This window comes from Strix uralensis, chromosome 19, assembly GCF_047716275.1.
Source record: "Strix uralensis isolate ZFMK-TIS-50842 chromosome 19, bStrUra1, whole genome shotgun sequence".
Classification (NCBI taxonomy): Eukaryota; Metazoa; Chordata; class Aves; order Strigiformes; family Strigidae; genus Strix; species Strix uralensis.
The window spans coordinates 14,612,096-14,756,274 of record NC_133990.1 but is presented as its reverse complement, the minus strand read 5'-3'; the positions used below and the strand labels follow the sequence as shown (position 1 = coordinate 14,756,274).

Sequence of the window (144,179 nt, the reverse complement as noted above, 5' to 3'; positions counted from 1 at the left end):
TAAAGAACAAGTCAGATGCTTGCCTTTGGTTTCTTATCAGGATCGCATAATTAAGCTGTCTCCCTATTACTAAAACATTTCAGGGCTGGACCCTATCTGTTCTGGGCAGTTATGCTTTGCAAAGAATTAAACTGCTGATTTTGCAGGATGAAATGAAAATGCTAAGTGCAGCCCAAGTATGTAGAACTGAGAGATTTGGATTTTTCTGAGTAAAACACAAAATGTAGATCGCTCTATAGAAATTCTCTGAAGTGTATAGATTTACCTATTGAAAGATTTCTCTTTCCTTTTGAGATCTAGGTTGGGATTAATTTTAATGTTTATCAGAGCACTCAGATTCTTTCTCCTTTTTAACAGCTTTGATTACTCTTTTTTTAATCATTCACTCATAAATCCACCAATCTGGGACCATTATACATTGTACTTTGGCTCAGGACCATAGAAAACAATGGCTTAAATCCCATACATGCTTTGGCATCCACTCAATATCTAGTACATTCATTTATGCTAAATTTACTTCTGTTTTCAAGATTTCCAGTGTGCCCTACCCCTTTTGACCTACAATCTGCTGTAAATCCCTTTTACTACTCACTGACACGTGACTTTATAAATCACGCACAGGGCACTAAGATGATCCTATAACTGACCCCGGTATTTAGACTACAATTGAAAGGTCATAATTCTGGGCATGTTTAAAAGGCAGAGCTTGCAACAGCAGTTAGCACATGATTCAATCTTTGACCTTAAAAGCAAAAGGAAACTGAGGTTTCTGCCCCCCCCGCCCCCCCCCCCCCCCATTACTATGCACACATTTTATTTAAAATAGCGCATTCAGCAGATAGATGAAGCAATTTGAATTATTCATTCCTCAGAACCCACATCTTGGAAATATCTTGCACCAGCAAATCCTGCAATTCTCTGAAACTGAGGAGTCCACGGATGTATCGATTCAGCGGCTCCCTGAATTCTCTCCCACAGGAGGGAGAGGCTCCACACATTTTTATACTGTATTTTGCTCACTGGAAACCTCAGATATTTTGCTATAACTGAAGCAAAACTGCGAAACTGAGGCACTGTATCCATGAGGCAAGGTCTTGCAGTTGTGACTGTTTTGTATGAAACTGCTCGTCAAACTGTCTTAGAGGTTTGGGGTAAAATAGGTGAATTCAGCTTCCAGTTGGAATCAATGGAAAGGTCCTTGTTAGCTGCCTTGTATCCATTCACACATCAAAGCCTGTCCTAAAGTTTATTCGTATTACATTATTGGGTAGGACTCATTTTGTTGTCTGTGCTTAAGGCAGCTAATGTAAGTGAGGTCAGGGATAAATTAGAAGTGCCTGTTTATCTTTGTGGATTCTAAAAAAAAGACTAGGAGAGACTCAAGTGGAGACACTTCAGATGTAGATGCCTACAGTTAGGGAAGAGGAACCTTCCTGAGGCTCATCCAGTAACGTCAGCTGAATACCACTATTGACCAGTGCTCAGCACCCTCACGTAGGCTTTCTCTCTTGCTATGCGGACATAGTCCCGGTGACTTCAGTTGGTGCTGGGTGTGATCACAACAAGCCAGTTGCTTGGTTTTTGCAGGTTTGAACTTGCAGTTTCACTCAGTCTGCGTTTTCTCCACTCATCTGGTGCCTTCCCCCGTCATTCTCAACCAGATGAGAGGCTGATCACTTGAAGAAACTGGTTTGTCATCAGTGCAGGAATATTGAATACATGTTGTACGTGTGTGTGAAAAACTATTCTAGAGCAAACTCATCTGTGAGCAGAAAGAGTGTGTAACTCTGTGAGTAAAAAATACTAGCGCTGCTCTTCCCATCAACCACTTAGCAAGGCTGTTATTTATCACTTGCCTTGCTTAGTAACCAATAAAAATTTGACTTGCTTTTCATGTCCGCAGTTTTGGAAGCACTTATATCCACTCTTCAGGGAAGTAGATTACAGTGTTGTAGGTAAATAAAAAGGGATCCCAATCCGGTTGCAAAACTGATGACTATAAAAACAAAACAAAAATACAAACGTCTAAAAATTCAGAGCTTTTCTCTTGGCAACTTCTGAAATAACAGACTACTGCTCATAACATTGCATAACATGAGAGTACATTACTCACTACAAAGTGATGTAATGTGACATCTGGTATTTGGAAACTTCAGCTATACGCTGACTATATGTTGCCTTGACTTGTTACAGTACTTGCAAGATACTCTGTGCATGGAAAGCATGTGTGTCAACACAGCCAGTGCACGGCTCTCATGAGGACTGCATACCTTCCGCTGGCACAGACTTTTGTCTTCTTTTCTTGCCCAATTTCATCCAATTTCCAGTTACAGCCCTGCCGATGCATCTCTGCCAAAAATTCACAGCACTTACAGGAGGTGAACGGTAGCACATCATCGGCAGATCAGTGCAGAGCGTGGCCCTTGGGTGGAGGCCTCTTACACACACTCCTATCAGCAGGCTATCCTTTTCATGAATGGGAATTGCAGCATGTAGAAATAATTCACATATTCTTCATCTACATTATCAGTTTTATGGATAGATACACTATTTTAAGGCATATCTTAATGTTTTGATGAATGCTTTACATGGTGTGTCCCCCGGGCAGCGCCTGGCCATACATCTTTCTCTGGTTCCTCACCTGAAAGGCACAAGGACAATGTTTACACTGTGCTGTACAATTTAATTTATTTTTAATTTAACTATAATTTAAGAGCTACCTTCGAGTCTTGATGTACTTACTTCCTTTTCTACAACACTGCAACTTTAGCATCCAGTCTACAGGCTGCTCGTGAGAGTCTTGTGTACAGAGGCTGGTGGGAAGCTGGGGTCAAAGAAAAGACATAATGGAAATACATCTGGGACTTTCCAAAGTGTTCACACTAGGCTAAGCATTCCCACTGAAAGCACTGGAACAGCAATGAAACCTGAGCTGGCTTTGCAGAAATAAGAGATGGGCGTTCTTGCAGCGCCTGCTCCCTGCCCCACTGCCTCAGTCCGCACCATCCCTCCCGCTCCTCCATCGCTTTGATTGATTTCCCCTATGAAACGTGAGCCGAGGATCTCCCATCTTCTATTTTTATTCCAGGTTTGGATCACGCTGAGTTTCCAGAAGGCTTTACCTCCCAGGCAGTATTACAGATACTTCTCACATACTCTTCTCACCTTCTTTCTCCCTTCCCACCCAAATAATTTTTATCGTCTCTCTCTTAGAGAGTGTTTCTGCACAGACCCAAGGGAGTGCGGCCGGCCCGGCTCCTCCAGGTCCTGCAATAGCCCTGTGAGTTGCCGAGGGTCCGGCTGACCACTGCAGACCTCGAACCTCTGCTTGTGTTTGTTGGTTTGTCTCTTGGGCACCGCTGGTAAGATAACACCCGGCTAACAACTGCACAGCATGAACTTCAGAAAATTCTGCCTTTAACGTTTTGCCTGTCCTTCACCTATCACCTTAAAGACTGTGATGAAGAGGAAAAGAGAAGGCAGGAAAATAATCCCCATTAAAATTCACTTCCATCCTTCTGCTGTTTGACAAAGCGCAGCCTGAAAGGCATAAACCCAGTCACAATCTGCTTCCATTCAGCCAAAAACAGGTACTGCGGGATAAAGTTTTAGGACAATAAGGCTGGAATTAGTGCAGGTTTAAAAGGCACCTTCCCACATCCAAAATTTCACCTGTTGTTAGTGTGATAGTTTAGTGGTATGCCAGAAGGGAACGTGGCCCAAATGCAGGATGACAAAGTTGTCCTTGTTGTCCTTTCCCACCCAGCCTATTTCCAACAGCTGCTACCAAAAATCCTGAGGCCACGGCATTTCATATTGTGCCGGTGAATTTAGCAGCCATCAGCCCTTAACCTTTACCAGTTTTCTGAAGCATTCAAGGCTTATGTGGTTTCATTTTTTGCTCCTCTTTTTTGGATTGGGCCTGCAGTTCTAGAAAGATAATTTGTAAGCATCATAAAAAAGCCATATATGTTCACAGATTGTTTAATATAAAACCAATAATAAATCACTTCAGCTGATAAGAGACTTTCCTTTTCTTCTCAGAAATTCATTAGCTGAAAATAAGAAGCATCTTATTAGTATCTGTGTTAAGTGACATGTCAGCAAATCAGCTCCTTTCTCTCATCAGCAGATTATGGCGCCGTTTAACATACTCTTCAATAGAAGTTAATTAATATGGATGCCTTGTGTTTTCATTAGTTATAAATAGCTTCAGTGGGTGGTAGGCAACTGGTTCTTCCTTGCCACATAACTTTTATGTGTAAACTGCTGCACAGTAAGTATTTAGTATATGATTCACAGGAAGAGCCACAGTGAAGACTTGTAATAGGATAGATAAAAAACAAACAAGCAAACTGCTCAGAGCTGTAAAATGCCTAGCAGGTCACCTGCTTTATTTCCCCCACTGACAGTGCTGGATTGTTCCCTGTGATATTGCCTTCTGGAAATTATTGCCTAATAAATTTCATTAAAAAGGAGTATTTCCAGGGATCAAGCCAAGTGTTTATCATAATATTTGCTTCAGAAGTAAATAAATAAAAAAAAAAAATCAAGTGGAAAGTTTATAGTACTGCACATTAGGAGACTGCAAAGAGCAGTGAGGTCTGAAATGCACCAGTTTGCCATGTCTTTCCTCTTTTTTTTTTTTTTTTTTAAATTTAAAATTGTTCATTTTGGTTATGAGCTTTCGATGAATGTGTATCTCTATATAATCCACCACCATGGGACTTTAGGATCAGTTTAGAATTGATGATAACGAAGACATCCAATTCAGGATATTTCCTAGGATAAATCCATAAGAATTTAAATTAGAATTAATTTCATGCTTACAGGGTGGTTTTCTCCCGTCCCTTAAATACAAATCAAAGTCCACATATAATTCATTCAAGGAAAAGAGAATGAGATCAGCACTCTTGCAAAAAAAGGGTACTGAACTTTCTTTACTTAATTTGTATTACTGAACACATAAAAGATTCAGATTATTTACTATCCATCTGTTACTTTCACTGGGAATAACATAACAGGTGAAAATGAAGAGATTATTTTACACGCAAAATAGAAATTGATAGAAAAAAAAAAAAGAAGAAATAGTTATTGCAAATACCCTATTGTATCCTCTAGATATGGCCACTGAAATTAATGGAAAATACTTTGTTAATGAAGGCATTTTGAAGAAAAAACAATGATTTAAAACTCCATTCTAGAATGTTTTCCCAGTTCTAATATGAATGAACTGTCCAGCACTTTGCACTTTATGAACATCCCGTTCACCACGTACGTGTGCACACGCATTAGTGCTCTCGTGTACAGGAGGGCAGAGTTTTTGCTGCAGTTGGGGGCTACCTGCTCGCAGCTCCAAAGTGCACTGAGGAGCAGGTAACCGCAGGTGAGGCAGAATCACAATGTCCACTGCCTCCAGGCAACTCCCAAATAGCTGAAACTATGCCAGCAAACATGCTGGGATTGGAGTTGGGAGAAAAATTACTTAATGCAGTCAAAATTAGTTGGAGGGGGAAGGGATGGCAGGTGAGAGAGAAGGAAAACTTTCACTGGCAGCCTTTGAACCTAGGATTATTCTTAAAGTCACTGTCTGGGGGCAATGGAGGGTGAACTGTAGCACTTTGCCTGAAGAAATCCAAGAAAAAATGTTATTTGGATGCCCCTTTGAAATGTCAGATCAGCTCCCCAGAGGTGTTTATGTGCTTTGTGGAGCTCCATGAAAGCTGGACACCTTGAGTCTCCTCATCATGGTGAAGCCCAGGGGTCAGCGGAGGAGAGGGGTGCAGTGTATGGAGCGTGGGGTGGGAGTCACAAGAAAGGAGCTTGGAAACAAAGAGGGGAAGCAGAAATCCAGAGCTCTGACAGTCCCTTGGACTGAGTCTGGGAAGTCATACATAATCCTTTTGAAGACTAGCCTTCCAAAGAAGCCATTGTTTGAGTCCTGGCATGATTTGTGCCTGTACTTACTATGGAAGAGTTTCTCTAATCATTTGAGGTCATGAGACTGTGATTTAATTATTGTGAATTCCACTGCTAAGTAGTACTGAAGTACCAAGGGGGAGAAGGTAGCACAGCTGACAGCATGCAGTCTTAAACCTCTCCATGTCTATATGTATCTGCATTCTTGCAAAGAGTTTGAGAAGATTTTTCTTCCTCAAGACACAGGTTCATATTGAGACAGTCAATGAATATGGAAACCAAACCAGCTCTTTGGGAAAACATTTTTAAGGAATGTTGCCAACTAGTATCTACTGGTCCTTGCTTAGTAGGTGATTTTTTGACAGGCACTGGGAGGGTGTTTTAATTAACATTTAAAAAAAAAAAAAAAAAGAAACAGAGGAAAGAATGATTTTTCATCTTTTAGAAGGTCAAAGGTATTCAGATATCATAGAAATGGATGTAGTGCGAGAGCCTAAAGAGACAGAGAGGCATGTCAAAACACTTAGATACCACATCCCTTAGAGTAGGTATTTTCCTTCTGTTATCATGTTAAATAGAGGTATCATAGAAATTAATCTCCTGTCCAGACATGCTCAAAAGATAAGGCAGAGGTGGTGGTAGGTACTTCTTGTTCAGAGTGCCTTTGCTACATTTGGCCAAAGTAATGGGAGTGTTTAAAATAAATGGTTGTGTGATTATTTTGTAATGTGTTACCCCATCGCAATCAGCCCTACAAACAGATGCCATCACTTTTTATGAAGACATGGCATTCACAAGTGTGAAAGGTTAATGAGACTGTTTTTAGCCAGGCACAGTGCAGGGCATCCTACATCTTCTGTCCTGGAAGTGATAAAAGGAGAAAGCTTGCAATGGGAAAACCTTTTAAACTCCGGTCCTTGTACTTCTCCGTAGCAGAGACCATCAGTCATGCTGAACTTTACTGAGAGCTCCCTAATGCACTTCACTTGAACTTTTAAACTGCTCAAGTCAGCTTTTGTTCAAGCTGGGACCCCCAGATCAAACTGGTTTTATATGAAAGAGGATGGTTTACCACAGGGAATGTCATCCGTTTTACTGAACTTGCTTCAGAGCCAGCCTGCACATAAAGAAATAACCAGTTTTCCTGTGCACAAAAAACTGCCTTACGCTGAACTGAGTCTGCCTGCACATGTGTGACCCCCACACATGTGCTCCCATTTGTGGGGTGAATGAACACTGCCTGGCAAACAGCTCCTCAACATAAAAAAAATGAAAAAGATATAAAAAGTAAATATCCCTCTCATCCTGCTTCAGTGATCAAAAAGACGTAGTAAAGCTCTTCCAAATATGAAAATCAAAATTAATTTATTATATTCAAGCTTGCATTGGATGCAAGATGGCAATAACAATAATGCAGTGCTATTAGGTGTGATTTTTTCTTTTAAGCAGTTGTGGGAGATGCTCTAAATTGAACAATGAGCCTACTGTAAGTAAAAATTGAGCCTAGCTCCCAAACTCTTACAAAGAACCTGTACACCTACAGGAAGAATTTTTATAAAGCTGAGTATGTGACAAGAGACTTTCAACAGCTCAAATGCTCTTATAAGTGCTGAAAATAGATAATTTTCCAAATAACTTTCCCCATCCAAGGCAGTACATCTGTTTAAACAGCTGAGGGTATAAAGGGCTTGCAAATAAAATGTTAAGTTTGCAGGTATCTATGACTGAAGGTGATTCAAGGGTTAGAAGACAAGAATAGAAACAAGAATAGCAGGGCTCTAATCCTACAGGTGCCATGGTGGCTTCACCTGTGGAGCTACTCACATTTCTTCAGGGGAACCTTTTAAACCTGTCCTTCCAATCCTAGTTGATCCTTTCCTATCTCCTTTTCCACCTCGTATCAGCACCAATAGACATTTCAGTTGTGCCAGTTAAGCTGCCCAAAACAGACCTGAGAAATGATCCAGGAGAAGGAGAAGAGCAAGGCTGAGGCTGTGAGCATGGATCTCACAGCTGAATCAGATCCAGCTGAATCTGAACAACTGGATGGGGACTAATTCTGAACAGGTGGCAACAAATGGGCTGGAAATGTCTTAAAATGCCATCAGAACAGTCATGTGCCCTGGTGGCCTATCAGAATATAAATTATTTTCACCTCTGGAGTGCCTTGTGGGTTTAGACTTAATATAGTCAGGTTTCCCAAGCAGTTAGAGCCCAGGGAAGGAAGGGAGCTGTGGAAGTACAAAATATCAGCATTACAGTAAATTGCAGAGGGGAAGCACGCTGTCATTTCCATGTAAAAACAAATTGGAGCTGTATGCTGACTGCCTGGTGGGTGGCGAGAGCAGCACTGATGCTGTGATCTATGGCCTCCTGGAAAATAAAAATCTGTCTGATTAAACTTCACGTTTCTCCACAGCGCTAAACAATTAGGCAGGGTGGAGGCTGGTTTCAAAGAGGCATAAATCTTTCTTCCCTCTGCTTGAATCTCACGCTGATAGGAGTAAGTTTTCTTATCAGCCTCTGATGGTAAGAAACAAGGATCTAGATAAAGTTGTTTATTCCAGTCAGGTATTGGCATGATGTGAGAAAACACACTGGGAGACCAGATGTTTAGTAGTTGGCCACTGCAAGCATTTGCTCAGGAGCAGGAAAAACGATTTTCCCTCCTTTTCCCTGGCCTCACTTTGCCTGTTGTTATTTCCTACGAGCACCTCGACTTTTTCCTTCGTCAGTCGTTGAACTCGTCAGAGCAAAGCACGGTTTCTCCTCTTCTGCACCATCTGTTTTCAGAGCAGTTTTTGAATACTATCAACACACAAATGATAAATACTCCTCAGGATTCAGGAAAGCATTCAACTGAATATAATAAATAGAATTTAAGCACATTCTTAGTAATCTGTTTGGCCACACCAGTAACCACCAATCTCATGTAGGACAGTGTTGACAGCTCAGCTATTAGGTAACTTGTATCTCCTATATATCAGAGAAATTGCCTGGCACTTGCAATCCCCTGGACACCAGTTTAGCAGGAATGGGCAATTAAGTTTCTTTAAGTCCCTATGGGTGGTTTGAGCAGAGCTGGCAGTGTGGGTCGGTGGAAACTTGCTTGCAGCTAGTTAGTCTCTCCCCAGATGCACCAAATTCATCTCTTTCATCATGGGGAGACTCACTCGCAAAATCGAAGGACAGCTTTTGTGGATGACTTTGTTCTTTTGGGGTTTGTTTGGAGGGGTTTTTTTTCCAATTAATAATATTTCAGTAGAAGCTAGACAGGGGAGAAAAAGCACAATATGAAAATGTTCTTTGATCTTGATCAAATGTTTACTCTATTAAATAACTAATTAAAAAAAATGAGCGGAGCTGCGCAGTCTCGTCTGTCTGCAAAGTGTTTGTAGTCTACAAACACAATAGGAGATAATCAAATGTCTACATAATCTTCCCTTTTAACCTTTCGATAAGAAAGTTTTTCCAGCCCAGCTGTACCTGAAGCAATTAATAACCGCACATCTCAGCAGATAGGATTCCTTCTGAGGGCAGCCCATTGTATACGGCATAAAAAATATTAGAAAGCACTTCATTAACCAATCTGAAATGAAAGCATTCAATCTTAATCCTGTCATCAGGGTTGCCTAATTAAAAGGAATGGGCAGATTTATGAAGCTGCTATTTTTAACAAAGCCCCGGCACATTCAGTGCCTTGGCCTCTCGGCGCGGCGGAAGTGATGTCAGTGGTTGCCTGAGCGAACATGAATTATGTTTACAATATCCCAGGAGAACTTTTGTATTTTTCAACTCCCACAGAAAACCATCATATTTAGCTTCAAATAGAAAACCTCAGGCAGGGCTCCAAGTGATTTACACAAGCTGAAGCTGCAGCTTTATTTTTCTTTCATATTTCATCTTACAATATATTTTCCCGATTCCTTCTATTGCCGTAAAGTCCTGATCTTTTGCAAGTCCAGTTTAAGGCAGTGGGATACATTTTCTTCCCAATCAGATTGGAACAAATTTTAGGGGTTCCTATAAAGTCATCAGCCATAACCCACATTTGAGTGTGGTCAGTGCTGACAGCATTTGGTCAAATGAGACTAGGTACTTGAGAGTGTGTGTGCTGGGACACCTGTAAACATATAAAAAACTAATTTAGATCACAACAGACAGGGAATTTGTCCCCTTGGCACTGTTGGCACCATCTCTTCCCCTCCCACCTCTTAGAGCCATGGCCCTTTTTTGAGAAACTTCCTCATAAACAGCTTGTTCGTACAATGAGGGATCTCCAGGAGCATCCATGAAACAGCCTTAGCCCCCTTCCTTCCACCCTCTCTTTGAAATTGTTGTCTTTAAGTGATTCTGCTGGGGGAGAGTGGAGGGGGGAAAGGTCCAAGTTTCAAAATGCAGCTGTTGTCTAATGAGTGATAGAAACAGTCTTGATTTTAAAGTGCAAAGAAACACCCCCACCCCCTCCCCCCCAAAAAAATCAGACAAAACCCAAAGCCAAAACCAAAGGAAAGAAACCATTAATACAATTTACAGAGAACAAAACTTGAAGCTCAAAGTACTTTCAGTATTTTGTTCTTAACATGTATTGATGAAAACCTTTTAGCATTATCCCTATATTTAGCATTGCAATAAACGTTCCACATCCCCACACTGCCATCACTGCTTATTTAAAATCCTAATAGCTTAATTTATGACAGATTTTCTTTCTAATGCCACTGTTTTCATTCTCATGAATTATAGATCCAGCTCTACGTACAGTGTTGGTATCAGAGAAAAACTAATGACTTCTCTTTATGAAGAGAAAAAATAAGGTAGAAAACTGCACTGCGGCAAAGGACAAATTTATTGATTTGGGGGAAAAAAAGAGGGTCCTTTCTGGATCTTGGCTTGCAACAAGTCCTCAAACCCTCTGTCAGATTCTGCCTTATTCATTCTGGGGGAAAGGAATTATTGACTTCAGCGGGAATTTGATTTCTTTCTTACAGCAGACCAAAGAACAGGATAAATGAATAACTATCGCAGTACTTAGTGGGCCAAATCCCTATTCTCTTCTCTAGCAGGGATGACCCCTCACTTTACTGTAATTTATCATGACCTCTCCCAAGCTAAATGCTCCTTTGCGAATTCTGACCTGGACACTATCCACACCCATAGTTGAACATGTTTTACTACTATTGACCAGCATTTCACTGCTGTATCTGGACTCCTTTCAGCGGACCCTATTAGCAAGAAATAACATTCCTTTTCTTGAATTCTTTCCCTGCTACGATAGCTTATATGGGTAGAAGTGGGCAGATTTTTACACACTGTAAACCAATGCAACATGAGTCTTGCACCCAAAATATAGAGGAAGCATAAAATATTTAAGTAATTTCTGCTCTTAAGTTTGAACAAAAATGCTGTCAATTATCTAAATGCCTTTACTTGTCTTACGTCTCTGCACTTCCATAAGACATTTCACTCTCTTCAAAATGAAATTTATGAATGGCACGGGTTTTTTGTTTTGTTATATATATTTATACCTTCTCATTTTCTTGTCTTACGCGAAGAATCTTGCCAAATGGTGCATTTTCTCTTCTGTATCTCCTACCTCCATATCCTCCTTTTCACATTAGCTGACAGTCTGTTATGTCCATATTCTGGCAATTTCTTCTGCAAACTCTTCATTCCAGGAGAAAGGAATGCAAAGGCCAGATAGTCAAACATATCTTTGCAAATACTTTAAGCTGCTTTTCCTCTTGTCAAACCATCCTAAAATAAATGTATTCTACACCTATAGTCTGAAAAGTATTTACAAGGCAATGCTTTTATGAAAAAGTATAAATCACAGTGGAGATAAGAATGCAAATTAATAAAGTTGTATATACAGTTGAACTGCAGAGGTATGAAGGTCTGGCAGATGTGACCAAGATACTATTTTCTAATTGTTTCCTCACACAGAAACCATCTTCTTTGTCAAAGCCTGAGCAACTTACAGGAATACAGTTTATCATAGTGCCTGCTTCTGACATAAGTAACTTTGCCATACTGACCTTCTTCCTGGAAGAAAGCATGGACTGCAAAGTTTTACGTTGTTTCTTGCTATTTAATTCTATCTGTTCTGCCACTATTAGGGCAGCAGAATTATCCCCATTGAATGACAAAAAAAAATGCAGCAAAGAGAGGAAAAAAAGGAGGGAGTGAAAGCGGCTTTGAAAACCAAAATATTAAAAAAAATGCCAACTAACTCTGAAGAGTAGTTTCACGTTGAAACTTATAAAATCCAGAGGTCAGTGGAAGACTTCTGTCCAGGACTTATCGCAGTGTAGGGACACACACGCAGCCTTAGAGCAAGAGTCGGTGCTAGGGAGGGTGGTTGGAAGAAGCTGTCTGGAGTAAATATGCAGCTTCCTACAGGTTGAGGGAACTTGGAGAACACAGCAATGCCATCGCTACTCCCAACCCTGGTTTGTTCTGGAGGGCAGCAGTAACAGTCCCAGAACAAACAAACAAAGAAATCTTACCGAGAGTTTTCCATGAGATTTCTTCATCCAACATTGCTGGATATTAGTTTACAGCAGCCCATACTGTGCCTGTGGAAATAGTAAATTAACGAGGAATGGAGTGAATTTGATACTGAATATCCTTTTTTTGTTAGTGCTCTATTGAGCTGCATAGCATCCAAGTAGCAACACCACATCTCTGAGCAAGATTCCTCAAATTACTTTGTGTGGATCAATGTGGTTAGTTATTTCTTTCTCGGTAGCAAATATTGTGAGGTTGTTCTTGTTTCAGTGGTAAATTGCATTTGTCAAGTACACGTTATCTTCTGAAGAGCAGTGGGTGATTTATCTTTACAAGGAATGTGTTGCGACTTGCGTAGACATTTCAGTGTTACTGGGGTTGCCCGGTGACCTACCTGCCAGGAGCTGACAGAGAGGTCTGAAGCTCCTGCAGTTCGTTTCTCTCCAACGCACGCTGATGATACTGATACACTACTATTAGTTTTGTGGGACACTGGACAGTGACAAATATTGACCAATTCCTGATGCTTAAAATGGAATTTTTCAGAGGTGGAAATGCTCACAAGGTTTCACCAGTTCCTTATAAGGGAAGAAGAAAGCCTAAAAACTGTATTTCTGGAAGAGGCAGAAGCATTTGGTCTATCAAAGCCTTGCAGAAGCCTTTCATGGGAGATCGAAGCTGTGCTCGAAGGCAGCCCCTGTGGCTCGGCGGAGGCAGCTGTGGAGATGACAGCCCTTTCCCCGGCTGGCTGGGAAAGCCACCTCCACAAGCACCGTGCTTTCCCTCCTCTGCCTCCCTGGGGACCTCAGCTGGGCCCATGGCACCTTCTCAGCTTGGACCCAGCCGCGTCCACCCGCCGGCTCTGTCCGAGGAGCTGCTTGTCATTAGTTTGGCAGCATGTGCCTACAGGAGACAATGAATGGCTAGAGAACAAATAAACTGACAGTGTCAGAGATATTATTGGATGAGAAAACTGATATTTGAGATGAGCTAAATTTAATGATGATTGTTTAAAATTCTTTGTATGTCTTTTCTATATTTTCTCCTCTGGTTCTCCACCACCACCCGTGTTCCTAGGCTTTCAAATTGCCGCACTGGATGAGCTTGGCAGCAGAGGCTGCCTGGGAATCGCCAGTGCTGGAAGCCCTCAGATCCCCAGAAGCCCATCATGAATCCAGGCATGGTTCCATTGGAAACCAGCTTTTGATTCACCAAAAGTTTGACATAGCCAAGATACATCAGATGAAACAATTTTGGGTTCTGCGGAAAAAGAATGACTTCCAAAAATATTCAAACCAGCTCTAACCACTACATCTTCAACAGTGATGAGCTGCTACCTCTTAATCAACCCCAAGAATAGCTAGATTAGATACTTTGCCCCAGTTTGAACAAATTATGGTATCCTGAAACAAATACTTGTGGGTCGCTAAATTAGTCTTTACACATGTGTAAACTAATTTGGCTTAATTGTCAGTTAATCAGCTCAGAAAATGAGGCTTAGGCATTTCTCAAGAAAGGCATGCAACAAAACCAGAAAGACAAGACACTTCTGATATTTTTAAGATAGAAGAATAACAAAACTAAGTAGGCTATTAAAGAACATTTAGACTACTTTTGCAGATCATCAAAAGAATGGCAAGTGGAAAGAGATACAGTGTCCCCAATTTCTCCTGGAAAGCAAAATCTTAATGATTACTTACTGTCCTTAGAGCTGGACCTCTCAGTAATATCAGCTGTAGTAAACACTGATACACATGTGACTGACTAGTTTGGGGGCGTTAAGTGAAGGAGATTTTCAGGATTATTCTTAAAGAAGAAAATTGATATCCAACTTCCAGTTTGATAGGGACTTCCATGGGTTTGGAGGTGATGGTCTTGAAACCTGGCCTCTCTTAAGGAACCAACAACATGTTACATTACCCTCTTGGTCCAGGTTCCTCTACCTCTTTTCATATGGTAACGACGAGCATGTTCATTCTGAAGGTAACACCAAAGTGCCACAGAGAAAGTTAAGTTCCTCCACTATCGGCACAGCTCTACGTCATCAAAATGAGGCATCTAGTCCTGCACCTGCTACTCTTGGGAAGTGCATCATCTGGGCTTCACCCAGATAAGTGACACTAAAATCCAGCTGTGCCAGGGAATGGTGGTGGTGATTCAGTAGGTGGCACTACTCCCTTTGAGTCAGGACCAACACTCGTGTGAAGTTAGGGAGCTCTGTGCTGTAACATCTGGCATACTTCAGCTGTCACATTAAAAAGGTTCTCCTAACTCATGAAACAGCACATCATTAAAGACCCCATGGCATGTTCCACAAGACTACTCAGCAATATTGGTGCACTGAGTAAACCTCATTATCTTCTGCCTCCCAAAATTTCTGTTTCCATTAGAGAAGGTGATTTTCTTCTTGTCAGATGTGAGTGGTAGTTGTATTTAATAGAGTCAACCTTCCACACTAGAAGCTGTCTGCATTTCAGTGGGAGGGTGTAGCTGAAATTGTATGTTTCTGTAGAATAATTGGATGCTTTTCAGGAGGGCAGTGTATCAACGTCAATCAGTTTTACTACGTTTCTCAAGCTGCTTTGTACACGGTACCTGAGCCAAGCATTTGTGTTGGGTGACAATTCATAGGTGGTGATATGAGCAGAGACCTCATTAGCAGGAGCTGGGCACCAAGGTCTGATTTAGTTGCAGTGTGATTATGTTATATCTGTGTGAATTAATATGTGAGAGACTCAAATAATTCCTCGAGTGTGTTTGCAGACGTCTCCTCAGGACACAGAAGCGTCAATGTCTTTGTAAGTGGTGACATTAGGATGGCTGGTATACTCCGTTACACGTATACAGGAACAGAGAAGATGTACTGTTAAGAGTAGGATTACTTTTATGAGATTAAATTAAAGACCTCCACCTATTTATCCTTGAAACGATGGCTTTGAAGGAAGAATTGCGTAAATACATCTGGAGGTAAGAAAGCTAACTGTTTAAGCTAAAGGAGGCATTGGGAGAAGACGAAATGACACTAAAATGACGATGGGTATAATTAGGCTGTGCATCAGACAACTTCCAGTAACCTGAGCAGGGAGAGTCTGGAAGTATCTTCCACTGGAAACACAGGAGCACAGATACTAATAGTTTTAAAGATATAACTTAATCAGTTTATGAAATGGTTTATATGATGTAGCTGCAGAATACAAACCCTCTTTCAACCCATTTTTGCGGTCGCACTCAAATAACTAAGATTAGCTTCCTAAGTACATTACCACACCGCTCATGCCCTCTTGCTATGTCTCCGTGTGCTTACTGTTGAACCTGTGATTTTGTCTGGCACGTGTGGTATGCTTTGTACTGTGTGGTACCTCTAATCCCATTTCTTTTTGAATCACACTTGATGCTGGTTTGTGTAATGCACTACTGATGTGGAAAAGAATGAATGCACATATTACACAAAAGCAAAGGAAGACTCCCGTTTCAGGAATGCACTGGCAGTAATCCACCAAACAAAGATTTAACTTACAACCACAAGAATGGACATAAATGGTGAATGGTTGTCCTCCTGAAAGAGCCCAGGAATGCCACTGGGACTCCAGTCGGTGCTCACTCCAGATGATACCCATCACACATCTCTGCAGTATATGTGTGAATCTACACAAAGCACAAGTCTCTGCTCTAGACAGATAATTTGTATGAGACACAGGCTTTTACTACCCACCTTTCTACCCCGCAAAAGCATCTCAGTCCCCATACCTTTTACTGACATGTATTATTGCCTCAGGTGAAATGGTTGGTGGTAAGTGGTATGTTGGTGGGCAGGTGTTTGCTTCTCTGAATATTAATACAAGAGATTGAGGAGTGAATGGACATGGCATCATCTCTGTGCTTGCCTCTTCAAGGGGGTCTTCCCCTACTTTTTTGTATGTCTCAAGAGTATAAGACAGGACTGACACCCCCAGCTAAATTCTGTTGTTCAGAATAATGATGCTCCCAATGTTTTATGAAACCTGTTGTCAAAAAATCACTAAGGTTGCTTATTTTCAAGTCTATGGAAATAGTCAAGGTAGAGTTAATGCTAGGTCCAGTCTGAGAGAAGATGCAACAAGAAGCCAGAAAATAAAGCTAAGTGTCTATGTCCTCTGTATTTCACAGACTGAAGAGTCCAACTTTCAGCAGTTTTTCCTTCTGTTTTTCCAGAACCCACTGGAGATTTTTTTAATTTGTTTTCTTAAAATATTCATAATAATTTCTCCCTCTTCAGATGCAGGAAGGATGATGTTTCAACTCCTGCTAAAATCCAGCCAGAAGAGCAGTGGTGAGAGCATTTATCCTCTATGTTCCAGTCTACTGGTAGGCTCTTTTTTTGGATCCAGAGAGACTAAATTTGATGTTGCTTTGTGTTTTTACTGTGGGAACGCGTAGACCATGAATCAATGGAACTGTAGTCTAACTCTATGATCTCCTGGGGAGCCTGAAATGCTTTTGTCTCTGTGATCAAACCCCTTTTCTTTGTCAGCAAAGCAGTCTAATTGCTGGAGACTGTATCATGTTCAAACAGTGCTGTGCAGGAAGCAAATGGGAAGTGTAGTAGCAGTGGGAATATAATCCCACCTGCAAACAGATCTCATCATGGACTACATGTAAATTGAATCTTCCAAAAATGAGTGTCTGTCTTTACAAGGAAGGAAGATCCAAATGTTAAGCAGTTAACAAGAAAACGTGCTCACGTTTGTTTGGATTTGGGTTAGTATAGATTTTAGAGCTCAAATTGAATGATGTTCACCATATGGCAAATTATTGTTGTTTTTAGGGTGCTTAAATAGTGTAATTAGTTCAAATAAACTTTGTGGCACACCTCACTGAGCAATTACCAGTGCTGCTGCAGCTGGAGTAGAAAGACGTGGCAAAGCAAGAACAGGAACTTGGGAAATGAGTTCCTGGCTTTCTCTATCATTATGAAGTGTTTTGTCAAGTGTCACTGAAGTTGTCTGCGCCTTTATTTTCTCCACTGTAAAAGCAGGTTTATAACATTGACCTCACACCATATGAACTGATTAATTCCTACTGATAAAGTACTTTGCAAGATTCTGTTGACAGGCACTGAAGGAGTGCCCAGAGATGATAGTGCTGTTACGGCTCCTCCGCTGTGCTGTTTCTTTTCGCCATCGCCTAATGGAGCCCAAAGCCAGAGACGAAAAGGAATATTAACTCAGAGGCAGGGAATCATTATTACTGGCAGCTAGGAGCTTGATGACTATTTCAAAAGTATTTTATTGATATAGTTAATATTTCAAATACATTTGTATTCATTCAAATGATCATAGATTTAAAAATTCAAACAGTATTTTGGCCATAGCCAGGCAGGCATCCATAGCTTTTCTCCCCCCAAGTCTCTCTCTAGTCGTAACAGGCTTTGGGGGCAATTCTGGAGGACGGACCGTTGGGCAGTGTGTCTCCTAGCCTGAGAGCCCTCATCAGTTTTCATGTCTGAAAGACCGGGCTCTTCTATTGCCCACGTCAATGGAGTACCTTGGCAATACTAAGCTTTCATACAGTTTTCTTCATTTTTAAGTCTCTTTGATCTGACACTGCCCCTGGAAGATTGCTTGGAGGCAGATTATTAGCTTGGTGCCAACCATGCGTTTGGCACTGAGTGGTATATAAAATCCCACCTCTGCCCTTTAAGATCCCAATTAAAGCTCCAGCCCTGCGGATGCTAAGTGCCCTGGGAGATTCCTGTTTTCTTTCTATTCCTTCAGCTAAAATATTGGAAAAACCATAACATTTCTGAAGCTGAGGCCCCCCAAAAGTTTATCTAAAAGCACATAAAAAAATTGAATTTTATTAAGCATGAAGTTTACAAATTATGAAACAGTGAGAAAATTCAACAAACTTGCCTTACACTTCTAAGATCAATTGATGTTAGAACTGATGGAAAGTTTTAAAATATTTCCCAGGTCTTAAACGGTTCTCAGTATCCTGAATGAAATTTCCAACATCTGAGTAATTATGCTTATGAATATGAGTTTAACTTTCATTAAGAAAAATAAAAGCCCTAGCTCAGAGTGGATGCCAAGTACAGAAGTAATGAGCATTGTATGATTCTCTCTAGCTCTTTATGTGTGCTTTCTGTCTGCTTTCTGTGGGGAAATCCATTCAATCCATTTAAATCTGACCAGTGTCAGTTGTAACCCCTTCCATAATCATGAGGAATTTCCATTTGGAGATTTTTCTGGCTCCAGGCAATGAAAATCCATGACCCACATAGAGGATGTGCCAATGGTCAGCTTCTGTACGTACCACTCCCAGCCTCTGCTCTGGCTGGGCATGAGGACCAGATCTCTGCTTTTATCTTTTGATTCTTACACAGCTGTTGGAGGGAAACTCACCCAACCGCTGTAAGTGACTCAGGAAATATATTGTGAATCTGTTCCATCCTGGCCATGCTCCAGAGCGAAACAGGGCTGTACTGGCCAGCAGCAATGGGTGGAAATCCACACGGGGACATTCTTCACATTCTGGGGCACGTGCTGCTTACTGAAAAAAACCCAAAAACTTTCCACTGCAAACAGGCACTGAAAGACTTTCCCTCTCTGACTGCCCCCGTGCCATCAGAACTGGTATTGGGAATATTGTGGTACTAGCCCCTGTGACTAGCAGAAGGGCAAGCCCACACTCAGGAAGGAGAAGTTGGTTTTCTTTCGCCTCGTTTGAATACATTGTTGGAGCAGCTTTGCAAATACTTGCAGCAAGCAGACAGGTTGCGTTCATACCCCTAACCTGTTCCCTGCAAGGTCAGACCAAAGGCTCACCCAGCCCAGCGCCTTGTCCCGAGGGAGCCCATGGCGGGTGTCAGCGTGAGAGTCTGGGACAGGTCAGCGTGTTCATTGTGATCCTTTCTCTGCACACCCTCCAGCCCCCAGCAATTAACGGATCAGGTGCTTGCCAGAGCCACTGGTAATATCGTTTTATTTTAAAATATTAATAGATGCAGAGCTGCTTATCCACAGCTAGTGAATGGGAGCGCATGAGCAGCACAGGGTGATTGTAATAGGTGACTTAGTAGCAGAGGAAAATATGGCTGAAAGGCTGCTCAGGAAGATCTTTGTGTTTTAATTGCTGAAGACAGCTTTAATTGCCATTGTCAACTACTCAAGGAGGGTTGCAGAGAAGACAGAGCCAGACTCTACACAGAGGTGAACCATAAAGGACAAGCAGCAGCAGGGACAGGTTGCAGCAAGGGAAATTCTAGTTAGATACAAGGGAAAAATTTTCACCATGATAGTGAACAGGTGCCCAGAGAGAATGTGAAATCCTCACCCATAAAGATATTCAAAACTCAATTAGATGAGGCCCTGAGCAACATGGTCTAGCTTTGAAGTTCACTCTGCTTTGAGCAGAGGGTTCCTTCCAACCAGAATTATGCTTTGATCTTACAAATCTATACCCATGATCTTTGACTTTACAAAGCTATAATCTTGCTATATTCAAAACTATTTCCCCTGACTCTAGAGATAGCCTTCCTGTGTGCTGTCTGCATCATCAAAAAGAGCATTTTCTTTTGCATCAGTCTGTGCATTCTGAATGAATGTACTGCCCATCTTATTCTTATATATTATTGATCTCCTTTGTAATTTTAATCCCTGCTACCCTGCTTTAATTTAATATCTTTGTTGTTAGTTACCTGTCACCAGAACATCTGTCACCAATACTTCCCTAGAATTCTCCACTGCATTTGTATAATTCGTGGTTGCATAGTCCGATCGCTGCCTCCCTCACCTCTGCGTTAACTATATGACGTGTATTATGTGCCACATTTCTTTCATCCTCCGTGTGTATCTACAGGTGCAGAAACTGTTGTCAAAACACTTTTTTTTTTTTTTTTTTTAATCAATGAAAACAGAGAAACAAGGTCAAATTCCCAATGTGAGTACAAATTCATTCACTGTTTTTTAGGGGATGGAAACAGATTGTCACAGTAAAAACATGTTTAATCAGCAATTTTTTGTAACCTGTTCTAAAAAGTTTCATATGGCAATCTTTTCTGTTTTCTCTTGTCCTAAATAACTAAACAAATACTTGTGTGTCTGAGTTTCATCAGCTTTTCTGAGTTCCCTCTATCACACTACAACCAACTGGTGCCAAACTGCAAATGTATATTGAAGAACTGTTGATGTCGCAACTGAAATTTTTGGCTCACCAGTCATATATGGAGCTGGGGAAGCAATCAGGACAAGACTCTGAAGAGCATGTGTTGGTTTGGCAGCCAGAAGTGGTGGCAGGCACAGCAGCCGTGTTGGGAAATGCTGCATGAAATGCTGCTGAGCTGCGAGTGCAAACCTTGCCCAACCCCACACAGGTCCTGAAGGCTTGTGGGCTCCTTCTGAGCTCCTGACATCGCCCGCAGTTGTCCTTTGGTTCAAACCAGGGCCAGAATCAGTCAACATTTTGAATGATTAGTTTGAAAGTTGGGCTGCTGGAGGGAGCAATAAACAAATGCACATGACTCCCAAAACTCGTGCCACCAGTCTGTTGAGTTCAAACCCAGACGATGTGTTCACGCCAGGAAGACTATCCCCCCACCACCTCCTTTTCATGGGTTGCTTGCAGCAGTAGGCTAACCAGTTTGGCGAGAAGCAATGACATTTCTCATATTTTCACCCACTGCTGGCATAAAAGCCAAAGTAAAATCATTTTAACTTCATCCCAATCTTACACCCTGTTTGCAGCTTTGCTAGCACTTCCAGAATCCCTGTGTGCTAGAGGAGTGTTACAATTTCTGCTCCACAGATGAAGAATAGAGACACGAAGGGACAGATTTTCAGAAATTCTCAGCATGCACTGAAGGGACCAAAAGAGGACAACTCTTAGATAGGCAGCCAGCTTTCTTCTTCTTTTTATTTTTTCTTCTTTTTAATGCTGAGCACTCAGCAGTTCTCGGCAGCCGCATCTTTTAGATGCTTAAATGGGCCTTGGACTTTTAAGAAAAAAAAGCTGGCTGTTAAATGACTTGCCCAAGCTCACACAGGGTGTCTATGGCAGAGCCAGCAATCGAACCCAGATCTCCTAAGTCTCAGGCCAGCCTTAACCACAAGACCATTCTTCCTCTCACAAAGATGATCCCCATCCCATAGGAAAAATATTCTAACAGGATTAGAAAAAAAATCCTATAAAAATACTTAAACCTGAACAAATATGTAATAATTGCTATTCAGAATCCATGCAGGGTCTAATTAAATCCATATTCCGTAACCTTAATTTAAAACAATCCCAATATTATTTTTAGGTTTTGGATGTGGATTTATTCCTTCTATCAGCAGCATGTTTGGCACCCGATGCCATACAAAACTCTGTGTGTTTCATCAAAGCGCTGGCAAGAACCTTTATTTTCTGGACAGCTGCTGTAGTCTTGCAGCAAAGGAGAACTAGCAGCTTCATTTCCCTTACATGGTGGCTCAGATTAAAAAACATCTCTGTTGCTTATGCTTATGTTACTCTTCCATTAGAAAATAGGGTGGTTGTGTTACTGATAATGTAAGCAAGTCCTTTCTGGTTTGTACTCCAAGCCACAGTTTGGAATTAAGCTTTAATTCCGGAGATATGAGTTATATAATAAAGCAGAATATGACTCCTCAAGCGATACACTTGCTGACCTTCCAGTCTAACAAGCAGAGGGCTGCGGTGCTGTGCTCGAAATCCAACCCGAGCAACCTCTTTCATCTCCTTAGGCATAATTTAATTTTGCTTCTTGATTTCTAATGCAAGATGTGTGTGATGTGCAGGAGTTGAGTCAAGCTGTAGGTGTTGTTTTCACACGTGAAAGAGACAGTAAATGATCTCTTCATAGTAATTGAAAATAAAGGCACGTGGCGACACATATCTTCTGATTTTTTTCCTTTTACTCATTGTTTCATGCTTCTGTAATTCCAGGATCAGTTAGAGGAACTAACCACAATAATACCGTTTTTTACAAGATTTCTAACTTAATTTTGGTCAGGGACAAGAAACTCAAATATTTCTGGTAAACTAGAACAATGCTGCTTCTGTGAACTGAACTTGAAGGCTGTGCCCTGAAGAATTGCAAAGCATCTATTTGTCCTTTTTTCTTAAAATCTTTCATCTTTGTTTATAGAAAAGGGTTAAAAGCAACAGCAGAAAAAAGTGAAGACATCAAACTAACTTGGGCTAACTGCAAAGCCAGGACATTTCTCACATTCTAACCCTGCGTCTTGGTACCTGCTAGACTGGTGTCTCCTTTTTCATTATCCCACGAATAATAAACACTCCACTTCAGCCCTCAGTCACTGCTTTGGCCCTGAGCCTTCAGAGCAGATGTGGCGGACGACATTATAAAAATAGTAAGTAAACAGCAATGGCAAAGACCAGTCCAGACAGGAGGAGAACAGGAACCCTGAGTTTGTCGTGCAACTGTCAGACAACCCTGATAATGGTGATTCCTCTTTTGGGTTCATTCTGTGTTCTTCAGGTGATAGGACTGTGCATGCAAATCATCTGAATGAGCTTTGTTGCTGTTAAATGACAACGGTCAGTGCTTAACTTGCCATATAAAACTTCAGAGTTTGCCTCTAAGCATGGCAGCTTCATCTACTTTGCAGACTCAAGAATCCAGTCTAGGACAGAAAACCCTTTTGCTTCTGGATTAATGCAACATACGAAAGACTGTCTTGTCTCTTCTGAAGGTTTTTCCTGCAGCTCAATGGTGTGCTGGGACCCTGAAGAGAGGATGTGCCTGGAACAGCCTCAATGGTAAAAACTCTGATTTGATAATGCTTGTGTTCAGGTCAGCGGCAGCCCACACGCTGCCACTGCTGAAGCTGATCAGACTCTGACACCAAACTGACAATTAGGTAGATAATCAAAGTTAAATGTGCTTTCAAGGTGCTCCAAAAACGAATTTACACAAGTACGTACTTCTGAAATTGGGCACTAAGTGAGGTTTGTGCTTTGCCACTGAGATGTTGTCATACGGAGCAAAAAAACCCACTGTAAAACCAGAAGCCATTGTCTGTCATTACCTCTTTATCTTGCTATGATATATACATCCAGCCTTGCTTCACTTTGCAAACCGCTGTGGCTGGAAGCATCCATCATCCTATCAGTTCAGTTGGATTAATTATGCTCAATCAAAATGTTTCAAAAGAGGACAGAAATGTCTGCAGCAGTTAATCCTGTCCATTCAGGTTGTCAGGACATTGGCATTTTACACTTCAGTTCAATTACAAGACAAATCTGCTAATGGGACATAATCTCTCAGAGTAAACAAGGAAGCAAAGCACTAATATTCTGGCAATTGATTTATGCAGGGTAAATGGTGCAGAGTAAAAGCTTCAGGAAGCCACATGAGTGAGAACAGCCATAAGCTTGTCTGGTGCTGCTTTCCCTTCCCCTCTTTGACAGGAAAAAAAAAAAACAAAAACAAAACAACAACATTATGTGAAGTCTCTTTTTAATTGATCTGCATCCAGGAGTCAACTCTGGCCCAAAAGGATGCATTATACCTGCTGGGGTCCTCTCCTCTCCCTTCTCTCTCCACCCATCTCTTTTGCTTCCAAGGAAAAGCAGGATAAGAAAAGGAGCAAGTGAATCATAAAAGCCTTTGCTGTAAAGGGTGAGATTCCAGGGTTGTATGTGCCTGCCCTGCAGATGGAGAGGCTGGAGAATCGTGTGGCAGCTCGCCGGCGTTTGGCAGTGAGCGAGCACGGGGCTGGGGGTGCTAACGAGAGCCCCACCTCTCCCCTTCCATCCTCCCCCTTCAGCTCAGCTCCCTGTAGAAGGCACCGATGAAGTCACCAGAGCAAGTGCTCTGCAGAGGAATGAGTTGTGAGCTCTGAGCATTTCTTTGACTAAACCAACCTTTAAAGGTTTAATTAAAAGCGATTTCAAGTGATGTAATTGCTTTCCCACGCAAACTAAAATTTCCCAGGCAAGCTGATCGAACTATTGCTATGTAATTCCATGCACACGCACGTATCCACGCACGCGCGCACACACACACACATCCACAAATCACACGCCCTGTTATCCCTGGCACATTTTTAGAACAGATGCAAGAGAAATAAATGTGAATCCTTTGTAGCTTCTGCCCATTGCTAGGTTACTTACAGCACTGCAGCTCTGTAACTCTGCCTAGTCACTAATACCCTGCAACAGTCATTTGGACATCATGTTTTCATTAAGCATTTATAGCAAACCAACTGCAATTAAAGATTTATAAGTACTATTGCATTACGGCACAATCCACAGCAAGAATTGACCCTGAGGTCAACTTTCCTTTCTTTTTCTTTTTTCTAAGGACAATAACATATTGAGATCAGTTATCAGTGGAAAGTGTATGCGCTGCTTCTTCATGGGTTTGTCCAAGTGATTTTGGTTTTGATGGAAGCGTTTTGTTTGGGATATAGTATTTGCAGAAGGAGGAAGGGCCTGAGAATTAAGTACACCAGAAACTGCAAGTCAGTTTGGAGAGACCTCCCAAACTCATTTTCACCCCTGACTCAGTTCTTTCACCACAAGCACATTATTTGCCACCACAGATACTTCAGGCAACTCAGCTGAGCTCTCGGAGGAAGGTTGGTGCAATGAGCTGAACCCTGGTTTCCCAACACCTGACATCCTCCCAGAAATACTGCAGCCATTCAGAAAGCTGCATGGCACAGCTGGATGCCAGAGAAGTGTGCTGCTGGATTATCTTCAAACATTCATCTTAAGAAATGTAAGTGGTTATTTTGTTCTGGAGGAACGTTAAACCTCAGCCCAGCAATTGTTGTTGAACTTGTCCATCCACCTCCATGTCCGATTAGCAAATTTCACTGGAAAGGATGTTGAAAGCAAAGAGTGAGTTATGGAAATCTGAAATTATACTGTGAAACGATGATATTGTTAGGATCAAAAAGGACGTTATTATAATTGGGTACATTCAGACTTTTACAGCGCATTTGGAACTGAAGTCATGTATAAATACTCTTTCTCAGAGTACCCATGGGATAGTATTTTTCCCAAGGACTTTAAGACTTTACAAGCTACTTTAAGGAAAACAGTGTTTGCCCTTTCTGTTAAAAGTTGGACCATACCATCCAAATTCAGCCCAGCTTGTTCTTTGCTCTTTTGGAATAAGGAGGGAGGCGTTTACCAATTTGTTTACTAAGACTTTAACAACTGTTACACTGTGAATGCTTAAAATTACACCTCAAAATTCCTATCTAGTCATCAAGGAAGTGGACAGACTTCAAAACAGTTCAGCACTTCACCGCCCTCAGTAAAGTCAACGTTTCAGCGTAAACACGTTTTGGCTCAGAGAGAAGTCGCGATCGATTCACAGACATATTTTTTCCTAATTTTTGAGACTTGGAGTATTTTTTCACCTTTCTGGAAGACATGGGCGCACACAAGCTGTGCAGCACACCCACAGGAGCTCTTGTTTCTAGAGGGTGGTTAATTATTTCCGGAACAGTTACAGAAATGTGTGGGTCGCAGCCTGATGTTTTCCACGCATTTATTCACACAGCAGATGAACTACTGCACAGTTGGCACAAGGCTCTGGCTCTCCCTCCGACGGGCTCAAGGGGGTTGCAGAGGGTGGGCTTTGCCGAGCTGCAGGCAGGAAGGGTAGTGGGAGATCTGGGACATGGCTCTTAGCTTCGTGAGAAAGTGCTCCTGTGGATCTCATGCAAAGCAGCTGTCCCCTCTCCATGAATATTAAATTATCTGTGCATGAAAAAAACTCCTCCTTCTCCTCCAAACTTGGATTTTCAAGGGTTTCGTATGCTAGCCCAAGGTTGGAGGTGTGTGTGAATTGCTCAGACCCAGCTTAATAACACACTCTCCAGTCCACAAAATCCACACTTCGCCTGTCAAAACTCAGCACTGAGTATTTCACTTCTGTTTGTACCTAGGCTGGATCTCCCCAGGGACCAGTGATAACATTTTGACTTGTGACAGATGCTTCCTTCATAAGGATATTTTCCAGGCTGACTTTTCCCCAGTTACCTCATAAAAATAGTCTCTTTTTATTTGAAATGAGTTATTCTAGCTGTTGGATGTGGTGGTGATGGTGGAGGCATCCTTTAAAATTTGTCTTTTGATTAAAAATGAAAAATATAATTCTGCAGTAATTAACATGTGTATTATTGGATGTACACTGATGATTACATTATAGAACTGGTTATCAAAGGATTACAGTTAAGAGGTTTAATATTTTCCAGCTGATCCTGTAACAAATTAATCTGGTCTGACCCTTACTGTTCTTTGTTATGTCACCATAGTGTCATTTCAGCTGTATCAACCCTTACCCCCTTTCAGTAAAGTTTAAAAAAGTAGGGAATTTCAGAAACATATCTTTTAGGGGAAAGACTAACAAAGCTAAGCTTAGTTTATTCATCATAACTGATCAGTTGAGAAAAGTAGGTCTGAACTGCAAACTGTTGCGCCTCTGCAAACTTTATATTCTTGTTATAGCAGCAACAAACTGTGAAGAAATCCATTGCCTCTGTAAGGATTAGGTTCAGTCCTAGATAAAATGGGAGCTGCTTGGTGCCACACACATATTGTATTAAGTGTCTTGTCCCTAGAAACAAAGCAAAATATGAGGCCAATAGCCTGCATCTAGCTATCTCACGTTCAAATCCATCATATTTAATCCCCCAGTGTCCACATGAAGCCCACACAATTAAGTGTTTATATATGACAATGCAATCTCACAGCCATGAGGTCATACCCAGCAGAGTGGATTAAAAACGTGCTACCTCAGTATAATAGATTCAGACTTCATAGATAAGAAAAGCTGCATAATGACAGATTTCTGAGCTTTTTGTCTGACTCAGCAGAGAACAAAAGGCTAAGCCAATTAAATAACTGACATCTGCCTTTGTATACTTTTGCTCATCTCCATGTAAAGCAATCTTAATAGGCATTTTTTACTACTGTCAGAAGAACATGTTTGTCACTGATCAGGTCTGTACAGATGAGTTTTCCTGTTGGAAGTGTGAAAACGCACCAGTGCTAGCAGTCAAGCATACAGTCAAACACACGATTACAAGCACACATACTCCAGGGCTCTGTAAAACCTCCAGCAAGCTCTCATGGAAACAAAGCCTGAGCCAGCTTTGCAAAATGCAAATGCCCTGCTGATAAGCCACAGGTGCACAAAACCCAACCGGCTCAAAGGAGATGCAGAAGGAGTGAATTTTCTGCCCCTGTTTCACTCCCTCCACAGGATATTTTATTTCTGTCTACACCTTTCTGGGCCGTCCATCTCCTGCTTAGGAGTTTGTGTGTAGAATGGCTGATTTTTGCCTGAGGTTTTTTGCACTGTTAGTCACTTAATGCCAGACCAGTGCTACTCTACCCACTCCCTGGAGAACAGTCTTTATTCATCTAACACCATTTTTCACGTTCCCATCTAGCTGTTCTACCGGACCAGCTCCTGCATCTCTCTACGTAACGCCAGTGCTCCTCTGCTTCAATTTTCCTTCTTGGTCTGAATGTGGGTTGCCCATTTGGTCAATAGGACACAATTCTACCATCTCAAAACAAAGCGTTAGCCTAAATTTCTTGTTCCGAAGGAAGAAAATATTCATGTTTCCTAGGAAACTTAAAGCATTGTTCAGTATAAACATAATCTTGGCATATTTGAGGAATTAAGGCTCCTCTTCCATCACAGAAAAGAACTAGTGACGTTTATAAAATCTTTTCCCTGTAGCCTGTTCTTGGAAAGGGAATTAGACCTTCATTGTTTCCTTCAATCTGCTAAGCCCCTGATTTGAAATTATTGCAGGGTTGCCTACTTCAAAAAGCACCTTCCTCATGACCCCAGGGAGCTGCGACACCACCCTCATCATCCTCATGATGAATGATTACTAGGAGGAAGATAGCCAAAATGATGACGTGTAGCCTGCTGAATATTCTTCTTATGAAAGAATCGTACTCTGATCTACCTTAAACCAAGCCTGTGGAGCGCTGCAGAATACAGGGCAATGTTCTTCTCCCTTTACCTTACAATCTAGAAGTTGGGAATTTGGTCTAAGCTAAACATCCAGGCAGCCTCTTTGGTCACTTGAGAGGTAAAAGGCATCTTCAGAGAGTGATTTGTACCACCAACCTGATAGAATCATCCCTTTCTCGCCCAGTTCATTCCAGATATACCCTGGGAGACCATCTTAGACACAATGGTCAACTCACATGTTTAATATTATGTCACACAGATGCCTACATAGATGTCCTATAAAGGAAGCTCCATTTAGGGCCTCAACTCTCATAGATGTATTTTTATAGCCCAGAAATTATATTAAGTTCCCTTTTTCTCCTTTGCTTTCCTTTCTCCTATCTGTTCTGTTCACATGGGAGTTGTCACTGGTCATTAAATTGAAGTATTCTCATTGCAAAATGGAGCAAGTGTAGAATTCCCAGCATCCATTCCAACATGGCATGAAAACATGAAATCTGGCATGTAATTCTCTGAAGGGTATGGCTGTATTATATGTGAATCACAGGAGCTGGAAAGACACACCCAATGTACGATCCTCCAGTTACGCAAGAGTGTTTAAGAAATCAGGCATTTCTTCAGATTCTACTCTTAATTTGCCAAAAGGATTTGATTGCCCAAGTCCATCAGTTGCCAGGAAATCTATGATGTTCAACTCTGCTTTCATATGGCAACCTGAAAACACCAATAAATAGGATTTATTCTGACTGATGCAATTTCAAGAAGCATTTCTACACAATTGTAGGCACTTAAAATTAAGTTGTGCACCTATAAATTAATCAAAAATTTCCCAGTCTGTCTCTCAGCGTTCCATTTGGTTGATAGTAAGGATAATAAATTCACTTTACAAATGCCCTGATAGTGCTATTGTTAGCATTGTCCTCATTTTCCTTTTATAAATTCTTGGTTTGGGTTACATGGAACATTGAAAAATGTTAATTGTTTGAACTGAATTGTATGTGCCAGAGTGTAGGTTTTAGAAAATTTTTCTATTTTTTTTCCCCCTCAAGCTAAAACCATTCACCCATTTTCCCATTTAAAAAAAAAAGAAAAAAGGGAAAAAATAAAGTTGATCAGTTTTAATACTGTGAGACTTTGGGGCAGGGGCTTGAGATCTGTGCCTTTTGCCATTTGTGTGGCAGCGTGTTTTCACATGCACGTGATGCACATAGGTATATATATATATATGAAAGTTGCATTTAGAAAATGGTAGTGCTGGTTTTTTTTGAAACGGAAATTAAAAAAAATATTCTCTCTCACGCCTTTTTCTGCACGCCCCTGAAGTGAGAGACCTTAGGGTTGTATTTTGCAAAGCACGCTACACTGCTGGACACGTATCAAACATATTTTAGCTTGCTGTTAGTTTACTGAAAGCTGAGGGAACTCTCCAGTCCCCAAACACCCTGTGCTGGAGACGGCATCTACTGACATGTCAGACTCCAGCTTGGGGAACTGAGGGGGGAGCCAGCTCTTGGACACGTCCGTAAGAATGATGCATTAAAACTCAGTGTACAAATATTAGCTTTAGTAATGATTTAGCACTACTTTATTAAAGAAAAAGACTATTTAATGCTAATATTTTCTAGTCCAAGCCCTTTTCCAGCATGAACTATGATACTAGCAAAGACTATAATTTATTTACAGTCTACTCTTAGCAGTGTGTTAGATGTTCCCAGATGTGTGTTTCATTTAATTGAATGAACAGTTAATGAACACCTTTATATCTAAGCAATACAGGGAGGTATCTCTGTGCTCACAGAGCTGTGGTAACAGTGCAATCGGGAACCCCACTCTCCTGTTGTCTAAGACAAAACAATAATGTCAATATGAAAAGTAGCAGCTTTACATCAGGCTTCAAGAATTCATTGAAAATTTGTTTCCCCTCTCCATTACGGGTTTTAGGAAGCAAATCATCCAAACCCTTCTATTCTACCTTCCCAGAAAAATGTCATTTTCAATTCTTCAATAGAAATTCATGCATGCTGTTTCATATGTATTTGCATTTATTTTATTAATTATATTCAAGGGAACCAAATATATGAGTTGTCTTTTGCATACAATAACATAACTCATATCCCAGGTTCCTCAATCTTTTCTATGAGCAAATGGGCACGTAGGTAGGCAAAGAAAAGCAGGCACACTATGCAAATTCACATCCTAGTTACAGCTTCACTGTAGCATTAGCAAATAAATATTTTGGGGAGTAGTGACACCACCTTGGCTACCTAGAGCACAGATTTATGCTATCCACATTGAATCTGTGTTGATTTAGGTGCAACCCTATCAGGGGAAAAAGCAAGGAAAATTATTTCAAGTAGAGCTCTGTTAAAATATATGCTAGTAGCATAAATCTCGGTTGGTTCTTCCCAGTGTTTAGCAATATTGACAGCAGGCAGCAGTGTTGATGGCTTTGGACCGATGTCAAAAACTTCGGACTATAAACACAGTCTTTTGCCCTTCTCCCCAGGTACAAAAGTACAAGAATTCAGCCCAAAATTCCAGAATGTTTTGGTCCTTCAAGCCATCTGCAGGAGATTTTCTGCGTGCATGGTGCACCTCTCCAGAATAACCCACACAGGATGGCTTGGTGCTTACAGGTGTAACTACTGCAGGGTAGAATTAGGTAGTATGATTTCTTCTTTTAATTTTTATTGTAATAAATACAGATCACAGCTAGCATCTCTGAATATTCAGCAAAACATTGTACATCTCCCCAAAGCTTATACTTCAGGTAGAAAAAGATAAGCAAAAGATATGTCACCCAGTTTATAAATGATCACTAGATTTAAAAAAAAAAAAAAAAAAAGTCATTACTTATTTCAGTAATGGTAAAAGTCGAGTTCAGATCCAGAAAACAGAAGTCATTACTTATTTCAGCAATGGTAGAAGTCAAGTTCAGATCCAGAAAACAAACCTGTAGGTTTGTCCTAAATGACCTGACACAAATTATCCTCTTTTCTGTGCTTGTTCATATTCCTCTTTGTGGGTAACACTTTTCAGTCTGTGCAGAAGGAAAACAGGGTCTTTGCTAGTAGTCCTAGGGAGCAGCTCTCTGGGTAACTAAATCCTGGGCACTGTTAAGCTACAAAATGGGAGCCATGACGGAGTCTTCTGCAAAGCAAAAACATTTTCTGAACCAACTTGTGGTTTAGTTTAGACCCAGGACAATTAGTCAATGGGTCTTTTCTCCGAAATATCACAGTTTCTGGAAGTACTGCTCCATTAAAATGCATCTCACTCCTCATGGAGTGCAGTCAAGCTCAGTGATGCTCAGGTCCCAGCAGAACCAGCGATTCATAAAAATTGTACTGGGAAAGAAAAGTCTGTTTTAATATCTTTTTAGCAAAAAAAAAAAAAAAAGTAGAGAAAATTTTGCCTGCTCTGGGATAATTCTACTAAAAGCTGAAAACCAGACCCAGGCTGTCAACTGTCATAAGGAGCACTGCTCCTCAACTTTACCAGTGCTATGCTCATTCACACCAGCTGATGATTTAGTCTTTGGTCATTTGAGTGCTACCTACACTCAGAAAAGTTAATTAAGAATAAGAGAATCTCTCGTGCAAACAATGGTGGCTCTGTTTCTTTAGTTCTTTTAGTAAATACTTTATTTCTGAAACCAGAGCTCCTAAACTGATTTGTGTTACAAGAGTAACTTTCCCTTATAATTAATTGATTGATTACTTAGTTAATTACTTAGTGATGTGATCGCTCAGGTGTATTATGGCATCTGGTAGGGTTGATAATGATCTCTGACTAAGTGTATGGTTTGTACCTGCTGGTATCTCTGCCCAAAACGTGGGGGTGTGCATTTGTTTGGATTTGAAGGAGAATGGGGGCAGAAGGAGGAACTTCCCACACCCCAGTCTGATCCTTCTCATCATAAATTTTGCACTTTGAAATCTTTTGGTAAGTTTTACTTATGATTCAAAAAAGAAAACATAGTGCAAAGTAGGAAAGGCATAATGTATACCCATTTGCTTGTGGCTTTTGAGTACAGGTTTTGGAGCGTTTCCCTCCCTTCCCTCTGGCTCCTGCAGCTCATCCTCCTCTTTGAAGGAAGGAAGACACAGCCTCAGCATTGCCTATGAGCTGCTAAAAAACTGCCTCAGAAAATAATTATGATTGACCCACATAGCCTGTGTGTCTTCTCCTTCTCCCCATGCCCCTGAATTTTCTTTATTTTCATTTTCTAAAAAAGCCCAAACTCTTCTCTCAGCTCGATTATGTTTCTGCAGATAAAATTCCCGTGAGCAGGACACCTGCTTACAGGGTCTGCCGACATTGCTAGCTGCTGACAGTACTGGAGATGCCGCTCAATTACCGTGATTAATTTTCTCTTGCTTTTGTACAACCTAAGAGCAGTCTCACCATCACAAAGCGAGCTGCTCATAGCCCTCTGAGATCACGTGTTCCCGTTGCATCATCTACACCACACTCAGAAATCTTTCCAATTTTCTTATCCTACCACTCAATTTAAAAAAAAAAAAAAAAAAAAAAGTTCAGTTGTCTGTGAATGGTATTTTACCAGTGGTCTGAAAATTCTGTAAATGCATGAATTGATGCTTGAAACGTTTTATGAATACTTGTGTTCCAGTTAAAAGACATTTGTTTATCCTGTCTATACAAAAAATTTAGTACATAATAGCATCTAATTAATTCAAGTTCTAATACAACATTTTTAGAAAAATTATAGGTATTAAGGTTATTTTCTCCTAAAATGATTTGGGTTTATTTTGCTTTTAGCTAGCATTTCCATAAGAAAATATAATTATAACAAACACTTAGTTCATTAAAGTTTCCGTATGGATGTTTGAATAGGATTAATTCTCTCTGGCCAGCTCAGTTCTTGATGATTCATTTCAGATTATCATCAGGACATGCCCGTCTTCAAGCAAGAATTTGCAAAAATAGTGTTTTGAGTTGATCATTTAATCTTCTTAACCAAATAAAAGTGTTTTGTAGTGAACATCAACTACAGCATTTCTAAAAATTGATTAATATACTCAAATTGAAATGTCCATCCTTAAAAAATGATATTTTTTTAATTTCCATTAAAACCTGGAATGCACTGAGCTCTATTTCATTTCATAAAAGCCATCCTAATGGATTTTTCTTCAGAGGTCTATCTTTTGCCCCGTGCAATGAGTTTCAATTAAGTATCATCTTTGTTTTTTTCCATGTCTGGCTCTTGATCTAAATAAAGAAAAAATTCTTACTGTAACATATCTCATTTTCCGAAGACTTACTTTACAGCTAATTTTTAATGAATTATAATAAATCCCTGACCCTTCAGGAGTTAGAAGCCAGTGTCAAGTTTTTCAGGGCACGCTTTCCTCTGGTTTTTAAAATAACATTTTCTATTCACCTTTAACTAATCTCAACCCAGGATTATAAAACAGAAGTACATGGAAAAAGTATCTGGTGAAAAAAGTAAGGAAGTCGTGCTTGAGTACCAAGCAGGTTTGTTTCATGGTTGACCAGCTCTCATTTTCATATATAAAATGTAATACAAACTACTTGTATCTCCTTTCTTTCTAGCTGTAACTGACCTGCATTAACCTGGCTACTCAATACCGTTGGTTTTATCTTTCCAACACAATAGACACAGAAGTCCTTTTTTTCCCCCTTTTCTCTTCCTTCTCCTCCTATTCAACTTCAGCACTGTTTGGGAGAATGGAAAAATTAATTGATTTTCCCTAATGATGTCTCAGTGAGCAGATCAGGTTAACTGTGGACAGCAGCTGCAGTTTAATTTGTGAGTGTGCAATTGAAAATTATACACTCATTGGATTACTGCACCTGACCATGAGGCTGGCATGCTGCCTGCTGTGTCTTAAAAAAATAAGACTCACAAAAAAGTCTAGAGAAATTCTAGGAAAGAAGAATGGAGATGCATCCTTATTTGTTTGGGGAAAAAAAAAAAAAAGGGAAGTTAGTAATTTTCTTAAGGAAGTTGCAGTTGAGAGCTACTTTAAATGTCATTATTGCATTTGGTGGTGTTAAACCCAACCTTACTGTTCTGGAATTGTCTCAAGAACCAGAAAGTGAAACAGAAACACTGAGGAAATAACATAAATTTTAAGCTACTGCATCCTGGTTAATAATCTAAAGTGTCAGGAAAGTATTAAACTATTATGATTCTGAGCATTTGGAACCAGGTTCTTAATAAAAAAAGACCATTTCAACCTGATGAGAATCTTGACCTATATTTTTACCTTAAAACTGACAGTGTGTGTGAATATTGGTCAGGTCTGGTTTTGTTTGGTTGTTTTTTTTAATACGTCACATATTTAAACTCGAGTCATTTCACTTCCAGAATTTGCTTAGTTTCTCTTAGAAAACAACAAAAATCATATTTTAGGTATCCCTAAAATAGAAAAGAGAAGCCAGTGTTTGGCCTATTAGATTTTTCCATTTGAAATCATTAATATTTTGCAATCTGGATGAAGCTGTGGATATTTGTACTCTGAAATGTCAGCCAGCATCTTACAATTTCACATACTTGTCATCATTTTACAGACTTCAGGTTCATATTACAAATCGGCAGTAATATTTTTCAGGTCATCTAAATATTCCATTTTTCTCTCTCCCTTACCCAAACTCTTACAGCTCAAAGAAAATCAAGAGGCAAATCGTAGTTCCAGACAAATATATCACCTAGATATTGCAAGGGCAGCTGTCCTGCAAACCCCAGGGCAGGCTGAGCTCTTGCACATCAGATACAGGTATGTAACACCAAGGGGAGTGGAAAACTTGCGTTTCAAAAAGACACCTGCAAACTGCAAAGGTGATGCCTAGATGAAAGGATATATGGGATGAGTTGTGGTCTGAACTCTGGACTAAAGAGTAGCTAACAGTTTAGAAGAGGTGGGAGAAAAACCTATACATGACTATTATGAGATGATCTATCCAAAGAAAAATTTCCATCTCATGTCTGAGAACTGGAAGTTGCCACCAAACTCCACATTTTCTCTGTAAATCCTTTGCTTTCCATGAAAATACGTTTTCGTGCATGTCAGAGGGAATTCCTGCGCCGTGTCGGAGCAGCGCTCTGACAGCACGAGCAACTTCCAGTGCAGGACAAGCTTGCACTTGAGCTCCCCTGACAAATGTGTGAAGTGCAAATGTACGAAGCACAGCTGCACTCATACCCTCTAAACATTTCAAAAGGTTTTCTCTTCTAGAAAACATGACCATTTGTCAGGTTCCTACACTGAAAGCACTTTAAATCGAACAGCACTACAAACTATGGCCCTATAAACTGCTACTTCCATTGATTCTTTTCTTTCTGCAGCCCATCTGGGAAGACCAGAGGGAGAAAACACACAATCTTCTAAGTTACCGTGACAGGAGAGAGGGGAAGGCTAATGCAGTTCACCTATTCTGCTCTTCTGGCAGAGTCAGTTTGTCCTCCTTTGCATATATATTGCCCAAGCCAATATAAAAGCTTTTTCTGTCCAAATACCAATTCTTTTGCTGCGTTGAGCTCCGAAAGTGAGAGGATTTATCACTTGTAATTTTGTATTGTCCTGGATTAGAGGGAAATAGATGTACACTCGAGCCACTGTTGACATTCCTGGCATGTATGAATAGCACAGGCAGTTTACATTTACAAGCCAAAAACATAAAGAACAACCTTTTGTAAGCATTTGCTTTTATTGTGACATCTCAGCTGTGCAGCTGTGCAGTAATCTCCATGCCAAGGAGATGAAATCATCAACTTGTTTGAATTCTTGCTTTTATCAGAGCAGAGCTGCTATCATAATGGAAGGACTAACTTCTTGCTAGGTTAATTGGTTTTAATTTGTCCTTTGTAGGAATCTTTAGACTTGACTGTCAGATGGCATTTATATAACGCCGATCCTCTTCAAAGCACTTCACCAAGATCAATTATCTTGGAAAACACTCTTGCAAACTCTGCATTGCAGTTCTTCCCTTTGTAGTGAGTGAGGGACCGAGGTACAAAGAGGTCAGTGGCCTGATTTTTCAGGTCCAGGAGTCACACCTGAAAATTCAGCCAGACGTGACTCATCCCAGGTTAACACAGGGAGAAAATCTCACAGAAGGGGTTAGAAGTAGGAGTTACGAGGTCCCCATCTGGACTCAGGCCTGAAAGCTAACTCCCCAGCCCCATACAGTTCATCCCCCACTCTGCCTGCCCAGGCCTCCAGGGAATAGCGTTATCTTTAAATGGAGAAAAATACTTTATAGAAAGAATACTTTGAAAGGGATCCTCAGATTCAGGTATTCAGGATTCAGGATTTTTCTGCATTTACCAAAAAGTTTATCTAGCACCAGACAAAACACCAAGAAAGACAGGAACATGGGTTTTCACTAACATACAGCAATGTTAGGGTTAGACTAAGCCTAACTAGACTAAGATGACAGCTTCCTTACAAGGATTTAGGGTCCCAAATACCAAGGTCACTTCTGAACTTGGGACTTTGGTAGGTTTGGTAATTTAGTAGCATCTCTTGGATTCTCACCTCTCAGAAGCAGTCTCTGCCTTCCCTGTTTGTGTCCTGTTCATCTCAGGTGACTCAACAGTGCAGACGTAGCCTCAGGGACTACTAGGCTTAAGCAAGGTGGAAAAAGGTTGACCACAAAAATGAATGAAAACCATTCAGCATCTTAACATCAGTGCAGCAAAGCAGGCTACTTTTACTGATAGATCTCAGAATTTATCTTTCTGCTCCAGTTCGTTTGCATACATCAAAGAAGGAGGAGTCAGTACCTTCATGCTGGTAAAACTGAGAGCAGGAAGATCCAGACTTATACTAAGATGTCTACAGTCAGGTTTTTTCTCTACATCTTAAACTATTTCTAGGTTTCGATAGAACCACTTTCCAACTCCCATACATATTGTATTGTTGTAGGAAGGTTAGCTTAGATATTCGTATCAATATGAAATAAGGTATAAAACACAATTTTGTTTATACTAGATTCTTTTTGTGGCACCGGGAGTCTGATGTATGAGGAACTGTAATTCTAGAGCAAACTGTGTCACCAAGACAGTCAGTATAATCCCTGAGAGGTTAATACATGTTTATATCTCTCCTCTAAGGCTGCAGATCTTCCTTGTAACAAGTCAAAGACAAATATTCCCAGAGAGGGAGAGGTGTGTGGCTGAACAAACACTTTGCTGAGAACCAGAAGGCACTAAGGAAAGGAGATTATGAAGGAAGACAACTCAGAGAAGATATTTGGGGAAAACCATTCACAAAACTTACAGAAACCTCATGAAAATATGGCTCTTTGCCTCTGGGAATTCTGTGCAAAATTTATTCTTCCTTGCACTACAAATATTCCTCTCTTTATAAAAATTAATGAATGAAGGTAATATGATTGCACCGGGACAAGTAAACGCTTTGCAAAATGTGTTTAATCCTGTTAAAGTAACTGTCCAACTTGTAAAGGAATTGGTGACCAAACCAGCAATGAATGTCCTGGACACAGAGCATCCCTGTCTCCACTTTTACACCAGTGGTAACGGTGTCTACATGCTTTCTTCTGCTGTCACTAGAGCTTAGAAAGGGCCCCTTTGCACCAGCTGTCTTAGCTTTTGAGAGCCTCTGTCACACAGTTTCCAAACCATAACTTTCTGCATTATATTTCCTGCAGACTATTCCTAGCCATTCCTAGCTCAATTGTATTGAACTTGAGCAGACTGGTACTATTTCAGAAGAGTTTGCAGACAACAAATAGCAGCATTTGCTAAATACATGACTGCCAGATTCTACGTGGAAGAGTAATAAAATGCAAAGTACATAACTCCACATAGCATGGTCTGGCTCCTTGCCCTTTTGCCTCTGAATTGCTTTTTGAATCCCTGCCCTGCCCAATACAAGTGAAATTATTCTAATTATACAGTTTGAAAGAGTCCCCAGTGACATGCTGGATACTGATCATTTCCTAGTTCACTGCAAAACAATTTCACATATAATACAGATTACACAAAGGGTCATGAGCTCATAGAAACTCTGAAACTGCCTTGAAAGCTTTGTGTTCTCTCAGAGCCTAGGTGACATTTGGGTATGGATTAAAGAAAGATGATGAACCTTCTGTTATTTTTAAAGTAAGCTTCTAGATATTTTATTCTTCTTAATCTCAGACTAGCATCCTCTGAAGAAGTAGAAATAGATCTGCTCTTTTCCTTATTCCATTTTCAGTTGCATGATGAATTAACCAGGTCGTGCTTGTCAGCTCTGTTTATTAAGATGGATCAAAACCAAGGCCCAGAGCCCAAACAACATGCTCACCAAAAGAAGTTCAAAGTTGGATCCAGACTTTTCACTTGTTTTCCCTTTTGAATGACCCAAACCCAAATTTTAAGGACATTTTCATCATGATTTGATCTAATTACTAAGAGGACCCGCAGAAGAGTCACAATCTCTAGCTCAGAAGGAGATGAAATACAGATATAAAGATCTGGCTGTTCTTCAGGAATCTTTTTTCCAGAGTTGTGCAACAAAGACTGTTTTTATCACCACTGCGGTATAAATTAGCCATCTAAACAGGCACAGGAAGATGGACATAGTACCTTCAGTCATCATTTTCTATCTCTGCAGGTGACCCATCCCAGCAGACTCAGGCAATGACAGTCTTTTACAGTAACTCTGTCTTAATCTGCAAGAGCAGAAATAGTGGGAATAATTTTTTCTCATTGACTGTCTCATGCTCTGAGATTTGTTGCATCCCTGAACATGTGCTTATAACTACAATTCTGTATAATTGAGGTCATAAAATCATACAGGCAATTATATAAAATGACCATTGTTCGTCATAATGATCTCTCATAGGACAAAATGGGGGCAAAACATGCACTTTGCAAAACTTGTGTTAAATATTTTTCCAGGGCTGTTTATTATTTGCTGTCTTGAAGGTTGAATTTTCATCCAAATCTCGAAAATGGAAAATTGTCAGCAAAGCCTACTAGCAGCGTTGGGCTTCCCGTCACAGAAAATTCCCCACGCTGGGTTGCTACCCTGGTGTCTTGGTCTGTAGTACTGAGTTTACGGGATTTGACTTAACACTGATCATCAGTGGCATCAAAACTATGAAGTGAGAAAGAACGATATTCAAAAGAAGTAAAGATCTCCCTCTCTCCCCTTTCCCTATTCCAAGCTTGATGTTTTTCCAAGAGTCAAAAACAAAAGATGTGCTCTGCTGCTGTAATGACCTCACCTGCAAAACACTACGCAGAGTCATGCCAGCACAGATTTTTCATGCACATGTAATATGCAGTTATCCAGCACTGGTTTTCATATTATTTTTTTTTTTCCCAGTAGTTTAATCAACAGAAAAATAGCCCTGGACCATGCAACAGCATGATGGTAGTAGGGAAACAAGAAAAAACTGCCTTTGGTGCCAGGGATAGTGACCTTGCTTAGCCAATAAATCAATCTAAATATTTACAGAAAACTACACCTGGACACAAATTCAGTGTTTGTCTTCTTAATAGTCTCATTCCAGCTTCTTTATTCCCTTCTGTTTGTTTACTATTTTGTGTTTTGGGTGCTTTTTTTCAATTCTAATGTAGCAATGGAACTAGAAAGAGAAATAAAGAAACCTAGCACAGGGTAACTCTTTTTACTCTCTATAGGATGCACTGGCTCCTCCATTTTGAGCAGAACTTCATGCTTTGGAAAGCTAGAAGTTAGGCTGGATAAAATCTAACTTTTTGCTGTTAAAAAACCCCCAAACGACCAAAAAAAAACCCCAAACCCCCCAAAAAAAACAAATGAAGAAGAATAGTTGAATAGATGAAAGGAAAATCATTGCCCCTTTAAAATCAGGGATAAAACTGAGTCATTTCTGATAGGACCAAGGGGTTCACCTGTGTCATTTTAAAACTCAACAAGGTGGACATACTTTAAACTTTCTTCCAAGGAGGTGTATATCCCATACAGGCATTGAGCAGTTCAGGTGAGGCATGGATGCATCAGTGGAGCGAGATTCCCAGCGTAGGGGATCCAGCTGCTCCATATCCAGTCCTCATCGATGGGATATACCAACCAGTGGCATTTCCATGGTGATTCCACAGCACTGTGAGAGAGCAGTGGGGAGGGCAGAGCCTTGTCAGCACCATGGCTGTGCCTGAAGCAGCCCCTTTCCGTGCCCTCATGCCTCGTGCTGGACATCTGCAACCACTTCTAGAACCTATTCTTTTTTTCCCTCCCCCCAAAAAACTCATCTCTCACATTTTATGCCTCAGAAGATCTTGATAACAGAAGATAACAGCATTGATGTTGATAACATCAAGGCTGGATGTTCTCTCCTCCTGCAGTCAACCTTTTAAAATAAAGTGCATGAGATACCTGGTGGACCTGCTGTGGGAGGACCTGAAATAGGTCCTCCTAAGAGGAGCTGAATTCATGCCAGAGCTCCACTGCAGACCTATTGCTTTATCTCAGACCAAGGTGGTCCAACAGAGAGTGCCCAGCTGCCCCTTTTGGGATGTTTCTGTTGGCCCTTTCTGATCTTAGGAAAATATCACCACTGCTCACTGTCTTTCCAATTGCAGTTAGAAATAGTTTGAAGAGAATGATGTCTTGACATCTCTTGCACAGTTCTTTGAAAAAAGAGGTCCCATACTCAGAGTTAGCCTTTTGGATCTTCTGGAGAAGAATTAAAAGCAAAAATAACTTTGGATCACAAAATCAGTAATCGCAGTGCTTAGCTTAAATCTTTCCCAAGCCCTTAAATCCGTTGTGCTCCAGCTTACAACTGCTAGTAAAGTTGAGCAGGGGACTGAGAAATTTTTTTCTAAATTAAACGTGGACTGGATGTTTTGGTGAACTTGTCTCTTTTATAATAAATATTTTCCCCCTAAAATTATGGAATTGTCTGTTTCATTTCAAACTGTTTCTTCGCCCCAGAATTCAGAAAGAGCAATGTTTTTTTAATGTGGAAATTTCTTGCACAGGTCCTTTTGTCCTTTGAGCCAAATCCCATTTTATGTTACTTAAAGATTTATTTATTGATACTTTTTTGGCCCACCTGATTAGTTACACAACTACATATCACAGACGGGATGTAACCACCAGTTTAAAAACCTTTTTGAAAAGTGACTCAAAGCAGCCAAAGAAGCTTTATCAATATCATGCTGATTTATTTAGCACATACTATGATTTACTACAGCATTTGGTTTATGCTTGAAGAATTTTTTTTCTTTTTTTTTTTTCCTCTTTTTTGGTCTCTTCTGAAAAGTTGACACATGTAACCACTATTGTTTTCTATTCTAATCTTTTCAAATTTTTAGGGTTTAAATCATGTCTAATAAATAAAAACTTTCAGTTGAAACATGAGAAGGAAACTTATTTTCTTTCCAACTACTCCTGACCATATGGCACGTTAAAGGGGTTTTTTTTCTGTTTTCTGCTTCTGTTTGTTTTGTAATTAAGAAACTACTTGAATGAGAGAAAAATATATGTATCTTGCCAATCTTGGATCCTTTATTACTTATAGAGCCAAACTTCTTTGAAGTTTCTGACAAATCCCATTAATTTTTTTCCTATTACATGTTAAGGTTCCAATTCTTAACTCAAGCTGGAAGTGCTGAAATGGCAGAAGTAGTCAGTATTGTAACTCTCATGAGATTTCCAGTACAATTTTGGCAGCCTGGAAGGCTAAGCTCTAGATATTTGGGAAAGCTATCTATATTAATCTTTTCATACCTATGTCATTCATCAGTGTGGATGGACTAGCTATTAAGCTTTATCATTCAAGAAGGCCTTGCCCAGAGCGTTTTTTGTGTTGTAGCATTCCTTTGTTATTGCTGGGGAGCTGGCCCCACCGGCTGCTGCAGAGATGTCAAAAAGAGATGCTCCTTTGCCTGGAAGAACTTACATTTTAACAACATTCTTTATTAGAGGTCCTCTTATTTTCACAAACCCTTCTGTAAGCAAAGGAAGTGGGGTCAGTCCTGATTTAAAGATGGGAAATCAAAGCTCACAAGTGTAAATGATTTGTTAAAAACAATGGCAAAGTCAAAATGAAAACACAGAGCTCTTGACTTCTCCTCTAGTGCCAAAACCACCAGAGCATCATTCTCTTCTCTTTGTGAGGAAAAAGCTGCTGGTTCACGTTTCCTGGGGCAGATTTTCAAAGGCAGTGACTATCGGGATTTTAAAAAATACGCAGTTGCAGGGGAGTTTGGTACCTAGGTGTGAAGCAGCCATGCGCTTTTCCAAACAAATCCTTCTGCATCTTGAAAATTTGATCTTTCTCCTAGGCATAGAGCATTTCACAGTCCACACTGTGAAGATTTCAGAGCCCTCTCAGAGATCCAGTTGTCATTTTTACCCTGTTGCTAAAATGTTTTCAGTGCCAGGCTTGGATTCAGCAGTTTGCAGGGGAAGGCTGTTCCAAGCTCTTCAAGTGCCGTTCTAGTCATTTTTCCAATTGATAAATACACCACGGATGACTCCCATCCCTTCCATTTCCAAAGATATAAACAAGCTACAGACCATTCTGGGTTTGAATCACAACCAGAGTAACAAAGTCCTGAAATCCAACACATTATCTCATGTTAAATACACTCCTGTTCTATATGATTAATATGCTTTCTACTTAATTGAAGTGTGACACACAAAGCAAAAAATGTTAATTGAATTTTATAGCTCATGAAAGTTGCCAGGTTCTTGGGAGATAATTTTGCTGAGGGGATAACTTATCTTTTCAAGCTTTATTTCTTTTTGGTTTTGGAAGCACTGAAGGAGCATTAGCTTGGAGAGACAACACAATTTTTTATTGGCTTTGGTTTCTTGCAGCTAATGGCTATTTTATTTTTCAGAAAGCATGCCTAACTTGGCTCTTTACTACAGTTTGTGTAAAAATCTCATAAAGGAAAAAAAAAAAACACTTCACCAAACCTCTGAACTTGAGCCTTATCTCAGATTTAATCTTGGTTTGAAATGAGGTCTGACTCCTGACCTGTTTCAGTTGAACATCCCATCACCTGCCAGACTTCTTTTCTGAAATACAACTTTTATGTTTCCTTGCAACTTAGACTGCATCTAATATTACAGTAGTCCCTTCTGGGAAAGACTGCTCTAAACTAGTGCTTTGCTATACATGACCAATTAAGACAGGAAAAGAGCTGATTAGAGCAGTTGTGAGAGTAGTGACTATTATAAACCATTACGCATTGATTTTGGTTGTTTAGAAGGGTTTTTTTTTTACACGCTGGGTATTGATCATCATATACAAATGAAGACATTTGTAAGGTAATTGCTTCTTCTCCAAGTCCATGCAATATACTTAAAATTTTGTAGCACTAAAACTGTGACCCTCAGTAAACACATTATGCTGATGTAGAGACAGAAATTCTGCTCCAGAAGTATGTGCCCTCTCCAGCAATATTAAAGACACTTATTTGGCAAAACCTTTGCCAATGATGCCTGGAAGATCACATCTCGCAGGTCTCTGCCTAATGTTGTCTGTGTCACCAGCCTGAACCTCAGCTGTCAGAAAAAGCTTTGTAAGTGTCAAAAAAAAAAAGGGAATTTGATGCTTTGAAGACAGGCAACTTTATTCCTTTCTGTGCCACTGGGGTAGGTAGTCTCTGGCCCAGCCTGTTCTGTGCATCAGGGAGATAAATCTGAAATATATATATATGTCCTCTATAAAAATCAATAGTTGCTCACAAGCTCTTTAGAAGTAGCACTTCTTGATTTCTAGTACATTGATGAGTCCACCACCAAGAAAAAAAAAACAAACAATCATGGTACTGGTAATAAAGTTTATCACTACTCATCTAGTGAATACCTGTTTCCATGTGTAGGAAAAGACAGAAGTCCAAGCAAAACCCACATACTGGCTCAGTGTCAGGTTTATTAGAAGAGATATTAGCATTCTTAATAATGGACCTGCTAGATTTTCCTATTAGTGGAGTTACTAGACCTGCAGCAACCCAAGGCCTATTTTGCTTCTTGTTATGCTTTTAGCCTTAGTGTTCAACAGAGGCACAATTCAGGGTCAATTTAATTAAATAAAGCCAGTAGTCAATTTGGAACAGATCTTCTCATATAAAATATGGGAAGAAAAAAGACAAATTAAAAAGAAAAGGAGATAAAAGGATACGAAAATATTTCCAGCTGTCCTGTGAAATTTCTCCAGTTTCTCCACACTCCACTGCACCCACCAGGCTCTGTCGTGGAGGTAAATCCTGGACCATTTACATGATGCACAAACCAACACCTGAAACCTTATTTGTCAGTTCAGTAGAAATAAAGTGGTAATCACAAGGCCTAGCAGCACCCCTGCATTAACGACCCGTGAGATCTCGGATGCAGACCCAGCTGCTTCTCCTGTTTGCCTCCTTAAGCTTCCTTCATGATAAAGCAACCAGCTGGCAGATGACTGCATGTCAAAGCATGGCCAAGTACAGTCTGTAGTTTCAAACTACATTATCCTCATCCCCATTACAAAGAAATATAGCTCCTTTTAATCCCCATTACACTCCTGCATAATTGTGAACAATCTGCTGTAGTCTCTAGAGAGAAACCTGTGAATCTTAGACTGCTTCTAACTAGTATTTTAAAAGCATTGCATTAAAGCCCACATATGTTCCTTGTATTTTATGCAGAAATCACACTAACATGCTTAAACAAGAAATCCGCTCATTTTCAACACAGAACATTTGTTTATCGATTTTTTGCTGCACATTTGTTGATGCTACAAATGATGTCTTTCACAGGAGAAAGAGGAACAAGAACACATGCAGTCTGAGTGGAGAACTGCTAATTCTGATTGGGAAGGGGAACTGAGCAAGCAGTCAACAAAATCTAATGTAGAGATACGACCTACAGCACAGACCCATATTTTTCCAAATTGTTAATCAGCAGAACTCTGTATATAGTTTCATAAAAAAGATTTGATAAGAAATCCCATGCTATTGGGTACAAGTTTCAGAGCACTGATGCAGGGTCCTTGCATATGACTCCTATTTTTGAATTAATGAATAATGTTGACTATGTGCTTGATAACCTGCCTCTCACTGAACAATTTTCTGGTGTACCATGCAAGTACAGAATGTACAATGCTAATTAGCTGCTTTGCCCATCTACTTAAAATGTTTTGCACATGCCAGCAAATGTAAATACACAATTAGGGCATATTTAGTTAAAAGGCAAAGCAAGATAAAGTACAACTAGTATTATTAGCCAGAACAAAAATCTTCACGATCTTCATCCATATTGAGGTCTAATTAAGTTTGCAAAATGTGAAAATCATCTCAGCTGATTATTTAAGGTTTGGAAAACAGTCCTAGGTTAGAAAGTACAACACTAAGTATTTTGATGGCATGGGTGACTGTGGTTTTGTGACTATTGTTACTATTAGCTGTTTGTTGTCTGCTCACATACTATAAAAAACTCATAAGCCAAGTGTGAAAGTAATTAGCATTAGGAAGTTATGTTAACAGGAATGAGAAAACTAGTCACAGGAGATCTTCATTACAGATGAACAGTATTAAATGTCAATTGTATCAGATGTTTTGTGTTGTTGTATGTCTTTCTACTTAAACGTAGGAAGTAAATAAAATTCAGCTCATTGTCAGCTCAGTTTAATGACAAAAACAAGTTTGAGGGGAAAAAAAGGAAAAAATATTTTCTCTCTTGTTGAGCATATGCTGATTCCATATCTAGAAATATTGCACTTTTCAGTGCTTGAGATTGTCTGGGATTATAAAATGCTTAAAGAGTTAGTGCCAGAGAAGATAAAAAGAAACATTCTTCCAGGGAATTTGAAGCATTTTTCAGTGTGGTAAATCTTTTATTTTCAGGTTAGAGGTAATTCCCCTCAATCTGAAACACAAGGTCTTTTTTAAGAGCATTGCCTCTAACAAGAAGTATTGCTTTGCAACAGCCTGACAACTTATTTTCTTTCAAACTTACATAGGGAACTAATTAAAATAGAGTTGCTTAATTTCCATTGCAGAAGGTTTCAGCTTATGTCTAAAGGCTGACTGAAACATCATGTTACCATAATCATTGCTCCAGCTCCCAATTAATCCAGTTGCTCCCAGGACTGGAATGTGCATCCTAAAATTTGTCCGCCTGGACTCCGCGACTAAGGATGCTGTGCACATCTGGGAGGGTTTCCAGAGTGGGAGTGATACCCAAGCCACAGCACTACCAGGATTTCGGTGCAAGACCTTGCTGGGCTCCACCTGATGCTCCACGTGGCAGCTTCGTGTAGCTCAATGCCCACTCGGGATCTGCCGGCCCTGCGAGTGGCACCAGCGGCTGGGCTTCCTCGAGGAAGAAACAGGTATGTCGATATGTAAAGAAATAAGTCGGACAGGTGGAGGTAAAACAAAGACTACCAGTCATCCTCTCAGTAAGAATATTGCTGATTACCTTTAAAGCTAATTCACACTTAAAATAGCAATATTATTAAAGTAATATTTTTGTTTAAATAAAATTTAGCTTTATTAGTATTTCATCTCTTCCCCTTTCTTCACTTCTTCTCCTGAAGTTTAATTCCTACCTATTTTGTAGACAGCAAAGTGGTTTCTTTCCCACACCCCTCCAAATTTGAGTAGGCTTCAGCAAAGCAAGACGGAGAGAAGCAATTGAGAGCTAATGACTAGTGCAGTCTGATATCAGACCCCAGATAGACAGGGTTTATGCTCGTTAAATGTGTCTGCAAGTTCTAGAAAGCTAATTAAAGCTGAGCATATTCTTCTCATCTTACAGGTACTCTGTGTCTGTGAGCTATAAGATACCAAAAAAGATTTTTCTGTTTCCCTGATCCTTTAACTGTGTGTCAAAGCAGTGAGCCCTAAATGAAATTTCATCTTTCTCGAGGTGTTGCTGGGTGCTAATTAGCCTCGGGGACTTATAAAAAGGGGAGAAAGTGCAACAAAGGATTTCTATGGAGATTGGTTTCTTGCCCACTCTTTAGAAATAAGCCCTGAAGGAGTCTGTTATTAGAGGCTGCTGTGACATTTATTTGCATGTTGTGGTTGTTCAAGGGGTGGACTCTGCACTTATTAATACTAGTACATATTGCTGTTTCAGTGGATATGTCAGCAAACTGATTTTCCTCGCTCTATAGCCAGGGCTGTCTATAACATCTCCAAAGCAGAGGGAAAGACAGAGCAATGTTTTATACTTCCCAGATCTTTGCTAGTTCAGTTCAACTAAGTAAAACTTCCATCCTGTACCAGGGTCTTTCTGTTAACTGGTTTATTATATCACTATAAAACAACAGTAAAGCAGAGCAAATAACCCAGTCTCAGGTGAAAGTGGGTAGAACTGAATCAAGCCACAGGTCCTAATGTCCCAACCTGGATTAAATTCCCAATGCCCTAATGGGTGGAGGAGTGGGAAGTGTCCTCGATTCCCTGATAGCCTCAGCTTTACGTGCTCAAACACTCCGGCACTTTCTAATAAAGGGCTTTGGGAAACTGGATGTGGATTTGGCCTACCCAGATACCCACTTTTTTTAAATTTTTTTTTTTTTTTACTGTTCCATTTACTGTGAAGGAAGGAAGTGGTGAGAAAGTCGAGTTACGTGCCCAGCCGCAGAGTCCCAGCAGTTTACAATATTCCCATAGTCCCAAGGATGGTCGTATTCTTGGCAGGCTGATGTTAGTGGCAGGCTCACCTAAAAGTGCTTATGGCTGCTGTCAAACCCTTCAGAACATGGCAGAGTACATCTTGTTTGTAGATATCCTAGCCTTTTTTTATTCGATTTCCGACTGTTAAATTATCCCGTGCACTCTTGTAACTATGTAATCACAGTCAATTCCTTCATTGTTTGGGGTGATTGAATCCAAAGCTTTTGGGCTGTTTCGGGTCATGTGTGCCAGACCTCAAAGTGACCTTAACTAACAATCCCTTGTTTCTCTTCCCCTTTCATGTACTTACTTTCCAGGATCAGTCTCTTTCCAAAAATAATATTAATTTTGGCCCCATACCCTACTCCATTTCACTCTGGTATATGTCTGGAGCAGTAAGGATAAGAACAAAGCTCTCTGTCTTTAAAACACTTCTCTTTCAACCACAGTGGGGTCCTTTTCTTTACATCCGTTGTATTTCCAGGGGGGAAGAGGGAGTGTTTTGCAGTAAGGGAGCTCTGTGCCCAGTGCTAGCGACTTGTGCAGCATCCATCAGGACTATCGGCTGGACTTGTTGCCATCACATTTTGATATTCTTCAAACATGAAGGGGAATTCATAACCAGTGACTCTAATGCACAATCACTTTGTTCCAAATTATGACATTTATCCAGTGAATTCTGCATTAATAAAAACTAATCACAAAACAAGGAAAGTGAAGAATAATGAACAGATATTGGAGTATACAGGGAAAGAAATGGCAGGAGAGGCTGATCCTGGAATACTGTGCTCAGTTTTGGTGGCTGCAGCAAGAATCACTAGCTCGAAGCTACTGATTATAAAATTATAACAAGAAATTAGATGAACACATTTAACAGTAGAGTGGCATAATCCTCAGAAATAAATTACTGCAGGAGTCAGTGGACCTTTTTATCACTTCAGAGCAAGGCTGGATGCCTTTCTAGAAGATATAACAGGCTAAAAGCCTGGACTTCAGTGGGCTGTGAACTGGGGGAAGGAGGTTAGACAGAGGCTAAGTGACACTTCACCTCTCACCTTAAATTTTCATGAGTCGTGCCTTCTTCCTTGTCCTGGTGCAATCCAATGGGAAAGGATGTGGGCTATAGACCCCACTGGATAACTGGGGGAAGCCTTGGCAATCAGCCCCTTTGCCCCATCACCAAACCCTTCCAAACTTCCAGAGCTTTGGATGCTGTCCCTGCTCCCCGGGGGAGGATGGGTCTCCATCACGCCATCAGCAGTCCAGGATGGAGAAAGCTGCTGTCATTTGTCAACATCACCATTTTTGTTGATTTAATAACAGGAACTGATACCTGTGCTGTGCTGTGATTCCAGCAGATAAATATGGGAGAGGCTGGGCAGTTTAGCAAGAGCAAAGAGATGCAGAGGCGTCTGTTCCATTTGCAAATTGCAGGGCAGGGCAGGAAGGGTGAAATGGAGAAGTGTTAATGCTCCATTAGCTTATCTGATGGGTGGAATTAGGACAGTTGGGTTTGAGGGTTGGGTTTTCTTTCATGTTTCCTATTGACAAACATTGCTTTTCTTGCTCTTCCTCTCACAGGGAAGAGTTAATTACCTTCCCTCCTTCCCTTCCTCTCCACCCAAGTGCTGGACAGTGCAGATGGTCCAGCTGCTGATGCTTTGCAGGAGCCCCCAGTGCTTCCCAAGCTTCTCAAGCAATCATCATCCCAGCTTTACATCCTGAGTTTTGGGGAGAAATTGCACTGGTTTCCCATTTGCAGACTCGGAGTGAGGGTAATTATCCCCATTACCTCATCAGGCCTGACCTATTTTCAGTGCCTGTGGTTCTCTGCTTTCTGGGAGCAATGACACTGGTATACAGTAAAGAAAGGGCCCTATCTGAGCCAAGTACTATTTATTTAGAAGAAAGATTTTTATTTAGCAAAAAGACTTTTAAGAGAAAACAGATTTTAAGGGCTGTAAATCACTCTGTATCTCTCTACCTAGAGCTTACTTATCCCCTCCTGTTAGATGCATCTGAGGTTTTTTTAGACTTTCCTAGAGACTGCTTTCTTCTGGACAGCCATGGACCACTGACTGCCCTTGTGATCCAAAGGGGACCAGTCCTTGATGCCTTACACCCAACTGTGGCTCAGCAGCTATTTCAGTTTGGCTGGGACCTTGAAATTAGGCCATACCCTTGTAATGGAGTCGTCAGCATTTGTTGAGAGATCGTTTATTGTGTTGTCCTGCTTGTTCCCTTCCCATTCAGACAGGAAAGTCTTATACAATAACTTCACCTCGTGAAAAAGGTCATGTACAGAGTTCACAAAACACTGTCTCTGTATTCCTTTGTTTATTGCTTAGTATCCCTATGCCCATCCCATAAGCCACAAAACAGGGGAAGATATTTAAAAATACTCTCCATTTTGGCACATTCCCCATAATTTGGCAGTATTTGGGTTGAGGCTTTTGGTTTACATTTATCCGAGTTTCAGAAAAATCAGGACAAAGCTCAGCTGGAGTTTCACAGTTTTGTCGAGTTTCACAGAGAACCCCCATGCAGAATTGCCCCAGGTTTTATAGGTCTCCATCCAGCCCATAAATCAGTTGAGGTCGACTTGAAACTCAGCCCAGGTATGCCGTGACACCCCAGCAGCCCCAGGACTGATCTGCAGCTGCACAGAGGCTCACGCAGACCTCGCCTCTGCTCGGTCCTGCCCTGCCACTGGTTTTCTGCATGTTCCATCCCTTTTGCCTTCAACGGTCCGTTGCCACCAAACTTGCCGACTTTCCAGCATGCCATGACACAGCACACGTGCGTTAACACCATCCTCACGTCAGCAATGTCCCATGGTAGTAACAGGCAGAGACATTATCATTCACTGCAAACTGTTCTTTCCTCTCCACGTTGGGGTTTTTTTTTTTTTTGAGTGTCAGATGTGGAAAACTGAACAGGATGATCACTCAGCATGTACCTTGTCTCTGCTGCCTGCTGGAAAGTCGCAGCGAAAATGAAAAATGAGAGAGGGAAGAATTTAGAAAAATTGCTCAAAAGGCAACGGGGCAAATTAAGTCCAACTCCGCTGTGGTTTTGCTGGTCTTGATAGAGTTGCACCAAGAGACGAATACTCAGATGTTCCACTGATTTGTCAGCAGGCAGTTGGTAAAAATCTTTTAGCACTTTTACTTAAGGAGTGATCATTTTTTCTTCCCACAGAACTCCTGTGGGTATGACGAGGCGTTCCCCAAAGAGCACTAATGATCTCATCCTAGCTGACCCTACAAAGAAACCTTTAGCCCAAGCATGAACACTGATCAGCAAGTGCTCACTTATCATGGCACAATTGCTAGTTGATGCTCTGTTTGGTCTTGCATCAGTTTACCCACAAGGGTTTCCATGGAAATTAATATACAGTATCATACCTGTTATATCATGCCCGCTCTGCTGTTTTTCCACGGGGTGTACCACACGCCAGCCCTATAAATCCTTGAAAAGCCTTGGATCTATAGGGTAGTAATTACCCAGTGTCTGTGGAGCAAATCCAAAACATACTCTGGGTCTGTGGAGCTGTAATTACGCTACAGACGACATGACTAACTGGCTGCTGCCGGACGCTTTCCCAGTCACAAGGTGTAATGTAACCCTTGCAGCCACTGGATGTTTTCCTACATGAAAAGCCTTTGCAAGAATTTTAGGGGTTGGATGTAATTCGGCTGCTATAAACCTAGATTCAGATTTTAGACCAGATTTATTGGTAGCAGGCTTCTCCCTATGCAACTTTCCCACCACATGAGACCTCAGTACCTTTGGTGACACGATAAGGACCCATCCCCAGAGCATGGCTGCACGTGGGGTCAGGCGGTGTCTGCGTGCCTGTGTCTGGGTCATGTAACGGGAGATGCTGTGCTCCATGACCTGAGCCTCTTCCTCCTGCTACGTCACCTCGTCCATGAGACATGGGCTGGCCCATGGATTAGGGACCCAGAAACCATCTGCGTCTGGCGTGAGGCTTCATGGGAGGGAGAGGGGAGCAGGCAGAGTCAGCAGCCCAGCTCCTGGAGCAGACAGCAAGGTCTTTGCTCAGCTCTTTCCCCGTGCTCTGCTCAAACCAGTTTTTCAGTCCTAATATGCAGCAATATCTAACAGCCACCAGCGTCTGTCAAAGGGGATCCACCTCAAGAAGTGACGTGAGATCCCAGAACTGTACGCGTCCTGTGTGACCACGTGTGTACAGTGTCCTTAGAAAAGCTGTGAGATCCCTATGATAATTTTCTTTATTGTAAATTCTGCCATGGTCACAATTTTCCAAATTTGGAGGGGCCACAAAAGACATAAAGGGGAAGATCTAGACTTTAAAATGACCCAGAGAAAATAGATCAGTAGGATACAGAGGTGTGAGAGAAAAAGAGTATAATTACAAGGAAAACACGGCGTTCAAGGGTGGGATACTGACAGCCCAGCAGCAGGATAAAAGGATGTAACCACATGGTCACACCCAATGCATTAATTTTCACCTTGTCTCCTTAAAACTGCCTCTGGTTTCAGCCACCACCCATTAGAAATATTATTGAATTAGCTATATTGTGTTGAGGGCAGGGTATTTTCAGTAGTAGAAACACTTTCCTCTGAAATTAAGTCCTCCAAAAACTATTTTGGAGGGCAAGTCTGATCACATTCAGAGGAAGACACGATGTATTCCTTTGTCCACTCCTATCAGTTGGATCTGCAGGTCCTGCCATTATGCCAATTAATTATGTCTTCAAGAGTTTTCCTACGTTTATGCTGCAGGGACTTGAAGGTTATACGATGCATGTTTGGGGCAATATAATTTCATGTCTTTCTGAAACCTCAGAAGGTACATCATGATCTCTGGAGCACAGAGAGCTCTGTGAAGTACTTGTGAGAAGAATGACAATTCATTTGCTTTCCCCAGTAGTTTTAGTCTGCATTCCAAGCACGATTTTATGTGGGACTCTGGAATTTCTTGTTAACTGTGGTACAATCATTTCTAAGAGTTACTTAGGTATTTTACAAATGTTTACAGCTGGGACATGTGGCAAAAAAGGGTGGAAGGTAGATATAATTGAAATGAAATTGGCTTAATACTGCTAATTCATCAAAGGATAATCATGCTAGTTAAAACTCTACCCATAAGACATGCCCGTACCACAAATGGAGGCAGTAAGCAGTGACTGGTGACCTGACAGCTCTTAAAACAATTTGCAGTCACAGTCAAGATCTTTTGATGAAACCTTGAGCAGGTAGATGGAGCCACATGCATCTGGCCATCTCTACAGGGCAATCTACCTGCACATCCATTTATAGTGGATGGTGGCCTTGTAGGGCATATCACCAAGACAAGGTAAGGAGATGGGAAGCAACACCAGCAAGATGTTTAAATTGCATAATATATCTCTTCTTTCCTACGATCACCTCCTGCAAACTGTCCATGCTCTTACTCTCTTGCTCTTAATGTAGACTGAGAGACAACCCAAACCTGCAAGTGGTCCGCATGGTTTTGCATGTCACTTTGTGGAAGGTTGTGTCCAGATTATGACTCTCTCTATATATATTTATACACACACACATATATTTGAAACAGCTATTCTTCACCTTCTGCTCTTCAGCTTCTGGGTGGTGAACTGGAAGAAACTTCACATTTCTATCCTTTAATTTTTAAGGACAAGTATTGTAACTTCCAGAAGGACTTTAATGGCAAGCAAAGTTGTTTTCTCCTTGAGAGATAGATAAAGTGAAACTTATACCTTGCAGCTGCCTCAGTCATTCTCTTGAAAGCACGTTCACCTCGCTCCTCCAACAGCAGAGGAGACCTGGTGCTCCCCTCCTGGCACTGCTTGTGCCTGCACTTGAACTGAGCTCATAGGGCACGAGACCAAACTGGGCTTCTCTTATAAAGGGGTTCAATGCCTCAGCTGCAAAGAAAAGAAACTGAATCACAATAGAGGTTGCTGGAGAGAGGACTTTTGAAAACATTTTCTGTTTCTAATTCTGGTAGGGAAATAGGCAATTACTGTCTTAAAAAATTAAATGTCATGAAATTTCAAACTCCGTTTGTTTCTGATAAATATCTTTCAACTTGTGACAGAGGTTGATGGAAATTTCCCCTAGTAGCGGTGCCATGTTGGCCAAGAAATGTTTGATCTGTGCTCTAGCCTTTTCTTCATGTGGGTTGGACTGGATGATAGTCAGATAAAAAAATCATCTGGTTAGTTTAGCTTTTAAAAATAAATTTAAGCCAGTCAGTCTACTTTATAGCAGCTATACCAAATCTATCCAGAGTAGTAGTTAAAACCAGGAATCGGCCAGCACTAGAACACCATTTGCCAACTTACTTGAACTTTACAGAGGGAGTCTGAAATCTTGATCTATGTGTCTTCAAGCTTTGGCTGAGGTCCAGCTCTACCTACTACCCAAGAAGGCTTGGTCAGACAGCATGTACTCTGTTGGATTTGCAGCCACGAGGCAGACCAGCAGTGTTTACAGATTTTGGCATCTGAGTCACCTCCACACTTCACTAGGTTGTAATTTCTGATGTAAAACATGTTCAGTAGGTTGGGTTTAAATGGCCGCACAGATATGTGGGCATCAGTCTCTCTTTAGATGTCTTAGAAGGTTTATTTGGCTCTAATCCAGTCTTACGTGAACTTTCTGCCATATAATGTGATCTGCACTTACAGTGCTCGGTTGAGTTAGGGTAATATCCTGACCCCCATTGAACAATCAAACGCTGTGGCCCAGATTTTTAGTTAAAGAGCCTAACAATGCCACTAGTCCTTTTCAAAAGGACTTTTAGGTCTAAACCCCAGTCGTTTGAATGTACTCACTGGCTTCAAAGCCAAGCAGAAATTCCAACATTTTTACCTGTGCTGTTGGCCCAAACGCTTGTAAACAATCTCTTCCTTAGAAGCCGAAGTCTCTTTAAATGAATTCTTCAGTGATTGCCCTGAAAGTCTGGAAATAATCTTTCATGCTATAGTGTTTAACTCTGGAGAATGACATGAGATGCTTTATTCCTAGAAATCTGTGAGGCTTGAAGACAGGGCAAGAAAAGGTGAATGGGTCTCTCCTGACATGCCACGCTACTATGGACTGGAGTTTCCTTAGTCGTTAATACTCATTGGGAAACGTACCATCATGTGTTGCCTTTACATGGCCACGGTTGTCTCAGAGACAGCAGAAGCAGGGGCCAAGTCACCGACCATGGTGGGGGGTAGAACGCCCAGTTGAACATGGTGGCTTGGGCTTTAGCTTGTGATGATGGAGCACAGCCCATCTGTCACTGCTACTGCAGCCCGCCTGAGGCACTGGGAATTAATTACAAAGCTTGAGAAGAAAAGTCAATAACAGAATTGAAATATTCCCATCGGTTTCTCTTGAATTAGATCTCACAGATAACGTCTGCTGATTGTAAAATATGATGCCAGGTGAGATAATATTGCTAATTAGAGGGACACTGCGCCCAGTCTTCAGCCAACTCTTGCGAAGCTCCATGAGGTCATGCATGAACAGACTCCAAGGAAAAAGGTAAAGTGTCAGTAAGGATGACTTTCTTCAACAGATTCACCTGCGATAAGCACATTCCAGTGACTCAGTGCAGGATGAGTAGGTGCTGGAATTTTCACATCCATGTAAAAATAATGTAGTATAGAAAAATCCAGTAAATGCCTATTTTTTTTTCCACAGATTCTATTTAAAATTAGAGCTAAATAATACAAAATCAGAGGCAGAAAATAAATATGCAGTATCTGTGGATATTTACTGTCATCTCAGGATGCTCTGCTCATGAGGTAATACTTCATAGTATGGTGGGAAAAAAAACATGCACAAAATTACTTCCAGTCGGTTCTGAGGTAGGTCCTGAGTGACCAAAATCCCTGTCCTTTGAAACAAATCCAGATCACATTAGTTGTGCAGGCTGTGTTCTGATTCAGCATGGAATTTGTTTTTCCCATCATGTGAGAGAGAAAACGTCCAGTCCAAAAAGGGAGATGTCAGCCTGTACGCAAATTCGCTCATCAGAGAGAAATGATGCCGCAAACACGCAAAGCAGAGAAGCTGGCTTAGCAACATGATAACTTTCTGTATTGCCTTGTGGACAAAACCGTCTTTGAAGGATTAATAACAAACTGAAAGCTCACTGGAAATCTCTCACTTGTTTGTTTTGGCTTCCAGAGTATTTCTAAGTGTAATTACTAGCAGTTGAGAAACAGAGAGCATGAAAAAAATCTTGTGGTTAGTGCACAGGGTGGTGGCTCAGGAGACCTAGGTTGATTTCTAACCTCTGTCATGGTCCAGTGTCACACAAGAAAAAGAGCCTTTAATTCCTCTGCAGCTCGGATCCTTTCCTACGGCAGGGCTGAGGCTGCCCTTTGCCTGCCCGGTGCCCGGGCTGCCAGCAGCACAGGCAGCAGCTCCTTGCACAACGGAACCATACACAGCCAGCCCTTCGTGGCCTGCTGATGCTAATGAAATTCAGACAGCAATAATGACGTACCTTCTTTAAGGGTGCCCAGCGCTTATATATAAGCCTCTCTTAAGAGCAACATGCTGCTTCAGATGGGGAAAATCCAAAGTTCCCGTGTGCCGACGCATCCTTTTAAGCCAGTGGATATGAATGGATTTGTTCTCCACAAGAACGAATGTCTTTATTAAGATACATGTGTGCTGGGCAGTGACAAATCTTTCCTTCGGAACATAGTGATTAAGGTTTAATTTTATTCTGGATTATAGACAGCTCCGTTTGCAAACCAGCCCTCATCCAAGTTTGTGCACATATTGCCTGGAAATGAACATTATTCTCCAACTGCTTAAGCAGCTTTGGATAAGAAATGATGGTTTCAGGAAGATTAGGAGCATAAGAAAGATCCCCAGGCTAAGAGGAAGTTAAGAGAAAGTGCCATCACGAGTTCAGGAAGAAATGCTGCCACCTGTGTGGGTTTGAGTTTTCCAAATCGCTTGGGAGAGTTGGAGAAAGTTGATGGGAAAAGGATGAATTAGTGAAGTGATGAACTTACAGATGGTGAGCGTGAAGACAGCTTATATAGATGCATGTGTACGTATATATATATAGAAAAAAATTATCACCAGGAAAATTTATAGGCTTCAGTCTTCTTAGAGAAACAAATCAGTCGTTACAGTTCTGGGGATTTTATTATATGGCAGCAACCAGGAGCATCACGTGAGATGAAGTTACAGGTGTCATCTTAAACACAGAGGGGAATAAAGTCTGCCTTGCCCAGTTCAAGAGCTGAGTAAGGAAGACGGACAAAGGGCTGGAGGAGAAGCACGGTAGAAGGAAAGGAAGCGATGCTTTCAGGGCTGGAATGCGAATGTTGTCTAGTCCCCTGTTCATGAAGATGGTACCTCCTCTGGGATTTTCTTCATAGGCATATGCCTATTCTGTCAGATAAAGGTATTTAAATACAACATATTTCTTCTTAAAAACATATGTTTTTCCCCCTCTGAGAGCGGTAGGAGCAGGACAGTGTGGATATCTGATGAATATTTCACTCTCACTGTAGCAACAGCTTTGATTTGTGAAACAGCTTGGAATAAAATGATGGTAATTTTTCATGGAAAAAATAGCGTACATAATTTCTGTGTGTCTCAAAGAGAACAGCAGAGAACTGAAATGCCTGGACATGCCGTTATCTGAGTGCCAAAATCCCGGATGGATATAAAAGTTAGTGTTTTTAACCCAGAGAAGTAATGTTACAATCATCTCTAATTAAGTAGATTCTGCTTGTTTATTGTTTTCAAGTATCTGCAGCTCTACTCATCAATTTTTCACATTATTCCTTGGCTGTTTTCTCACATTCAGTCTCTCTGCTGGTTTGATGTTTTGTTCTCTGGAGACTTCTTTCATAAATTTTTACTATTTCCTCGGAGAGATATTTTTTTTTCTTTTAATTTTTTTCTAAGGGAATATTGTCACTGTGCTATGGTGCAGCGAGAGAAGAAAGTCAGGCAGTGGAAGCTCCTTTAACTGAATGACATGGAAAAACCCCTCTGGCTCCCTGTCAGCCAAAGAAGGTCGAATGCAGTCAGAGCTACAGCTCTGTCAATGGATCCTAAATACAGTATTTAATATTGATCTTCAGCGTCATAAATACCATATTGACACTGGTGACATCAGTCCTGACATCAGCATGATGAAATACAACCAAGACATATAAAAATGGCTTCACATTGCCAGATTTGCTCACAGCACCTACTGAAACAAAAAGGGAAGGGATCTTTTGTAAGTGTAATTAGTTATTAGGAATAATGTTTTGTCAGAGGAGCTCTGTAGGCTGGATGAGTGTTGCTTGCTGGCTTGCAATCCAGCTGTCTGTGCCAGGGTGCTCAGGCACGATGCTGAGGTGAGAGTGAGAGGAGCAAAGCTGGGCTGCCTCAGTGGTTGGGGTAGGGGCATATTGGAAATCTATGTTGCAGGCATTTAAAGCAGATATTGTGCTCACCTTGGCTCCCTGGCTGCCGGGAGGAGGTTTGCCAGGCATGCCCTGTAGCACCTCATGGCTCAGCCAATGGCCCAAAGCTGATCTTCAGCTTTGGAGGAGATTTTTGAAGATCTTTCTGTGATCAGTTTTAGTCCAGCACTAAGCACAGGGTAATAGAAAGGTTCCCAAACAGCAGCGTTTGTACCCTGCAGACAACTTAGACATGCCCAAGGTGCGGGGCACATCCCCCTGCAGAATGACAGACCTGCGGTCTGCTGCCATCGCTGCCTCTGTCAGTGCTGAGCCTGGGGACGTCCTGTCTGAATTTAATTAAAATCTAGAAGCAGCACCATTAAATCATACAAAGACCAACTTGTAACATTTTGCAGAAGAGAGTGTTCTAAGTGACCAGGGTGGTATTTAGGCAAATGGTTATGAGCAGACAAAAATTCACATGGTAACTATTTTTTAATAAAATGAAGGGGGAAGGAAGAGAACAATTCAGATCTTCCCTTGAAAATTTTGCAAAATTACTTTTCACATACCTCAATTATCTCCACCTTCATTTAATATATGAAAATCTGTGCCTACAGAATGAGTCAATAAAAGCCAATAAAATGAGAACAGTGTGAGACAGATCTTTGGACTGTATAAATAAAGCATGGCTGAGGTGACATCATTGGGGCAACAGTGATTTATACCAGCTGAGGATCTGGCCCATAAACTGGGAATAACTCTTTCTGTGCTGTGATTTATGTTCTCCAGTTATTGACTGCTTAGGAATAAGCCCTCTGTTATAAACAATCTGGGAAGTGAAGAAGGCAATTGTGTCTTAATGAGACCATGGTTCAAAGCACTGCCCTGTTACATTGACCCTTCTATAGATCAGAAAGTCTCCTTGATTTAATTACTTTACAGAACCCCAGACTAGACAGCTCCAAAACTCATTTATATCCTGATTTTATTTTTTTTTTGGTGCACTTTATAGTGATTTACAATTCAGCCAAGGGATTCTTCAGGCAACCGATGAGAATTGTTTAGAGGGGATTACAGTTTGTATGCAATTACATTTTCCTTAAGAAAAAAAGAAAAGTCCATTTTGAGACTATAAAGGTCTTATTTCCTTTCCCAAGCACAAATAATAAGCGTTTCTGCCTTTTAAGTCTAAAGGACCAAAAACTTCAAGGATAGACTTAGGAGAATTTAAATTAGAGGCAAGACACTGCACAAGTCAGAAATGTTCCCCTTTGAAAGTTCACAATTCAGTCTTGCACAGAGTTTTCAGCAGGTATTACAAGATCGTTCTACCAGGATTATTTCAACTTCAAGGAGATTTTTTCTTTTTCCTTCAAATCTGTGGTATAAAGCAGTGGAAATAATACGATGTTCCCTTCCATTCACAAACGAGCATTCTGTTCTGTCTCAAGATGTCTCACAGTCTCTCATTAGATAAGGCTCAAAACACCCCAAAAATTAATGGGACACCCAACTATTACAGTTTAATTTCTTCCGAAGCAATACTGCACTGCAACCAAAAGTCCAGCAAACAGCCTTGGCTCCTGTTGGATGCTTCCTTGGTGCCAGAGCCCACAGGATTTTGTCTCGCCACTGGCAGGGAGGGATGCTTAGAGTCCCCACAGCCCAAAGTGAATGTAACTTAACCTGGGGACCACAGCCCTCCATGCCCAGAGGTGGCTGATGGCCACTGAACCAGCATGGAAATTGCCTTTCTGCTATCAAAAGTCTTGATAAATATTCAATAAACACCAACCTCCCTGTCGAGCCTTTGAAAACATCTCCTCCCGAAGCTTTTCCCTCACCTCTGTGGATTCAAAGACTTTTGTGTTATAGTTGCCGACAGTCCCTGCATGATTTAAAAGCTGAAATCCCATTGCATTCTCATAATTTACAGTTGGTTTCCAGAGACTTTGACTGAAAGACACAATTCCCACTCACCTTTCTTCAAAGCTCCCTTCTGCGCATCACCTACCCTGATTTAGGACCTGCTTTTTGCCTTTTCACTAAATCTTTCTCTCCTGGTACCTATCCCTTGGCAATTTTTATCTCTTTCCTTTCTCTGACCGCAGGATAGTTGGAGTTTCAGTCTTTAATGTCATGGTCTGACCTTGGCACAAGTGCTAGTGTCTGTCTCAGTCTCAGGGGGCTTCACAGTAAGAGCCTGATACAGAAATGAGTCAGGCCCTTTCGCCCTGGACATGAGCACACTACCTGTGCTCAGCAAAGCACCACGCCAGGTGTCATATACTGTCATTAATTAGCTCACGCCATTAATTATCACTAATGTTCAAAATGTAGCAAAATTTCAAACATAAAACATCCTGTATGTTGGCATTTTTATACCTTGTGAATGTATTTTTTTCTTTATTTTCAAGTCCCTTAAGCAGAAACTTGTACTCAGGAACGAAATCTCTTGGGCTAAGTTACAGTATATATTAAGAGAGGAACTTTAACCCATGCTGTAAGCCACGTATTAATATTTAATAAGCCCCTGCCTTCTTTCAACACAAATAAAATATTATTGCTCTCTGAGCTGAAATATGTTTAAATGGAACAATGATTTATATTTTCCCAAAACAAACAGTCTTCAAGTAAAGTTCTTTTGAAATTATTTGAGAGATATTTTTGTGAACTGGATGGGTGCCTAAAAACAATGTAAGATCTGACAATACCAATAATTGCTGTAATTCAGCTTGAGCACCCTACCTTCCTCTGGGTATCAGGACTCCCTTTTTCTCCTTGACGTCTACGGCATCGTAATGTATTTTAGTTGAACATTTAAATCTACAATCATAAGCTCGTTTGAAAAATATAGCCTTGTCTTTTTAGGACTGGAAAAGGACATAGGGAATTTGTTTGTCCCTATTAAAATGATAATAAGTGTCTCTACTAATAGGAGAGGGAAAAAAGGGAGAATAATGTAACAATTGTAATGATCCTACTCTGTCATAAAACAAGGATGTTCATAGTGAAGTACAACCATCAAACGGCAGAGCTGCTCCGACACCAGGACCGAGCCCGCGAGCGCTGTGCACCGATGCTGCCGTGCCCCGCTCGGAGCAACCTCCGGACGCTTAACCCTCCTCCAGCTCGGCAGAGCCGGTCCTGGTTCCCTCTTAAACTAGAGATGCTGCTGAATCAGGCCTTAGCAAAATCCATAGCCAACATCGATGCCCTCCGCAGCAAAACGGGTTTCCCTGGAGAGGTTTTCAGCCTGCAGTTAAAAGAAGGGATTGACTTCTGGGTGCCCCTGTGCATGCATGGCTCTGCTGAATCGCAGGCTGGAACTAATCGTTGGTGCAATAAAACATTTCCTGAGTTCTTGATGTTGGTTTTTTTTTTTTTTGCTTCACTCAGTGCAAGAAAAGGGGAGAAGGGAAAACAAACATGGTTTAAACCCTGGTGGCTGTTTGCAAGTGGCTCAACCCTGGCATAAGCAAGAACAACCTTTAGGCTGCCTGGGTTACTGAGGAGATGTTTTGATAGTTATGAGCCAAATTTCAGGACCACTCTCTGGCCCTGTGTGCTGCACAGTTCTGCCAGGTCCATGTCCAAATCCCGGAGCTGGGATGGGGCTGCAGCTCCTGTAACCTCCAGATCTGCTAAAGTCACCACTGCTTCAGGAACCAAACACCTGCAGGACACAGAGCTTGCTTAGCTCAGAAAGACCCTCCGTAACACACACCAGGGTGGTGCTGGTAATTATGTTAATAAAAGGTCCTGGATCCTTACAAGGTTTAAAAGGGTGACATTCAACCCAAAACACTGCCTCACCCCACTGAGGGTCTGGCACCTGGCAAACCATTAGCAACACAGCCCCCAGAGGATGAAATACAAAAGGAAAATAGCTCTGCATGAAAAGAAAAATGACATCAATAACAACATAACGAAGCCCTCCCATGTATCAACTGGCTGAAGCGGCTGCAAGCAAATCCTGTGCATTATCTGGCAAAATATGATTAAAATTATGCCTGTAAGCTCCTTAAGGGGACAGATATGGTACAGGTGAAAGCTATATATACTTCAGGGTTTCCCTGTCTCTCTGCAGTCAGATTTGTAGCTTTATTTCAGAGGTTACTGGAATGGCATGTCCTGGGGTTTCCACCTCTCCCGGCTGGGTGCTGCAGAGCTGCCCCCACCACGTCTTGACGGGCAGGTGGGGTGAGGGGTCCCACCACTGCCCACCTGATGCCACACTGTGGCACGACTGTAGAAGCCAACCTAGTCTGCTCTTTTATACTACAAATGGGACAAGAGGAGCAAAAATCGAGGTGCTGTACGCTATTGACAATGCATCCGGGCTTTTGACTAATTGTAAATCAACATGACACGGTGGAGTTTCAGAAAGTGAGATTGGTTTTGGTGTTATTGCAATAATCTGGTGCTTCTTTAAACATTAACAAAGCCCTACTGCATAAAACCAGAGATGTTAAGGGGGAGAAGGACCTCTTGTAGGATATCCCTTCCCCTCAATTTTTTGCTCAACACTTTTCAGTGCTCTCAGCCCAGTTCTCAGTGCTCCCAAGTGATGGGGACTCCTATCCAGGCAGCAGCTGAGCAGTCCTGTTTATTTATAAGAATCAACCAGAGCCACACAAAAGGTTATGGCTACAGGCCAAATGTCTTTGACATCATAGCCTGTCATTAATGGCATAAATCCTCTGTGATTTCATTTCCCAGTCAGCTAACCAGCATCTATCACAGATTATTTTAAAGGAAAAAATGTCTAAACATTTACCTTCAAACTCCAAACAGATCATATCGTTCTATTTTGCCTTCCCAATATTAAATATATTCTCCTGCATATGGCATTTTTATTACAGGTTGCGACCAGTCACGGAACTTGTTTCAGAAAGAGATATGTACAAAGAGAAGTTTTCTTATTGTTCCCTAAGGGGAAAAACAAAAATGACGTTTCATTTAACGAAACCTTTACTAACCACAATACTTGACTGTTTTAATGTATTTTTGCTCCCCAGCTTGTGCACCAGATCTCTATCTGGTCATTCATTTTGAGGGAGAGAAAAATTAAAAACGTTGCTCTCTCTGCTACAGCTTCTTAAATGTGAGAACATTTAATGTGGACAGGCCAGAACAGTTTTCCTTCAGACCATGCCTGTCCCTTTTGCATCAAATGATCGTGGTTAAGCGTAAAACATCAGCAAATGACTCAGAGCATGAAAGGACTGAATATACATGTAATACCTGAGTATTTTAATTTAAAACACCTTGCTATTTGAAGTCTTCCTGACCTTGGTATATTTGCTGATGGACAATACACTGCTTGATAATAAGCCTTGATATTTAACCTGTCTGTGCTGGTCATTAGATTGGGCCTAAAAAGCACAAGAAAAATTTTCCAAACCAGGGCTGGTACAAAACCTGCAGGGACAAACCAGGAATTACTTGCAAAAGCAGATAGTCAGAGAGGCAGTTTTGAGCTCACTTTTTTGCATATAAACCTGAAATCACTGAAATTAGTCCATATTACACTGTTTGAAAGCAAAAAAAACCTGACAGGGCTGCCTCCAGAAGAAAATGTCTGTGAAGTAACGTACAGCACTCACTTATCAGCTCTCATCTCAAAAGCGCCCTGTAAGGAGAAGTTAATTATATGCAATTACAGATGAATTCTGAGATCCAAATGAATTCAAAGGAAGAAAACTCAGGATCAGATCAAGTCCATTTCACATCTGCTGCACAAAGGGCAGAACTACATGGGCAATTTGGTACGTGGCGGTAGCAGTTAGGCTGAGGCAGCGAGCGTGATCCTCCTGATGCCAGTGCAAACTCCTGGAAGCTGCATTTTTTTCAGTCCCTGATGCCCCTAAGTCGCAGGGGAAGGGAACATCACAAGGAGCACCATGCAGTGAGCAGCGTGCCAAGGGGCCAGGGCAATGCAGCCAGGAGGCTGCCCCAGCCTGAGAAGGTACATGTGAATTTTCCCAGTGCAGAAAATAACACACGGGCACACGAGCAAGACTGGCTGAGCAAATGCAGGCTCCCCACTCTCTCTGGCTACCCACTCTCTCTGGCTACCCTGCAGTGTTCAGAAAACAAAGGACAGAACTGGAGCTGGACATCACAGCATGAACCCAAAGCTCCCATTTGAGCCATCACTCTTGCCTTCGTCCCACGTTAACCCTGTACCCAAAAGCCCTCACCACCAGCAAAGAATAGCAAAAGGACCTCCCGCATACCTTAGCAAATATAAATTAGATGTTTCCTTTTTTCGAGCTGTCTCGAATCTCAGGAGGCACCCGCAAGAAAACGCTACCCAGACGTGCAGACAGCATGGATGTGTCAGAGCACTCATGTGAGAGCCAAAGTTAAAATATGCCTGCAAAGCACCAGTAGCTCCATTCTTATGACTAACGCATCCCAAAGGTGCCATAACATGCACTGATGCAATGAATTCTGGGGCGCTGGAAGGAGTACAGTGAGAGGAGGAGCTGGAGAGGAGAGTTTCTTAGGAAAGCCAGAAAGTTATTTTTCCACAATTTATCATACTACTTTTATGCTGTGAGTTAGCCTTTTCCTCCAACTGCAGAGATGAAAAGTCACACAACTCCAGCATGAATCAAGCCAGCCAAGAAAAGGAAAAGCAGCTTTCTCTGCTCCCCGGGGCATATATTATGCCTATTTGTTAACATTTTTTGATATGTGGAGGAGACAAACTTCAAGGAAGGAATGTGGACATCTCCTATCTGAAAGAAAATCTACCATGTTGGAACGGGCTGAACGTGTTTAGTTAGGAAGATGTGTTAGGGGCAGTAATATATTTGAGTGGCAATGCTTACATTGTTTAGTGCAAATAATACAGTGTGGAGCTGCCCATGTGAACGACACTCACAGGATGGACTCTTACAGTACTGGTGGAAATAATAAATAGCACATCTGCACCCTGGCAGAAGAATAAGATGGGCACTCGAGCAGAGCAGGAGGGAGGGCAGCAGCAAGGCAGACCCCAACCACCATGGTCGCAGAAGCTCCCAGGGTTTACGTGCTCCCGTGGATGAGGAGCCAAGTGTCAGCAAAACTCCATGAGCCTTTAGAGTAGATAAAGTTACCTGTAAAGGTGTTGGGAAGTTTCCTCCTGAGCAGCCATCCGGAACAACCATCATCTGAAGCAATCTTTCCAGGGACATGGAAATATCTGTGGAAGGAAACCTGCAAGATTTGAAGTTTGTGGTGTGAGGCTTTCAAGTAATACATAATTAATTATATTTTAAATACATGCAAATAATGTACATGTGTAACAAAATCTCCTAGTCTGAAAACCCAGAATATGAAAGACTGTGACTGTTCAACCCTTTACTGTAATAGCAGTATTGTCATTAAAAAGGCGCCACGATGGGATTCTTGCAGCAGAGGAAAAGGAGGGACAATACATGCAAATGCTACTCACATTTTCTTTTCCTGCTCTCCCAGTGGTTTAATTTACATCTGATGAGACTACATTTTTAAGAAGGAGAATGGCACATTAGTCTCACTGGTAATACTGCTCAGGATGAAAGCACTCTCATTATTCGCACTGAAAGATCCAGATTTGCTTAAACAAGAACTGTCACAACATGCTGAGGTCCAGGGATTCCTAGGGGAGCTAGTCTGACATATTTGAAGCTAATTTGCATTAATTTATGAATATTACATAGTCTGTTTGTCCAATGGTTCTAAAGATGTTTAGTCAATGCATACCTTGAGTTAATTCAACGGAGAAACTGTCAGATAATACACCAAGGGACGGGCACAGCAATTCTGGTAACCCCTCCTCATTAAACACTGAGCGTAAAGAACTGCAGAAGGATTTCATTGTAGGAGTTAATGAGCTATAAATATTGAAAATACCAAGACACTGCAACTACATTAAAATGTTGCAACTATAAAGGTAAATACCAAATCCACAAGGGTCCTTGAGATCAAAGCCTGGTGAAGAGTGTCACTGGGAGGAGAGAGAAAAGAAGGGGGAAGAATGAGAAGGGCAGAAATAAACTCCTGAGCCTGCTGGGAGACAGCTTTGGAAAATTTGAGATAACGACTCTAACACAGCTCCATCGCTGGCTCTAATTAGGATAAATCAGGCCTTCCCTAATTGCTTTTAATCCCCTTGGCTTCTTCAAAACCAGGACTGACCATGCCCAAGGCGTGCAGGCCTGCGCTGGCGCGTGGCGAGGGCACCGTGCCGGAGCTGTGCAGCCGCCTCACCCCGCTCCTGCTCTCGGAGGCGATTTCCCAGATGCGATCAGATTTGCGGGCTGGCCGAGGGCAGAGGAGAGGCCAAGGACACCGTGATCTGCAAGAGCACCTGCCTCCGTCAGCACAGCCTTTGCAAAGCAAGATGCAGGTGGCGTTACGCCTTCCTCAACGGAATTAATTGCTGTCCTTTTCCAGATGTTGCTGTTACAATCACCCCCAAACCCTGCGGAGAGGTGTCCTTCAGGGGGAGCTACTGAGCGTGCTAGAATCACAGAATCATTCAGGTTGGAAAAGACCCTCAGGATCATTGAGTCCAACCCTCAGCCCGACTCTACAAAGTTCTCCCCTACCCCACATCCCCCAACAGCTCATCCAAACGACCCTTAAACACACCCAGGGATGGGGACTCCACCCCCTCCCTGGGCAGCCTATTCCACTCTCCCACCACTCTTTCGGGGAAACATTTTTTCCTAATATCCAGTCTGAATCTCCCTCTAGAAAGAGCAGACCGAGCAATTTTGCACTCCATTGGCTTTGAAATGCAGTGTGTGTATTTGAGCTGCTCTATACCTTTATTCCCTTTATTTTTCCTTTAAAGTTGTTTTTTTTTTTTTTCTTCAATTAGCTGCTGGGCTTCTTATTAGAGGGCAGACATCTCTTGCCAAACTTGCAGAAGGAAGAATGGAATTCCCTCCATTTCCATCTGTAGATCACAGAGGTATCCTGAGTCAACTGCAGACAGCCAAAGCTCCCTTGCCTAAGGTGTAAACAGAGAAAATACCAACTTTTGATCTGCTTCTACCTTTCCAGCAAAAGTGAAGGCAATGCAAGTACCAACATGGGAAACAGGAGAAAAAAAAAAGATGATTTGCTGGTCTGTCTTTCATTCCGTGTGCATGCAAAGGGCTCACACAGAATTACAGGAGTAAAGATGGAAATGCTTTGGTGAAAGGTAGACATTCATCCTTCCTGGGAGCTAACAGCCACTGCACCATTTAAGAATATTAAAAGACTTGAAAAATACAGCTAAAGCAGTATTATTTCTCTGGGTAATCTCTCCGCCCCAGGGTGAGATTCATCCCTGTTCGTAAAGATCCTGTGGTATTAAACTGTAGCAATCTATCCTTTCCTGTTAACAGCCTATTATATATCCATTAAATGAAACTCCAGTAATGATTTCAGTGGAAGCAGTATCTTGGAGTCTATTAGTCTTGGCCAACGCTAGCAACTAGATCTTTCTCAAAGCCGAATAATCAAGAAATTTCTTAGGTAGTGACCTCAAAGTGCTCTGGTTTGGTTTGTCTTTTATTTACAGCTGAGCATTGGTATTTGCAGGCTGGAACAGTGGGCTCCCGAGGCAGGGGTAGGAGGTTTGGGGAGCACAGCAGCTCTGTCCCTGCTGCTCATGGGCTCCAAGCTGGGATCAAACACAGGCATAGCCATGAGGCACCTTGCATGCCGTGTAATGCAAAATAATTAATGAGTTAATTTGCATATCAAATAGAGTTTATGCACAGCAAGATATTTTGCCTTAAAAAAAAAAAAAAAAGCGTAAGTAAAATATCAATCCTGGAAAGCAAGAGCCTGTGGTTTCCTACCTGCTGCAGCAGGGAAGGGCTCCCCAAGGAGCCAACATGAAGCAGGAGGGAGCAGGGTTTACCTGGGGGGATCCTGGTTACAAGGAATAACCAGAGTAAGACCAAGTTTGGGCATATGAGACCTAATACTGCGTTTTGCCCTTGGTTCCTGAGTTACCCTGAAATCTGCTATAGTTGGGAGGTGGAGAGAGGAGGGTATCCAACAGGGACAGGAGATCTGCGCTGCAGCTCGTGAGGCCCTTTTACACAGCTTCCCAACCAGAGGATTCAGTAGCTGCTTCACAATTTGATGTATACGTCATTTGTATGAGTTTCAAAGTAGATTTTTTTCATAAAATCTGTTTCCAGTATCTATGGGTTGAAATCCAAGACAGTAAGGAAGGAAAAGGCAAGAGGAGTACTTTTTCTTTTGTAAAAAATAATATGAAATGTATATATTGCTGAAACAGCTGTGAGTGTAGCCCCTTCCTGTCCTGCCCACCCAAAACTATAAAATGCATCAGCTTGTGTATAACCACCTGGATTCTCAAACAAGCTGTAAATGTTGGTGTTAGATTAAGGACTGTACTTTAGAGAAAGCTTTGGAAGGAGCAAAAAAAAAAATATTTTTTCAAGACTCATATTTCATTTTTATATTTTTGGACTTCCTATAATTTTCATTGCTTTCACTCTTCTGTCCTGTCCCCAGACACTGACAAACCGGTGGAAACATCTCTGCAATCTGCAGGAGAGGACAAAGCAAAGGCAATGAATGCATCATGCTAAAACCAGGGAAAGACTTCAGGTGGCCGTGAGGGTTATAAATGATGTTAACTCCTTACAAAAGAAAGTCTACCCGAGGCACAAGATAAATGGAAGGATTTAGCTATGGATTTCGGTTCCATCTGGAGAGCTGCCAAAGCACGGAGCAGCCTGCTGTGGGTCGTGGTGCGATGCAGCAGCCGGTGTTACCGTGTCGGCCGCCGACGCTCATGCTGGATGTGATACCAACGGTTCATGTGATGTCACTGGTGCTCCCCTGGCAGCACATGCTGCCGGACAGTGTTCCTTCCCCTTCTCCTAACAGCAAAAGTACAGGATTGCCGTGAGCAGTGACATACTGCTGTCGCTTCCCACCTCTCAGCGGCCGTTGTTCCCATGTAGCTGCTCGATTCACAAAGACCTGTTCCTGTTCCCTCACCCGAAACTTTGAAATTTTCATCTGAGTCTTCACCAAGTGACTCCACAATTGTTCAGATGGTTTCACTCATCCTCTTAATTTCTGTGAAATGCCGTCACAGTTATAGGGGGGTGGTGATCACAGTTTGGTTTTCCTTGGTGGGTGTGGGAGTGCTGCAGGACTCCTACTGCTCTTTGGCTTCCCCGTGAGGACACATGGCTTTTGTGTTTGCAGCATCAGCAGTCCTGGTCTCACTTCCATCGTGGCTTCTGAGCTGTGACCAGGGCTAAAGACTGCCAATTTGTTGAATTTAGATGAAAGTTTGCAAGTGCTTCCAGATCCTACCTGTCTGGAAGCTGATGGGGGGGCGTGTGATCTGAGTACAGGTGAAACAGCCGAACCTTGCACACCAAAGAGCAAATGGAGAGAGAAGCAAAAACCAGTCTGAAAAATAACGCTTTGCAAACTCCCCCCACCCCCCTTCTATCTCCCATAGGTTTACCAAAGTCCAGCTTCTTACACGGCTGCCCTGAGGGGTGCAAGAAGCCGTGGGGACCCCATAAGTGCACTGAACCCCCTTGCAAAGCTGGCAGGCTGTTCCCCAAAGAGCTGACAAGCCCATCACACCGGGATAAATGAGCTAATCCAGACAGGGTGGGTGTTGAATCCCAGGGAGCATGTCTCATCCAAAACCTTCACTGCAGGGTGATCTCCACCTGCCAGGAATCCAGAACCATGAAACAGGCTCCCCTGAAGTCACGAATTGTTTAAACATTTTGAAAGAATGGACATTTCTTTAAACATTATTATACATTTTTGCACACCGACAAAACCTGCGGTCAGCCTGAGCTTGGCACATCAGCAGAGTCAGCCAAGCACTGCTAGTTTGAGGAGAAAACTGGGAAAACAGGAAACAGTTGGTGCATGCAGCTTCCTCTAATGCACCTTCCTGTGCTGTCTGCGGAGGGCACATGCACCCAGCGAGCCTCAAAGCAGCGTTGCCTCTATCCTGCTGTTGCTGGCACGCCAACACCCATCTTCTGGGGCATACTACTCATTCGTCTAGGTTTGAGTAGCATATCCTTGCAGCCTGCAGCACAGGCTTGATGCTTGCTAGATGCATCCAGCTGCTACAGGAAGGAGAAGAGTTTAGCTAATACCTTGCTAGCTACCAAAATACGCCGACTCTGTTTTGTTGCTATATTTATCCTGTCTCCACCCGACCGGACCAGTGGCCAGCAAGAGAAGGGAAAGGCACTGACAGGAGAGGGTGCTAACGATTTAGGCAATAGGAGTGAGCCAGGGGGGATATGCAGATAGTGGCCCCCAGACCTGCTGCCCCTGCAGCAGACATCAAAGCCAGGGTCTGATCAGTGAGCAGCTCTCACAGAGGACGCTCTTCAGTAGGGAGAATAAGCAGATCCAGGCTGTGACAGCTAATCTATATCTCTAAATCCAGCCCTGTAATTATTAGTGTAAGCTTTCCAAGAGACCATTAGATTTGAAAAGTAATTTTGAATTTATAAATGGAGTCCTTCTATATAGGGTCAGGGCTGCATCCAAGGCATCATTTAATAGCATTACAGACTGATAAAAAAGTTTGAAAAATCAGCAGAGGGGTCAAAACTGCATTGAAATGCTTCACAGCCGTCCTCAGCTGTTGCAGCGTGTTTGATTCCGGTTAGCTCAGCAGTTTTGAGCTGAGTCACACTTGTGCAGCCTCAGTATCTGCCCTGGAGGCCACACAGCAACGGCAGGAAAGGAGATTTCCAACGCAGACAAATAAGGGCATCGAGTCTTTTCAGTTACTCGAGGCCCGTCCCCGTTACGCTTCCCCGTCCCGTTACCCAGCTCCACGCCTGGGACATCAGGCTCAGGACTCCAGACAAATGAGGCATGTATGAAGATTACAGAGACCGTGTTTGGAATGGAGCCGAGCTGAGGAGCATCGTTTCAGTAAGGGGATGTTCCAGGCAGGCATGAAACATGGGGATTTGAAGATGAATTTCCTGCTTAATTTTTTTAATCCCTTTCCAAATCTTTCAATGTGCTTGCCTCTGCTCTGTGTTTTCATACCCCCCTCTCTGCCCTGCTTTGTAGTTTACGCAGACTTTGAGCTTTTTTTCCATTTCATATGACTTGTAGCTGATGATCTGGAGCTCTGCAGATCCAGGTATGACCTTAAGAAAGTCTCTCTGGGGCAGATCTTCCTTTGGTGCAAGTCGCCTTACACTGCACCGGTGTTTGTGTTCCCATCTGGGAAATAATGATGGTATCACCTTTCCTCCTGCCTTTTGTCAAGGGACAGAACGACCTGTCCCTTCCTAAAGTGCTTCAGCCGACTGTGCTCAGACAGCCATAAACACAGCTATAGAATAACCTCCAGACCCATCTCCCCACTCCATTTACATACATGCTGCACACACGAGTTCATTCTCATTTTTTTTTTATTTATTTAGAAATAATAAAATAAGACATAATATATAAAAATCTGTACAATCCACAATTTGTGCAGTACATTAGGAAGACTTTGATACAAAAAGGCTGCAAACAGGAAAATAGTAATGGACAACTGTCAGATGCCTAGATTGTTCACCTTACAATAGCTGCAGGCCAAAAGTCATTACAAATTCAGTTTCTCGTTGGCTGTGGGATGGCAACTATGCAGCACCCTTCTACCTTACAATGGTCGCGAGCAGCCATAATTTAAAGACATTACAGTACTTCTCAGTTTTACCTTGTAATCCATTATGAAAAAGGAGACCTAAGAGAACAAATAAAATATCTGGACCCTTTGTCTTTTCCGAGAAGAGCAAGTGCTAAACTAACAACACAGAAGTTTATCGTGGCTGGGAGAGCGTATCATTAACCACAGCTAATAAGTAACGATTTCTACCCTTGCTACTTAACCAAGGACAGCTCGCACGGAAGAGACAGAGGAAAGAAGAGATCCATTCCCACCTGCCTCGGAAATGCTTTTTGTCACTGTACGTAGTATTATGGTTTAGACAATGTGTCTCATTCAAGTATTTTCAGGGAAGGGCAGAAATAACATATTCCTCCCCAGACCCTAAGCGAAATACAGTATAGACCTTCTGTGCGAGCCAGTTGAGCCAACTTTAACCTTGATAAAGAGGCTGAACCAAGGCTGTTGGAGTCTGCGGGTAGAGCTCAGTCAGTTTAAAGGGCCCCTAATTAAGCATCAGCTTGGCCCAGGATCATCGGGAACTGAAGAAACGCTGTCAGTCACTGTGTAGTCCTTAAAAATAACATTTTAAAAAACGACTAACCCAATTTGCTGCTGTAGAAGTGTGCTACAAGAGTCTGTCCTATACCGGGCTTACCAGGGCGTATTGAGAAATACAGAAATGCTGGACAAGGGGGAAGGGTACCATGGAGTGTACATTGTAGGTCTCTTTCTAGCAGCTTCCCAGAGCCAGAGGCTGAGTGCAATTCTGCAATGTAAGATTCAATCGGCAAAGACAAAGGGTTATTAAAAAAAAAAAAGACAAAGAATGCAGCAGAGAGTGTAATGGATTACCTCAATGCACACCCTTGACAAGACTAGCACTCGGAAAGCTGGTAACTTTTAAAAATGCCAGTAACTAGAACATGTTTTCAAATTAAAAGTCCATGCTTAAAAATAAATAAAGAGAAGTTCATAGCATTAGGAATCCTATAAGGCTTGCAAGTATTTGCTAAAAATCATGCTAACCGGTAGCATCTAGGTACTAGCTAGCCGAGACTGCCGAGCAGAATTTATACTTTTTGTGGCCTTTTCTTTTTCTTCTTCTTCTTGTCCTCCTTTACAGACTTCTATTTACATTTGGCTTTAAATATGAAAATACTTGATAAACTTTATAAAATGTACATTTTAAAAATATTTCTGAAAAACTGACTTGAAAAACAAAACAAAACAAAACAAAAAAAAACCCCAAAACCTCTGCACCAGAAATGTTAAGGGGGAGGGGATTTTTTTTTTTTTTTCTTTAATTTCTTTTGCTTTAAAGAAACAAGCTGAATCCTGCGTTTCCCATCCCCTGTCTCTCATCCCTCCCTCAAATACCTCAAGTATCATTTAGTGGGAGCACTGTGCACCTGGGGGATGCTGACCTGGAGAACAGGTCCCCTTTCTCCTGGTCAGCGTCCCTTTTCCATCCCTTCCCCATTGCATTTTCATGCACCCTCTGTTCTACTGAATACTCTTTGGTTTAGTTTTTTTCCTTTTACAAGTATATCACAATAGCAGCACTAGCAGCACTCAGTTGTCTTCACTACTGTTGACCCAGGAACTGCAATCAAATCACCCTTATATGTTCAGCCTTTCCTTTCCTTTACATCCCCCCACCCCAGTAACAGCCTTAGAACTTGCACTTAATCATCTGCCCTCTCTAGTAGCCAAATCTATGTTTACAATGTCGAATTTCCACAGTTTCGAACCCACCCACTGTAGATACCATCTTATCAGAAACCATTTCATTGCAGGCATTTCTTTCAGGCAGGGCTGGAAGGGGCCAGAGGCCTTCACAGATATCCGTTTGCAGAAGACATTAGACCTAGAACAAGCTGTTTTTTAATGGCATACAGTGATCCAATACTGCAAGAGTTGACTAGGATTATTGTCCCCACCACCACCCCTCTCCACCTGCTCCGCGGGGGGCAGGCGTGAAGCGCAGGTTCGCTGTCTCCTTGATCTTAGAGGCACAGAGAATTTAAAGCCTTCTGGGTGAAGGAGCCAAAATACCGCTAGAGCCAGAGCTTCACTGAAGGTCACAAAATCTGCTCAGAGCTCGGTGACACGTCTCATCCACTGACCACTCGGCTGGTGTTTGCTGGGGAGAGGCAGGAGATGGATCTCGCTTTGCAGCCTCACCCTCCCCAGATGAGCTGGAAAATACACTTTCTGACACCCTTGCCCTGCTGAAGAGAAGCATTTTTTACAAAATGCTAGAATCCCTGTGCCATTCCCAAGTGCTGTGTCATAAAAGTTGTTTTCTCTTCCTCTCCACTACCCTCTCCCTTCCTCTTCAAAACCTCTTCCCGGGGATTTATCTATCGCTCGGCTCATCTGTGCCAGCTCCGGCAGTGCGAGCCTCTACCATCGATCAGCAGCTTCGCACGTCCCTGGCGTGGTTTAAGGGGTGACACAACGGCAGCCGAGGGGGGCTCGGGTCGGACGCCTGCAGCACACGGAGGACGGCTCAGTTTTCAGGAGGCTGGGTCAGCGCTGAGGTCTAGCGCCGGTTTGGGAATGTGTGCACTAGCACTTGACCTTCTGCTGCAGCCCGGCTCGGCAAGCGACCGGGGAGGACAGATGTTGGCTCGTTTGCTTTCCCCCAGCTGCCTTTCTCCGTACAAGAAAGGAAGGGAATTTATTTCCCCATAGAAGAGCAGGGGGGAAAGGGGAGGAGTCCTAGCTCACTTTAGATCTGAGTCTTAAGCTTTCAGAATAAGGTGCAAAATAAAGGTCTTGAAAAGAAAAGAAAAAAAAAAAATCAAAACAAAAAAAAGTGTCTGAGGTTTGAAATTTTTTTTGTTTAAAGCAGCCTGTTCATTTTTTTCTTCCTTTTTTTTTTTCTTTTTTTTTTTTTTTTTTAAATAAACTCCACTGTGCAAAACTGTGCATTTTCTTTGGTATCCATTTAGGTAGTTTTAACTTAGTACTTTTTTCTATGTATATATATATATTTTATTTCATTTTTCCTTTAGACAGAGAATTAAATTCTCCCCCCAAAAATCATAATTTTGCTGGAGGCTACTGATTGGCCTGATATTACATAATGCCCCTTATGTAATTGGAAAGAGAGAAATTGATTCTAGCTATCAAACTACTGGCCTCAAAAGGAGTTTAGACTTTCTGGCAACATTAGCCTCTCTGAAGTGATCATGAGCTTTTCAACCCAAAAAGTTCAACACTGTCTTTTTTTTTTTTTTTTAAATTACACAAGAGAAAATAAAAACTACACTGCAACAAAAATAACCATTTCTGTTCATGTAGTTAGCAGCAGCTTTTTAAAAAATAATTATAATAATAATAATAAGGCAGATTCTTGCCTTTGTTATGCCATTAAAAACATTCTTGTTCCCTAGAGAGAAGCATTCTGGAAAAAGTTGAAAAAAAATAATAATAACCCAACCAAAGCTTGCCTGCAAGTTCAAGTTTTGTAAAAAAATATATACATAATTTATTCTACAACATATGTGCCTTCTGTTCATACTTAGACATGTTTAGTGCTTTGTGTTTAGAGTTCATTTTCTGTCGTCCCTCCTCTGAGGACAGCCCTAAAACCAGCCTGGGTTTCTCAGGTCTGCTTGCCTTCACACCACTCTTCAACAGTACCGTTGTCTGAAAACTGTTCTGGGCCAACTTCTCAGGTCAACGTGCCTTTGACCGATAGATGTAATTTTTTTTTTTTCCTTTCAACCAAAAGAGAGAGGAAGAGTTTGCCAGTCATATTTCCGACTCCCGCCGTAGCGGCCGTGGCTCTAGAGGCACCCCTGCTTGGTTGTGGTGGTCCATGTCCGGGTGGGTGTCTGTGCTCATGCTCTCAGGCACCCCAGTGTCAATCTCATCCTCCTCTTTGCTGGTGAGGGCCACTTCGTTCTCGTAGCAAAAGGAGTTTGCGTTCGAGAGAATGTATTTCTTTTCTGCTAAGTCTCTGGCACTACAGATGGGTGTGTTGGGCACTTCGTATGTTTTGTGGAACCTCGAGTAGTCCACTTTGTAGTAGTTTTTCTCTTCAAAGAGTACGGGCTCGTAGCGGTGGCCCCAGAGGATTTCATTTGCCAGATATGAGCTACGGCACTGGGTAGTCATGGCAGTAGCTTCCACCATGCCCTCTAATATTACTACAATTTCAAAGTCAGCATTGTCCATGTCCTGTTTGCTCAAGTCATACAAAGGACTGTCTTCATCTATTTCATGTACTATTGTAATTGGGGAGACCAGGAATATACGGTCTATCCCGCTGTCAAACCCTACATTGATGTCTATTTGATCCAAGGGGATGTACTCCCCTTCTGACGTGATCCTGGATTTGAGGAGCTGTGCTCGCACGTGTGCCTCCACCAAGTGGCTTTTCCTCAGGTTTCCAACACGCCACATCAGGCACAGTTTTCCGTCTCTCATGGCCACCACAGCATTGTGGCTGAAGACCAGAGTTTCATTTCTCTTTTTTGGCTTAGCCATCTTTGCCATGACAGCACCAATGATGAAGGCATCAATGATGCAGCCTACTATAGACTGGAAAACCACCATGAAAACTGCGATGGGGCACTCATCTGTGACACACCTGAAGCCATAGCCGATCGTGGTCTGGGTCTCAATGGAGAACAGAAAGGCTGCGGTGAAGCTGCTCACTTGAGAGACACAAGGTTTGCTATTTTCTTGATTCTCCAGATCCCCATGCAACAGTGCAATCAACCAAAACACACAGCCAAAAAAAAGCCAGGAGAGGATGAAAGTCAGGCAGAAGATAACTAGCATCCACCTCCAGCGGATGTCCACGCAAGTGGTGAAGATGTCTGCCAGGTATCGCTGTCCCTTCTCACCCACGTTAATGAACTGGACGTTGCAGTGGCCATCTTTTTTGACAAAGCGGCTCCTGCATTGCTGTCTGGTATGTACCTTACTCTTTCCATTCCCAAAGCCGTTGGCAACGGCCATGGTTGCCAGCTTCATGCCGTCCTCTTCCGAAGACACAATGCTGTAGCGGTTGGTTCGCACGCTGCCCATCACTACTGCTGTGGACTGAGGTGCTTCTGCTTTAGAAAACAGTCTAAGTTTCTGCAAAACCCTTTGGAGAAACAGTTTTGAAAGTTCTAGAGGAACACACACACACAGAAAAACTGGGGAGAGGCTGGAGTCCCCAAGAGCCCTTGGATCAACCAAGGACAGTCTTCTGGCATGCAGAGTTAGCTTAACAAGTAACCGTCATAGAGAGGGCATGGTCTGCAAGAGAAAGAGAAATGTCGTATTAGATCTTGGAGGAAAAGGATAAGGAATCAAACCTGAAAGAATCAAGCAAAATTATTCCTGTGGACCTGAGGAAGTTTCCTTATTCTCAATGACAGCATTTTCTGGAACGCACAATGTGCGCGGTTGGGTGTTGACAGAAGTGACATCATTACTACAAAGAAGGCATCGCTCTTCCTGAGTGAAAGCACTGAAGACACCAGTCTCTAAGCAATATTCACATTAAAAGCTGGACATGCAAAGAATCTATCTACTATTTACAACTGTGCTTTCTGTTTATTTTGAAACAAACGATTAGTGTTAACATCCATCTGTTTAAATATAAATACTGAAGCAGTTTTTAGTGACATACAATGGATGTATGGATCCTGGACTGTTTTACCTACGACAAACAAGGGAGTGTGCAAAAGGGAAGATGGAGTGTACTGAGAAAAGCATTAAACTTGGAAAATGCAAATGTCAGTGATTTCCATGAAATTACACCACATGTAGCTTCTTTGCTTTTTAATCAAGCTAAAAAAAAAAAAAAGAGCTGTGTATTCTCTGCAAATGGCAGGAATAAGGGCTGCATTAGTTCTTCTCTAACTCCATAAACTCAACGGAATCTGTTTTTGCACTCACATTAGGCTTAAGTCATGTGAAGCAAACTAAACTGTGGAACGACCCTCATCCGCCTCTGCTAATGCAACTAGCAAAAGGCTACGATGGAGTAGGACTGGCCGAGTTAACACCTTTGGTAGCAAGTACCAGCACCTTCCCCTCGGGAGCCTGAGGCAGCCAGTTCCATCTCCAACAGGTAACAGTTCCGAGTGTCCCGTGGGTCTTAAATGTCAGCAATTAAGACTCAGCAGAGAGGCTACAAAACCTTCTTCCTGAGGGTAGAAGCCACCAAACTTGTTTCAGGGAGGTCTGGCTTAGACCCAGGTTTAGCTTTTAACAAGTGCGTCATCCATTAAGTCATGTACTGTATATCAGGAAATGTAATTGAAATACTGCAGAGAAGAGATGCATTAATGTAACTGCTTCATCCACACATGCGCCCCATGGAGGAAATAAAACTAAAACCGAGCGATGAGGAATGTCTGCTGTTCATTTGTCATAGGAGACTTCAGTACTGTTTACAGTAGCAAGGGAATAAATCACGATGCTCTTTGTAAATCAGTATTATCAAAACTCATCCGAGTTTGTCCGAAACCCAGCAAAACTGCAGCCACCAAGGAGCACGACCTCTGCCCACAAAGTGGCTTCAGTCCTCTGCGGCTCTTCCTCTGATTCATATCTGACAACAGCTGTAGATAACAGTTTATCTCCTTCCCAAAAAGCAGCCCCTGAAGCCCTGCAGGGGTGTTCCAAAAACTTGAGGGATTTCAAACAGTTTCTCAGCCCTCCCACATCCTTCAACCACATTACAAGGGCTTTAGATCAGCAAACACTTGTTAGGAAAAGAGCAGGTGACAAACAGAAAACAACACTGCGCTCGCAGTTGCACGCAGGATGGTTTTGCCTCTAGAATCTCTTTAGGATTTACTTTTACCTTCTCTTTTTTTTCCCCTCACTTCTGTTTGTTGTGCAAGAATGCGTCCCAACGCCTACTTGCCGAGATTAGTCATCTGTGACTTCAGCGGCGTACAAGCCATTTTGGCAGCTTTTGATGGGTTCAGCAATGCCCGGTTTTGAGGACGGCTCTCAGCACTGTAGGCTTACAATATAGCTGACCTCTTACTTACCTGACTGTCTTGCCTACACTGTGTAAAGATTCACTTTCCCCCCACCTCACACCTTTTTGATCATGGGATTTCTCATGCCCATGTGGATATCATTCTCAAAAATACAAAGGAATTTTTTAATGTTCACCTAAATTATTTTGGGGGGCTGAATAATACTTTTATTAGAAACCTGAATACAGAGGGAAAGTGAAATTACTGTTAATACATTCCTCACAAAAAACTTCTTGAAAAACCATCGCATTGGTCTGCAAATCAATCACTTCTATAAACCACATCCTATAATCACAGTCATGTTCAACTTCCACATTCAAAGTCCATTTTGTTCCAAGCTGATGGAAACACACAACCTAGGAAACAGTTTATTTTTAAGTCTTTTTTTGTTTGTTTGTTTGGTTTTTTTTTTGTTTTCTTTCCTGCATTGTCTCTTGGATTTTAGAGGAAAACTTATGGTGGAGGGAAAGATAAGCTGTAAAGTCGCAAGTGTCTGAATATGCAGCTCCCCCCACAAAAGTCTTGACCTGAGGACATTTGTTTGAATTCCACAAATCACTGAAATCTTAACGCCAGCCTCCTGCAGCGAGCTGGCTGCATGTAGGGGTTTGGGACCCGAATTAGGTATCATCCATTGTCATATTCCTCCTCTGCATGGCCGAGCACCTTCTACCTACTGTATCTCGCACAGCATTTCTCCTTCCCAGCCGCACCGCTGTCCATGCTCTGCCCTTGGGAGCCGACCTGCACCGGTCTGGCTCTAACGATCCTTAAACTTGAGGGCAGCCTGTGGCCCCTTTACAGACTGCTTGAAGTTTATACAATGAAGCCCTGGCATGCTCCACCACAGCAGAGTTGTCTTCTTTCTTTTACAGCACAACTTGCCTCTCTCCCTCGCAAGTGCTTGGCGTGGGGAGGATGCCGGGAGGGGAGCACGACCAGCACCCCGCGCAGGAACCAGCCAGTGCAACACAGCACGTCCAATCTTGCTCCCGCTCGTAGCGGCTCGGGCCCTGTAAAACCCCCGGTAGAGCCACTGGCTGCCTGATCACCCACCTCATCAGCCTTCACCCTGACTTTCACAGCTACTTGCAGCAGAGGTTCCCCCCAAAATCCCAGAAACAATCCAACTAGCATGAAAATCTATATCGTACTTCTGATTTTGCTAATCCACCTGCTGCTCAAAGGCAAAGCAAGTTTGCTGCCTTCCACCCCACCCCATTATCAGTTGTTGGTGGCACTGAAGATGCCAAGCTAGTGTGGGACCAGCCCTGCAATCCTCACCAGACAAAAGAAGCCAACCCAGCACCCACGAACCAACACAAACCGTTGTATAATTGGGCCCAACGCACTGCAGCTGTACACACACACAGAGCTGTAAATTCACTCATCACTAGGTGTGTTATTATTATTATTAATTCGGGCTACCTTTCCTCCTGGAAGAGAATACAAGACTAGAGCAACGCAGCTTGTAATTACCAGCACTGGCACCGACGCAGCATTACTGGGAAGGGATGAGATGGGATGGGAGAGCCCTGGGCTTGCTCTGCTGCAAGGGGATGCTTGGAGGAGCCGAGAAAAACGGGGCTGTGCTGCATCTGCAGCATTTCTGAACCAACATTTGTGGAAATGCCACGATGAGGAGCCCAAACCCTCATTTTCCCCTTAGCAAGCATCCCCCTGGAGATCTCCCCCCAGGAGAGCTGTTCATATCCCCCGTCTAAACTCTGCACCGAGCAGCTCGAAGGGAATTTGCGCAGAAGGTTTAATACTGAGCAAAAACTCTGAAGTGCAGAAAGAGCAGGGGGGTAGAGAGGAGCACTAATGAGCGTTTGGAGCAGTTATTCCCAGGCTGACGCCACACAGCCCTGCAGAGCGAGCCGGGCACATGTTGCTAAGAGAGCACCAGCACTACCTTAGCCGAGCGCCTTCCCCTCCTGCCCTCGGTAAACAGAACAAAGGAGCTACTGGCCCCAGCGAAGCCTGTTCCCACAGTCCCCGCTCCCTCGCTGCTGGGTACAGCCACCCCCATAACCTTTCCCCAGACCTCCGCATTACTTAAAAGTCATTCCCCAGGGCTTCTCCGCTGGTTTGGGTAGGACTCAAGTTACATAAAGTGGCGAGCTGCCTTCAGGAGAAGGATCTGTCCTTCATGATCAGGCAGGGGGGGAAGAAAAAAAATAAATAAAAAAAAAGAGCAGATGATGTAGGGAAATGGGTGTGAAGAAATAGGAGAAAGGAAAGGACAAGTGGCGTTTGCATCTGCTGTCCTGCAAAGGAGACGGGTTCAGGATATTTCTAGCTGATGACAAAACAACTACAACTGAAATAGTCATCACCAGGGGGTGTACTTGATGCACCGGCTGTGAGGATGGAAAAGCAAACAAGTGTAAAGGTAAGGCTGGAGCACAGAAACAAGTGCCGGCTGCCTGCGGGGTGGGAAGGTGGCACCGAGGTGGCAGAGGACAGGGACGAGGTGGGAGAGGACAGGGACGAGGGGCCTGGCTCAGCCCGGCCACCCGCACACGCACCTGCGGGTCCCCCGGCCCCAGGGAGGTGACAAAGCCGTCACTGAACCCCCGCTAATAAATCTGCCATTTCTTATCAGTATTTTTTCCTTTAACTGTCATGAACTAAGTCGAAACAATACAGCCTCTTCACAGGCTCCCCAGCTGCAATGTTGGTTGTTTTTTTTTTCTTTCTTCCTATTTCTTTTCCTGGCAGGATGATTAAAAATAAAGAAAACCCCCCATTTCTATAACGCAAATGAATGAAGTTACAGGTTCATTTCACACCCCTCTAAAACATTTCGGACACTCCTTTCAAAAACACGCATCCGATCTCCGAGACTTGATACTTTTGACCTCTCTCTTGTACAGGAAACAACAGGCGAGAAGAATGGAAAGGGATGGAGCGGTGCTACTGCTGCGACACGGAGTTGTCATGCAAACTTCCAGCCCTTCCCCAGGATAAAATATCTCGGGGCGGAGGGGGGGGAAAGCAGCTGGTGCATGGAAAGTTATGAACATAAACAGATGCTGCAAGCAGATGCTCGAGTGTTCCCGGCATACCTATCTAATTATTTTAGGCACTGAGAATAGCGCGTGGATGGTGCACGAGAAACGCAGGAGTTCCCCCTCCAAACGGCTGCGCCCAAGCCTGCAACACATTCACCGACACGCAAAGCTTCCCCTCGGGAGTTTTCCCCGCAGGGTGCGTGGACCGAGACAGCCACCTACCCCCTGGCAACGGGGGGCAGAGGGGCGGCGGCACTTGGAGGGGACCCGGGCGAGCCCCCGGAGGGGGGAAGCAGCGCTCCTTACCTGCCGGCGGCCTTGCGGGAGGTGCTTGTGGAGTGAGAAGGGTGTAAGATCCAGCGGCTGGGGGCCGCCGCAAGCCAGTCCCGGGGTACCCGCCGCCCCGCTCCCACCGAGCCCCTCAATGAGCCGCGGCCCCGCTGCTGCGGGCGGCCATGGGATGTTTAATAGCGGCCCCGCCGGCCCCGCCCCCCGCGCGGCCCCGCACCAATGGCAGGCGGGGGGCGGGGCCTGGGGGGTGCCCCGCTGGAGGGGGGGGGGGCCCCGGGGCGGGGGGTCCCCGGGAGGACGGGGGGAAGGGTGAGTTCCACGGACCCCCCCCCTCCCCTTTCAACCCGCCCCACCGGCAGCCTCTCGCCGCGGGCACCCAGCACCTGCCGCGGGGGGGGTGTCCGTGTGTGTCCCCCCAACGCTGAAATTGGGTTTTGGGAGACTTCAGTGGGAATTTGTGGGGGTCCCTCGTGGGGGCTGCGCGCCGGCTCGCTCCAGGTTTCTTGTCTCGGGCTAATGGCCGAGGCCCCGTGTCGTAAGGAAAAACACCCGAGAGAAAGTAGTTTTGTTCCTTTTGTTCTTTATTTTGGTGGGGAGAAACGCAACGGTGCGGGGTAACTCATCACTAACGCCCGACCCTCGCACGCACCAGAAGCAAGTCAAGCGATCGCAGCGCAGCTCCTAAACTTAACATCCTTCTCTCTCGCTGGAATCGAACGTCCCTTCCAAAACAAGAGCTTTGATCCCCGGGCTGAGCTCTTTTGGAGCGAGAGAAGTATTTGCCTGGCTGCAGTACGCAGGATCCATTCCTTTGTTTCATAGATCACCTGTGGCAGCTCGATCAGCAGGCTGGCTGGCCCTTGGTGAAATCTGCAGAAATCAAAATGATTTTTAACAGCTAGTCCTCCCTACAGTGGACGTGGCCTAAGACAAAGCAAACAAGGATGAAATGTCTGGCCGGGAGCCTTGCAGGAACAAAAAACAGCCTTGTAAGCACACTCTGAAGTTTGCCAAACTGCAGCTCTGATGGACAGTGCCGGGGTGTTGGGTTCCGAGGCAGGTGTCCGCTGCTGCAGCGCTCTCCTGCTGCCCTCGGAAAGCCGAGTTCCCCCGTGCCAACAGCTGAAAGGCATCGGGAGCCCGGTGTGGTGGGCTGGAGAACTGAGAGAGAAGGTGACTGCTGAAGGCGGGGGCTGCAGATCACACAAGGCTTTAGAACTTGGCGTGAACACCTTGAACTGCACCCAGGACTGCAACGGCTGCCTCTGCAACCCCCAGAAAACGGGTGCTGGGGATGCTCCTGGGACAAGGCAGCGTTCAGCAGCAGTCTGGTCTGCTGTCTGGAGCTGCTGGTCCGAGTGGGTTGGCCACTCTGCTCCGGGGACCTTCCTTACAAAGTCCAGAACAGGCTCTAAATGCGATCCCCTACGTTCCACAGCAATGCCAGTGCCTGCAGTCACTCCTAGCTGCTTAAACTGTCCCCTTCCTCCTCCTCATTTGTTTCGTAAGTTTGCAACTGTCTCTAAATACTCAGTGCAAATGTTTTGCCCAAATGCCTTCCTATGGAGTCTAGGCTTTAGGAACACACTCATTGCTCTGAACAATTTCCACTGACTGCCGTTACTGTCACTTACAGTATTTGCCGAGTTCCCCAAACTCCGAATGAGGAAGCACCGCATCATTGCAGCAACAAATACAGTGGCCAAATGCAGCTGGTTTTAAAAGTCCCCAGTGCTATGTGTGCAGGCCACGCAAAATTTACATGATGGGGAGAAAGGAAAAAAGACAAGTGCTTGTGTATATTGAGCAATGTGGCATGTTGGGTAATCATATTGTTTATGAGTTATTCTTGGGTGATTCTGTTCATTTTTAAGTGGAAGAAAACTCCTGTAACAAAGGTAATTTTCTTATGAATGAAGAATCTGGGAAAAAAATCCCTAAGAGGGAATGACTGTGGTTATTTTATTCATTCAGTGAGATGAAGATCATTAAATCCACAGATTTTGAAAGCCATAGGCAAAAATACTAAACAGTTCATGTACCTATATCAGAGAAAAAAAATCCCTCATTCCTCTGAGGGTTTATGTGCTCCCTGTGGACAGCTAAAATAGCAACAATTTGACCCACCTTGAAGACGTATGTGCTCATCTGTATGTAAGTGAAATAAAGTGGAGCTGTGATCCACCACTGCTAAGAGATGCTCTGCTGAGAATAGACGCACTTTGCTGGGGGGTGGGTTTGACAAATCTCTGCACAATATCCACAAGATATTACAGATTACAGCCTGACCTTGTAGACTGTTACTCAGCCTTTACTCATGCAAACCGACTGATAAAGACTACAGACCTACTAGACCCAGAGATCCCAGATCTGCCGATATGAGTAAGGCTTATTCACAGCAGTACAGACTTGCAGGTCAAGCCATTTAGCATTTCATACTGAGGAAGGGTAGAGCATATACATCACGACTATTTTACAGCTTTCTTAAAGTTGGAGCAGCTCTGCCCAGAAAGCTCTTCTTAGAATGAAATATCGATTCTAATCTATTATACAGATAATGAGAACCGTAACAAAGCCGTCTCTCGTCTGCATGGACTTCAGCAAGCGAAGTACTTCCAAACCCCCCAACAGGGAAGTTGAAATTACAAGAAAAGTTTCTAAAAAACCCTTTCCTGTTGCAACAAGCCAGGACAAAGAGGGTGAGAGACAGCTGAAAACTTAACCCTCAAGAGTGAGTGAGGGTTTGTTTTCCTTCTCTCAATGAATGGTTTTCTAATTTGACGTCGTCTAGCTACAGAAGTCTCTTACTGCCTCGCTATGGAGCCTCCCGACTGAAATATTAGAAGAGCTGTGTGAAATGGTCACAGCCTGAGGAGTTTTCAAGACAAGACCCACTATCTGCAGAAGAAACGGTATCAAGGGATAAGAAGGGCTCTGGGGGGGGGCAGAACATTCATACTTCATACCAGTGTGGGAGGTGTAAGGAAAGGACCCAGCAACTAAGCAGGTTGCTTTCCTTAGACAAACTTCAGCCAGGCCGTATCAGTGGAAAAAAGGGCTTTTTCTCCCCACTTTTTCTGTTTTCCAGCATTGTTCTCACCTTTGCCCATCACAGCCACCCTGTCCCTCAGTCTTGCAGAGATCTGCAGATGCCCCGTGGAAGCAAATTTGAGAGTTGTATTGCAGGCATCGTCTTTGCCAGCTGGGACCAGAGGCTTTAGCCCCAGTCTTACTGCATGGGAGATGTTATTAAATTGCTTTTTCTGTCTTGGCGGTGAAATGACCTAATTATCAGATTGCATTAGTCTTCATCTCTTAAAGTGGCCAAATCTGCTTTGGTTCTCAAGGATTTTATTGCCAGCTGAAAATAGCTTAATTGTATTGTACTTGCAAAGAAAACATGGTCTGGTAGAATCAAAGCAGTCGGTTTCCACAAGATGAGAAGAAATGCCATAAATAACACGTTGGGCTTTTTTTTCTGGTCTCACCATTTCCATGCATGTAAACTGGCATAAGTTAGCCTTTCTTCTCTAACCATTAAGTCAACTGGAAAAAATTCATCAGGAAAAGGTGGTTTCCCCATTCACAGTAAACCCCTGGGGTTTAGACATTAACTGGATCTTTATAGGTCTAATGCTGGGCTCTCCAAGGAAAAATGAAGCCACATTGGTAATAGAAAGAATGGGTAAATCCAATGAAAATTCCACAGAGAGACGGTTACATGTTTGATAAGACTTGAGAGAACAAATAAATATATTTTGTAGTTTGCAAGCAAATAGGATACACAGATGTGCGGCCAGTGACACAGTTATATTGGATAATAATGTGTTTGCTCATAGAAGGGGTGAAATATGGCATAGGAAATTGAATTGGTTTCTATATCTGAGAACAGTGGAACTCACACATTTTTTTCTTTCTTTCTTTCCCAGATACTTTGTGTCCAAAACCTTTGCATAAGATTTCAGGCTGTCTTACTTAGTCTTATTCTAAAGTCAAATCACCAGCCAGTGACTATATTTTGGAAGAAAATTAAGTATATACTTTCAGTCTTTGCTACTGCAGATGGTGGATGTGGGAAGCAAGGTGAAGAAATCTTGAAATAATGAATTACAAACAGGAATCCATAGTTAACAGTAACTGCATATAACTAGCAATCCAACAGCAACCCAAGAAGTTCTGCCAAAGAAAACTTATTTCCAACACTATATTCCATGTGGCTCAGTTCTCAATAAATTAAGATACCAATTTAAAGGATCTTTAATTTCCAGCTAAACTTTTAGACTCTACAAAATATGATAAATACCTGTTGTAAAAAGTGAGCTCTCTCAGCTCTCAACACATGCTTACCTCTGCGGGGTCAAAGGCCTTAAAATGATTGGGAAAGTTAGTCTGTTATTTAGTGTACACCTTGCACATTGTTTATTTTCTAGAAGCCTTGCTGTAGCAAGACAGCTGTATTACCATTTAGTGATCTATTTTCACAATTTAGGATTGTGGATAATCTTTCAGAAATGCAATAAACTTAAGGGACATCTAGCGTTGTTTGTGGCATGGCAATATTCTATATTTTTCCTTGTCTAGCCATCACTCACCTGTGGCAATTTGTCCTCAAAGGTGGCAGTGGGGAATGTATGTTCAGATTAATGAGAAGGACATTAGCATAAGTGATAAAACTGACCAAGCGATTACATATTAATAAGGCTAATATTTTTCTATTAATCTCAAAGTTCTCTAATGATCTTCCATAGGTCCCATTCTTTGGATATCTCAAGGGAAAGGGAGTTAATGGTTAATAAAACTTGCCAGAGTGGTGAGAACATGCCCATGGAGCTGACATAGGGAACTTGACAATTCCTGGAAGGAAAAGGGTTAAGAGCCAGCAACTTACACATACAAAACTGTGTGACTATACTTTCATTCTCTTCCTTACAGCTTCAGTTGCTAGTGTTGCTGGCCTGCCAGATTTTCTAAAATCAGGATAGGCTCACGCTCAGCTGAAAAGAACAGGGTAAGAATGTTTTTGTATTTCTCTGGCTTGCAAACTTTTGGTTACGTAAATACTGTATGTAAGCAGGAGGGCTCTCAAGGGAGTAGATACTCATAGGTACTCCAGTGAGTACCCTACTGTGGGCTGTCACTAGTCAAGTCACCTACTTGCTCAAAAGCCCACGTGGTGCTCAGCCAACTTTTGAACTTCCATCTGCAGAGTCCACTGTGCTCAGAGGCAGTGGCTGCGTCCCTCCCCTGCGGGCAGGAATGAAACCTCAACCTCCTTGCTTGGTGGTTATCAGAGTTGGATGAGTTGATCCTTATAAATGGTTGTTAAGCCAAGGTGTGAGGGTGGGGAGAGCTGCAAGGGGTAAAGATGTCTTTTTTCTGGTCTGCTTCTCTGCCCCAGCAGCATCTTACCACCAACCTTCCCGGCACAACAATGTTCTGGTTAGCAAAAAAAAGCGGTAACTTACCTTCTGGAGTTCTGTGCAGGATGAGGAAGGGATAATGATTACAGACTTGTGTTTCCCCTAATTTCACCATGGCTGTAAGAGGAGGGATGAAGCAGAGATCTGCTCCAGCCTTTGTCACTGTGTGTGTGCCACCACAGGCAGAAATGTGGAAAATTTCCAGGGGGGAAGGGAGTGGCAAGAAAGAGTAAAAAGTCAGTTGTGATAGAAAGAGCTAGAAACATTTTGTCTTTTCTAAGGAAAATTAATGCAAAGTACCTGCCTTTTCTGCAACTCTCCTACTGACCCATTTACAGAACTTGGTTCACCAAAGTGATTCAAGTTGGGCAGCTTCACTTTCTCAGGTGACGTTTGGTAGTTCCTGAGAGAGAGATGATGTGGAATATGTGGGTACACAATGAAACCTGCTTCCAACAGCAGAACACTATACCCAGAAGTGACTCAGAGAATCTCTTTAAAAACCTTACATGGTTTTCCTGCAATGTGCATATTGCGTTTCTGCTGATGATCATTTATTATCACTGTACTTTATTGCCTATCAGTGTATCCACTCCAGTGAAAACTGCACTTGTAAACTCAGAAGCATCTGATTTAACACAGCATAAACTACTGCTCTCCTTACTTTCTCACACTTTATTTTAGCATATTAGCTTGGATGCAAATGTCTTCAGTGTTTTCTATCAGTTTGTACCGGAACCTAAGAATTTGCCTGGAGTCCATGGCCACAATGTAAATGACAATATCAGAGTTTATTTTCTCCCCTGGAAAGCAAATAAACTTTGCTAAAAACAGAGAGTTAGGTCATTGGCCATTGTGGAAGAAAAAAACCAGTAGAAAACAAGCTTATGTTTCCTGAGGAGCCAGCACTGTGCCTATTTACATCAAATGTGAACTTCCATCTTGATAGCAGTGGTGCAGACCCCTCCCTGGTAGGAGACCAGGTGATTGTATGTGTGTTTGTGCTGGCTGTTTCAAAGCACTGTCAACAATAATTGAACACAGAAATTCCTGTATCGGGTCTGCAGGTGCCCCAAAGAGAGTCCTTGAGCTGGTGGAGCTGGTCGAGCAGTTCCACCTTGACTGGGAGAGCCTCGAGACCTTTCATAGCCAACACAGCATCGCTTCTCCCCCGCGCCTGCACCTCCCCGTCAGGAAGCCAAGCTGAGCAAGGAGAGCCTGGCCGGGAGACACATCGCCCAGGCAATCAGAGGAGTAGATCACTGGCACAAAATGGCAGTCCAGCCCCGCTCATAATTCCTGCGTGGCTGGGAAGGAGGTAGACAAATTAAATTAGCTGGCACCTTTTTAAATTTCCCCCAAAACTAAAATTGAACAGATGAGTAAAACCAAACCAAGCTCAAATCATTGGTTAAACTTCCTGATATTGTTTTTGACTGATTATTTGGACCAGCCCTCCCAGGCCCACCCACTAAAACACCTCTGTCATTTGAAAACTCTGTCGTAAGAGAGGAAATATCTTCAGCGAGTAAATGCCACAGCTTCCTTTCTTCTGCTATCATGATCTCTTGATGCTTATTTGCTTTTCTGATGCCATTTTGCATCTCCAGGCTAAATTCTGCCTTTCCTTTATGCAGATGCATGGGGGAAGAAGGATTCCTCACCCACCCTTGGGCATCCTGCATTAAAATTTGGGCCAAACTGCATGTCCTGTGTTCTGTTTTGGCTTGATCAAGATGCACAGACAGAGGGAAAGGACGGCTGCAGAAGGAGGCTGTCCCCTGTTTTGCACTAGAAAATGTTGCACCTCAGAAGGCATGAGCCATGTGTTTCTTTGTAATCTCCCTAATACTTCAAAAGTTGGCTTTGATCCTCTGATATTATTTGAGCTAATGCCCAAACCCTATTAAGCAACCTTGTGACAGAGACTGGAGGGGAAAGGATTGTGCAATTTCCCATCAAGTATTAAAAAATCAGTATGGAAAGTTGTAAAATGTCAAAGTTGCTGCAGCCAACAGTAATTGTGAGACCCAGAGACATCATGGTCCGCCAATGGCATCACAGGTCCCAGGACCCCAGTGGTCTCCCGGGGCCGTGCTTGCTCTTCACACACGCCAATGGGTGCTGCAGGGAGGGGGCAGGGCTCGCTGCCGGTCCCTTCCCTGCCTGCAGACTGGGCTGGCACGAGTTAGCATTTTCTGCAGTTTGTTGTTGGCATAAAGCAATTTGCAGAAACATGTCGCCGGTCCGTAGGTCCCGAAGAAGAAGTCCACATTCCTCCTTGGAGGCCTCAGACCAGAAAACCTTTATTCAGAGCAGCACTTTGATAGATATTTCAGCTTAATCTAAGCACACACTTAACTTGGGAGCCAAATGCCTGCTGAGGCCATTGGTACCGGGCTCGGGCAGAGGGAACACTCAGCAGCCAGGTTCTGCCTATCTTGATTTGACAAAGGCCAGAGATCACATGTAGAGGCAATCAGTGGCAAAGAGTAAAGAGAGAGAGCAAGCTAGAGAGACAAAGAGAGAGAATGAACAGAGGCTCGTCATGTCGCTTGTTACAGTACTGGAAGGTGCTTGTGCTCTCTGACAGCAAAGGTGACATAAAAAACCTTTGCAGAACAGACCAGACCAGAGCACAACGGGCCAGCTTTGTTCGTCTTTCCTGATGGGGTGACTCCAGTGCTTAGGATCGAGTGCCAGCAATGCCAATCATTTCTGGGCCTTTTGTTTAAAAAAACCCAACCAAAACTAACCTCCAAGTTTACAGAAGTTAGAAATCGCCAACCAGCTCATCTTTCCTTAATCACCATCTGTGGTGCTGGTCACCAGAACGTCCAGGTGAAGCCAGGATGGGTGCACAATTAAGGTGAGCATACTTGAAAGCACAAGTGAATGCTGCAGAGAGCTGTTTGCTTTGCATTATTCACACTCTTCAAGCTCTGGGAAATTGCTTTTCCTCTGACCATACTTCACTGTAATTTTTTCAAGCTGAACTGGTTTGGATAGAGTAAGTCTCTGTTCTGAATCTTCATTAGAAATGTCAATTGACTTTGAATCTTTTTGGAAGGTCCAGAAAGAAATAGAAGACTTTCAAGTATCTTTGTGCTTTTGGTGTCTGAAAGTCACTTCTCTCACAGGAGGAAAAAGAAAAGCAGATCTATTTGAGTAATTTAATCTGTATAAGGTAATTTACTACAAGGCAACACTTCAGTACTCACTGCTTGTTCCAGCACACAAGTATCCTTGACCTCGCTCTTCTCTAGCCTCAGTTGTGTTTCAGCTAACTCTTGTAAGAAGAAGCCTCCCTAAGGAGCAAACCTACAAGTCGAAGTCATGACTTCCTTTGCTCAAAAAAGGACCCAGAAGACTGAATCAGCTGTATGTATCTCCTCCCTTTATATGGTTAGGCTATTCCAGCGCTTTCATCATCTCAGGTAAAATTAGCACTATAGTAATTACCCAGGGCCAAATATACAGCTGGTGAAAGTGCACATATTTCAGAGGGATGAAACTTGAGATGGAATTGGCAGGCACCATCCCCTTTTATTGAGGCTAACGTAAGGAAAGCGATGGGAGCTATTTCCGTCCCACATCCACATGTGCAGACATACACTCACATGCGACGCTTCCACTCTGCTCTGATTTCCCCTGCTAGAGCTTCGCACCCAACTTCCGGAGGATTGCTAATGCCAGCGTAAGGTTTTCCAAATCGTCCCTCCACATCTTTGGTACAGACCATATCAAAGGAAAACTGTGGTTTTTGGTCTTCTGTACTATCAGCCATAGGTTTGCTGAAGGGTTTTGGGAAACGGCTTGTGGCTGGTGGTGTGTAAAGGTGTGCAGGGCTGATACTTTGTGTGATTGTGAAGAACTACATTTGATGGCTTCACTTGGGACTTCTCCAAAAAGAAGGATAAAATGGGAGGAAAGAGAAAGAAGACCCAGTGAGGCAAAGCGTTATGGGCCCTCTAACAGTGGTGCCAACTCAGGACTGGCATTCTGCTGTACCCTCTCAAATGAAACAAGCGGCAAAAGAAAGGTGGATTTTTTGCCTATGGAAAAAGTGATCACTGAAGAGAAGAGGTTTTAGTCAGTATACACAGTGAGTAATTCCAAGAACTGCAATAAAGTACTTATCAAATTTTGTTTCCCGACTCACATCCTACCACAGGTCACTCTGGAAGCTGTCCCATTGAAATTGGTGGGGTCACATTTACTTAACATGAGTAAGGCCCTTGACCTGGGTGGGCAAGGAAGGTTTCCCCTTGGGTACACCCGCCAGGGTCTTTTTTGATTTCCTCTTGGAGATCTGAAGAGAGACCTACCCATTTATGAATAATTCCTATTTTTCATGCCCCATTTAGGGCATGGCTATGACAATGAGGCATTTATCAGTCAAAATTTGTGGTAGAAGCACCCAATACGGCCATTTCTCCAAGCCACAGTACCGAGCAGTGGTATTGGGGAGGCTTTGGGACAGTCTCCTCTCTACTGCTGTTTTGTACAACGGTCACATAAAGGCCGTCAGCTCATTTTGGCACCTGGACCGAGCAGGAATTGTGCCGAATGAACATCAGACCAAAAATAGTCCCTCCCCTGTCAGGCAAGTCTGAGAGACACCCTGTGATCAAAGATGGGGAAACACGAGGAACAAATACAATGCCCAGTAGTCGCAGCAGACCAGCTGCCTGACAGTTGTGGGGCTTCCTACACACGCCGCTGCGGAGGAGAGTCTGAAGAAAGGATGTGAAGAAGGATGATGATATAGATGGTTCAGCAGATGTTTAATTGGAGCTACTCCCATGCGTGAGAGAACGCACGAAGCTGCTCAATGGAAAATGTGCATTCAGAAGTGGACATGGCACTGAATGTGAGATAATTATTAAGGCATTTCTATTTTGGAGCCCTTCTGTGTGTAGTTTTACATAATAAATGTTAACGTTGCCTTTCTACACGCACGCATGTTCCCTGGTCCAAACAAACAAGCAGTTTTTTGCTTCTTGTCACTGATACCTCTTGAAGTAAGTATCTTTGGCCACAAATAGATCATTGCCCTATTTGAAAAGTTCCTAGTGGAGCGTAGCCAGTTCTGACTGGCTATATATACCTAAGCTGGCAAATCAAGCCACCTCTCAGCTTTTGCTTCTATATATAAAGAGGAATGATATAGAATAAATCAGCTGGACGGGGCAGATGTCAAATCAGTTTTTATACCAAAATCATTTTCTTTCTGAGTTTGATTTATTCTACCGCACCTGAGCGGGGCAGCTGGGGGAAGCGCTGGCCCCTGGTCCCAAGGATGGTCGGGCAACACCGGGGACGGGCTGACAGCGGGTTCTCCGCTTGTGCCCTGGTTGTATCACCGCTTTTCTACCTGCCATGTGGGGACGGCCGGGGGATCCACCGGCACCCCACCGCTCCCCAAAAATTATGGTCGCGCGACACCACAAAGCTGCCCCCGAAGGAGCGCGAAGGAAGGGCCGAGGCGCCGCGATGGGCCCCAAACACTGGGGCTTCCCCGGAGCTTCGGGGCGCTTTGGTCCTGAGGGGCTCTGGGGGAGCCGGGGGAGAGCGGGGCGGGCTCGGCCGGGCCCAGCCGGGCGACCGGGCAAGGGGCCGGGGCTGAGGGGGGCTGAGGAGGGCGGGGGGGGGCGGCGGCGGCGCGGCCGCTCCTCAGGCTGCCACCAGGTGGCGCCCAAGTGCCCGCGGCGGCGGCGGGAACGGGCGGGAACGGGGCCGGGAGCGGGAGCGGGCGAGGTGGCGGCGACCCCCCGGAGGCCACGGGGTACCGCGACCGTTTGTACGTGGCTGGGAGGTGCCGAGGGTGGGTTCGTGCTGGGCCCGGAGAGATGCAGGATTTGGGGGACGCAACTAGGTGGGCAACTGCCGGGCGTTTCTGACAGCCCCCAGTAACTCCGTCTGGGGGAGCACGGGGCAAACGTGGGCTGGCGGGTGGCAACCGCACAGCTCCAACAGTGCTGGCTTGCGAGGGAGCCCGAAAGGGAATCGGCCAACTTCATACCCGCCTTGCCTGATGTTTATCCGATTCCCCCATCGCCTCCTCAGCCACCGGGACTGACCCCAGGAAAAGCTTTAAATTCCGCGTGTGATTTTAAGCCCCATGAAACCATCGATCCACATTTTTCATCCCAGACTAAAACGAATTGCTTCTTGTTTCTTTTTTTGTGTCACTTCTGTCACGCTTCCTCTTGTCTGCTTGGAAGTGAATTTGTTGTCAGATGCTTCCCTAAATGGGCCTCTTGGGCCCACCACAGACACACCAACTCTTTCTGTTTGCAGGTTCCCAGCTCAAAACCAGCAAAGATTTAAGAGCTTAAAAAAGCTCACAAGTAATTTTTTCTTCCTGCACAAACACTTCTGATACCCTGAAAGGTACCTGTTATTTCCTGAAGCCAGCGTAACTGTGTAACTGTAATGCTTCTACTTAGGTAGGCAGCTGAAGTCAGACCTCCTGCACAGTGTGTAAGAAACAAGGGATAAACAAGGGGATTTATTATGCCCCACATCTGAAAATCAGCTTCACAGAAAATATGCACTAAATGATACATGATAATGGGGAAGGAAATGCCAGCTGCCTTAATGAACGGTGGTAGGCAAAGCTGGAAAAATAAATTATATAATAATGTCTTATTATATTCCCTTTGACATAAACTAATCTTGACCCAGAACAATAGTGCTACTTTCCAAGAGAAAATAACCCAAGATGCAGCTATAATCATGATTCAGGAGTCCAATGTGAAGTGGTTTGTATTTCCTCTTTGTTGTTAAAATTTTGCTTCATCTGGTAAATTTGGTGGAAAAGCTGGGAACGGGGTGAGCAACTTCCAGCTGAGGCAGAAAGAAACACCAGTTGTTGCTTCTTGGTGGCTGGGAAGAAGCTGCTGAACTTCAACGCAACGCACTGGCTTTGTGCCGAGGACCCAGGGCACACGTGCAATGCTCGGGCAGAGCGGGAGGGTACTGGTGTTTCTCTTCAGTTCCCAACTCACGGAACAGCCCCGAACGCAGCCAGACACTTGCTTTTGGACTGGGGGGCACTTGTATCCCCTTCAGTGGGATGACTCGGGGGTTAGGTCTGTGTTTCCGCTGTGAGGACGCCTGCGTTATTACTTTTGCTGGGTTTCTGAGAGTCTTGCTTGCCTTTGCATCGCTCAGCTCTGCAATGGGGATGAATAAAAACAAGTGGAAATCCTTGCGAAACATCCTCATCTAGAAAGAGCAGATGGGTGAGGAAATTCTCCCTCCTACTTACCCAAAGCTGCTGTATACAGCAGTGTACTGCAAGTCTTTCCTGGTTCCTCTCCTAAGGCAAGGAGGACGTAAGGACTGGCTCTACCAAGAGCGCAGTCAGGCCCCACCTAAATGATAGTTACGGAAGGAGTCTGCGCATTTTGTGTGGTTGTGTATCCCTTCTGCACCTCTGTCCATTCCTGTCTTATCCACCTGGTGCTAGCAAAGATCCCTCACCAGGTGAGGAAGCTGCAGGTTAAGTAAGCAAGCTCTGGATGCAGCTGCCGTGCAGGAGCGTGTGTGTGTGTCCGTGAGCAGGGCTTTGTTTGGCTCATTCCTTCAAACAAACAAGAGTTCATGCTACGAAGCTTCCACAGAACGTATTTATAACTTTGTGGGTTTGCTTGTGATTTGGCATCTTTTAAAGTCAAAAGACTACTCTGCACCTTATAAATCTTTCCATGACCTCTTAGTGCATAAGATACGAAAGATTAAAACTGTGGTTGAAGGGAAGTAAAATGTGCTCTCACAAGGTGTGTGGTGGAGGCATGTTCTTTATTCATAAAAATGCAATGCGTGCTTTACTATACATTATTATACATAGTTTTTATACTGTGATAAATATAATTAAAATATCAAACAGAGAAACCCAGAAAAAGCCAGACTGGTTGAGACCAGTGGTTCAACCAGTATCCTGTCTCCAGCACTGGCTGGTATCAGATGCTGTAGATAAAAGTAGAAGAAACTGTATAGTAGCCTGTTACGAATTAACATGCCCAGGAGAGAAGTTTCTTCCTGACCCTCATCAGTTAGTGGTTGACTTATATGCCAAAGCATACATTACTATACATGCTCACGTATTTATATCTATCTATACCAAGGAGCATGTGACAAAACGCTCAATCAGACTCCTGGTACTTTCACTTACAGGAAAGTCATTCCGAGGAAAGAATTTTTTTTCACCGCAAGAGGCTCACGCAGTACATAACAGGGAGAGGGAAAGGCAGCTGAGATTCACAGCTTAATAGGGGAAACTACTTTTACAAACAGCACCTGAAATACGTACCTTTCGAAGATATTTTGGGGATTTTGATTAGGCAAATACTCACACGTGTGTAAGTACTTGTAAAGTGGCCAGTTAAGCAGATTTGATGTCAGCTGAAAACCATAGGATCACAGAGAAACAGGGTTGAAAGTTCAAGGCAAGGTTGACCGTTCTGTATCACTCCTGACAGTCATTTTCTCCAACAGGCTCCCGAGGGCCACCACCACCACCGAGATCACACACCCCACCGATCTGTCAGTCCTTCACCTTCTTTGTGACAGTTTCCTAATTAACTTCAATCTCTTTGGCTTCGGTTTAAGCCCATGTTTTCCTGTCCTATCCACCAGATACAGGCAACAGATTGTCCCTCTCTCCTGCATTGCAGTTCTGGTGTTTGAGAACTGTTTCTTTGTTTCCCAACTCCTTTTTTGGACTGAAAGACTTCCAGTTATTTCCCTACTTCCTCACTGAGATGTTTTCTAGATCTCCGGATTATCTTCAGATTGCTCCATGTCTTTCCCAAAGTGTGGTGCCCAGCATTGAATAAAGTAACCCAGCCAAGATCTTTCAAAGACAGAGGAGTGTGGAAGGATTACTTCACATGTCTTGAAGGTTGTATTCTACTTTGTACAATCCGGATGGTATTTTTTCCAACACCACATAAGTACCGAGTCCCTTACACATTTTTCTACATTCCTTCCCATTTTCTAGACTATTTCCCCAAAGCCTGCCAGTGCTCAGATCCAGGATACAATAAGCTGTTTTCTACTGCAGTTAGAGATGAATGCTGCGGATGATTCAGCATATAAAATAGGCTAATTAATGAGCTTTGGAATAACCACCTCCCCCTAGGCTTGTTAATATGCTTGCCTTTACCTAAAGCATTCACATCTATCCAAAGACAAGTGCTAGCAAAAGAGAAATGCAAATATATTAAAATAATGCAGCGATACTACTATATAGAGTAAATTTCAGGAAAAAAAATTCAGCATGCTATTTTTCTTCATTAAATGTGATGAGCTCATAAAAACTTTTAATTAGTCAGAATGATGTGAATGACTCGTCAGACCTAATTTTAGCAGCCTAAAGTTAGTGAGCATTTCCACAACAGTCATCTCATCTCATCTCCTTCAACAATAAATGGAGAGGGATGAACACTTCCAGGATGAACGCATCCTATTGCCTTCAGCTCCCTAAAAAGCCAGAGTCAGATGGGATGAACTCCTCTGTGAAGACAGAAGAAGAGTTCTAGTAACCACAGAGAGCCTCGACTAGTAGGCAAACACTTAATTTCTTGATGGCTGAGGTCAGGTGAGATAAATCCCATTTTAGGCAACCACAGATTCAGAGATAATTATTTTTACGTTAGCATGATAATTAAACACAATGCAAATTAACCGTAATCATCAGGAGAAAAAAGCATGATGAGATATTGCTTACTGAATAATTACAGAGATGTGCAGAGCCATGGAACTTCCATGTCACAGACAACTTCAAAACATTAACACTTTCCTTTTTTCCAAGTTGAGCTGATAGCTGAGTATGTTGAATTTCTCTGTGCAGGATCATTTTTACACAGTCATTTCAGATGAATAAAAATAATTTCATTTTGACAAAATCACACTGTTTGGTCCTCACATTGATTTTTGTCTTTTTAAAGAAGCATAATGTACTCACAAGAAAAGCAAGGCTGACATTCCGAAATGAAAGACGTTTCGATTTAAAATGTTGCACAGCTCATTCTAAAAACACAATCTTCTCTGTGAGGCTCAACCTGATTTTGTGGATTTCGATTTCAAACTTGAGGTCTCGTTTTGATTTCTGAGCCGCACGGAGGAGCCAGTTTGGCCAGCCCCAGCCCACCCAGCCGTCAGAGCCACGTAACACAACCTGCACGCAGCCCCCAGCCAGCTGACATACCGCAGACCTCAAGCTGCTGAGGGAGTGGCAGTTCTGGGAATGGCTCACGACTAGGAAATGAGAAAAGCTCCCCAGGATCCCACCGCGGATCCCACAGGACTAGGCAGGGTGTAAGCAGGTTTCCAAAGCTACCCAGTAATACCGGGTTCAGTGATTCTTGCCAGTTCACTCCCTCCTACAACCAACAGCCCCACAGATTCACCAGTGTAACCCCAGGATGGGGGTTCTTTGAACTGCCGGGGAGGTGCAAGGTTTTTGTTGTGATGGTGGGGGAGTTTCAGAGCCTCCTAGAGGGACTGGGAACTGGCTTCCAAATCAATTAGGCACCTTTGAAAAATCTGCCCTAGAGGACACACTGGTTTTGTTCCCTGCCTAGATCGTTATCTCTGGGTATGTCCAGCACTGGTCCCTGCAGGGTAATAAAGTTTACAATAAGTTTGCTCAAGTACAGTAGCTGTCTAGTCAACCCAGTGTAAGCTGTTTTCCTGTGCCAACGCTAATCCGTTACTGATACCCACGCTAACCAGTATGAAGCTCCTTCTAGCAGCTCAGCAGTGTATTACAATGTGGGCAGGCTGTCAGTGAGGTTTATAATATAAATACTTGTGCATATGAGTTCATTGTTTATATTCTAAAAGCTATGCTAGGACAACTTGTTGGAAGTGATTTTAATTGCAGTAAAAAGCTAGATTTGGGACTCTATTGACAGCCTACTTAAGGTCACAGCTGCTTTCTGATAAGAAATTTCTCCAGAAGGCTGATGGACACCTGTCAATGGGTCTTCTGGATCTTCACAACTAGTGATGAGAGCAACGGCACTAAATGACTTTTGGTTAGTACTAAATGACTTGATGTCCAGTGCCGATGTCTCTGCTTCTTTTTCCCGTGTCTTCTCGGTTCGGTTCCATTCTTGCTCCTTCCGATCCAGTTGCATGGCACTGCAGTGAGGAGCATAAACTTCTGTGGTTTCTTCAAACTGTAAGCAATCCACCTTATAGTATTTTTTCTTTACGTGTAAGACATCATTAAACCTGTGGCCCCAAAGAATCTCTCTGGGGACATATGAGCTTCTTGACTGATGTGAAGTTCCTGTTGAATCACCTGTGTAGACAAACGTGACCAAGATTTCAAAGTTGTCCTTGGCCAGAGCTTTCCGGTCTAGACCATACAAGGGGCTCTCACTATCAATTTCATGCACGACTGTCACTGGTGTAACAAGTATGATCTGGTCATTTAGCAACTTCAAGTCCTTGTATTCCATCGTCATTCTCCCCTCCTTGTCTTCCTTGTAGCGCAGAAGCTGAGCTCGCACAGACCCCTCAACCATGTGATTTGGCCGGAAATCACCAATGCGCCACATGAGGCAGAATTTATCATCCCTTAAGCCAACTACAGCATAGTAGCTGAAACGAATGGTTTGAGCTCGTTTTCGAGCTGTGGCCATTTTAGCCAAGGCTGCTCCGATTATGAAGGTGTCAATAATGCAGCTTAATACTGACTGTAGGATAACCATGAGGATTGCAACAGAGCACTCTTCTGTAACACAGCGGTAACCATAACCGATGGTCGTTTGGGTTTCGAGGGAGAATAGGAACGCTCCTGTGAAGCTGTGGACATTTGCCACACAGGGGGTTATTTCTTCATCATTGAATAAATCTCCGTGTTGGATTGCTATCAGCCAGAAGACTAGTCCAAAGAACAACCATGAAAGAATATACGACAACGAGAATATCACAAACATATGGCGCCACTTGATGTCCACCAGTGTGGTAAAAATGTCCACTACATAGCTCTCCCATTCCCCAAAGATGTGTTTGAAGTACACATTGCAGCTGCCATCCTTGTGGAGAAATCGATTCTGCAATCTTTTCATCCCCATTTCAGGGCTTTCTTGACAAGTGCCTTGGTAACTGATCTTACTTCCCTGTATGTTTACAGGCCTATAGCGACCACTCTGTTCAGTCATCTTTCTCATACCTGCCTTGTGGCATCAGTTTACAGAACACACTTGAGGTCCCAGGGGCTATTTGTTTTCTTTGTTCATTGGAAATCTATGAAATAAAAGAAAAAGTTTATTTTTGTTTTAATTTCCTATGCCAGAACTCTGTAACACCAAATCTAAATACATTCACTCTGTGGCCATCATGAGCAATTTCCTGAAGAGTACAGACTCTGACATTCATTGCACAACATAGCTCAGAAACTTAGGCCTGGAAATATGAGGCGGCTGGAAATTCAACTAGTTAGAAATGTCCATATCGATAGCAAAATTTGGTATGTAGATGAAAACAGAAATCAAAAACCTTTGTGGTGACCCCGCTGTGAGTAGCTCTTCTAATGTTCTGGTGAAGTAGCATTCAAATCAGGATGGGCTCTCATGAACAGTCATGAGAATGACATGAACGCTCTTAAAATTAGTCAAATATTTGAGGTAGTTAATTAATTATTTGTTGCATGTTTGTTTGTTTTCCTCCATTAGAAGAAATGCCTAAGAATACACCCTCATTTAGACATGAGACTTCAGTAGCATTGGCAGGCAAGTTCGGTACTAATATGTTTTAACCAGAAAATGTATAAAACACAAAATCACTCATCATTATTTGTGTTTCAGTATTGCCCAGAAAAACCTGGTCATGGAATTGAACTTTACTGGGCTAGTGCTACAGAGACATATTTGTTCAATTTGTAGAAAAGTATTTACATTTCAAATGAAAAAGAAACCTCTCTCAGGTCCTGGAAACCCTCTCAAATCATTCCTTAAAGCAAAACAAAACAAAACAAGCCAGCTGCCAAAAAGTATTTCAGTTTTTATTAATGAGTTTGAAACAAACACGCAGTACGTTAATAAAATTTGTGGATGACACAAATTTAGGAAGTGATGTGAATTAGGAGAGTCCTCTGTCAGATCAGAGAAAAAATGGGTGCCTGCAGATTGCAACCATATGAACTTCAGCAGTGCAGAGTGCTAGGCTATACGTTTAGCGACTAATAACAAGAACTTATGTTAGAAACTGAGACCTCATCAACTGGAATCCAGTAAAAAAGGAAAGTCTCAGCTGAAGTAATCAGTTACAGGACGCTTATGAATTACTTGTAGGATACAGCATTGAAAAAGGCAAATGCCTTTTCCTGCAGGTCTCCGGCTCATTCTACCATATCCCAACCGCTAACACACAAAGCACTGACAAGTCAGAAGTGATAGGGTACACAGCTAGAACAATTCAAAATTTTTGCCAAATGTCATGCTTCTAACTGATATTTCTGAAGGAAAAAAAGCTAATATTTTTGAGGAAAAACTGTAATTATTCTTCCAAAAATTTTAAGCTTTCAACGGAAAAATGACAAGTACCTTTCCCATTTTTAAGCTGGTTTCAGCTGACAAAAGTTCAGATGTAGGTTTACAATGAAGCCAACATATTCATGGAAAATGAATTTAAAAAAAAGTTTCCTAGTGGTAGTCTTTTTCCTCAGCTCTTCATTCACTTTGCCTGAGTATAAATGACTGCACACACTTCAAGGGTGAAGAGAGTCAGGCCCATAGAGTGTAATATATATTGGATGGACTAGATTAACAGACCAAGAACTCTTCTCTCATCCAAGGAACAATGACAAGCATGCATAGACAGTATTCCAAAAACACTTAAAAGCCAAACATAGTTTCCATTTCTTTTTTCTTTTCTTTTTTTTTTTTTTTTTTTCAGTACAGAAATGAATGTGACATATGGTGTCGTAGCCTCAGAATGTGGCCTTCATTAAAAAACACAACATTAATGTTTCCAAAAATACTTCTTGGAATACAGTCTTTGGAAACATTCATATGACTTGCTTTACTCATAGCTTTAAACAAACAGTGTAGCCTAGTCTATTGAAGACTCTTGACTTAACATTTTATAAGTCATATTTAACAACAAACAAAAACTGGAAAATGTTGAGTTATTTTTTTAAGAACCTCATAATGTGAGGTGTGAAAATGAAGCAAATTGTAATCAGAAGCCAATATAATCTTAAATAAAAAACAATTAGGCTTAGACTGTTTTTCTTATTGACTGATTCAAACTAGAGTTCCTTCAAAATACTCACAAACATCCCAACATTCTAAAAAGGGCTAAACAGTTCATGAATCAAAGACTACTGAGTTGATTCCACTCTCTGCTGTTGTCATCAGCCAATCACCATATTTCAAAAATGCTGTTTTGCTGGCACCATCTTTAGATTTTGTTGGTGCTGGCAAGAATCATGGAGCGTCACACAGGCAGCTATGTGGCAAAGTGCACTCTGATTTTATAGTAGTCTGTAAAACACAGGAGACAACTTTGTGAGGCATCCTGGATTAGGAACGCTACTTAGGCTCTCTCCTAAGTACAAGTTGTAGTAATACATATCTGCTCATGGATGTCTGTGATGCATTTTTGACTGGTATAAATGAAGTCATGCAGTAAGATGCTAGATTGGATTTTGCAAAACAATCAAAAGTATGTCTGTACTAAGAAAGGGAACGTGATGCAGAGCTTCCTAAACCAGAACCAAATAATCTAGCCCTGAAGCTAGATGGAGTAACAAAGAGTCAGTGCAGAGCAACACTAACAGACATACATTGCTCTCAGCATCTGAGTTAATCTTTCTCTGTCGTGTTGAAAATTGGATTGCTCAGAGCCATTTGGCATTGCACAGTGGAGACGTGCCCCAGATGACCTAAAATCCCAAATGTGCTTGAAAGTCTTAGGAAATAGCCTCCTCAGCCACTCCAAACCAGCTAAAAATGTTGCCCAGTATTTTGGGTGTGCTTAAAGGTAAGCCAAATCAGAACTTTTCCAGGCTACCTCTTAAAGTCTTTCAAGTGCAATAATAATAATGCATCACAATTAATAACTCTTTTACATTGTCTGATGTTGCTCAGAATATTTAAGTCAAAAAAACCATCCTTCAACGTTTCTGAATTATGTAAGTCTTTATTACCTGAACTTCATTCATGCGGACACTTTTAAAGAGGCACGTGAATTTCCTACTCCAAATGAGAGGCAGTGAGGCTGTGGAGCCAGATGTTCATCGTTCACTCTACTGAGACATGCTGCCTTTTGCAGAACAGTCTGAAGACTATTATTATCACCAAATTTTAAAGAGGAGAAGACCACAGACTTACAACCAGACTTACGAACTTAAATCTTAGAGCCATTTCAAAAATCTTATTTTTCAAAATGGAAATATTTTACACATCCCCAAGAAAGCCATACGAATTACATTAAAGGTCCTACTACCTGGTAAAGATTAACAAAGGGGGTGGGGGAGGATTTAAAAACATTCTCTACTCACTAAAGCTCATGGATCGGTTGCTGCAAATGATTCTCAGATGTTGCCAGGAAGCGTTTTCACCTTCCTCTAACACTAACACACAAACCCTCGCCCTTTTTTGTCTTGCTTTTACTTTCCATGTTTTTTTTTTTTTTTCCCTTTATTTCTGGGCATGTTTGTACACATCATGAGCCTCCTCTTGCACACCGTTCTGTGGTTCAGAGGAAGAAGTGTGCTGAAATTTGCAGTACTTTTGCTAACCATTCTTATAAAAGTATTCCCCCCCCCCAAATAAAAACTCATCAGAGACAAAAATGGAGAAGTGAATCCAGTCAGGAGAGCAGGAAGACAGAAATAGAGAAATCTCAAAGATTTCATCAGAGTAAATGGCAGAGAGGGTTCAGAAGTTCTTCTAAAGCTGTATGTGTCAGACTCAGAGCTCAGAAAATCAGCATATATTCTTAATTATCTAAGCCAACGCTAGGATCTTACTGTGTTGGATACTGAAACATGCTCAGGGAAATACCGAACTGCTCCAGAGGCCTGTGTCATGCGGTCTGCATACTGACCCCCCAATTGCTATCTGTGAAAATTTCACCCCAATTAGCTATGGGAGAAAGGTAAGTAAATTCCTGTATTTCAAAGGTCATAAAGCAGTGCAGTGACAGAAATAGGAACAAACCCAGCACCTACTTATACCCAGAACTACCTCAAAGCAAACACTAGCAGATGCAAGCCTTTTTATCATATTTATCGTGTTCATCTAGCTCCTCTTGAATAGAGCAGCTGTGCCAGAAGAACTTGAACTCTTAATTTTCATCAACTCAACTCAGAACAGCAATAACTTAAAAGCCTTAAGCATCAAGTTTAGCCTTTTAAAGACTTGCACTAAATATAATTGTCAATTTAATCTTGATATTTTGAGTTCAGGGCTCAGTGTTTTATGAGGATAATCCCTATGCTGCACCTTAACCTAACACCCAATGAGTTGTTGCTACACCCATTTTATGACTATATTTTCCCATTATGTAAACAAGTAGGGGTGAATTTTTGTTCAGTGACAACTTCAGTCAACAGCCTGTTTGTAAAACGTTAAGCAGAACAATGTGAAGATCTTGGTTCCAGAATAATTCTGTTCTGAGATTAAATCAAAAAGAAAACAACTCAAAACCTCCAAATGAAATTGGGTACTCTCACTCTAGCCCCCCCCACATGGAAGTAGATCTCTCTCTCTAGTGTCAGTTTAGCAATCACCTCAGTTTCCTGCTTCATTTTGGAAATGGTCTGAAAGGTTTCCAGTTTTAGTCATTGTTGTGTAACCCTGGAAGATTTTCAGCTCAGACACCAGAAATGTGACAAGTAGAAACCTTTTGAGCTGCTTTGGAATTGACTCAAATACTTGTTCCTTTAAAAAAAAAAACAAACCACCACCCACAAAATCTAAATAAATCTATTACAGGACAGCATTGAGACTCTTCCTTCCTTCTTTCTTTCCTTCCTTCCTTTCACTTCTCTTTGCAAAGGCACCTAGCTTCTGCTAATACTTACAGCCAGTCTTTCTGCTTCTGGTATGGAATCCCCAGAGCGGGGTTGGCACATCATGATTCACCGTTTGTGTATCTCGTATCACGCATGCCACATGACTGCCTGCGGAGGTGTTTGCTGGCTGTCTCCACCAGGTATGCTTCAGGACGCACGAAACTGTGCTTGTAAATCTACTGCCTGCTTGGCTTGTAAGTCTGATTACCCTTAGCCTACAAGACAGACTCATCTTTATGGTGTGAAAGCTTTCACTTGTCTCCTCTGGCAGAACGAAAAAGCGCAGTGATGTTCACAGTTTCAGAGAGTGTCTGATATTCTTGGTCTCTAACAGGTCAGGCCTGAGAGCCTGATAAGCACAGCTTTATGTTACAAGTGGGTTTTTTTGATATTTAACGTTCCTCATCTCATCTCAGCTCCCCACAAATGACTAAAGGGCATCTCTATAAGGGGAAGGGGAAAGCAAAATCCCCTAAACTAAACCCAGAGCCCGACCTGTAGGGAGCAAGGATGTAGGAGAGGGGTTCCCACCACAGAGCATGACCCAGAGCTCTCTCAGATCAGTACATGCTTTTGTGCTGACTTTACAGGAGTGGAGCCCACCCCAGCGGGGGCTTCAATCACAGAACTTGCTTACATCCATAGTAATGTCTTTGAAGCCACAGGAGCTTTTTTCTTTAATGGTTCAGCTTTCCCTTTAAAATAAGTTTGGCTGTTCACATCACTTCAGCTTAGATGACTGAGTGCAGCGGAGGTTGGTAGGGCTGCAGTTCACCAGCCAGCAAGGGGACTCTGTCAAATTGTGACACACAGTTCTACAAGCATCACCTTATAAGTAACACCCTTCCTCTCCATCATTTTGTGTATGTTGGTCTTTCAACAGCAGAAGAAAAAATTGTAAATACAGAAATATAAGAAAACTTTGAACAGGCTAAGTAAGCTCAGAGCTGGAGAAAAAGGGTATTTCTTAGACTTCTTATTCAACACCTCCATACAGAGACAAGACCTAAAGTATCAATATAAAAGTGTTTGTTTACTAAACATTTTTAAGGATAGACATAAATAGCACAGAGCACCAGACCTTTGCACAGATTTTAAAGTCATGCAATAGTGCTGTAATCTACACTGGAACAACTCACAGTAACAGATATATTGACATTTAATTCATCTAAGTGAAACCAGATCTCCTTAAAACAAAACAAAAAAAAAAAAAAAGAAAAAAAAAAGAAAAGAAGTTTGGCCCCTTAAGTTTGAGAAGACAGATTCTGAAAGTTGCTCCTTGATGAAGGCTGGTTGCCTGTTTCAGAGCCACAGGACAGGTTAAAAGTGAACCAGCCCCCTGCTTACCACTCAGAGCAATTCCCAAAATCTGCAGAAAGCTGAAAATGTCTATTTTAATTTATTTGCACTGTATGCACTGCATGGTTTTAGCCAGGAACAAGCAGTGGAAACACTGAAATACCATGAGAAATGGAAAGTGCTGGCAACTTGAAACTCTTGATTTCGGGCCTCACTGCCATTCTTTGTCTCAGACAATTTGGCAGGGTGAAACCTAAAACTGTTGACTGAGGACTCTCTTCCTCTTTTTAACCCTCAGCTCTCAGCAGCTCCCGTACCAAGGTGACCAGGCACAGCATGCGCCCGACAGCACGACACCCCATCAGCCCCCCGGGCAGACGTGGGGGTACATGTGGTGCACAGGCTGGGTGCAGCCCGTGAGCAGCCCCCGTGCACCCACAGGGTGCTGGGGCTGAGCCGGGGTGGCCCAGGGCTGCCTGGAGGAGCCCAGTCCCCGGCCACAGCAGGGGAACAAAGCAAATGGCAGCACTTGAGCCAACCCTCAAAGGTGGCTCTGCTGCACACCCACCGCAACCCACACCTGCAGTGGGGCAGCTGGATCCACACAGGGCCACTGCCATCTCCTCTTGCCTGAAAATTCCTCCTTCTGGTTCTCTTCCCGTCAGCTATGAGCTGTTTGCATTTTGGTATCGAGCTGATAGGGCCAAAAAGTCCCTATCCCTGGTCCCTGCAGCCTCAGATCTTAAAGATGATACAGCTGGTACACATCCTAGACCTGAAAGTCTACCATGGAACAGCTGAAAAGATATCTTTTATATTCAGTCTTCCTCCTTTGGAAATCAGTAGCCAGCCTATTCCTTATTTCATCAGGCAGAATCCCCTGGGCTTTAATGCAAGTTAGCTGTGAGGCAATCGAATACAAGTGTTAGTGCTAATTATCATTTCCTCCTCCCCCCCAGCGACACACTGCGCCGACGCACCGTGAAGGTTAATTTCAAGAGTCCTGCAGATGTGTGCAGCAGGATTTCTGCACACATTGAACCTTATGGATTACATTCAGCCTACAGAGGCACAGAAAAATTCTTCGAGGAACTTTTCCACCAGATCTTGTTGGCAGGGAACAGTAGAACAGTTTGTTGCAGCTCTTAATAGACATGATGTAATATAGTAATGTATTCAACAATAGGTAAGTGGCAGGTCATGAACAATGATACAATCAGATTAGATAATGCTGACCACTTTCATTTAACAGAGCCAACACCCTCAGCTCTTTTATTTGCTGCAATTCAGTGCTGTTATATCTCTTTCCAAAACACAGCAGGTTATTAATAATGTAGGATTTGGGGGACGGGCAAGAGCTGATATTCTAAAAGGGTTCTTCCAGTCTCAGGGGCCGTTTCCTTTACGTCACATTGTGCAACACTTCTTCCTGAGGCAGAAAGCGTACTCCTTTTTTTCCTGTTTTCTAGAGTACATTGTAAACCAAATATCCAGGGAAGGGCACTGTGACATAAGAACGTGGAGTCACTATCCTTCCAGTTGGGCTCTTTGTTCAAGTATGTCTGTAGAATAGCAAAGGTGAGGACATACAGGGCTGTACTTGGGGCACTGCAGTTAGCTCCTGCGGTCCCGTGTACCTCAGTGCTCCCTGGTCCTGCAGCTCTGTGTGCACACATAGCAAAGAGAGAGAAGAAAAGGTTCTGTGGCTTTAACCAAAGGGGTATGTGAACAGCAGAGAACCCCTTATATTGCCTGTGCAAGTTTTAATCCTGCCAATTCAAAAGGCTGCAGCTTTGACAATGGGAAGCCTTGTGTTGGTGTCAATGGAGTTTGGATCAGATGCCTTGCTATTGTATTTCATGTAAGGAATAGAATAGAATAAAACAGAATTCCAAGTTAACAGCATGAGTGAGCTCTGTTCAACAGATGAGAGAAGATGTGAGTAGGAAGCCTGAGGATCTCTGATTTTTTATTTTTCCAACTCTAGTAGAAAGTTCCCTAAGATGTAGCTTGACACCGGTTATTAACTTCTAAAGGCTATGCAGGGCAGACAGGAACACTTGCAAGTTTCTTCTGATCTCAACTTTGGGCTACTGACCTCAGCAGGAATTCCACTATAATACTCAGAAGCTGTCTCGTCCCACCTAATAAAATATCCTAAATGCCAATTAAATCACCAAAGCCTTTACATTTTCAAAACAAAGTAGGGTCTGACAGTGAAAATATCATTTTGCATTATTTCTTTGAGGAAATGGAAGGGAGAAGGAAAAAAAAATAAAATGAGACATGTAAATAAAATGAATCACATCCACTATGACCTAATTTTTTAGGAAATACCACAAAGAAAATCTGCTGTCTCAGATTTCTAGACTGATTCCCAAATCAAAGAGGTTGAGATAAGTATTAGCTAAAGGTCAAAGTCAAACAGTGCATCAGTGCTTTTTTTTTAGGAAAAGCACCAGAAAATTCTGTGACTGACATTAACACATGCAGTCAGATAAACCAGGCAATCAAATACTACGCTTCAATAAGTTAATTTACCAATCCTTACCTAGGGTCAAGAATCACTGTTTGCTTTTCTGAGCAGCTTTGTATGACTCATTTGTGAATATAGACACAGCAGAAGCCCACCTCTCATATGACTGAATATGATTTTCTCTCTAGTCTGCTAGAGAATATCAGGTAGGTCCCATGACTGGAGCTCCTCAGCCAAGGCCCATGGTCCTACTTGGCATCCTGAGTTTCAGGTTCTTCATCCAAACCAAAACATGCTTCCACATTTGTTGGGCTATACATGTCACCACTTTTTAAAAGCCTGTGAAATTTATTAAATGGTTTCAGAGATCAGAGGCCTGATCCAAATCCTACTGAAGTCAGCAAAGGGGTTGTCTTTGATTTCTTGTTTTGGATGAGATCTAGCTGTTGGGTTTCTTAGTATCACCACAGGCAGCATCCATCGTTGCTCTCCAGAATTGGCTTGGCTTGCTGGAATTACAGCAATACTTTCTAAGGAACAAGGGTTTTTTTAAACCTTCATTTTCTTTGGTTCACAGACTGAATCACAGAATCACAGACTTTGGCAGAATGTTGACTTTCCACATTGTTACTTAACTCCACTGAGGTCTATAGGAAATTTGGGAATGGGATGCTTCTTTCAGAGTTGACTTTCAACACCTTGTAGAGCAGATGGCTGAACCTCTGTGTATACATCCTCATGAGCCTCTGTCTCAGCGTGGCTTCATGTGATCTGGAAAGGCAGGTTACTCTGAAACTCAGTAGTTGTTTTTTTCAGAACTTACACTCAGCATGGTGTTGGCTACTCTTATTTTCAACTGTGATTCTCTTCCCAAGTTCAGTGGTCTAATTTACAGTATGTTGGTGTTTTGCAAGTCAGATAATTAAAATAAAGTGGAAGTGGAAAATCATGTGTGTGTGTGTGTGTTTGGACTGTACACTTAAGAATTTTATTTTTACCTCAGTGTGCGGGTTGCATAACTTCATTTCTGGTCTCTTGAAGCTGTCCCACAGCTTATTCCTCATCACCTGAGTGAATTTCTGGACATGGCAATTAGTATTTTAAGAAATATGAAGATAGACAGAATTTCCTCTTAAACCTTGTCTCTTCTCCAGCATCTTTAAAACATCATTAGACAAGTTACTGATTCCTCTAAAGATGGGAACATTCATTCTGAATCAGAGTTGAGTTTCATTTATGCCAGTGCCTACTCTTTAATGGTGATCCATATCAAATATTTAATGGGGTAAGCTTTATTCATCATTAATAACTCGATATACAAAGTTTCTCCTCTCCACTCCATCCAAAACCGTGGGTAACAGACAGATTCAGTGCTTAATTCTTAAGATTCTTTTCAATATTTGAACCAATGCTAACTGTGACACCCTGATGAGTCATTACCCATACCTATATCCCATTCTTTTAGATTAATCTATCACCTCTGTATCAGCGTTTCTCAGATCTAAACCTCCTCGTTTTCATGTCTTCTTACTGCCCTGCTTCTTGGAGTTGCCTTTTGGCCATATTCTGAGTTCTCAAAGGTTGTTGAGTGAAGACAGCTTTTTTTCTTGCTGTGCTCTGGCTTTCCACACTGTGTATGTGGCATTCATTGCAACAGGCACTGAAAATGGCTTTTGCAATCCACCTCATGCATTTTAAAAAGATACTTTTCATGACGGTGAAAACCTTAAATCTTGACCTTGTTTTACTCTTTCTTTGATTTGTGTTGACTACCAATAATATATTTAATGTAATTTCCTAAATACTTTCTTCTTTATTTTTCTACCCATGTTTCAACCACTATGTGTCAAACCTGCACTTGCCAAACTGGTTTGTCAGTAAATCCCAATTACTCCTTTCATGGGCTCCTCAAGGAATGGACCCTTCAATCATAGGCAAGCAGTTTCTTCAGCTCCTGAAGGGCCTGAGAAGAATCTCCAGCCAGGTGTGTGGGATAAGGACAATGTAAGAGCTAAGGCATTGGGTTTAAATCTAAGAAAAACATTCGTGCATACATTTAACTATAAGCACATAATAAGAATGAACATAAGCCTGCTTCAAATCTTCCTGAGACTGGAGCCAGAGAGGTAAGATACTTGTTGAAGGCTTACAACAAGCCACTGGAGGAATGCAACAAACTGGTTTTTTAGTCCCATCATAGCAAATTTATTCAATCAGCAGATCCCCCAGCTGTCTCAGAGAAAGTTAATACGTTATTTTTGTTCAAAATATCAAACTGTTTCCAAAAATGGCAGTACTTGTTTTAAAAATATATATATAAGATGTCTTTAATTAAAAAAAGTGAATTTCGGGGTTTTTTAGTAGGATTTTTGTCTTCCAGTGATTTGCATAGAGACTGACTATACCTCCCTCACTGCCCATGAACTGTGCCTCTACTCTATGGTTGCCTTTGTGTGGAAATTTTCACTCGGCAGCACTACTGACCGAATGAGCTACTTATAGGAGGTTCAGCTCATTTCAAGAGGTTTGTCGTGAACCTGTTCAGTCAGCCGTGTTTTTCCTGTTTTACTTCTCAAAGGCAAGCACTGTGTACAAGAGAGCAGATCTTATCAAGACGATGTTAACAAAAATACATCAAATAAAAATCTGTTACATTGCAAATGTCAACACTCACGAAAAAAAGATATCTAAACTACAGTAGAGTTGATTTTATTGCCAAAGCAATTCCCAAAGGTTGTTTTGAGAAACAACTTTTCTGGTTTTCCTTATAGGTGCTATGGACCTGTGAAACAAATGTCTCTCTCATTTATTACACATTAACTTTACAGGGGTGCCGTCATCAGAGACAGCAGCATGACTAAACAGAATTTCACTCTCTGCTTTGAAATTTGTTTTCACTGTCCCCCAATCCACTCCGAATTAGTTAGGAGTTAGATAAATGATTGGTCAACAAAATTAAATTCAGAGGTGATGTAGCCCCTAAGTGGGAGATGTTTTATCCTATATTTTTCCCTGTGTTGTATTTGCTCCTGTTTTCACTGAGTAAAACTGAGTAAAAGCATCACTTTCGCCTGCCACAAAGCCAGAGTCACTCAGAAGTCACACAAATCCGTAGGTGATTAATTAAACCTCAAAACACTATCAAGGACTGACAAGCTCCAAATCACATGAGCTTGGACTGGTGGCATTCTTCCTCAGGAACATTTTGTATAGTGCTAAGCTGTATTCACTTCATAATGAAAAGATCTTGAGGGGGTGAAGTCTGTGAAAAACATAAAGTGGTGTTTCCCACAGAAAAAGCAAGCCACACCACTTGGGTGTCTTAGTCTGGGAGCAACTGCAACGCTGATTATGCTCAGGAGAGAAAGTACAGATTAAGGAGACTAAAAAGTAACCTAAAAGGTTCTGGAAGGAAGCCAGAAGTACTGTAACAAAGGGAAAGCAATCTGAAAACAATAATATCACAAAACATCCCACGTAAAGAAGCATGGATGAATCTCCAGTCCGTATGAATGCTAGATAGATGAAGTTATCTCCCAGCTACTGCCAGCACAAACATCATTTACGAAGCTTGACAGCTGCACAGCAATTAGGAGAGGAGCTTGTGTTTACTTGTGTTTAAAGGCAGAAGCGGTGAGTGGGTTCCAGAAACGTTATGACGCGTGTTGATAATTATGATATTATGCCATTGATTTGGTCTTTGGGTGTTTTTCAAATCAAGATTTGAGATCTCTTTGTTCTCCTGTGTAAAACTCAGCTTTGAGGTCATTCTTCGCCTTACACACCCTTGGCTGTTTATGAACATCCTCACAAAACTCAAAACCCATTTCCCATTGAGGAAGACAAGAAACAGGTTGTGTCATTGTCTGGCTCAATTGTTCTGCATAACTGCATAATAATTCCAAAGAGAGGAATACTTACTAACTGTGAAGTGTTATTGTTGTAAAAGCCTCATACCAACAATGAAAGGATATGCAAGGTACCAGGCATATGATTGAGGAGAATCTGCTTTTCATATTAAAGGAAAATGAATGAGAACGGCATCCATCTGTTTGAAAGGAAAATTGGTAGAAGGTTCAGTGGGGTACCCACCTACAATGAATATTAAGGGCCATTTCTGCTCTCTTGGCACCGAAATAGATGGCTCTAGACACCTACGTGTGACAGAGATCCCCTCCTGACATCCCAAAGGATGCCAAGCCAAACCTTTTAAGCTTTTGGCTTCAGGCTGGAGGGGCAGACTTTGGCACCCTAACTTGACATTTCCTTAAAGCTGCAGAAAACACACTCCCCTGTCCTGGTCTTATGCATTGGTGCTCCTAGCTGTGGCTGCATTTTATTAGTTTAGACAGCACTCTGGGATCTTTCAGAATAAAAGGATTGTTATTGCAGAAGTTGGAAAAATGTCAGCAGAAGGGATGAAATATTGCCCCATGCCCTTGCCATACTGAACAGGGAATCTTTTCTTCAGTGTTGGTTTAGGACTTAATCCTGCAAGGTCTTGTCTGTCAGCAAATACAATCGGGTTTAAGAGCATGAATAACCATCCTAGAAATCACTGGAAACTATTTTGTTAGTGTAAAATTAAGCAAGTGCGGAAGTTCTTCAATAGACTTGGACCAGAGTACTCAGCACCCTGCAGAAATGAGCCTTTATTTCTTAGAACCATTTATTGTGTCCAGAACAGCCATTCATTAGGGCTTTGTGCAGAGAGGTTGAATTTCACTCACTTGGAAGATATTCTTTCTAACCCCCTGAGACACATAGACTCTTTGGTTGATTTGGAAAACAAAATGATTAATGGCATTTTACAAGTTTTTCCACTAAACAGATTTCAGTTGAAGTCTGTCACAAGCTAAAGAATTTGCAGGAATACTGTCAATCTGATGACATAGTGGCAATAAATCCTATTGTACTGGATTACATTTTTACCCATTAAAATGCTTTGACCTATTGTCATCCAAGTAGAACCACATTCCACTGACTGTTCAAAAGGTTCTGATTTCACTCTTGATTGTTACCAGGGAAACTGCACCTCAATCCAAAACTCTGTCGCACCAATCACTTAACTCAATTTGAACAGACTCATGTAGATAAAGCAGAGCACTAATTGCTTATTCCCATTGAAAAGGTCTAAATCAAATCTTTCTGAGACCTGAATAACAGAAACTTATAGAAGTTGTTTGAGGATTACTTGTTTTTTCGCATGAGGCACCAATTGCCTCATTTCTTTGGGGAATAGCTAGCTGTGGTGACAAAATATCATGAAAAGATTAATATTCTTAGTCTATCCAAAGCAAGACTGCACTAGAAATCTCACCACAGGCCACTACTGGAAAGACTTCTCACTCAGTTTTGGAAAACTTAAAAGATTTTCATTAGTAGTCAAACAGCTGGTTAAGGCTTGTGAGTGGAAATAGAAATATTTGAATTTTCCCATTGAGATTTCTGGTGGAAAGTGGGCTGTGTTTTATGGCATCTACTTTTATATGTATTAAGTGAATATCATCTCAGTTCAGATTTGTCTTAATTTGAGTTATCTTTGAGTGGGAGAATGCCAGTTAGGAAATGTGTGTGTTCTCCCATAGCTGCTGAGTATCAGCATTTCTTGGACAGCAAAATGGGCCACCTGGCCATGTCAGAAATCAGGTCAGTAAAGTTAGCTCAGGTCTGATCGCTGCCAGCGTGCAGGCTTGCAAAGAAACGAGGTGATGCTGGTACTGCAACACAGAGTCAATGCCCTGATGTTGATGTACAGAAAATTAGGTGCCAATTTGAAAAGAGTTTGAGAGGGGACATTTTAAAAAGAACCAGAGATCCTTTGTGTTCAAAGCTGCCTCAGGAATGGAGATGCCTTTAGTTCTTATATAAGAAAAATTTCCAGCTAGTTTTACTCTTTTATCCAGGTGAGTCTTCAGTTCACATTGCCTAGTGAATCCCTGTCTTGGTTTTCCTTTGGGGTGCAGGAAAACTTGTCTGAAAAACGGTTGTTCACTGAAATTGGCTCTATTCAGTTTGTTTCCCAGACTGTTGATTTTTATCAAATGTCAATTCTCAGGCTAGTATTGACCTACTATCCTCTACCATGCTGACAGCAAAGAGAAACCAAAAATTCAATGCTTCCTCAGCTGAATCTTTCCACAGGAAATTAAGGGCTGAAACACTCTCCACTCTTCCAATTCTCCAATCTAGCATGTCACCATAAATAATATTTGAGTAGTTGAAGCATATTCTCCCCCGTCTGCACTCTCAAAACACAAATTTAACTGCTTTAAAAAGAGGAACCAGTGCTACTATCATGACTGCAAACTACAAAAAAAATGAATGGTTCCTTGCAAAAAGCAGCACAATGGCTTCTTGGGTTACAGCATTGCTTCCTGCCACACGGGATGGACAGCCAGTCTGCTTTTACAATATAAGATGAAAAGATGAAAAATCAAAACAAGCTCTTATCCCCATTCAAAAATCAAACAGAAAAGAAATCTGAGGTTGTTTTTGTTTGTTTGGCTTGTTTGTATTTATCATATGGCATTTCAATTGCACAATAGGGTATTAGAAATGCATGTTCTGTCACTAAACATTCTCGCCAAAAGTTCATGGTGAGAATATGAGGCAAGAAAGGTGACTAACAAAAGAAAGAAGGGCAAGGCATCCGCCAGTCTAGAGAATCTTACATCGGAGAATACTGAGCAAGGCAAATTAGCAGTGTCCTCTTGAAATGCAGAAACTTTCTCAGCATGGAGTGTTTTCCAACTGCTGTTTCCAACAACTATTCAGAACCTCTCCTGGCAGAAAGGTTTCTCACATTGCAGCCTTTTTGTCTGGTAACACTTCCTTTGCAAGAGTTTGTTTCTTTAGAAACACTTTCCTGAACAAATGACTGATACGTTAGTCCCTGCTCTTTCTGCCTCCAGAATGACAGATACGCGAATCTTGGTAAGAACCTGACTTGTATTTCTGACATTTCTTCCCTTCTGTTGCAGTACTGAGTTGTTACAGCTACACTAATGAAGCCCATCTAAAATATGGATTGCCTGGACATTGCCTGAATTCAGCAAGTTTGCAGCTGGTTAACTCTGATTGATCAACTGACATTTGCTAAGCAGTGCTAAACCATTTATCAACATGTAGTATAATCTTGCATTTGACAGTACATAGATCAAATGTCTGATCTCTAGGGAGCTGGGCTGACTTAGTAGCACCAATCATGTTACATCAGTACATTCACAGTCTTTCAAAAGCAGTAATGAAACAAGTGCCTCAGAATGTTTACCCTCATTTCAAAAATGCCCGTCAGCATTGTAGGATGTGTCACACAGATGCCACAAGCCTTCTTTGAATTGCTTTAAATCATGTAAACAAAAGGAGAAGGAGAGAGGAGAGAGGAGAGAGGAGAGAGGAGAGAGGAGAGAGGAGAGAGGAGAGAGGAGAGAGGAGAGAGGAGAGAGGAGAGAGGAGAGAGGAGAGAGGAGAGAGGAGAGAGGAGAGAGGAGAGAGGAGAGAGGAGAGAGGAGAGAGGAGAGAGGAGAGAGGAGAGAGGAGAGAGGAGAGAGGAGAGAGGAGAGAGGAGAGAGGAGAGAGGAGAGAGGAGAGCTAAAAGATGCAAAAGTTCTGTGAGGCTAGTTAGTGAAGTCTTTGCAGATCATGAAAGCTGAAGATTTTTCCTCTTTTCCTTCTTTCAGTGACTAATTTCTGTTACTGTAACTAGCAGTAGGAATGTTTCTCCCCACCAAAACTGAAGCATTTGCTTCCTCTTCTCCATCTCCTACCGTCTCTTGACAAAGCACTTCCTTCTCCATTCTGGCTCTGGCGGGAAAGCCTATAATAATACTACAAAAAAACACTATCTATGAAAGAATTTCTTTTGTGTATTAAAAGCTTATAGTCTCACTCTGTATCACTGTCCCCAAGGGGAATGAGTCAGGGTTAATAAGAAACATCAGCTCAGAGTTCCCAGGAGACCACACTACCAGAAGAAAGGAAAGAGATGTGACACAAGGACATTGCAAACTTTTTAATAGGAAGGGTCATATGGACAGACCACCCCTCTCTAATCTGTGTCGCCTCTGTCTTCTTCCCAGGATCGCAGCCATGGGGGGAGAGCTTCAATCCAAAACTACGGCATGGGCGCAAGTTTAACAAGGAAGATGCAGAAGCCAGTATTACGTAACCAAAGTCCTGGCAAGGGCATTGCAACCCATGCAGCGAGCAACATGACGATTGTATTGTCTTTCTCTGCCATCTTTCAACGTGTTCTGTTGGGTTAGTATTACTAAACAGGTTATCTTCAGCAGGCACACCTTGGCAGTAGGAGTGAAAGCCCTAAATATATAGAAAGGAAAGGAAAACCTGCCCACCAGTTTGCCTTCTATATGACCTTCCCAGAGCCTCAACCTACTTAGAAAGATATTACAGAGTTTTCAATACAGTTTACAATGTTTGTTCAGGATTTAGAAATTTAGAAATGTAGAAATAGGGGTACGTCTAAGGTGGATAAACATAATTCTTCCTTTTTTACCTTTGTTTGCAGATTTTCATGGCATACTAGAGGTCAGAATCTCTCAGCAGACTCCTTACATATACACATTTGTGCACAAGTCACACTCACACATGTCCTCATGCACAGACACTCAGATTAACAAAATTGTGTCTGTTCTTGTATTTCAGGCCTTCACTACTAGGCCCCCTCTGCCACAATCATTCCAACAAACTGGTTGCCCAGACCAGACTCATACAGCAAGCTCTGGGGCAGAATGATTCTTCTGACTCACACTTCTTTCAGCCAACATTTCTCACAGTCTGTAACCTTCAATTTCCTCTGGTATGAGCTGAAAGTGCCTCTGCTGGTCTGCCCTCCTAACTCAAGAATTCACGCGGGCAGTTTTGCTGCACCTTAGCTTTGTTCCTTCTCTGGTAATGACAAGTTGGATAAACCCCACCAGAAATGGACAGACAGGAATGGAGGAAGTGCCAAACTGGATCAGACCCACAGTCTGTCTAGTCTCGTATCCTGTCTCCACCAGTGGCTAATACCAAATGCTCCAGGAGAAGGTGTAAGAGCCCTGCAACAGGCAGCTTTGGAAGAATTTCCCTCCTCTAACAAGTTCTTAGCCTGATCTTCAGTAATTAGAGGCTGGCTTCAGCGCTGAAATTACACAGCTTAGTATCCTCCCCAAACATGTATTCATACAATCACTAAAGCTCTGCCTCTTTTTAATATTCAAATGAACACAAACTCTCCTGAATTTCAGAGAGAGAAACTGTGTTTCCAAACAACAACTGACAAGCTGCCAGGTTGCATGCAAAACACACTTCCAGTTGAACAAGATAAACAGTTTATTCCATACAGGTTGTTTAGTTAGTTAGTTTAAAACTCTCTAAGGTAACAGGATTTCTGTTTACATGTACACACACAGAGACAAGCATAATTAAGGAAATGAGAAATGGGCTTTACCTTAATGTCTGCTGAGATCTGAAAGAATCTCTGCTTCACTCCCTCCTTTCTTTTCCTCTGTCTCTCTCCCTCTCTCTTGTATGGCTGGACTGACAGGTTGGCAGAGCTGAGAACGACAGGTTGGGTTTGTTTTTTTAGGCACAACTCCTCCCCCTCTCAAAGAGAGAAAAAAAAATGCAAGACTGTTTGGGAAAAGTTCACAGAAAATCCCATCCTTTCAGCACGTTAGAACTGACGAGAAATATGCTACATTTGGGAGCCCAGCAGTTTTCCAATTTTTTTTTCTCAAAAAGGCTCAAGGTCTACTTTGCAATAAGTATGAAGCAAGCAGGGGATTTACACCAAACCTTTCCCATTTCTCTAATAACTGATCCAACAGATAATCAGAGCCCCTTTAAGGCAGCCTTGACAAGAGGATTTTTGTAAAAGTGGAAAGGGCTTTTTGCTTGCAGCACAAATATCTTTGGGCCTCGGGATTTTTTCGTTGCATCCCACCACTATGTATAATAAAAGTCACCAGTAGATGTCCGAAGTCCTCATTTTGCCCCCAGAACCCTCTGCTGCTGCTGACCTGCCTGCATTCACAGCAGAAAGCAGGTTATTTTAAACTGTTCTACTCCATCCTCTGACTTGGTTGCATAGAGACCAGCTCGCCTTCTGTCACCTGAAATGTGATAGCAATCCCAGAGAGCTGGGAGGGATCTTTAGCAGGCCACCCTGGCCACAAAAATGAGGTCAGTGTAAAAAGAGGCGTATGCAGTACAGAGCAACACTATCAGTTGTGTGCTTCCACAGGTCTTCCCCCCTAGACAAAATACTATCCTGGAAACTCCTGCTACTGCAAAGTTTTTTAACTCAGCCCATTCGAGAGTGTTACACACAAGATGCAGTGATCTTACCCTGAGCCTATCAATAGGATCTTCAGTTTAGGACTGTGTCAAATGAGCTCTGCCTGCTCCTACTTCTGTACTCTACTGCTGCTTGTGCCTGTGCCCACCTGCCTTCTGCCCAGCTTTGCTTCTGAGGACTCCTGGGCAGAAATAGTTGTTAATAAATGTCAAGAAAGAAGAGACAAGAGGTTGGTGTCTGGTGATGAAATAGCTTCTACACTCCCACTTTCCTGCAATCTATCAAAAGAATTGAGAGGCAAGTCTCTTTCCTGCGCTAATACTTTTCCTTAGATGGCAGTTTGGGCACAAATCTGCAATTTCTATGGCCTGTTCTCTGCAGAGTAGTTGTCTCCTCTTTACCCTGAGGTTTCAAGCAAACATAGTAGACTAATGACAGTCATCTGCATAAATTTGCATCACAGACTCCTTGAATAGAATCCATACCTCCTCGGGGTAGGATCTGCAGTGGGTTTAGAGCAATGAAGTTTCAGAGACTTCATTTACCTGTGACACTAAGGCTGGCGTTACCGTACTCAGTGATAAGCAACAGCTCCACAAAGCTGTAAGTGTTCCAAAACTTTTGGGAAAAAAACAGCCATTTTAACATTATGGTGAGCTAGATTAGAGGTGAATTCAATGGGCATCGCACAAAGTCAGTATGACATCATATACAGTAATGTCCAGTGCCACCTCATGCTAGCTCAGATATTTTCTCTTATACCAGGGGAGAGCCACGTCCTATTCTAGGACCCACTTCCATTCCTCCTTAGTCTCTGGCAGAACTCATTTTCTTTCTGTCTCTTCTATCAGACAACTCTTCTCAATCGTGTTCAGCTCCCTACTTAAGATTTCCAGAGAGATAACAGAAATGCTCAGAAATCTTTCCTGCCAGTGGAACACGTTAACTGAATCCAGACAAAACTGGCCAAGGCCAGCACCAAAGTTCAGTGATAATGAATCATGGCTGAATGCACCAGTGCCTGCTGAGTGCCTCTATGAAGTGAGAAACTGTTCTGAAGGTTACAGCATGGTAACGGTCTTCATGTTTCTGCCTTAATTTCTAATACAGATGGGATGGGGATAAGAATGTATTAGCATTAAGTACGTGCCAGTATCAAAGGTAGATTTACTAGCAGAGAGATCCAGCTGCAGCTTGCTTTGGCACTGATATATAACACTCTTCCCAGTCCTTCCTCCTCAGCATTATGAGGCTGAAGCTCCAGATCCTTCTAAAGGTTTGCAACTTGCAGAATCCTTAAGGAGGCAGGGTAGATCCATGGGGGTTTATTCTCTCTGCTGACCCCTGTTACCTGCCCCAACACCAAAGAGCCAGGAACTAAAACACCCAGCACAACCCTGCTCCTTTACCTCTGGCACACTCACCCGCCCTGGGCTAGCCAGCCTGTGGGCTCCTGGAGGGGAGAGAAGCTGAGCAGCATCACAACAAGGGAGAGCGTGCCAGTCTCCGGCTAGAGTCTTCTGCTCAGTCCCAGCCCAACCCTCTGACGCAAGCCTGGAGCAGCACGTGTTTGTGTGTGTAGGCTGTGTCCACCCCAGGAGCTAAGGGGCCACACAAGCCAAGGGCTGGCCCATAGTTCTTAGCAAATAGAGTTGCTATAAGAGCTTAAAATCAGTCAATAAATGCACTTCAATTAAGTACTACAGTGAGGTCAGATTTCTTGTTTTTCCTGTTTAACTAGCAAGTTTCAAGACAGTCTAATAACGAACCCTCAGAGCACAGCTTATTACAGCATCAGAAAAGTTGCAAAATTGCGTACAACTTCGGTTTATTAACCTCAATTAGTTACACTCCCTTTAAGAAAAAAAAGAGAGGAAGGAACATGTCTCATAACGTAGGAACTTAATCCCAAATGTCTTGATGCCAATGACAAGATTCCCATGGCTTTCAATTGACTGTGGGTCAATACAATTAATATAAACCTGGAATTTTCCCTTATTGCTACTGATGTTAGACTAGTGTTTCCACTGATTTTCAGTTGGATTCTGTATCTCCTGCTCCCCTGTCCTGCTTTGAAAACATCTGCCTCAATGTTACAAACAGTCCTTTGTCTTTGCAAGCTTCTTGGGCAGGTAAAGCTGAGCAAATACCAGTAACACTGGAGCCATCTGTGTATTGCAAAGGGGAAAAGGGAAAAAAACAACAGCATTTCAGTTCCTAGCTTTTAGCCTTTAGGAGCTTGGATCACTCAAGCAGCCTTGCAGTGGTCCCTGATCCACATCCATTACCTCAACCCCCAGCAACAACGTGCACAATCCAGGCTGCCTTTTTTGAACTGGCTGAGTCTGTTGCTCTAAATTTCCACTCATTCACAGTTCAAACGTTCTTTTACTACCTGTAAACTGCAGGTGCTTAAAGTTTGATAGGGAGGTGAGAACCTCCCTGCAGAGAAGAGCAGCAAATGGGACAAAGATGGTATCTTCAGTGCTTACAGATTGGTGGTCCCATGGAAATCAGCACAAAAGTTCTTGTTAATTTAGAGGACACAGATAAGTCATGTGGATGCCACCGACCCTCTGGCACCTCTGAGAGGACGTTCAGACTACTGGGAGCTACAGAAGAGCTCGAACCCTTTTCCATGTGCTATTGCACAGGGAGAATATTTCAGTCTGGGGACTGAATAATTCACCAAGAAATCAGCTGGCCAGTGTGGAAATAATTTTAAATGAACTGAGCCCTTAGGTATTACATTAACTGGATCTCTAGGGAAGGATGTGGATTATTGCAGCTGAATAGAGCCCTTATTTATCAGATGGAAAAGGTTAATGTCATTTCCTTTCCTTTCCTCCATGGTTTTTCTTACCACATCACCATTTATGGATAGCATGAGGTGCAGACAGTGTAAGAACACGTGCTTGATTGTTTAAATGACCAGAGCTGTTACTTTAATGGCGGGGGGGTGGGTAAGAAATTAAGATTTCTTCTGGTTTCCTGGGGGGAATTACAGGGCTAGGAAACATAAAACACTGAAGAAAGGAAATGGGCTTGTGGAGCACCTGGTCTTTGATTTGACATCCAAGAGTACCTAACTGAATGAGGGAATTTTTGCATTCTCATCTACTGTGTGTGCATAATAAGAACCAGGATCAAACTAATCTAATATCCTTATTTCATACTATATAAAGAAAGAGTCCATTAAGAAAGGTCATTTTTTTTTACTCCTTAATGAAGTTTAAATACAGTTAAATTAAGTTCTACTAAGAAAGACTCTATGCTTTTTTCTAATTTGCCTCTGGAGCCTCAATAGCTGTTGACCTAAAGATAAATATCAGAGCAGTTCAGCTATCTATTATATGCTTTACTAATGATGTCAACAAGGCAATTCTAATACTAGCTATGGAGACAATTTCCATGGCAATAAGACTGAGAGCAGAGAAAGCTTAGATTAAGAGAAGAAAACTCTTTTTGTGGTAGAAGACTCAAGACACCTAAGTTTATTTCCCTGTCTCTAGCTCAGTATATCCTTAGGTAAACCACCTAGGGATATCTTCCTAGTGTAGTGACAAAGACGGACCTAAAACACACTGTCTGTTGTTAAAGTTCAAGAGAAGGATGATCACTTCTAACCATCTGGGAATTCAAGGATGTCAGGACCTGTCTCCCTCTATGAGTCAATGAAGAAAGACAAGTATGGCATTTGTGTTAGGCTTCTGAGTACAGCTCTTCCTTCTTCTCAGTGTCTAGAGGTATTTGGATCACTCACCATAGGTGTCATGCATATTTCTCCTTGCCATGCCATAGATAATAGATGGTTTGAGTTCCTCACCACGCTCTTGTTTCCAGAGCCATCAGTAGAATTTAACTCCATGCTAGGCCCCATAAGAAGACATCTGAATACAGCCACTGGTCTGTCTGACTACACAGAACTACAAGCTGTGAAATTGCCTCCCAGCTTCCAGGTCCAGCTGCTTCCCTTCCCCTGAATCCAACTCCATGTTGGAGCAAAACTCTGGCACACACCTTTCCTCTCTCCAGATCCCAGTATCAATAGAAAGAAATCCAGACTGAAGGGATGATGAGGTTCGGGACCTCTGCGTGTATGCTGGATGATTCTGAGGTAACCTTTCTGGCCCCAGCTTCCTATCTATGAAACTGAGTCCGTAGCATTACCTTACCTTGCAAAGGTGTCTTGAGGACAAAAAATTAATATCTGGGGGCACTGCAGCGGGGATAGCTAATTCCAGCTCTGAATGAAATGAGGAGAAAGATGCCCATTGACTTATATGGGATTTAGAATGAGCCCTTATTCATTTTACATTAGCCACCGAACAGCCATTTGAGGATAGCAGCGAATAACTATTAATACTTGTGCAGTTAAACAATCAGCATCTAAGTTATAATGGAGTAAATTAATGTATGTATCTAAGGCAACCACGATGTGACTCCTGAGTTGGCTTCATGAAGTGAGTATTTGCAGAACATGAAAAGAAGCACATGTAAAAGCTGAGTGCATCTGTTCTGATTTTTTTTTTTTTTTTTTTTTTTTTGCCTGTACAGGAACAGCTTTCCTGGACAACCAAGCAGCAAGATATTACAGCAAATAGTCTTTCACATAAAGCCAACCTTGACTTTGCTATAATTGCTATGTAAATATAATCCTACTCATCAATTAAATGCTACTCTCCTGGGCTGGAACATTATACATGTTCATTGAGATGGAATCCCTGTCAATTCAGTTTGCGAACTCAGTATTCATGTGCATTAGCCTTGGAAAAGAGAATGTGATTGCTTGAATAAATTCAGCCACCACCTCCTGCATCCCTGTATCAGTTGACACGCATCAGTCTGACTGTAATATGGGTCCAGAAATATGTTGCCATGGAAATCATAAATATTCGGTTCTTGGATAAATAGAAAAAGGATACTTGATAAATACAAATAGCCCAGCCCTTGCCAACTGCATAGCTAACCCCTTGGTCTTAAGAAGTTGCTGAGAATCAGGAAGACATTTTTTTCCAAAGTACTTGAAAAAGTCTTAATTTTCACTAACATTTGTACTTTCAGGTTCCAGATTCCTTAGTGAGCCAGGAAATCTCTCCCAGAACTTCCCATCGCGTAAGTACAGTCTCTCCAGTGGGGTTACATTATGTTTGAGCTGTCTGGATCCAGCCAGTCCCACAGGCCAGAGGGTAATTGTTAATGGTCTCTGACCGCGTGGGTATTGCTGCACAGCAGTAGCCCTTGCACTCAGGATGACCTACGCTTTCCGTCCCTGTACACCACCCACATGGGGCCAGCCAGTGTCTGACCCCTTGTTTTATGGTTATTGTTCTGTGTGACTGAACATTCTTAATAATTCAGCACGGTTCTATAGCTTTGACTGTTTCCTAAGCATAGTTGCAAATTTTACAACCCAAAATACAACCCATAAATAGATTTCCCTCTCGGGCAGAATCCAGCAGCTGTTTAACAACATACAACATCCCCCTGCAGCAGTTTAGCACAAGAAGTAATGTGTGTCATAACTAATTAAGCTGTAGGCAGTTCAGGCTGGAGACCAGTTCTGTGTTGGTAAAGCAGCAAAACAGACCATTATGGGTCTGGGGGCATTAAGTAGCACTGTAATATTTAAAATCTCAGTAATCGCTACTGGGGAGGAGAAATTCAGTTCCATGGAGCATAGGGGACATTGTCCATAGATGTTGAGGTGCTGGAGCACGTTTGAAGAAGAGCAACGAGGCTGGTTGTGAAGAGTCTAAAGAACAAATTTTATGAGGAGCAGAGCTGAAGGAACTGGGGGTGTTTAGTCTGGAGAAAAGGAGGCTCAGGGGAGACCTTCTCGCTCTCTACCTGAAAGGAGGTTGTAGTGAGGTGGGAGTTGGTCTCTTCTCCTAAGTGAAAAGTAATAGGATGAGAGGAAATGGCCTCAAGAGGAGTTTTAGATTGGATTTTAGGAAAATTTCTTCACTGAAAGGATTGTCAAGCACAGGAACAGGCAGCCAAGTGGTTGAGTCACCATTCCTGGAGGTATTAAACAGACCTGTAGCTGTGGCACTTAGGGACATGGTTTAGCAATGGACTTGGCAGCGTTGGGTTTACACTTGGACTCGATGATCTTCAAGATCTTTTCCAACCTAAAAGATTCTCTGATTCTACAGTAAAGCAAGCTTGGGGGCAGGAACACTGTTTGGAACAACTTTTCCTCCAGCCCGTGCTGCAGAAACACTTTGCCAACCGCCTCCCTTTTTTTGCAAACCGCCCGGAGAACCTGCGGAGCGGTGGCGGGCGGGCCGGGCAGCGCCGGGCGGGGGGGCGGGCGCTATCCCTTCAGCACCACGGCCGGCGGCGGCCGAGCCCGGCACCGCGGGGCGGGGAGGGGGGGGGGGGATCCGCCCTCCGCGGAACCAGCGCGGCCTTGGGCGGGATGGATGAGAAACTCCCGCCAAGGGCACCCCGCGGGCTTCCCGGCCTCCTTGAGGGGTCAGTTACCACCTTGCAACCCGCTGCGATCTCAAAGCTTCAAGGGGCGAGTGTGGCGATCGGCCGAACCTCGGCCGCTCATGCGGAGCCGGATTATCTCATTCTTCTGCGGTGGAAAGAAAAGAAGAAAATGCCTTGCTCTCGTTTTAGGTTTCCTATGATTTTGTATTGGAAAACAAATTAACCTAAGAGGATTTTCTGAATTTGAGCTAGGAACAAAAGACAAGGTGAAAGCGTCTGAATCTTGAACATGTGCCAAAGTCGCAAACAAGCCAATCCTTTTTCTGCATGTTGTCTTACTAAGATCTTTTATCAGCACTAAAAAAATATAGAGAAAAGGTTAACGCAAAAGAAAAAAAGCAGAAAAAAGATTCCCCAAAAAGCTATTTTCAGTAGAACATTGATTGTGCTTTCTCCTCTTCTCAAAAAATGTTTCTGTACATAGAATTATGCCAGAAGAAAACTAAGCAGCAATGCAATCTGTGGATCTGATCTGGCCATTTAGATAAAACTATAATTTGGATTAATGAAGAGTAGAACTTCATTTGTCTAAGACATACATCTCTGCCATTATCTTGAACATTACTAATTTCATTTTCGGCTGAGATTGCTTCATACTCCACTACTGCAAAATAATCTGCCTACCAGCTAAAGAAGTTTAGTTTACTGCGTGCTTGTTCATTGCTTCAGGTTGGGTCTGGAGGGAGGAAACAGCTGTCTCCAGAACTGACCAAATACCTGGGAATTTAATAGCTTCCTATGACTCCAAAAATATTTGGTACACTTATTTTTGGGTGAGACTATTTCCATCAAAGACAGAGAATTTTAAGTTTCTGTTCAAAATCAGGACCTCCATAGTATCCCAGTTTTCTCTGTTATATATTTAAAACTTATTCATAGCTGGCCAGAAGAAACATTGAAAAGAAACGCTTCTGCTTCTATTGAGAGAGGCAATTTCTAAACACTAGTGGAAAAGTTTACTTAAAGGACTGGATTTCTCTTCCTCCAATAGAGTTTGTCATTTACATTTGGCAACTTCCATGCCTTTGTGCTGAACTAAGCAAAGAATAGTGCAGATCAGATTAAGAATATAAAAAAATCTACATCAAGAAGGGTTGTAAAACAGGAGTAGAAAAATATTCTTGTCAGACAAACCCCTCTTACATCATGTACACATACAAGCTAAACATCGTAGATACAACTACCCAATCTTTCTGCACATTACAAAGCATAACTCTGAAGCTCTAGAATGTACGATACCGCAGAGCATGGACCGCACCAGTGTTGTATATTCTGTAGACTGCAGTGGCTTCCAACAGCGTGTGAAATAATCTTATCTGCAGTCACTGGTTTGTATGTTATTTATTTTGTGTTTCAAAATATAAGAATAATGCTTTGTTGGTTTAGTGCTGGAAATTGATTCGGGTTATCAAATGAAGTATGGTAAAAGTCTCAGATGCCCTTACTGAATGTTTGCTCCTTATGTTTGGACCAGAAACACTATCTTCTTGACCAGGCGTTATCAGCCACAGTCTGTGTGCTTGGTTCCAACTGCTATAAAAAGTAAACAGATACAGTTCAGATTGCAGAATCTACCTGTCCTTCGCTAGCATCCACTGCTTTTCCTGCTTTCCACAGCCCCTGAGTTTTCTCAGGTGTTTCATCCTTTGACTCAAATGAGGAATACTGCTATATCACCACTTAAAAGACTTTTTTGTAAAGCTCAGAGATCCTACGCAGCTCTGACAGCACAGCGAGAACTGAATTGCCAGCAGAGGGGGAGAGTTAGAGAGACACTGCGATTTGATCTAACATCCACTGAAGTCAGTGGAAGTATTCTCACTGACCATGTCAATAAAAAGGAAAAACCTTCCACTAGAGATGTTTGTGGGGTATTTTCTCCAATTTACATTTTCTAGGTCCTATCCATAACACCAGTTTTCCTCGCTGTTTATAATAAAGGGTGTTCATGACTTTTTTCTGTGCAATAAAAAAAAGCTCTGGAAAATCCAAGGCCACATATGGTCTCATGAATAATGATTAAGATGAAAAAAAATCCTTCTTGACCAGAACAAAAAGGCACTGAGCAGCTTTAAGCAGAGAATACCGTATGCCAACCCCTCATGCCCCTAATAAATCTGCATTTGATCACGCACTCTAAGTCCTTAAGCGCATTGTAGAAATGGGACAAATCCTCTTTTGGAATTTACTGACTTAGAAAAATGAAAAGCAACATAATTCCATTTATTTTAACATCATTGGATTCTGAAAAGAAACCCTGATCACATCATGGGATAGTGTTATTGTTATTTCTATGATTACCACTGCATTTTAACACTTGACACTGCACATTGCTGCTAGCCAATTAAGCCTTTTGCTGCGGAGTTATACAGGAGATGAGAAGCGTGTTAAGGGCTGGATTGAGGCACAAAAAGCAGTTACTGCTCTACACTTCTTTCTCCAAGAAAGTCTAATCTATTTATTGACAGAATAATGCCACTGAGCCTGGTTGGGGCAGTGGTGCTGGAAAATGCTTTTCTGCTTTCTGTTCTTGTGTCTCTGAAGCATAATAAGGTGGCATCCTACACATCCTATCCTATCCTTTAGTATCACCAGAATGTTTTTGGAACTGACTCCTAGCATTGTACCAAAAAAAACCCACCACAACTGAAAAACAAAACTAAAAACCAACTAACCAACCAATGAACCAAAACCCTTCCAGGGCTCAAAGTCCTGTTGGGCTGGGATTCCTGCTGCTGGCTCTGTCACACCAGCAGAGGCAAAAGTTAACTCAGACACAAGGAGCTCGTCTGCCTTTAATACAGGCAATATATAGCATTGAGCCACTTCTCATCTCCCACCTTCTCCTCTGGAACAGCCCTCAGGTAAGTTCCTTACCCAATTTTCTTTAACTGCTTCAGTTCTGAAGCTGAGTTGAGGCAGCTCTCTTGGCCTAAGGATTTAGCCAGGAGAAAGCAATGAAGATCTCCCCCAGTTCCTTTCTGATGTGTGTTTGCTTTCACCAACAGGCATAGTGTCCTTTAAGTCCTAAGAGAATTCCAGTTCTCACTGGTCCATTGGCTCCTTGGCTCTTTGTCAAGCCCTTCATCTTCAAAGCACTCCATCCCCTTTTGATGCCAGCGTCTTTATTTGCATTTCGTAGCACCCAGAACAGGCTAGGCAAATACGTTTAAAGTCCAACATATGCTTTGTAGAATTGCCAGATTGGAAAAAAAAAAATCACTCAGGAAATGGAGAAACCCATGGACCCTTAACAAACATCAAACTCCTGACAAAAAAGAAGGCAAATTCATCCTCTGCTGACCTAGGTCACCTTTGAACAGACACAAGGTTCTTTATCAACTTGCCAATTCTCCCATTCTTTTAGACAACGGGTTTGTGTTTTGTTGTGTTTTCTTTGCTTGTTTATCTCTTAATCTTTGAGTAAATTGCAAAACCTGAATTTGGCCATTGTAGAAACAGGTTCAAAGCTTCACAACTGACTTCCCACTTACTTCATAACCAAGGTGTCAGTCTCTTAAAACTCATTTACTTTTTCTATCTTGATTCAGATTTGCATAGTCACTTGGGCCTGTATTCTGACATCCTTCCAATACACACTAATTTATTCCACCAATACTCCCATTCATGTCAGTATTCTCCAGTGGGAATAAAGTGACAGAATCTAACTATATGTGTTAGATGTTTTGGAAGTATCTGTTACCCACATTATCATCCCTGCATCATCCCTTGCTTATGGTGCCAATGATCTTTAGGGCTAAATAAACAGCTGGATCTGATCAAAATGTGGAATAGCAGAGCCTTTTCCCTAATCTAATAGGCTTACAAGAATCAGAGATGTGTGAACTACTCCCAAACAGCTATTTATAGTTTCTTTTCAGGAACTATGGTGTGTCCTCACAGCGCTTAGTAATCATGCCACTTTCACATTTCATACTGTGCCTGCAAACCTTTGCTCACAGATTCCGAAGTATTTACAGGCCAAATACTTCGATTGCCAATATGGCTCAAAGATAATGTAAAGGAACTGTTTTACGCTGAGGGCAGCACATACCATGTTGCAAATGCTGCTGTACTATAAATAAAAGTGCAAACAGTGTAGCTGCAGTGCCTTTAGAAATCTCCTCTCCAGCAGGACTCAGTAGTTTTGGACAAGCTCATCCTCACAAGGCAGCACACACAGAGTTACAGAGAGGAGATCGCACCTGGGGCTTCTTAAAGAATGTATGGGGGCTGCGACATTGTCTGCTTAGATGGAGATCACACCTAACTTACAGGATTTACTCATGGAGTAAAATGGTATTCTGAGCAGCTGGAAACAGGAACAATTTGGTTCTTCTTTAACTGAAGTCTCTAAAACCCATTTCTATTAAAATATTTTTGCTAAAAATGTGTCATATTTATCAAATATGTAATTATAAAACAATGAACAGCTACTTTTTGAATGTCTTTGAGTACTGGTTTTAACTTCCACTCTTGATCTTCACTCAAATTCCTTTGATGCATTTCTTTGGCTAAAGTTCAATTATATAGTTTTCCACATAAATTTATGTGACAGCAAAATTAAAAAAAAAAAAAATTGAGCAAGTGAATCCTTCTCTCTACAAACCAATTTTGAGCCACCACCTAGCATACACAGATATTTAACATTATTTAAAACAACTATTCACACTGTATTAACATAGTAACCAGAATAATTGTGAGACAAGTGTCCTAGTCATTTCTGTACTGTGCTGATGGGTGTCTGCCTCACCAAGAGGCTTCTAGAATTCACAGTTTACCCAAGAGCAGAGAAAAAAATTAAGGGTAAAGGATGATTGCAAAACAAATGGTACAGCTGGTTTGTGTGAGCTTAGTGAAAGGACTGATGTAAATTCAGATCTTCACAGTGCAGGCATGCCTCTCCGGGGGAGAAGAGGCAGACCTTTTCAGACTTGAGCAGTACAGAAAACAATTAAGAGGAAAACAATAGTTACAAAGATAAGGCTATTGGTGTGAAGAAAAGAGGGATAGAAAGCAGTGTGTGTACACCGGTGAGCGTGTGAATGTCTGAACAAATTCACCATGCACACTCCTGTACTCTGCATATAGATACTTTTTCAGTTTGTGTCCAGTTACAATGAAATTAGCTGCATCTATCTAGTGATTTAGTTTAAAAAAGACACAATTAAACAATGCTTGCTATTGACAGGTTGTTCTGCCCTAAAAGAAATGCAGAACACAGAAATGTGCCACTACTTTCCCACATATAGGTACGGAAACAATACAAAAGGTACTTTACCTTTGCTCATGCCTCCAGGAGGAAGTTATTTCAAGGGTCCTTTGTTTCTTGTGTGCCAGCAGCTGTGCAACTGTAAAGAAAAACAGGGGTTGGGTTAATAATAAAGAAAGGTACAAGCCGTAGACTCCAAAGACTCAAGTTAAACATTTACTCCAGTTTGTTCTTGTGAGCAAACTCAGAGGGTCTGCTCTGCTAACTGCTGGCATCTTGAGAAACAGGTAACGGCCAATCTGCTGCTGGCCCAGCTGCTTCCCTGTCTGCAGCTCAGACACAAACAGCAGAAACTGAAATCACCTGTGCACATCGAGGCTAGGATTTAAAAAACAAGAATCAGGAAATTCTTCCATGTAAGAAAGGCCCTTCACAATTCAAATCGTACTTGAAATATTTACACATGGAATTGGATTTGTAATTACCCACTGATATGACACTTTAGAATAAACAAGTTCACGTTTGTACTTACATTCTATTTTATTTATTCAGATTTTTTTCTACAGAAAGCCTTTTGTTTCTATATTAGCACGAGGCTAAGGTAAAGACTTCCAGTTTACACATAAAGTGCAATCTCCTTTTCTATCGGATTCACAGAACAGCAGCATTACATGGCAGTTCCTGCTAGGCAGAGACCTGGAAAAAGGTGAGGGTGGAGTGCAGCCTTCATCCCTATGCAGAAGCTCTGCTGCTTTGGCACCTTTCTGAAAGTGTACTAGCTACTGCTTTTTGCTTTTCACAACATTATGTTCAGGCTGCTCATTTAGGGACTTGAGGATTAATTTAGGCACTTAAAGATTAATCTAGGCCATCTGAATTTCTAGGTATGGTTCTGTACCATGCAAGGTCAGGAGCAGATCAGAATGCAATCCCCACACAGAGACCCTGTCCATTTCTGGACTTTGTATAAGCAATGAACCTGTAACAGAAAACCAAACCAACAGCAAACCGTAGGGACTAAACAGAGGAATGACCTGGTACAAGGCGCTATGAGGTTTCTCTAGCTCACACAGCCAGCCATCAGCAGGAGCCAGTTGTGCTAACTCACACGAATCTTGGTTTTGCTGAATCAATCTCACCCTATCTTGTGTTTGGATACAAGAAGGCAGGCTTGTTTCTTTTAATGACAGCTCTGTTCTCCAGAACTGCACTCCAGTAGCTGAGGCACTAGGCTATGACTCAGGAGAGATGAGTATAATTCCTAGCTCAACTGCTAAGCAGCTATACAACTTAGGGCAAAATGCCCTTTGTCTGTCTGGTCTATTTAGACCACGGGCTCTTTGAGGTAAGACCAGTCTCTGACTGGATATTTTTACAGCACCTAATACAATGGAAATCCAGTCTCAGTTTGGTAGTTCTGTAATACAAATTAATAACAATAACTAGACTTGACTGCTTGACAAAAAGCAAATAGTTTGGAAAAAGCTGTCTTAAATCTTTCTATCCCACTTCCCCAGACCAAAAAAAATCTACAAATGTTATTTCTTTTGGCAGCTGAAACCTAATCCTACCTTGGTTAGCATAACAGAGAGAACAGGAAGCGCTGTGAAGGAATTTTTCATTCCCTGGGACGTCTTTGATCCCCCTCCCCTCCCTTTTCCTATCAGGTAATTTTCAAATCTTGATGTTTCCAGTTAGTCTACGTATCTTCTTGTTTTGTCTACTTCGGTCAAGCATTATTTAACTTCCATTTCATGGATGAAAAACTGGTCTGCGTTTAGACTTTGCTGTTGTGTAAGCCGGAACCTGAGAACTTCAGAATCCCAAAAGGGAATACAGCTAAAATTCACAGCCCTTGCTGGTGGAAAACCAATCATTACTTTGCCTTAACACAGACAAGGTGCATTCATATATTACATAAATGCTAAACAAATCATTTAATCATTTTCTGTTGCAGCCACCACTTTTTGTCACTTAGAGTTAGTGTCTCAGTTCAACTTTCCAACATATGGAGGAGATTTTTTCACCATTATACATCTTGATTTATGCTCATCTAAAATGTGCAAAGCTCAAAACAAATTAATGTCTGTTTAATATTTGGGGTTCTGAAGGAATGTGTTGACCCTTATTTCAGTCCCACATGGAATGCAAGACTGCATCTCATGTGGGCAAGCTTTTGACAATAAAACAAGTAATAATTAAAATATGCATGACCCTCAAAGGGCTTAATTACCACACACTGCTGAGTGCAGCCTCATGCTTATAGCAAAGACAAGTCTGTAGCACTACAAAGCGGGAGATGACAACACACGCAAGATAAAAATGAAAACAAGTTCATCATGGAGTAGATAATACAACATCCCCTTCGCCTGCAGATGAATGTTCCTGTCACACAAGCTGGAGCTTCAGTAGCATGTGCAAAGCACACCACTTGGAACTGAAGCAGCTGCATATGTACTGTCTTTTTTGCCTCGGCTCTTCCTGCTTTGAACCAATCACCGTTTGCCCTGCCTGATGATTGTAGCACGCTGCATTTCTTTTTAGCCTTGGTCTGTTCGGATGGTCCTCCTTTTTCTACTTACTATCTTCTTCAGTTGCCAGTGGCATCGTCTGCACCTTCAGGTTACCAGTAAAAAGTTCCTTAGAAGTCAACAGGAGTGGGGGCAGTAGCCTGCTGTAGAAATTACTCTGACTTTTCAAACAGTTCCATGAGCGTCTTGCAGCTGCTCCCAGTCAAATACACTCAACAGCGGCATGACGGGGTTAGCTGCAGCAATGACACCGCATCTGTCAGCCATCAGATGGAAGATGTCATCTCTCATCTACTTCAAGGTAAGCTCAGAAAATATCTGTTCCCTAGGAGGGATTTAGCTCTTGATTAACACAGTATCTTAGAGTCCCACAACTCCATATAGCCCACGCTGTAGTAAGAATACTTAGTCCCATTTTATAGCTAGCAAACCGGGGTGCAGACACAACAAATTACTTCAAGCTGTATAATTCCACTTCACTCAACAACACCAACAACAAAAAGATCAAGCAAAATACAATCCATCAGGGAAATTTCAATTAACTTATTTTTTGACTCACACATACACAAATCTTGGTTTCAGGAGATTGTTATTCTGATAGTCCTCAATGGAATAGCAGGAGCTGTACCCATAAATCCTTGTACCCAGTTCCATACTACATAAGGCCCCATTATATCTTTTTTTTCTTTCTAGACCACAATATATACCTAAAATTGCTACTAAATATTGTGCACGCTTCCAGTTTTCTGATACAATGACTAACAGTAATTCTCCTTGGTAATAATGAAGAAACATTGCCTGCACTTGCAAAGAGTGCGTGATAATCAACAGTGATTTTGTCATGGATTCCTTTCTTTGCAAAGCTGTCCATAATTGGAAGCCACTGGAACAGATACCGACTTGGTTATGTGATTATTACTACTTGACTGCAGCAACGTTAAGCCTGAAAGATGCCAACAGAACTGAAGTTGGGCTCGAGTTTTTCGTGTCTCTCTTTTTCCCTCTCTCCTTTTTCTTCTTTACCCAGAGATGGCCAACATTGCTTCTTCCTTCTCTTCTCTGAGAAAAGTTACAATAAAAGCTACAAAAAGTGACTGGAAGGCAGAGTAGATATATAATTTCCCTCCTCTTTATGGCTTGAACTTGTGAAAATCCAGGAACATTTTTATTATTATTCTGTGTTATAATAACCTGCACATGGAGGTAGATTCTAGGCCATTATTGACTTCACTGGTCCTGAAACAAGGACATTGCTCAGAGCTCCATTTACAAAATGTATATACCACTGTTCTGTACTCTTGCTTCCAGCTATTTATAACTCCCCAGTGCCTTGGAGCAAACAGCTGGGGAATGAGTTAGGGACTCAATGGCACTATGCTTTTCTTTTCCATTTTTTCCCTTTTAAAATTGAATTCTTTTCAGCATTAGCAGAGTAAGACAGGCAAACAAAGTGTGCACAGAATGAGACAGTACGAAGGCAGTCGATACCACCAGCCCGATGGTGCTTGTCTGTCACTGCCTGCAAGCACAGATGTTGTGGAGCTGCATGGCCTAAATAGGAGCTTGTGCCTCGAGGATCAATGTGCACTAACTATGCACCGACCTTTAAGTGTGTGTAACGGGCTGTGCCTGGCAATGACCCACCTTTTTTTCAAGCCTTTCTGGGGTGGTGGTTGCTAAAGGGACTCATATAGGCTGGAACTGCTATTAACTTGATGTGGGTGACTCTGCCTCATCAACCTGTGCAAGAACCAAGGACACGTTAGGTTCCTTCCTACTTTCCTAGCAGAAGGACGGAAGAAATTATAGACTGTGACTTCCATTGTTGCAGGATGTAACAAGAGAAGGGTCCACTTATCTTGCTGCAAACAGAGGAAATTAAATGGACATGCATGCCCTTTATTATTTTTCATATTAAAGAGTTCATTTGAAACCATCTTAGAAACATTTTCTCTCATTCTCAGAAACAGACCTCTCCTTGGGCTTACAAGGCTGTGAGAGAAAAGGAGGACATCAGAAAGAAGATGTAGCCATTTTTTATTATTTTTAAGTGAGGCAATAAGCCTGGAAAACATAATCACTTCCTTTGCTTTGCAGCATTTCTAGGATAAAATGGCAGACCCTTCTGATGTACACTACCACTGTCCTGCAGGTCCCAGTGTTTCATGGGAGCTTACACATACCCTTCTGTGTTTCTGGGCTAGTATTCCTCTCCCCTCAACTGGTAGGTATCTGAACTGGAAATCTGGATGTTCTCGAAGGGGCAGCACTGGAACCTGTTGTTATGGGAACCCTGGCAGACAAACAAAAAAATACAGTAACTAAAACACCAGAAGGAGAAACGTGATTTTTCTCAGTAAATGTTTTCTGAAAGGGACCCAGACCCTTTAAGGCTGAGTAAGCAGAACAGCTTGCCCGTGGGCATCGACTTTATCAGTGGCTGCTTCTCCACCGGTGTCCCTCAGGCATGCCTCAGATGCCGTGGACCCCCTCTCAGAGAGATTCGGTTATTTCATGCTTTACATCCTGTTACTCTGACTTGACAATACACGTCCCACACATGCTTCTAACACTCACTTTCCTCACCAAACAGGCTCCTCATCCCCTTCTTATCTGGGAAACCCCCTGCCTTGGCCTCCCCTGGCCGCTGAGAGGCTGCAGGCCCACCACAGGCCCGCCACGGCCCCGCAGGCCCACCACAGGCCCGCCCGCCCCGGCACCGCGCATCCCCATGGCGCCATCGCCCGCAGCCGTGATCAAGGGGTGGCTGTAAATGGCGGTGCCGGCGGCTCAGCTGGTGCTGAGCCTGTGGGCTCCCTCCGAGAGGGCAGTGGGGGCCCTGGGGGGGCAATGGGTGCCTCTGGCAGTGCTGAGGGGAAAGACAGGGGAAGAGTTCACAGCAACATTGAAGGCAAAGGGGGTGTGAGAGGCAGAGCAGCCCTCAGACGGCCTGATGGGGCTTCAAAGCAAGGCCTGAGGTAGCAGCTGGGAGCCATCTGGGCGCCGTCGTCACCTCCATTAGCGAGAGGGCCGCACGGTCGCCTCCAGCCCACGTTTGGGGCGATGCAGAGTTCAGGCAGGGGCTAAAAGCGAGAGGCTTTGAGTTAACCAAAGCATAACTTTTCCTGTGGCAGGGCCTACTCGTTAAAGAAATAAAAAAATTAAAGAAGACAACAGACTTGTACTGTCAGGTGCCCAAGCAGGGGCTGCTAGTCTGTGTGCTGAGAGTTAGGGCACCGGTGTGAGGTCACCGAGTCACTTCAGAAACTGCTTTGCTTCTGTAACCAGAGATGGGAGCCATCATGGGAAGCTCCAGCATCCTAAGACAAAGCAAATTGCTGCCCAGGTTCTGACAGATTTTCTTTAGTTTTTTTGGAAGTTGAGGAGTGAAGAGGCACAGTGCAAACAGAACACCATCAGTGACAGAGTAGGTTTTTCCAGGGGCTGAATCTGCGTAGGAATTACTGACGACTCAGAATACGGTCAGCTTCTCATTATTGTAATGCCAGAGAACATGGTGGTTTGACCACTTCCCTTCATCCTTTCCTCTTCTTTCCAGCAGGATTTGAGAGAACACAACTGACAGACAAAAGAATTTGAGAAGGTCATTAGAAAAAAAAAAGTTGGCATCACTGTACAGATAATAAGACTTAATAATTTTTATTAAGTTTGATCTTCGTGCTTTCACATGGAAACAGACTATTTTGGGATGATAGTTCTTAATTAAAAAACAAACAAACAAACAAACAACAAAAACAATTAGTGGAATGAAACTGGAATGACAAACTGCGTTACATTGTCAGATCCTTTTATGCAACTATTCTAGTAGCCTTAATGAGTTGTAGGCATGTTTTTTCTTGCCTGTGTGCCTTCCTGGATTTCAAAGTGCCAGTATAGGAATTGTTATTTTGAAAAGCAATGCAATAAAATTTTATTAGACAGAACGGGCTGGTTCTGTCCTGGTATGGACCAATTGCAGTGTAGGACAGAGGAAGCGACATGCCAAGCACAATAAGGAGTGAAGCACTGGAATGTGACATTGGTATTTGTCTCCGATTGATTCTTCACCTTGGAGGAAAGATTTTAGTCCACAGGAAACTCTTTCTTCTTATTCATTGACAACTGGGAAATAATAGAGCTGTTCATCAAACAGTTGTCGTAAAAGACAAAAATAGCTCCGAACCCCTACAACAGCCCCTCGGCAGCCCTAGGAAAGACCTCTTTGCTAATCCCGTCAGCTCCCCTGCCAAGCCAGGACTGTTCTCTGTGCTGCAGTTTCTGGTGCTTTGGTTAAGCTCGTTTCAAATGTTCCAAAACATGTGGCCTCTATCATTTCTCTTTGCAGACTGTTGCAGCCTAAGAAATAGCAGTTTCAGAAAGTTTTCCCTGCTATCTAGGGCGTTAGTTTCCTTGACTTCATCCCACTAGTTAGAGCTGTCTAATATACCCTACTAAGCTATCCCTTTCCAATGCTGACGTTACATTTGGTAAAACAAGGCATGCAAACTAATAATACTATTTTACTCTCATGATAATACTATTTTACTTTCATGAATCAGTGTCTCCAGCTCAAAATCCTTATTGTTGATCAATTCTGAATGCTGTCCAATCTGATGATATTATTTTTGTATAGTATTACCAAGAACTAAATATTCTCATCTCTTTACAAACACTTGTTGAGATATTTCCTTTTTCTTTCACCTGCATTCTTTTAACCTGTTTTTCTAATTCTTTGGCATATATAGTGGATGGAAAATGCTATATATCAGTAAATTCCTCTTCTGTACAGAGTAATGTTAGACTGAAAAAGCAGGCCTGAAGCCTGGGGTCAGTTCCAGGTTTCACATGACTGTGGCCAACTGTGGTGTTCACCTACATATAAAAATGCAAATTATGTTTTACCTGCTTTGAAGAGGTAACATTTAGTAGCTAAATTCATTTTTATAAGTATTCATAAATGCTGTTTACATAATACATCATGATAATCAGATATTTAGCTGTGACTGTAATATGATCTTGTAAATTGACTGTTATCTAAAAGTTTTATGTTTTTTTAAACAAGGTTATAGCAGAGCCCAGTAACTTTCCTCTGATGGGCAGGTGGCTGGAGGACAGCACAGCACTGAGCAGCGCTGCCACCTCTGCACCAGCTGGCTTTCTGCAGCAGTCCCCCTTTTGCTGCCTTTCTTTGTAGTGAATTCCTGGCTCTCTGTGCAAGGACATCACACACCTTTCCCAGGCCAGAATACTTCAGTAGGTGAGAGCACATCGAGTTATGTTTGTTAGGGATACCTGACAAAGTATTTCTACAGGCCAAGCTTGATACCCACGTGTTTCACGTAAAGGGTATATTAGGACTTTTTCAGGCCTTTAAGTGGAGGATACAAAACCCCAAATCCATGTCACTGAATGAGCGTACAAGAATTTCTTGCAGAGACTTGCAGAAGCTGTTTTCTAAATTTAACATTGCTTTTGTCATTGTGTTTCTAATAAAAGTAATTAAAAACAACCCAAACCAAAATATTGTCTAAAAGAGCATATTTATAACATATAATTTATAGTAACCACCACTTTAGTAGCAATCATGGCTGACAAACTAGAAAAGTCCTCATTTATATTTTTCTTTGGAATCAAATGTGTTTGACTTGACAATCATAATCAAACTGTTTTTCTTATCAAAACATAACACACCCACAGGTTGTAAAAGTCAAGAGGCAAAAAATGAAATGTGGGTGGGAAAACGGTTTTCTTGTGAACTGGAGGAGATTATTCAACTGTATTATGGCAATAAGCATGACTGAGTTTCCTCGTTGAGATTGAAATAGCTTCTGTATGTCTTGAATGCATATTTCTGAGAGGTATGAGAGAGCTGAAGACTGTTGCCCAGGGATGTCATTTTTGATTAAAGAGTGGGTTAGGCCAAAACCACAGATCCCAAAACCTCTTAAACTTTCCCAAAATGTAACTCCTAATCTGAATTTAACATCTGTCTCTGTAATGAGCTGAACTAAAGCTTGACCTCCAACACCAATGAACTTTGGAAAAGTTCAGTTTCCTGTTTGAAGCTGTGTTTCCTCCCTCCAGATGAGCTATCCCAGAAAATCAAGAATTTGGTACACTGATAAATCCACAAATAATACTTCTAGGTGTTCTATATACAGGCCATTCGATGCCAAAATGTTATGTTCAGTTACCTCCAGATGATATCTATTTAGTGGATAGACATGTGCGAGACCTCATACACCTGAAAGAATTAATAGCAGTGGAAACTATTTGAAGAATTGCAGGTGAGGCATTTCATTGTGCCCAGGGGTATTTATGACCTGGTTTTAATAATGAAGACTGTGTTTTCACAAGGTCACTAACAGCATTCAAATCTGTCCCAAGAAATGCAGCTAGTAAATAGTTGGGATGAAGGAAAGAAACAATAGAAACAATATGATCGTGTACTTCGCACCGCAGATAAAGTCATCTGTCTCTCCAAATGCAAAAGTCCAAGGGATTATTAAGGATCACAGGGATGCTCCATCCCCAGGAGATACAAAACCTTTCTCTCAGGACAATGAGGTGTTACACAATCACGGTGGGAAGGTTCTCCAGAAAAATTCAGGCCTGTCATGCAGTAATGTCTCTGTGACATTAGAAGTGTTTGAGATGTCATTCAGGGTGCTGACACCTGGAGCTGCTATTTGGGATGGATGCAGGCAGAAACACTGGGATGCTGAGCATCCTTCATGTACCTTCAGCAACACAGAGAGCAGTGCTCTGCAGTGAGGGAAAAGGTTTGTTTTAGCAACTGAGTGTAAGTGAATAAATAAAATAATATGAAACAAGTCAGTATGTTCCCGTGTTGGCAAGTCATTTAATAAGTACAAAGATTTAAGTCTAGCATATGTCACAGGCACCACCGAATAGAAAAACAATGCACAGTGTAACCTCTTTGAGGCCTGAAATACCAATTCTTTCATGCCACTAATTAATTGTATTAATATCCTGAGGTGGGCAAAATGACTAACTCATTATCCATGAATCAGGGAATAAGCTTTACAAGCTCTGTTATTTGCTACTCTACAGTTAAGCTCTTGTTAAACTGAGTAAGAGGTACTGCATCCTAACGGAGCAGGGGAAATGGGAGTGGAGATCATTCTGTAGGTAGCTCCAGACGCAGCTGGTGCTGCCTGACTGCTTAACCATCGTGTCGTACCTGCGTTAATGATACACAGTGAATAATCCACAGGTAAACACACTACAATTTCCATCCCATAATTGCACAATAAGACACACCAGGCTGTGCATTTCTAGGGGATTATTACACTCCACTGAAATCTGAAGTCACTCGGCCTTTGGCCTCCCAGAACCACCCAAAGCTCTCAACAATCTCCAAGGCTCTGCTCCCTGTTGTGTCTTTCTCAGACAAATGGAAAACACATCTTCGCTTCAAACTAATCCCCATTAAACATCACTGAAACCATGCGAAGCCTTGAGCTGATTCTAATAAAAGAAGAACATATTTAGAAGCAAATTAGTCTTGTAACTCAGGCACTGTAATATCATTCTGTGAAAACCACTGCTGGACAGCTGTGATTAGCTGCTTGCTAAATGCTTTCCTGGGCCTCAGTGACAACCAGCACACTTCACTCAAACACAGAGATGAGCTGAGCCCTCTGCAAGCAGCTTAAGCTCTAATTTATGTTGGTGTGGGCTCTTCAGTCCTGTGAAATTACACAGCATTATGCTTTTTAGCAGAAGGGAGAGCCAGTTCTGTACAAGCAAGCTAATTCAGAAAAGGAAACTCTACCTTGTTCCCCCATGCGCTGCTAGCTTTTAATTAAGCACCTTAAATGCAAAGTGTGTGCTGTGATTTACTTAGGATAGTGAGCAAAACGTTGCGAGTAAGAATCTCAGCTTTGGGTTACTTGTTAGTGAAGCCCCAGTAAGCTGTTTCCACAGGATGATGTATAAAGCCCTTTCAGCTAAATAACATTTTTCCTGGGCCACCTTCAGTATTGCCTTGATGCTGCCTCAACAGATGATACCTCATGGTCTGTCAGCTCTGCTACCCAGCCACCAGCCACACTTGCTGGTTCAAAAAGGTGAAACATTTCTGTGGTACACCTTGCCAATACTTTATTGTTCTTCAGGGAAACACATTTCTTCCTGATCCCTGCAGCGATCAGTTCATGCAGTGAACATTTTCAGATTAGTGTCTCCAGCTGTGGAGTTTGCTCACATTTGGAACATGGTGTCAAGCTCATCTTCCCAGCCAAGCATTGTTTTGAACATCACTTGTGAGGGCTGAGTTTTGTTTTGGACTGGGCTTTTTTTGTTGTTGTTTTTGTGAGTTAAGGGCTTTGCATGGAAAATTGCTTTGTGAGATCTCTGTAATGCTCCCATTTGAGCTAATGTGTTGCTTATTTTTAATTCTCCATTCTGTACTCCAGTCTCAGTGCACTGGTTACATCCAGAGATCATTTAAAATGTGCAAATGTCTTAACAGCCTATTCCAAAGCCCACTGAGGCTTTCTGTTTTCTTCAATAGACTTTGACTGGGCCATAAGTAAATAACCAGGAAGTTTTAATTATTTTAACCTTCGTCCTACCTTTCTTCTTTCTTGCACCAACTATTTTACTTGCATTTGTTACCTCACATCTATATTTAAGGATACAAATTCTTCAGATTGATTCATGCCTTTAACTTTTGTCTCTTTAGCTTTTACAGATTTTGATTTATTAGTTCTAAACACCTTAAATGGCTTAGAATCAGATGTGTTGTGTAAGTGAAAGTGCTGCCAGTATTAATTTTTGTCCTCAGGTCTTTGCAGGAAACCCATTAAGAAAGTAGAGGATAAACCTCTCGAGGGGTTGTGTTATATTTTCCCTTGGTTTGTGATGCAGTGCCTTCTCTCAGACACTGGCTCAGGAGATGGACAGCCTGTACCCCCTCTCACTCCAGCCTCCTGTCTCAGGTTAAAGCAGGACAAGGCTATGCTTGAGGAGGGTCTGTGCTCTCCTGACTGAGGAGATAACAGTAGCCATCTCCTCTGACCCATAGCAGATGCTCTGTGTAACGTTCTTTGACGTTACACAGTCAGGGCTTCATCTGGCCGGGGGTAACCACGTCCATTCCTGTCACTTCAGTCTGTTTCTCTGCCCATTCCCTCCTGTTTCACTGGGCGGCAGTCACCAGAATGATGCTTCATGGGCTTCGAGGGCTTTCTGGTGCTCAGAGAGTAACAGTCGGAGGAAGAGGATGAAAGAATGCAGAGCTCAGTCTGACTCACCTGCCCTGCTCATCGAGGAGTGCAGGCAGTTCCCCTCTTTTCAGTGGGGTAGTGCTTTGTATTTTCTGTCCTTTTACACAGTTTACTTTTCCACTGATTCAAACACTGGCTTGCATTGTCCCATATATTTTAGCAAACCAGTGCCAGATATTTTACAGTGTCTTCATTCATCCTGTAAATAGGAAAGTGGATTACAGTGTGTCATGTTACCTTCAGTCTATGCTTGGCCTTCCCTGGGGCAAAGAGGAGTACTTTTATTCTTCTAGGCAATCCTCTCTGGAAAAAAAGAAGTTTCCATCTCCAAAAAGTCTGTGAGGGTCGAAGTCTTTCCTCTGCAGTGGATAAATTCAGATCATACTCAGTGTTATACCCTGCAGCTACACTGAGGCCAGTTACTTGGTATTTAATGGCTTTTATTATGGTCTTCATTGGCTTGAACAGGAATAGTTAGCAAATAATAGTTAAAATTCAAACAGCCATTAAAGTCTGGTCCTGACAAGATGCAACTACTCTGTTACTAATGGACTTTCCCCCACAAGGACACATTTGTTAAAGGAAAATGTTTGAAATATTTGGCCAGTTGACAGTGGAAAAAAGGAGAGAGCAAATTCTAAAGTTCTTAGGAAGCTGTGGTGGCAGTATCCAGTCTGCACACATCAGCAAGATCCACTGATCAAGAGAGGCAGCATTCTTCTTAGGGAAGTTTTCCATGGGTTGTCTTGATTTAAAAGAACAACTTGGTGGAGAACGCTCAGACGAAAAGCTACTTGAAGATCCAGAAATAATGTTTGTCCAATTATCAAAATAAAGCTTCTAGTTGCTGTTGAAGCCTGGAGGAGTTCAGCACTGCTCTGGTACAACTGTAGTATTCTGTATTATGTATGTTAAGAGGAGAAATCAAGTCTGAAAGACTCAGGGGCCTAAAATTTTGAGTCCTGCAAGATAACGTGTAGAACTATAGGTGATGTGGCAAACACCATACCCAGCATTTGGGACACAAGTTGTGAGGTTTTGCATCAATTTCAAGGAGGCAGAAGCACCTGCACAGTTTGCAATCTATAGCTAAAGATATTTTGCATCAAAACAGTGTTGATTGTTGGTCTGGCCCTGGATTTACTCCATGTTGCTCTGAGTATGTAAACGTTTGGTATACAAACTCACCTGAACGGATTGGCACCTGGAGACCTCCCACTGATGAGCAAAAGGGTTTCATTCATCAGTATCCCTCACCTAAAATGCCAATATAGAAACATATCCCAGAGGTGATAATATTCAGAATTTTCCATCTGACCACCCTGCCATCCAGCAGATCTTTCTGGCTGTTCAGAAAGCTTCATTGTGTTAAGTGCATAAAGGGATGGAGGCAGTGGAGTGAAAGATGTGTTGTGTACTACAGGGTATCACTTTGTTGAGATCAGATGCAAGTGCAGATAACATAAGCAACTTCTTTTAAAATTGCAGTTACAAAAGAGGAAAAAAAAACAACCAAGAATAATTACACTTTATTTTGTTTCTAATTAGATGCAGGTGCTAGAAAGCACTCCAGAGCTACTCGTTACATGGTATTTGAAAGCTCGCTCTACCAAACGAGCTCTTGGAGTGACAAGTAGAAAGCGACAACCTCCTGACCCTCCTCTGCCTCTATAGCAAATGTGCTCTCAGTGGCTGTGATTTTTCTTTTAAGGAAGTTTTTTACTCAATGCTC

General features: G+C 42.4%; 2 protein-coding genes across 4 annotated transcripts; both read right to left on the bottom strand.

Annotated features, from left to right (window-relative positions):
- Positions 1–71,832: 71,832 nt before the first annotated feature.
- On the bottom strand, positions 71,833–82,574 carry KCNJ2 (potassium inwardly rectifying channel subfamily J member 2). Its single transcript, XM_074889039.1, has 2 exons — positions 82,420–82,574; positions 71,833–77,354 (listed from the first exon to the last, which is right to left on the bottom strand). Exon 2 carries the CDS (start codon positions 77,136–77,138, stop codon positions 75,855–75,857), a length of 1,284 nt encoding a protein of 427 aa, XP_074745140.1. The 5' UTR covers positions 77,139–77,354; positions 82,420–82,574; the 3' UTR covers positions 71,833–75,854.
- A 13,040-nt stretch (positions 82,575–95,614) lies between these two features.
- KCNJ16 (potassium inwardly rectifying channel subfamily J member 16) lies at positions 95,615–130,940 on the bottom strand. 3 transcript variants are annotated; one of them, XM_074889267.1, is made up of 4 exons: positions 130,883–130,940; positions 130,732–130,801; positions 118,101–118,206; positions 95,615–100,094 (listed from the first exon to the last, which is right to left on the bottom strand). In XM_074889267.1, exon 4 carries the CDS (start codon positions 100,016–100,018, stop codon positions 98,729–98,731), a length of 1,290 nt encoding a protein of 429 aa, XP_074745368.1. In that variant the 5' UTR covers positions 100,019–100,094; positions 118,101–118,206; positions 130,732–130,801; positions 130,883–130,940; the 3' UTR covers positions 95,615–98,728. The 3 variants fall into 3 exon arrangements, with proteins under 3 accessions (XP_074745368.1, XP_074745369.1, XP_074745370.1); XM_074889268.1 differs by having other exon boundaries at positions 118,101–118,253; positions 130,883–130,932; XM_074889269.1 differs by lacking the exon at positions 118,101–118,206 and having other exon boundaries at positions 130,883–130,932.
- Between the last annotated feature and the right edge of the window lie 13,239 nt (positions 130,941–144,179).

Coding starts and splice junctions, on each gene's coding strand:
- KCNJ16 (XM_074889267.1), bottom strand. CDS start 100,018: ATGAGAAAGATGACTGAACAGAGTGGTCGCTATAGGCCTGTAAACATA.
- KCNJ2 (XM_074889039.1), bottom strand. CDS start 77,138: ATGGGCAGCGTGCGAACCAACCGCTACAGCATTGTGTCTTCGGAAGAG.